The sequence below is a fragment of the Macrobrachium rosenbergii genome, chromosome 3, assembly GCF_040412425.1.
Source record: "Macrobrachium rosenbergii isolate ZJJX-2024 chromosome 3, ASM4041242v1, whole genome shotgun sequence".
NCBI lineage: Eukaryota > Metazoa > Arthropoda > Malacostraca > Decapoda > Palaemonidae > Macrobrachium > Macrobrachium rosenbergii.
The window spans coordinates 79,878,756-80,022,934 of NC_089743.1; the positions used below are offsets into that span (position 1 = coordinate 79,878,756).

The window sequence follows — 144,179 nt, forward strand, 5'->3', positions numbered from 1 at the left end:
CCTCTACCTTACCTCGAAAGTGGGCGGGGTCTCATCACCCACACTAACAAAAGAACTGCTACCGCTGAATTCAAAATTTTAGCTGCCATTTGAATAAAAACTCTTGGCTAAGTAGTTACTGGGTAAGTTACTTATATGAAAATAGTATTTAGAGTCAGATCATTGTCAGACTTCTCTCTTAAGGACCTTTATAGACTACAGGTCAAACCCAAGGACAAGTCACTTCCCTTTCTGGGGGTTCAAGTTCCCTGTGGGGAAAATACTGTTCAAAGCTCCTCAGGTGTATGGAAATCTCCCTCAAGGAGGAGATATATACTTGTTAGTCTCAAAACCTAGTCTAAGACCTTCAACAGCCAAGACAGAATTAACTTCGTACAGCAAAGTTAGTCAAGTAAAACCAGAGCCTGCTGATTAGTAGCTCTAAACAGGAAGATACTCTGTCTACGACACCAGCCACTGAGGATAACCCATTCCTTAGGCAGATATCCGCTGAGTAAATAAGAGTATTCTGATAACTCTTCCATAGTCTGGCAAGAAAAACCTCTTGCTCAGAGATATTGGATAGCCTCCAAGCATGCAGTGCCACCACTCCCATACTCTTGTGATACCTCCCTACATACAGCTAATACCCATGTTTCTGCAATAGAAGAAAATCTCTTTGGACCTCTGACAAACAGAACTATCAAGTCTGCATACCATTCAGCATGTAATTACTTAGAAACCATCAGAGTCAGCCTGAGACCTGGGAAAAATAACAGGCAGACTGGTGGAAAAACATGTCTCAAGGTTGTTCTTTCAAGTACTGGAAAATTCATCAATTACAGGTCTAGTTACAGGGAAGAAAATCCTAGTTTCCTGTTGCGCCACAACGGGCTAAATGGCAAACAGGTTTATGCCCAAAACCTCCAGACCTCAAACATGTTTCCTGCCATAAAGGTGTTTAGAGATCACTTACCCTCTACCCATCTCTGATGGTTAAGCTCGTCTCTTAGTACATTACTTTACTCCCAGATGTACTAGTTAACATCTCCACAGTATGGATCACCACTAAGAGAGCCCAACTGATACAGGGGAAGAGAAACCAATCAGCTTAGCTTATTGATGTATGTCAATCTTGTAGTTTTCGCTCGTCAACACTATAGGGTGGGCCAATCACAATTTTTTATTCATTCCAAGATGTGCAGGCATCAAACATTCGGGTCCACATCCCTAAATCTACAACTCTTTCAGGCATGAGCTTCATCCTTCGTTGGATGCACCAGAAAAGAAAGGCATCTCTGAGGGAAATGCCTAGTGGCACTTCCAGTGTAAGGATCCTGTCGCCCATCCACCCATCTCAATCGTCCCAATGACCAGAACTCTGAGACCCTATACTGGGGGCCCATATTTCTAAGGGTGATACGTGACCAAGAATGATGTGCCACTGTCGAACTTCTTGTTCCTGATCAACAAGAAACTGCATGCAACCTCCGAGTTTGCCAAAGCAAGAATCTGAATGACACACTCTCACTGCTGCCATATATATCTCAGCATGCCCCAGTACTTTAACCACTCTCCTTAGGAATGCCAACCAATCTCTCATAATTTATATGACAAACTCAAGAAGTTGGTCTCTGTCCTTTCGCAACCAGCTCACCAACACTTCCCAATAACAGGATATGCCAAAAAATGTATCCTGTACAAATGAACCTCTTATTAAAAATTTAGGGGGCATTAAACAGCCCTGAATGAAAGACCTTTCCCCCAAGAGTACAGCAGAAGTACTTGTGAGAGAATCTGTGGAATAATCTGAAACACTCATCCTTGAAGTCTACCTACAGTGTGAAGTAACTCTCCCCTTCTTCAACCTTGCATTCACCTCCTACAAAAAGCGAGGCAGTTCTATGAAATGGGGACTTATAAACAGAAGTGGACCAGCACAAAAGCAAGGGATGTCAGAGACTCGAAAATGAGCAATAGATAACCTTTCCATCTGCATCTATTAACCAGGTCTCCAGTGTATATTGCTGCCATGTTGCTCACTGGTTCAACAGGCACCCCTTACCAACAACAGGTGACAGGGAACAACAAAATGCTAGCGTCCTCTTCCTCTTCCTCCCTTTACCACCCTTCCAAAACAAGGGTGGTTAAAAACCAAGGAGAGGCTTTCTCTCAGAGGGACAAATGAAGTCTGGGATCCTCAACGACAGCAACAAAGTCTGGAACTTCATCTGCCCAAACTTGAAGATTCAACCTCAGTGCCTTTGTCTTGTAGGGCACTGTCTGTAAGAAAACAAAGTACTGAAAGAGTGTGGTGAAACCCAGAAATGGTCTATTTCTTAGCGCCACCACCAACTCTGTGCAAACATGCCTCTGGATTGAGAAAACACTAAATCCTCTTCCAGACATTATTGGCTCACAGGTAGCTGTCTGGTGGCAAAGTAAGCAAAAATCATAACACCAGACAGGACTAGTCCCTTAAGTAGCATCTCTCTCCAGAGTATTCCACTCTCACCTTTCCACATTTGCTTAAGTGAAAGACCTAGCGTCCCAACAGAAACTGCCTGGAGCATTGCTACTGCAGTTGCCTGTCCCACAGACAGTCTAACGAGAGACTGTATCTAGAGACCAGACAGAGAGCCAAGAGCACCTGCAATGTTGTATGTTGTTTGAAGGGACTTATATTCTTCCAACAAGTCAGGAGCAAAAGTTAATAGGCTAGAAGACCTTAATGAATTCCCATGTGAGAAACCAGTGAATTCACCATTAGCAAATTACAAGCCTAACAAAAGTGCCTGTGGATTGTGCCAAGGTGCCTTCCTCAAGGCCATCCTCCTCATGCATGAGCTGCTCAATTCCTAAAAAATGCCCTTGCAACTCAGTTACTCAAACCCTTGGTTCCCAGAGGCTCCAGGCATCTCAAGATGTTCCCCCCTGCAGGAGAGGAAGGCCTGTCAAAACCCCAAGGGGATCATTCAACCACTCAGGCACACGCTCCACCCCATCCTAAGACTGATCCTGGCACAAATCAATTGTACAGTGTATTGCGAATTTGCTAAAATGAACATGGACAAGAGCTGCCTGTGATCATGCCCCAGCCTTCCTAGAAGCCAAAGTTTCTGCAAGAGAGGAAGGATGGATCAGGGACCTCCTCTCACTATGCGTGGGTGACAATGCCACACAAGCCCTGTCATAATCCAGGAACCTCTAGCCTTTTCTAGAGAAAGAGCTAAGAGTGGGAAAAGAGCACATGCATGCTCAATAACCTTGCTCACACTGGGCCTGATGACTGGGTCCATGGCACACTGGCCAGCTTAGCTAGCCAGACTGCTGCCACCAGCACACTTGGGTCCTGGGAACCCTGGATTGACGTAGTGGTTGCGCCTGTGCGCAAGGTGCCAGGTGCAGCAGTGCATGAGGCACCACTTAGGTGAGCCCTTTTAGTCCTCCCCAGAAAAGACCAAACGCCAGTAGCCTTGCCAGACTTCTTGCAAGATATACAAGGCTAAGCCACCTTCATCTTCCATTGGAAGTTTTGGAAGTGGAAAATGAGGCAGCTTTGGAAAAAGTACACTGATACCAATTGCCAATGCAAAAACCAGTCCGAAGATCGTGAGCGCTAATAGCAAATGGGTCGTGCAAACCTCTCTTATACAATCACAAAGAGTCACTGTTAGAAAGAGGAATTTATTTTTGGTGTTAGAAATTCATTTATCGGTATAATGTGGTTTGGATTCCACAATAAGCTGTAGGTCCTGTTGCTAGGTGACCAGTTGGTTCTTAGCCACGTAAAATGTCTAATCCTTCGGGCCAGCCCTAGGAGAGCTGTTAATCAGCTCAGTGGTCTGGTTAAACTAAGGTATACTTAACTCTGAACTGTTAGAAAAGGTGAAGGACTCCGTAGTTGCAGCAGTCATCTAACTACACATGGACAAAGAGCCACTAGCTTGATTCCTGCCCCGCCCCCCCCAAAATCACAGTGTTTCCTTGTAACCCTGACCATACAGCCCTGGATAAAGAGAGACCACTACTAGCCCACTGCCACCCATAACCTAATCCACACACTGCAAAACAGAAGTGAATGAGAGACAAACGTGTCACGAAACTCCCTCTCTGTGCATGTTGAAGGGAGTTGCAGCACTCCCATTACCATGGCCACACGGCCATGAATAGAGAAAACACTATTAGCCTACTGCTTCTATATATGTAGACACAGCAACAGCAAGCAAACAAGCTGTGCAACTGAGTCGCACAACCCTTTCTCTGTGCAGTTCCATTGAGTTGCAATGAGAAGGGAGACTTGACTCAGTGCAAGCTTGAGGAGAGACCCTACCAAGGAAAATAAATCAGTGTTGGTGACTGAACTTCCCTGCTCTTCCAGTCAGGAAGAGCTCACCGACAGAGGCCTACAGGTTTCCAATATGTGGTTAGACTTCCCCACTCAATGCCCGCAGTGCAGAGAAAGGTGTGGTTGAGGAGGACAATGATGAAGAAAATAAAGAAGGATAGGGAGAATACTACAGGCTCCACTATTCCTCTCCGCTGTCAATACTCACCTCATCTGCAGGATCAGTCAAATCCAGAATCAAAACTCTCAGTCACAATCATCAGAGCATTATTATACCATAATGGCCTATGCCTCCAACCAGACAACCAGATAAAAAGGCAGGCCGCAACAGAGGGACTACTTTATCTAAGACAGACCAAACTGACTGTCCATCAAAGGTGACTAAGTCTCACATACCTGAAAAATAATCAAATCAGGAAACGATGCAAATGAACGTAATTAATTGATTAAATCGGGAAACGATGCTAATGAACGTCCAGAAGCTGATAAATTCTTGACAAAACAAGTAATCATCGCAAGGAAAACTACACACAAGCAGTCTAATTTGACTGATGGATTTGAATTATAATGCTATTAAAGTCAACCAAAGAGACAAGGAATGCAAGTTTATTCATCAGAATACTCAAGCAGCAAAGTCAGGTACAGATTCATGAGAGACATCTTAATTCAGGCAAAGTGAAGTGCAGACCCACAGGTGGGCAGAGTTTGAACAATCATTTCTAGCTCGAAGCTAATTTTAAGTGTATATTTGTGTAGGAACAAATTTATATATTTACATACATACATACATCACAGCATTCACATACTTGTACTGAAAGCTAAATTTAGTATTAATACTAAATATACAGCATAACCTTTACTATTCAAAAGTAAAACAATGAAACAATATCTACTTTCAGTCAAACTTCAATCAATAATTCACTCTCTTCCATTTATCATGGCAATGATAACATTATACTTACTGTTGGCATTATATTTTCAAAACCTTGATGCCAGGAAATTGCTGACTGTTGGTTCAGCAAGGCACTTGACATTGACTTGATCACAGTATTCATGAACCTTTTGTAGGCTTCAATCCATCAAAAAGATAAGGTACTGCAAACTGAATGGGTGATATGTAAGAAAATAATTAAGATTGACTTCAGTGCTACAGAAAGTATCACATTCATTCTGCACACCTCTTCAATTCAGACATCTGTGGTACAACAATCCTGGAAAAAAGAATTTGTGAATAATAGTAATGAGGCAAAATAAGAATAAAAATTATTACAGCATTAATTTCTGCCTCTGTGAAAATTCTCAAGTAATCAGCTCCTGGGCAACTGTGTACTCCAAGGGTCTTTCTTAAAATTGTTCTTATTGGTGAAGATTTGCATTGCAGACTGATATGCAAACAAATTGATTAATTTGCCCTTATTAATTTCTTACCATCTAAGATTTTGTTACATATTGCCATTTCATAAAATGCAAAAACAGTTACCTGTTTAGTAATTTTAATAATAATTTCTTTTTGTAGCTGTATGCAGTCTGGATGGACTGGTACTGAACTCAAGGCAGCCACAATGCTTATACATAAACAACAAACTATGGCCAGATGTCCCCTGCAAAAGCCAGTCACTTTTATTCCTCTTCTCAAAATCACCTTAACGTGTATGATGTACTGACGCATCTTTGCATCTTTAAATGTAACTGATTCAACTGTAAAATATTAGATTGTATAAATGTATAGAGAATGTACATTGTAGGCAAAATGATAGTTATTGGTGTCTAAATATGAGAATATTATGAAATTTATGTAATAATATGTATTATTTACTTTGCTGGAAATCTCTTGTTCAAAGATAAAAAATATAAAGAAACTATATACTGTAATGGAGTGTTAATATTTTGTCGTCAATTTACCCGGAATTTAAGAATGGGTAATCTATTTGGGTGAGATACTTGTTAAGAGGTCAAATTTTTTCATGTTTTGTTTCAATGTATAAATATTTTTATCAACAAAAGGAACACAGAAAAATATACATAGATTTAGTGAAGGGCACTGGTGCAAATCACCTTAATGTTTCTCAGATGTTTAAGAACATGTAGGGTTTTTAGGGTTTTCAAAATTACACTTTTATGATAAAATAAAGTTTTATATAACTTACCAAGTAACTACATAGCTATTGGTTTCACTTAACTGCAGCAGTTCTAAACTTGAAATTCGCGCTAATGCGCTTTTGTTTAAGTGCAGGTAACTAGACCCCCACCCACTATCGGGCAAGAATATGTACAACAGTGCTGAAGAGCCCAATTCATTTGTGCCCTATGTCCATGAGAGGGGAGGTGGGAAGGCTTTGATCATGTAGTTACTTGGTAAGTATATATAAAACTTTATTTTATCAAAATGTCATTTTTATATAAGTAACTTACCAAGTAATTACATAGCTGAATCCCACATTGACAGTAAGTTGGAAGCATGGACATTTTCCATCCAAACAACACTCATTAAAAGATGAAAATGAAATAGAAAGGTAGCTAGCATTGGTGTATTGCTTGTTGTAACCTTATCTGGTGAGAGAGCTGCAGCAGGAAGATACTGCCTCTGGTTGGCGCTCATTTCAACCTGTAGTGATGCGGCAGTAAAGCCAAGAGTCATCTCTATTTCAGTGGGAGAACCTTGCAATCAAGGAGTACTCCGAAGACTGACAAGGCCTGTGCATTACAATGAATAAAACCAGAAATTCGTTACCACACAATTTTAAAACCATCACCCAACCATTAAAAACTAATGCCTGGTAGGTACTCCTGGTACACAGCACCACCAGGCATGTATATCCCCTATCCTTCTTACCCTGATACCATGCCAGCCACAGCCAATGGGCCTAATGTACTGCAAATATTATAGACTGTCTCCACATTGCGCACATAATGCGAGGTGAACACTGATTCTGACTTCCAGTAAGCTGATTGGAGAATCGTGGAGAGCAACAAGTTGTTCTTAAAAGGCAATGAAGTAGTGACTGCTCTAATCTCATGAGCTTTTACTTTAAAAACAGAAGGCTAAGGCGTTCTTAGATAACGGTCATGAGGGTTTTTTTTTTACCAAACACCATACATTCTGAGGGGACCTCTAATCCCTTTAAGAGTTCTAACTGGGCAAAGAGTTCTCTTCTGGTCTGCTGGCCAAAGGATATCTAACAAACTCTTGATTGTAAACCAACAACACCAAGGGTTGGATGGGGTTTCGTTCTTTGCCAGGAATCCAAGTGTGAATGAGCAGACTGCATCTCCTTGTGAAAAACCCACTCGCTTACTGAAGGCATGTAATTCACTGATCTTCTTTGCCATAGCTAAAGCAACTAAAATGAGAGTCTTTCTGGTTAAATTTCTCAGTGATAAAGCATGAAGGGGCTCAATATAGGGCCATTTGAGGACGACATCTAGATTCCAGGCAACTGACGTAGACTTCTCTTGCTTGGAAGTGTCTAGGCACTTAAATGGAACGCGTAAGTCTTGATTAGCAGACAAATTGAGACCTCTATGTCTAAACACAGAGTTTTGCATAGATCTGTAACCTCTGATTGTGGAGGTGGCCAAGCCTCGAGAGGACCTCAGATATATTAAAAAATCAGAGATCTGTGCTGTAGGGGTTTTAGAAGATGATACGCCGTGTCTTTGGCACCAGTCACGAAAAATTGTCCACTTCACCTGGTAGACATTAGCGGAAGACTGACGTCTGCACTTGGCAATTGCTTCTGCAGCTTTTCTTGAAAAGCCCTTTGCTCTGACAAGCTCCCTGAGAGCCTGAAGCCTGTCAGAGTGAGAGCAGATATGCCTAGATGGAAGCAATGGAAGTGAAGCTGTTTTAGAAGGCTTCTCTTCTGAGGTAGGAGTCTGTGAAGTCTGTTAAGAGCTACAAAACAGAGCTACAAGCCAGAACAGCTACAAGCGTCATGGACATGTTGGTGTGGGTCATGAACTTGTTTAGGACTTCCCTCACCATGCTGAATGGTGGGAAGGCATAGACACTCAAATCCAACCAGTCCTGGAGCATGGCATCCGTCGCCCATGCCTGAGGGTCCAGGGCTGGAGAGCAGTAGACGGGGAGGCGATGGTTCCTTGACGTCGCAAACAGGTCTACCAATGTCTTTCCCCACAGTTTCCACAGGTTGGTGCACACCTCTGGATTTAGTGTCCATTCCATCGGAAGGACTTGTTTGCAGCGACTTGACTCGTCCGCCTGAACGTTTCACTTTCCCTGGATGAAACGAGTTATTATCATGGTACAGTTGATCTCTGCCCAGAAATGAAGATCTTTGGCTGCTTCGTAAAGGGAGAAGGAATGAGTACCTCCTTGAATTTTGATGTAGGCCAATGTGGTCATGTTGTCCGAGTGGACTGTGATTGTCTTGCAGCAAGTCTTCATTGCAAAATGCTGAAGGGCCAAGTGAATCGTCTTCAGTTCCCTTACATTTATATGTAATTTCTTCTCTACTGACGACCACTTCCCGGATATTTCCATGTTGTTCAAAAGTGTGCATCTGAGTGTACAACATTAGGTCATGGCTCAGCGGGTGCAATGACTTTCCTACTAAGAACCTATCCTATGCAAGCCACCACCAAAGCTCCTCCTTGGTCTTGGAAGTGATGCAGAAAATGAAGGAGTCTGGGAGTTTTCCTCTGCCAGATGGCCTTTAGGAAAAATTGTAGGACTCATGTGTAACCTTCCTAAAGGCACGAACTTCTCGATGCACAAGAGTGTGCCTATTGGACGCATCCACTTGTTGGCTGTGCACAGTGGGTGAGATATGAAGTTTCTTACTTTCTTCAGGCAGTCTTGAATCCTTTTGTGGGACAGAAAAGCCCGAAAAGTCAGAGCATCGATCCTCACCCCCAAATAGAGAACTGTGTTGGAGTAAATTGGGATTTCTGAACATTGATTAAAAGACCCAACTCTTGGGCAGTAGTAGAGTTTTTGAAGGTCCTCTGTGCATCTTTTCTTCGATGGGAGCATAGTAGCCAGTCATCCAGTTATAAACAGACATTGATCCCCATGAGATGGAGCCATCTTGCTACAGGGGCGAGAACATGGGTGAATACTTGCTGAGCTGTAGAGAAGCTGAAACAGAGAGCCCTGCACTGAAGGACCCTGCCCTGGTGAGGATGCCAAAGGGGGTTTTTTCCTGAACGGGATGGCATTGCCCTCCTGGGGGACTTTTACTACCCAGGGTTTTGCATTCCTGGCTTCCCATTTGTCCCAAAACTGGAGAAGCCTGGCTGATACGGAGGACCGGAACCTCACTTGAAAGAGGCTGGTTTGGAGGACAACTTCTTGGTTGGCCGGACTGATCACAGATTCAAGCATGGGTGGGGCTGAAGTTTGGTTCTTTCACCTCGAAAGGGCTGCTGTTGCAACGGGGAGACAGTTCTCGTGCTGAACAAGAGACCAAAGTGTCACGGGTTGGTTCTTTGGCATGCCTTGTCGACTGCAGCAAAAGGTCGTGTCGACTTCTTCTGTAAGTCCAACGCTATCTGTTCTATTGTAGCTCTTGGGAATAAATAAAGCTGACCGATCTAAAGGCACAAACAGGAGAGCTGATCTTTGAGAGGGAGTAAGACCTTTAGAGGTAAAGATACACCATAGTTCCCTTTTCTCAAGATCCCCCATGGAGAATAAGGTAGCCAGCTCCTGGGAGCCATCCCTAATGGCCTTATCCGTGCACAAGAGTACTCCCAGCCAATCTGCAGCGAAGTCCTCTTTAAGTCTTCTATTTTCTTGGCCAACGCCCCGATTGCCCAGTCTAGGAAACTGAATACTTCGAAGACTTTAAAAACATCTCCCACAAAACGGTCTAATTCTGAAGATGTGAACATAATCTTAGCAGAGTTAAGAGCTGATCTCTGCATTGCGTCCCTGGGGAGGAGGCAGAAACTCCCAGCGAAGGCACTTCCCTAGTGGAGTAGGACGAGTACCTCCTTGGCAACAGACAGGAGGGAGGTGCACTTAAAACCTCTTTACCAAGCTCCCTCTTTCCTGTTAACCAACTGTCAATGCCCACTAATGCCTTCCTAGAGGATGAGGAGAGGGCCATCTTCGGTAGTCTGGAGGCCCCTACTGGTTGTCTCATCATGAAGGCCGAACCAGGTGACGACAGGGCCCTTGGAGGGAAGAAAGTTGGATAGCAGAAGAGGAAGTACCTCAAGAGCATCGAATACACTGACATAGTATGCTCTTAATCAATGGCTTCTTTGTTGGCTTCCTCACTGGATGTAATGGGAGAAGGAGCTAAGTCCACCTGATCCTGTGTAGCAGCAGGTTGCTTTTATAAAAGTTCAAGGATGTTATCCAACTGGATAGGCTCCAACAAAGGGTCCATGATGGCAGGCGTTGGCGCCAAAAGTTTGGCTTCTGGCACCAAGCATACTGAAGGCAAGAATTCTGGCATATGGTGCTCGGAAACTGGGCGTACAGACACTGGGCGCCACTCAGCAGTTGAGCGTTGGACTCTGAGTGCTTGTAACCCAATCGTTTGGACACATGGCGATCCAACACCACACACTCAGACATTGGGCATCCAGACAATGTGCTCTCAGAAATTGGGCGTTCAGAAGTTGGGAGCTCGGACACTGGGCGCGTCAATACAGAACAGTCAAGACATTACACGTTTGGAAACCAGGCGCTCGGCCACTGGACACTTGGAGAACTTGGATGAGGAATGCCGTGTCAAAGACCAGCTCACTATCATCCAAGTGTCATGCACAAGCCGATCGGGACTGGAAGTTAGGCGTTTGGACACTGGGCGTTTCGACACAGAACACTTTGACACCGCACGTTCAGACACTGGGTGCTTGGCCACTGAGCGCTTGTACAACCTGGATAAGGAATGCTGCGTCAAAGACTGGCTCTCCGTTACCAAAGTGTTATGCACAACCCGCTTGGGACTAGCCTAAAAACTGCAGGAGGAAAGAGGACTGTGCTATTGTTCCCTGGGGACCTTACTTGGGAACTGGGAAGTGCACTCAATGGAAGGAGCATGCCTTTTCAATGGCCTTGACACTTCTGAAAAATGTTTACACTCGTGTCCGCACTGGTGTCCGAATCACTGGACGACAGAGTATGTACTTCCATATGAACGCCTTTCCATGGTGATCCACCAAGTCCTGGGTTCAATCAACAGGCTCGGTTGAGGGGGCAACTACCCATGGGCAAAACCCTCCGACCTCCCTTGGACTTCCGGTTTGCTTTCCCCCAGGCTTGAGGGAGTCTAATATTGGCCTTTGTCTAGGAGAAACAGTGGGACAAGTAGTCACCTCCTCCCCTTGCACTGCACTTGCACCAACATTAATTACGCTTACCTGATCCAAAAGGGCCTTAACCAAAGACCCGATTTGGGCTACGGTATTAACAAGCAGACCAAACTTTTGGTCAATTCTAGCTTCTAGGCTGGTGATGGCATCGGGTTCGGAAGAATGGGAGCCAGGTAACGGAGTTTGAGGAAAAGTCAGAGGGCTGGTGATCGGGGAGAACACAGGTAGAGGTGTAGAAGGCACAGGTTGAAAAGCAATATCCGATTTTGGAGTAGAAACCTGACTAGCTAAACCTTTAGCCTCGGCTCTAGCAGCCACCTTTCTCCATCTGTCTCTTTGGAGTCTATCTAGATGTGCTTCCAAAACTTTCCATCTACCCTAATCCCAGTCTTTGCATTCGTCACATTTAAGTTCAAACGAGCAAATTTGCCCTCTACAATAGCAACACAAAGTGTGTGAGTCATACTTAGCAGAAGTAACTCTAGTGTTACAGTCTTTGCTGCAATACCTAATGCTAGACATGCTAGAATCTGACACAAGTCACAAGTCTGAATGATAAACTAGCTAAGCTAATAAACAGCATGCTGCCAACACGAATGAATACTTCAAAGGCGAAAGATACAACCACCCGGTGAAATTCAAATCAGAGCTGCTCAACTAACCGTGTACAGTTGTTGACCAGCAGAAACGAATTGGGCTCTTCAGCACTGTTGTACCTATTCTTCCCTGGTAGTGGGCGGGGTCTAGTTACCTACACTAAAACAATAATGCATTACTGCGAATTTCAAATTTAGAACTGTCATGGTTAAGTGAAACTAATAGCTATGTAGTTACTTGGTAAGTTACTTATATACAAAAAACATTTCAAAGCCTTTCAAAGAAGTTTTAGAAACTGAAAAATAATTCAAATTTCAGTAGCAATGAAAAATATTAGTTCTCACATCTTTTGAAATCTTAAGGTTTTTGCAAACTTATATAAAACTTAAAATTATGACACATTTTATATAATTATTTTCAACAAATATTTTGAAAGTTTTAACAGTTCTTTCAAAATGCTGAACCTTTTACAAACTTTGTGATACAGAGCTTTTATTAGAATCCTTGAGAAACCTACTGATTACATTAATTACCAATTCCTCAATACTATAATGATATATAACACTAAAAGACTTACATTTAAATCTTTGAGTTTAGAGAAAATTGATATTCTTATACTTTTCACAAACCTGAAAGCACAATATTAAGATTGAGCCTCATTGTACCAAGAAAATTAAGAAGGAATCTAAAGCAATACATTTTTGAGAATATTTCAATTTTATTCTTTGAAGATTACTGTTGTATGAATGACAAAGCCTAAGTTTAAATACTAATGCTAAAGAATGCTTTGCTTTAATTGATGTTGGTCTGTGAAAGACATCTCCCACTCTTGTGACTATAAAAGTAAATGATGAACTTAGAATGATAAACATTTGTATAAAGATTGTCAGTTAATGAGTTTCCCTTGTTTTAAGGGGTTTGAGAACAATGTGCCATTTTTTCAGCTTGAACCATCGAAACTGATGTATGTCACAATGGTAAGGATTCAACAGGTACACCGCCACTGGTACTGTCACAAGTACTGTACCTCAAGATTTGTTGACAGTACTGACTTCAAATTTAAAACTAAATTTGTGAATTAACGTTTTTTTTTGTGTAATATGAACTACTGTGTTTCCAATGGAATGCTTCAACAATTATTTTACAATGCCATCAGTATTCTTTTTGTGAGGATGTGTATTAGGAAACTTTAAAAACCTCCGTATTATATTTAAATTTAACAATTAGCCAAAATGACTCAACTGTGGCTCCCTAGAATAAGTTAGCAAGGTCTTTATAACAGAAAGAATCTATTGATAAAATACTAAGTGATCTGAGGAACTAATGATTATAATGAATTTGTGTGAATGTGTGAATGTTTCTCTCTCAGCATTTAACAATGTTCTGTGCCAACTGAGGTAAATGAATTACAAAGATTCCACATATTTCATTAAATACAGATATAGTTTTAAAGTGTACATATTCATATTGCTCATAAGACTTTTCAAATAGTGTTTTTTAAAAGGAGTTTCAGATATCTAGATATAAAGCACCATGCTACTTGCTCACATTTACCTTTCCTAAAGTGTTTGCTTTTAGAATGCATGGATGCTGAAAGCATTTTACGGTATGTAAAGTTTTGTAATTTATCAATTTGAAGTCTAATTGTATGAGTGGTAAATAAATATGTTTGATAGTTTTCATTAAAGTGCTGGGAAAGCATGTAAGGGCTACAGAGTACCATAGTAATAGTAATGTTCATTGTTTGTGGTAGTGACCATTATGATATTATGTATCCTGGGTGTATTTCTAGACCAAGTAAACAAAATTTATAGGATTTAACCACTTGAATACTAAGAAAGTATAGACCTGCCAAAAGCATGGATAAGAATTTTACTGGACATTCCATTACTATTTAGTGTTAAGATGTTTGTAGGTTTCTAATCTTATAAGTTGAAATAATCCATCACATTATGGGAAATGACAGTCTTGGAATAAATTATTTGCAGAAAAAATTGGGAATCTATGCCAAGATGATGAAATAGCTCTTGGTACTATCATATCTTAAGTTTTGGAGTTGTGAGACCAGAAGCAAGGGTATCATTTTGGGTTTTTTGGTAGCTCCTTAATTTTTATAAACATTAAATAATCAATATCTTGATCAAGATTAGAACTGTTTTCTCCTAGTATTGATAACACAAATACCTCAAAGTTTTCATTACCATCTAAAACAACATTAATTTTCTTTTAATGTAATTCTTTGCAATCATTTAAGATTTATTATCTACCCACATGTTCTAATGATGTTAAATGGCCTGCTAATTTTTATAATCATTGGGCTTTTATACAAATTCTTATGACATGGGTTACTGGCTTGAACAACTGAACAGATGAAATTTGGGATATATAGCTCGGCACTGGAGCCAAGAGTGTCATCCTCAAGTGTCATCATGATTAGGAAGAAATGAATGAAATTTTATTAAAACATTTGTTGTTAAAACTAACACAAACACGAACTAAAAGATTAAGTTACGCATATTAACTCATTTGTACATTTAAAAGCATAAATATATATATAAAAAAACACAGCTGAATGTTAAAAACAAATTTTTCCAGAAAGGCAACAAAGGGCTCTAGTAAAGCTATTTCACTTCAGGTGTAGGCTATACATGTCTTACATTTAAAAGTAGTGCTAATAGCTGTTCTCTTATCCATTTCAGTAAAAGAAGTATAAAAGCATTAGGGATAATATGAGCATCAGCCTGTAAGTTTTAATACAAACGGAATACTAAAGTTATTTTCACCCGAATGAGGTTCAGAAATAGCTACCTCTTCCATAAATATATTTTGATGGTGGCAGTGCACCCATGTGCTCACTGTCACTGATTACTGTTGTGTGAGCATGTTCTGTTGTGTTACCCCTAGTAAAACTGGGAGCAGCACTACAAGATTTTGATAATGGAGGCATACAGTAATTCAGGGCTTATGTAAGCCCCATCAGCTTTCACTTAGTATACAACCTATACTTATATACTCTGTTGTTCAAAATTACACAAAGCAATTCTTTGAATCAGGGGAATGCCCACCATAAGTAGAAGCAAAACCTATTAACAGGAGATGCTGACCTAAAAGACCATGCTATTCTGAATAGATTTTCTTCTTGTCCTAACAATTTCATTCATTGTGGCTATATAACTTTAGAGCACTGGCTAGGCCTACTTTTGAATTTCATAACTCTGATGGATAGATACCCAATAGTGTTCAGGCAGACATTTGGAAGAATCAATAACATGGTGCTGTTGTTCCAGTCTAGTTTCGTAACTGCCTAACCATGAGAATATCTATTGAAAATTTCCATTTCTGAAAAGTTGTAGAGATTTGGCTAATTACTACTTTTTATTTCTTTTTTATGTGTTGCAGGTCCATGAGGGATAACTGCTTCAATATTTCCAGCTGGAGAAGATTTGAAGTTAACTCAATAAAGCTTGCTATGTTCGACATAGCATTTAATGTTCTAAGGCAGGATGTTGCCAATCTCTTTAACGAGACATTCAGAGGTACTTGCGATGTTAAACCATCTCCTTTGTGTGAAGCAATGTGCCATTTCATATCGAAGTTGGAGCATTTTTGTGATAGATTTGTTAGAGAAATCCATGACCTTAACTTTGCATTCAAGGTCTGCTTTCTTTTCCTCAACATCACTAAAAGCTTAATCTACAGCAGTATTGTCTGATGAAGTAATGTAAGCTTCTAAGTACTTCAAGCTTAATCCTTTGTATTAAGGAAAGGTTTCATATCAAACAAAGTTTCATAGTCTAATAATTAGACTTTGGAATAAAATTGCAACAGAGTACACACATTTCATTTACACCACCAATGAATTTATCATCCTGGTCTCCTAGTAATCAGCTTGACAACAGTAGGAGGGGTAGCCTGTTGATCCAGGGAGGTGGTTTCATTTGTAGACAAGTCCAAAATAAAAACATAAATATCTGCCTGAGAATATTGAGAAAGTACTTAAATTTTCAGGAAATTCGCAAGGTCCACAACTGCCACAGAGTATATTTTCCAAAATGTCTACTCAGTACCTTAGTAACCCTACCCATATGGGATAGTAAGAAAAAACAGAAACAGGCGTGAGTTAAATCCTGCCTATTAGGACTGAGACCAAGTGAACATGGAATCAACCTTTATCTACAATGCTGGCCTTCAGGATTAAGGCCTGAATCCTAACCCAAGGATCAGTTCCCAATGAATTCTGATAAGCCAGCTCTTAAGACTGGTTCCATCAATGAGGTCCAAGCCATCTTCGGAGTGGCTGATGTTACCATAACTTTTCACAAACTGCTCCAAGTTGCAAACCCGTTTCCAACCACAATTCATTCTCCCATCCATCTAAGCAAGAAATTTCCAAGAGATTTTGGTATGAAATTTACATCAAATTGTACCTGCTATAAAGCACTTGAAATTTGTAGGCAACAAGATAGAGGCAAGAGTCTGAAGGAGAACTACTGTATATGATTAGGATAAAAATGTAGGGCAATTGGAGTCACTGGCTTGGTCATGTCATCAGCATCAGACTTCAACACAATGCAAGGAAATTTGGCCCCAATATCTTACTGAAAACTAAAAACTGACTAGGCAAAGGTGTAGCTTGTGTATTCACCAGGCTGTTCATGTACTTTCCTAGTTTTAAACAACTGTCAAAGTTCAGAGAAATGTTTTGACATGCCATAGCTTTAAAAACAAATGTCATTTGAATCATGATGAAACTAAAACACTGCTGACCAAGGAGCAGTGTCAGAAACTTACTTTTTCTTTGCAGAAATTTTATTAAAAGAATATTTTAATTATTCAATGTCTGAAGATTTCATTTTCCATACAGACTTCAGTAAGCTGTAGGTGTGTAGAGCCTCTCCAAGATATTTTGTTTGCAAATGATCATTGTTTAACTATGTTCATAATTCCACAAGCTCTTACGCAGCCTAAACTTTTAGCTTTATTGCTTTTTCTATATTTTGTTTTTCTGTTTTTCCCAGTAATTTCTTGACATTAACTGTTGTGAGGGTGACAAGTAACAGATTCATGAAAGAAAGTTTACCCATACTGTGCAATGGCTAACAACTGCAGTGTCAATTTCTAAGATGCTTACATCATTCTTTTGTATCAGTCCTTTAGTTCTATACATTTTATAAGCATGTCAGAAGTCATGTTTAATACAGCAAATATCTTTTATGCCAGTTAATTGTAAACTGATAAGTTTACTTTCATGTTCTTTGTTGTGAAGTTAGGAACTAGAATAGTTTTTCATCTTAACACTCCACTCAAGCGAACTCATTAAAGTGGAAAAACAATATGTAAAATCATAAAGAAATATTTTACTTTTGTTTAAACTGTACATATACTGCTGTCTCCTACATTATGTACATAGCTTAGTGGCAGCACCAATGAGCAAGTATTAGAGATCAATAATATTGTATTTATGACTGCTTACCAAGTATATCTTTTGATATTTATGATGTTAGATTAAAATAAACCTTAATTTATTTTTTCTTTGTTTTCATCGACCTCTGTATCAAGAAACTCTTATTAAGGTAAAAAAAATTATTTTATAGTTCTTAATTCCTGGTTCAGGTGAATAATTGGATATCTACCAGTAGAGGCCATCTGCATACAGGCAAATGCATTACTGTGCAACTGCAACTCCAGGGCTTGTGGCAAATAACAAGTACAATGTAATGCAGCACAATTGTGGGCAAACAGATCATCCCAGAAGGTGGAGTAACTTGCGGCAGGGATCTGTCGTCCCAAAACCATCCACACACACACAACGACAGGGACAGATCTGGCCCTCCCTCAACAGTCCTTCTGGCAAAACACAGGTGAAAAGTCATGGCAATCCTTGCATATGAAAAACCACAGATCAACACAAGGTACCAAGTTCACCAAGGAAAGGCATTCACTTGAAGTCCTACTGGATTTCTTATAAGAGACTTCCTGGACTTCTTTCTACAAAGGGAAGACAAAGAAGGCAAGGAGGATGAGTAAGAGCTCAATGTGGAGAAAGATCATCCCTGGATTGTGTCTTTGTTTTCTCCCAGAGGTGGTGTGTCATCAACACTGAAGGACCCATGGTTGATGCCACTGGGGTATCTTCCATGGGAAGAGCTTAAGAAGCTTGTTTGATTACTGGATAGCATGGAACCCCTGATCTGCAGCAGATCAGACTGTTCAAATCCAAGACACCTCAAACAAGCAACAACCACATTCTGGATAACTGCCTTGCCTCTTGAGAAGGGCTCAACAAAGAGGGCAGCATTTACTTCCCTGAGACCATTGAGAAAACAAAAATCCCACCAATCTCCATTCCAACTCTACTGAAGAGTTTCTGAATGGAGAAAAAAACCCTCATACTTTTCACAGACTCCCTACAAAGGGATTCTCTCCCAAAAGACAGGTGACACACCAGTCTGCCATGGTGGGCACTCTCAGACCATGGAACTAACAATTGAACCTACATGTGCTAATCACCAAAAGAAAAATAACTGAGGAAGTCACTAACATTCTAAATCATGGCCCATAATCTTATTTGGACACAACCAGATCCCAAGGACCAAAGATGTATGTACAATATATATAAATTTCATAAAAAAAAAAAAACTGATGTTGGCAATGCTGTGCAGGTCTAAGGAAGTGTTGGTAACACTAATCGCACTCAAAACTGGCTAAGAAGGGGGAGGAGGGTCTGATAAAACTATTTCCAGGGGGAGGGGTTAGAAAGTGGAGGGGAGTTTCAGAAGGCTTCGGGGGGTTATAGGAGAGAGGCATTCTCTCTCTCTCTCTCTCTCTCACACACACACACCCTACCTTCCGTTTTTATATAAATAACTTGCCAAGTAATTACATAGCTATTGGTTCCTAACCTACAGTAGCTTAAAAATTCAAAATTCACGCAGTGGCGCTTGTATCATTTGTGTGCAGGTGGTAAGGTCCCGCCCACTATCCGGGACTTAGGGAAAACAACTTAGCAGAGAGCCCAACTCGTTTCCTGCCGGCTTCCAATCAACATCGGTAATTTTTCACGGCTAACTTCATTGCTATTTTGGATGTTTCTTTGCCTCATCTTGATGAAGTATTCAGAATTTGTTGTTGGTGTGGTTTTCGGGATAAGAGAGGTAATCAACAAGTTGTCGACGCATCAAGGCACCTCCATGACTCTAGTCGTTCCCTTTTGGACGAACAAGGCATGGTTTCCAGACATGATTCGGCTTCTCGTGGACTATCCAAGACTACGTCCACGAAAGAGGTCTCTTCTCAGACAACCCCACTTCCTCAGATTCCACCAAGAGTTGTCCGCTCTGGCCCTGACAGGCTTCAGACTGTCAGGCGCCTCGTCAGAGCAAAACGCTTTTCACAACAGGCTGCACAGGAAATGTGAGGTGCAGGCGAATGTCTTCAGCAAAGCTCTACCAATCTAAATGGGCATTCTTCAGAAGATGGTGCATCCAAAATACTGTAACGTCTTCTTCTGGGACATCTATAAATGAAATAGCTGATTTTTTACTATTCCTGAAATCTGTCAGGAAATTATTGACCTCTACGATAAAAGGGTATAGGTCAATGTTAACCTCAGTTTTTAAACACACAGGAATGGATCTGTCTTCTAAGACAGACATTGGAGATCTAATCAGGTCTTTCAAGATGACAAAGCATGTGGAGAAACAGACCGAAAAAGGGATTTTGACAAAGGAAAAATCTATTTCTGGGGGAAGACCTGTGTCACCCAGTGAAATTGGTTCCAATTAGCACATTTCTAGGTATAAGATTGCTACATATACCAGAGAAAAAAGCTATCTAGAATGCTGGAGTTACTACCTCCAGTTCGCTCATCTTAAATAGATGTCGATATACACAAGGGGTGAGCTATTACCACTACCACAGGCCTTCGTCCAACAGACTTCTCAATTCTCAAAGTCCCAACAGAGAAACTGTCCAATAACTTAGTTCCTATTTCACAGATCATAACAGACCTCCTCAAGATAAATACTTATTAAGACTCCTTAATAATGTTAATATTTATTTCTAAACCACCTTCATATGGATAAACTCACTCAAATCAAGATAACAGTAAAGTTCCGCCAATAATCAGACTGTATCGCAGTAGTTTTTCATAATCTACTCAGTTCTATAGATGTCATTAACCATCTAAAGAAGCTTATCAGCTACATTATCTCATATAATGATACTTTAAGAATCTACTTTCACTCCTTAAATCATGTTGATGGATTGTGTTTGAAGAACAAATTTACTTAAACTCCTTAAATCATGTTGATGGATTGTGTCTACAGAAAATATTCATTATCTAGCATTTATCTAGCTCACACATTTACCATTGAGCGACTTTTATTACTTCGCATAATTCACGTTAATTTTTACGAAATAACTCTAATTTCTGGCTTAATGTAAATACTCTGACACTACTTTTTTAGTGATTATCAAACAGCATTAAAACACAGATGTCTACTACCCTTCCTAATCACTAAGAAATAAACACTGCATCATGAACACGTCTCAAACTAGCACTGCATTGCCCTACTAAAATAAACATACAATAAAATATTTATGCGCACAAATATTCCACCTACAACCACCATAAACCTATTGCCCCAAGTTTAGTTCAATTCTAGGATTTGCTGCAAAAAACATTTACCAAAATAATCAGTTTTGACTATCAGTGAGCTACTTAGCCTTGAGAGATCATATAAACTTTTCAACTATCCACAAACCATTTAGCCTCGAGAAATTAAATAAATTTTTTTACAATCTGCAAAGTATTTAGCCTCGAGAGATTAAACTCTTTGACTATCCACTAACTATTTGGCCTCTAGAAATTAAATAATATTTTTTACTATCTGTAACTATTTAGCCTCGAGAGTTTAAACAAAATATCTGCAAACTATTTAGCCCTGAGAGATTAAATAAACTTTTTGACTATCTGCAAACTATTCACCCTCCAGAGATTAAATTAACTTTTTGACTATCCACAAACTACTTAGCCTCGAGACATTAAATAAACTATCCACAAACTATTTAGCCTAGAGGGTTTGAATAAACTTTTTTTACTATCCACAACCTATTTACCCTCAAGAGATTAAACTTTTTGACTATCCGTGAATTATTTAGCCTCAAGAGATTAAATTAACTTTTTTACTATCCGCAAACTATGTAGCCTCAAGAGATTAAATAAAGGTTTTCACTATCTGCAAACTATTTAACCCTGAGAGGCTAATTATACTTTTTTTTCTTGTACAAAAAAATGCATAAATTTATTTAACAACAGGAACTAACCTTCCATGTAATGATCTGCAAAGAACACCTCATACTTGTTTCCTCTTGAGCAGCAAAGATGATCTTGAGCAGCAAAGATGATCTTGAGTAGCAAAGATGATCTTAAGCAGCAAAGCTAATCCAACACCCTGAAACAAAGAAAAGTCTTAATTGTTGTGTTCTCCAGACATCCATTAAAATAAGCATTTCCCACCATAATGCACCATTACTATCTCAGATATTTTTTTTCTATTGCATTGGGAGAAAAACATCAAAAGACTATACCAATTAACAAAATTTGATTGAAGTTTAGCCTACTGAACTTAAAAAATATTCCAGAGAATTAACTTTCAGAAATATACCTTATTTCGAAGAAATATATCAAATCTATAATTTACTGCTGCCATATTGGCATAAATGTTAACCATTCTATTCATTCTTTAAAGACTTTACCATGGGTGAAACTGACTGAAATCAAATATTTGCTGGAGAAACTGCCCACAAGCAGAAGACAATCATAATATTAATCCTTTCTCAACCACTTTCATACAGGTTAATTTTCTTATAACCTACTCTATTCTGAGTTGTTAAACATGTAAAGCAGATTATCAGCTGCCTTAATTTCTTTACAAGAAAACTTTTGAAATCGTGCCTCATTTAAGCAAAAGAGGCATTTATTATGGAATCAATTTCATTAAGAAATTACTAGAATTTATGGCTAACAGTTGATCAACTAATACTGCAGTGATGCTCTAGATTTTGTAACAGCATTATTGTTGGTGACCACAATGCATCACTCTTCTTCTTTAATAAAGTTACAAAAGCAGAGACTTTAACCTGTGATGTTATGGTCATAATTAGCAATGAATCGTACATGATGAATATGCATCCATCATGGATGAACCATGTTGCCACTGTCTCACCACGCTGAGGACATGACCATCGAGACAGAGTCGCAGAAGTCAGCCAGGAATGGGCAAGATGCCTTTGGACGTTGTAACTGACTCGGACACAAGAGAATTAAGGCACGAAGTGAAGGGGAGGCGACTTATCCTCATAGACCCATTTCCATTGTTTTATGGCTAAAGTTTTCTGCTTTTGACAAGCTACAATATTACTTCAAGCTGCAATTAGCTAGTTAATTCAAAAGATTTCGAATTCCACTGTAATTCCTACAAGAAAAATTCTTAAATTACTCAAATTGTTACAAAATCTATCACTATACTGGTATCTTTAGTTGGTGCTGTACCAACACCTTACATTAATTCAAGGACTTTACCATGCAGAGAATCTGACCACAAAAAGCTTGTCTGAGAAACTGTCCAATAACTAATTCCTATTTCAAAGATCGAAACATAGACCCCAGATTAAGAGAGTGTTTATTAAGACCCTTAATAACATTAATATTTACTTGTAAACCACCTTCATATGGATAAACTCACTCAAGTCAAGATAACAGTAAAGTTCCACCAATAATCAGACTGTATCGCAGCAGTTTTTCGTGATATACTCAATTCTATACATGTCATTAAAAATCTAAAGAAGCCTCTCAGCTACATTATCTTATATAATGATCCTTTACGAATCTACTTTTACTCCTTAAATCATGTTGATGGATTGTGTCTACAGAAAATATTCATTATAAAGCATTTATCTAGTTCACACACTTACCATTGAGCAAATTGTATTACTTTGCATAATTGACGTTAATTTTACGAAAACTCAAATTTCTGGCTTAATGCAAATACAGTACTCTGAATGTTAAGGCCAAAGCCTTCTGAGTTTTTTGGGGGTCAAATGGACTTTTGCTTGAAACTAAGAAAAATGCAGCCTAATGGCAAACAATTAATCACTATGCATGGAAAATGGCCACATTAATGCAATTCAGCCATATTGCAGAGGTGGCCAAAAATGGCCCGAATGATAAGGCTATTACCCTTGCGAGTTTTTTGGGTGTCAAACGGACTTTTGCCTAAAACGCAGAAAAATGCAGGCTAATGGCAAGCAATTGATCACTATGCATGGAAAATGACCACATTAATGCAATTCGGCCATATTGTACGGGTGGCCAAAAATGGCCCGAATGGTATAAAATAGCCTTGTGCGCTTTTGGGGGTCAAACGGACGTCTCCCTGAAACTAATAAAAATACAGCCTAATGGCAAGCAATTGATCACTATGCATGGAAAATGGCCACAGTAATGTAATTCGGCCATATTGCAGTGGTGGCCAAAAATGGCCCAAATGATAAGGCCACATTAATGGCCTTCTGCGTTTTTTGGGGGTCAAACGTAATTTTGTCTGAAACTTAGAAAAATGCAGCCTAATGGCAAGCAATTGATCACTATACATGGAAAATGGCCACTTTAATGCAATTTGCCCATATTGCAGGGGTGGCCAAAAATGGGCCCCCTTGTGCATTTTTTGGGGGTCAAACAGACTTTTGCCTGAAACTGAGAAAAATGTAGCCTAATGGCAAGCAATTGATCAAAATGCATAGAAAATGGCCACATTAATGCAATTCAGCCACATTCCAGGGGCGGCAAAAAATGGCCCGAATGGTATATAGCCTTGTGCATTTTTTGGGGGTCAAACAGACTTCTCCCTGAAACTAAGAAAAATGCAGCCTATTGGCAAGCAATTAATCAATGCGCATAGAAAATAGCCACATTAATGAAATTCGGCCATATTGCAGGGGTGGCCAAAAATGGCACAAATGCTAAGGCTATATAGCCTTGTGCGTTTTTTGGGGATCAAACGGAATTTGCCTGAAACTGAGAAAAATGCAGCCTAATGACAAGCGACTGATCACTATGCATGGAAAATGGCTACATTAATGCAATTCAGCCATATTGCAGGGGTGGCCAAAAATGGCCCGAATGGTAAGGCCTTGTGCATTTTTTGGGGGTCAAACGGACTTTTGCCTGAAACTGAGAAACATGCAGCCTATTGGCAAGCAACTGATCACTATGCACGGAAAATGGCCACATTAATGCAATTCGGCCATGTTGCAGGGGTGGCCAAAAATGCCCCGAATGGTATATAGCCTTGTGAGTTTTTTGGGGGCCAAATGGACTTCGCCCTGAAACTAAGAAAAATAGAGCCTAATGGCAAGCAATTGATCACTATACATGGAAAATGGCCACATTAATGCAATTCGGCCATATTGCAGGGGTGGCCAAAAATTCCCTGAATGGTATATAATAGCCTTGTGCGCTTTTGGGGGTCAAACGGATGTCTCCCTGAAACTAATAAAAATACAGCCTAATGCAAATGCATGGAAAATGGCCACATTAACCCTTAAGGGACGGCATAATTTATCAATGTGTAGCACCCAAGACCGGGGAAACTTTGAGGTCAGCAAAATAAAAAAAAAAAAATCACATCAATGGAAAGAGAATGACACATACATTCACACTGTATAAATAAAAAAATTCTAAAAAATTTTCCCTACACGAGAAGTTGAAAATGACTATTTACAACCCCTTGTGGGGCCTCATTTACAAGACAATCATAAATTTTACCAACTTATATATTATGTTTATTTATATAAATAAATTTATTGTATTTTGTAAAATTATTATTATGCTCACACAATATCAAAACAGATAAGAAATATAAGCAGTAACAAATTTTTGGCATATTTGTTGTAAGATATTCATGTAAATTTACGAGAAGGAAGATTCAGTAACTTTTTTTTTTTTACTTTTACCTGCTTTTTACAATGTTTCTTTGAAATTTTCTTTGTAAAATTACATTTACAACCGACATACTATCGTAAAAGACAAAAACAAAAAACAACAGCAACCCCTTCGTATATTTACAAGCAAATTTACAAAAAGACTCGTGAGAGAGAGATGCAGTACTTTCCCCCTTGAAGTCACAAGCATTACTGATACTGGCATAACTCTCACGTCTGTATAAAGTTACCATTAGTGAATTTATAGCATATAGAAGTATTGGTACCTTTGTTTCGAATCATTATTACCATAACAGTGGCGCGTAATTCTGCTTCACATTGAAGCTCAATCCGTCCACCTCCCCAAACCTGTTTTACTTCACACTGAGGATCAATCCGTCCCTTAAGGGTTAATGCAATTCAGCCATATTGCAGGGGTGGCCAAAATTGGCCTGAATGATAAGCCCACATTAATGGCCTTCTGCGTTTTTTGGGGGTCAAATGGTATTTTGCCTGAAACTTAGAAAAATGCAGCCTAATGGCAAGCAATTGATCACTATACATGGAAAATGGCCATATTAATGCAATGTGGCCATACTGCAGGAGTGGCCAAAAATGGCCCCCTTGTGCATTTTTTGGGGGTCAAACGGACTTTTTCCTGAAACTGAGAAAAATGCAGCATAATGGTAAGCAATTGATCACTCTGCATGGAAAATGGCCACAATCATGCAATTCGGCCATACTGAAGGGGTGGCCCAAAATGCTATTGCAGGGGTGGCTCAAAATGGCCTGAATGGTAAGGGTATATAGCCTTGTGTGTTTTTTGGGGGTCAAAGGGACTTTTGCCTGAAACTGAGAAAAATGTAGCCTAATGGCAAACAATTGATCACTGCATGGTAAATGGCCACAATCATGCAATTCGGCCATATTGCAGGGGTGGCCCAAAATGGCCCAAATGGTAAGGGTATACCCTTGTGCATTTTTTTGGGGGGTGAAACGGACTTTTGCCTAAAACAGAGAAAAATGCAGCCTAATGGCAAGCAATTGATCACTCTGCATGGAAAATGACCACAATCATGGAATACGGCCATATTGCAGGGGTAGCCCAAAATGCTATTGTTGGGGTGTCCAAAAATGGCCCAAATGGTAAGGTTATAGGCTTTTGCGTTTTTGGGGGGTCAAGCGGACTTTTGCCTGAAACTGAGAAAAATGCAGTACAATGCGGCAATTGATCACCAGCATCAAATGGCTGCACAATCTGCACCGCCATATTGTGCGGGTGGCCCAAAATGGCCGAATGGTTAGGTATTACCCTGCGCGCTTTTTGGGGTGGTCAAACAGACTGGTTCGAAACTGTGAAAATGCAGCCTAATGGCAAGCAATTGATCACCTGTATGAAATGGCCAAAATCATGCAATTCAGTCATACTTTCGTAGGCCTGGGGCTCGGCAAAATAGCCTGAATGGTAGGGTATAGCCTTGCACATTTTGAGGTCATGGACTTTGCCTTAAACTGAGAAAATGCAGCCTAATGGCAAACAATAGATCACTCTGTGGAAATTGAAGCAAAAGTGCAATTCAACCGCCATGTCAGGGATGGCCCAAATCGCCTGGATGTAGAGTATAATCTTGTGCGTTTTTGGGGGACAAATGACTTTGCAACTAACAAGAATGCAGCCTAATGGCAAGCAATTGATCATGCATGGAAAATAGCCATAATCATGCAATTTGGCCATACTAGAGGGGTGGCCCAAAATGGCCCGAATGGTAAGGGTATAGCCTTGAGCGTTTTTAGGGGGACAAACGGACTTTTGCCTGAAACTAAGAGGAATGCAGCCTAATGGCAAGCAATTGATCATGCATGGAAAATGGCCACAATCATGCAATTCGGCCATATTGCAGGGGTGGCCCAAAATAGCCTGAATGGTAAGGGTATAGCCTTGTGTGTTTTTTGGGGGTCAAATGGACTTTAGCCTGCAACTGAGAAAATTGCAGCCTAATGGCAAGCAATTGATCACTATGCATGGAAAATGGCTACATTAATTCAATTCGGCCATATTGCAGAGATGGCTAAAAATGACCTGAGTGCGTTTTTTGGGGGTCAAACGGACTTCTTCCTGAAACTGAGAAAAATGCAGCCTAATGGCAAGCAATTGATCACTATGCATGGAAAATGGCCACCTTAACGCCATTCGGCTATATTACAGGGGTCTGGGCACAAAAATGCAATTCGGCCATATTTGAGGTGTGGCCAAAAATGGCCTGAATGCTAAGGCTACAGCTTTACCATTTGAGCCATTTTGTGCATTTTTTGGGTCAAACGGACTTTTGCCTGAAATTGAGAAAAATGTAGCATAATGGCAAGCAATAGAGCACTCTGCATGGAAAATGGCCACATTAATGCAATTCGGCCATATTGCAGGGGTGGCCAAAAATGGCCCGAATGGTAAGGCTATATATATAGCCTTGTGTGCTTTTTTGGGGGGTCAAACGGACTTTTGCCTTAAAGTAAGAACAATGCAGCCTAATGCCAAGCAATTGATCATTATGCATGGAAAATGGCTACATTAATGCAATTCGGCCACATTACAGGTGTGGCCAAAAATGGCGCGAATGGTATAGCCTTGTGCGTTTTTTTGGGGGTCAAATGGACTTTTGCTTGAAACTGAGAAAAATGCAGCCTAATGACAAGCAATTGATCACTATGCATGAAAAATGGCCACATTAATGCAATTCGGCCATATTGCAGGTGTGGCCAAAAATGGCCTGAATGGTGAAGCTATAGCCTTGTGCATTTTTTGGGGGTCTAACAGACTTTTGCCTGAAACTGAGAAAAATGTAGCCTAATGCAAGCAATTGATTACTGTGCATGGAAAATGGCCACATTAATGCAATTCGGCAATATTTCAGGGGTGGTTAAAAATGGCCCGAATTGTAAGGCTGTAGCCTTATGCGTTTTGGGGGGTCAAACAGACTTTTGCCTGAAAATGAGAAAAATGCAGCCTAATGGCAAGCAATTGATCAATATGCATGGAAAATGGCCACATTAATGCAATTCAGCCATATTGCAGGTGGCCAAAAATGGCCTGAATGGTAACTTGTGCGTTTTTTCGGGGTCAAACGGAGTTTTGCCTGAAACTGAGAAAAATGTAGCGTAATGGCAAGCAACTGATAACTATTCATGGAAAATGGCCACATTAATGCAATTCCGCCTTATTGCAAGGGTGGGCAAAAATGGTCCGAATGGTAAGGCTATATATAGCCTTGTGTGTTTTGGGGGTCAATCGGACTTTTGCCTGAAACCCAGAAAAATGTAGCCTAATGGAAAGCAACTGATCACTATGCATGGAAAATGACCACATTAATGCAATTCAGCCACATTGCAGGCAGAGAGCGAAGAACAACGTCCGCATTCTACGACGGCCGAAAGCAAATTGGAATGTTTACATCTGGGCAGGCAGTACTCCCGCCTACCGGACGATAGTTAACAGCCTAACCAACTTGTTTGAAAGTTCAACGGCCGTTTCCAGCCTACGCTGAAAGTCATTCCTAATGTAAAGGACCGAGGGTTTGTATATCGTGTTGGAACAAATATATATAAATATATATATGTATATATGTATATATGTACAGGCAGTCCCTGGCTATATGCTGGGTTCCGTTCCAACGGCATGATGGTACGTGAAAATCGCCAACAACCAAAAATTGAGATTTTCAAAGCATCATTCGCAGCCAATTTTCAGTTATAAATCGCCTCAGCCCAGGTATGTATCGGCACCAGTACGCAATTATCGGCACAGATAAGCAGAAATCGTCTCATATCGGCGCTGAAAATCAACGACTTTCGTAGCTATACAAGCCCCCCCAAAAAAATGGATCGCCAATAACCGGTGACTGCCTGTATATTTACAGGTAATTATATTATACATATATATACAGGAATTCCCCGGTTTACGACGGGTCCGGCTTACGACGTTCCGAGCTTACAACGCTTTTCACATATATTCATCAGAGATCATTTCCCGGTTTACGATGTATGTTCCAGGGTTACAACACCCATACACCGATCCGACAAAAGAAATATGGCTCCAAAACAGTGGAATAAAAATTTGGAGGTTTTTTGATGAAAAATTAATCCAGTTTACATTGTTTCCAATACACCGAGAGCATTAAAAGTAAGGTTTTCTTAGGATTTTTGACGATTTTTCAGTTTACGACGATTTTCGGCTTACAGCGCAGCGTAAGAATGGAACCCACATTGTAAACCTGGGACTGCCTGTATTTATATTATATATATGTATAAATATATATATAATACATTTATATATATATATATATATATATATATATATATATATATATATATATATATATATATATATATATATATATATATATATATATATATATATATATATATATATATATATATATGTTATGCCCCGTGTTGGGCCATAGTGCAGGATCTTATGCACTAAAGATAAATACTCAGTGTTGTTACCAGGTACACAGCAAAACTTAGTCAGTGGAAACGAAAACACAGGGGAAAAACTCTACAATATTTATTACAAACAAAATCACAAGAAAATAACCTTAAATCAACCTTGTGACTGCGGAGGATATACTGAACCTCGTAAATCCCGTGGGATTCCTAACCACTAAAACTAAGCCCTACATAGAAAAAAACTAAGAATAAACATCTGTACACAGGGGCAAAAATGATGCCCAAAGCAATAACTGGCCAGAAAAATACTAATACCTATGACTATAAGAATACGAAAGAAGGCAAAGGATAAAAGAGAGAAAACTTAAATCTCCTACCTAGGATTTATAAACTAAGCTTAAACCTAAAGATGAACAAAACCAATACCAAGGTGCAACAAAAAGACTGCCAAAAAAAAAGAACTCATTACAAAATACATATCATTAAATGTCTTGCCTTAATGAAGGCCGTGATCCCATGCACCAGGACTGCTATCAAGGGAAGACTCAGATACAGGTAACCACAGGTGAAGGACAAGTCGGAGACGTCCTTGTTAATAAAATAAGGGCAAATCCCTACCTGATATCTGTCTCCCTACAGTCCTCCTTACGAGCCTGAATGCTCCCACTGCTGCAGCAAAAAAACGGGCGTCCTGGAAAACACAATTCATTTCAATTGTTTTAATTACTAGAACTGTTGGTTTCCATTCGCCCCTTTGTCAACTCTCTCCTCCATTCCCAAAATGGTTATGCCTATAATCCTTCTCTCTGTTCAAAATGACTGCCTGAGGCCTTGTTTCCAGGTAACCTTCAAAGAGGCCTTCCTCGATGGCATCAGGCAATGGGCAAGGGAAGAGCCAAAAAAAATAAAGAGAAAGTTGGTGCCACGGCACTTGGGCAGGGTAACCTCTCCACGAGGTCTGACTGGAAGCCATGTGCTCACTATAGAAAACAACTTTGACTTTTACACAATCTATCTGGATGCCCAGGCATAATCGCCCCCAAAAGGTAGAAAGACGATGCAGCAGTCGAGAGAGAGAAGTGCTCAAATTCCACCAAGGACAGATGTCCTTAACCTGTTACCTTGTACCCTCCGTGTTCGACCCCGAAGGTTCGAACTGTATGCCCCTTGTCGTGGCATCCCCTTAATTCCCTCCTCCAGCGTCGGTGCCCTATTGAACGAGGACATCGTCATCTTGACGAAAGTAATGTGCTGGAATAAGGTTTCTTAGTCAGTCACAATCCTGTTATTTCTCTGATTTATTTTCTATTTCCATTGTGCAATCACCTTCAGTAACTTGTGTTGGAGCATCAAATGTTATAGTAATTGTGCATTTAGTGTTGAACTGAGTTATTTGGCACCATCTATGCATTCCCTCAGTTCCCTTTGAGCGTCTTATTGTTCTTGTAAGTAACCGTCTTGCATATATTACAGATAGGCCTTGTCTGTGGAACCACTCAGCTCTATTCTCATGTGCAGTGGCCTCATGCCACCCCTTAATCTACCCCTCTGTAATGTTCCTGTTATGAAGACATCATCAGTGTAGAACATTTTCTCCTGAATAGAATTCACTCATTTAGCAGGACCTGTTATTGCCTACCCTGTAATTCTTCAGTCTTCTGATCTGTTTATATGTAAATATATAATTAATTTAGAGAACCCTTGAGTTTACATAATCTTCCCTCACATGAAGAAGGCCCTAAGCCAACAGATTTCCTTTGTTGTTTGCCTATGGAGTTGCCTTAATCAGTCTATTTAGTCAGATGTTTTAATAAATACATTAGATTTCTTGAAATATTAAGAGCACCTGCATTCATCTGTTACCCTTGCCACCCAGACTCAAGTAAGTATCTAAGAGTACATTTGTAGCAATATATTTGTAGTAACATATATATATATATATATATATATATATATATATATATATATATATATATATATATATATTATATTATATATATTATATTATATTATATTATATTATATTATATTATATTATATTATATTATATATATATATATATATATATATATATATATATATATATATATATATATATATATATATATATATATATATATATATATGTATTATATGCATAGTATATATATATATATATATATATATATATATATATAGATATATATATATATGTATATATGTATGAAGTATATATATATATATATATATATATATATATATATATATATATATATATATATATATATATATATATATATATATATATATATATATATATATATATATATATATATATATATATATATATATATAATGTACATATAATACCCAGATATATATACTGAACTTGCACAAATTCACAGACACGAGTTTTTCATTGGAACCTGACTAATGGTCATACACAAGTTTTTCACAGACAAGCGAACTATTGCGAACACTGAGAAATCCTGCAAAAGTGTTTATGTTTAATTTTTTATGTAATTTTATAAGTTTCAAGCTTTTATGTGTAAAATTAAACACTAAATATTAATAAAAGTAATAATTTCTCTCCTCTCTTTTGAAGGATGATGAGAATTTTTATAATACATGTATACAGGTACAGTATGTTTATTTATTATGATAAATAAACTTTTTACCTAATAATAAGTACTAATTTTCAAATTTAATAAGATTAATAAAATAATAATAATAATAACTAATAATAATAATAATAATAATAATAATATATGAAGGGAGTAGACCCTCTTTTAAGCAGGTCTTATTAAAGGATGGTTGTATTATGCGAATTTATCTTATAGTAGTGTCTTTTCTATCTTCCTTATGATTTGCTTTTCAGGCTCAGCGATGTTAGTCAGCAACTCCGATATTCATGTTGGAAAAGGATAGTGTGCGGAATAACGGAAGTCTTTATTAAAATATCAATCAGAGATCGTTCGTCTGGATTCAGGTTCTATTTTAGGTACCGTCGACATGTTTCGACCAGCTCGTTGGTCATCCTCTGGGCGTAGTTGCAGAAGGTCTGAAGAAAATACCAACCCGAGCACCTCATTTCTTCAGACCTTCTGCAACTCGCCCAGAGATGATAACCGAGCTGGTTGAAACATGTCGACGGTACCTAAAATAGAACCTGAATCAGACGAACGATCTCTGATTGGATATTTTAATAAAAAGACATCCATATTCCGCACACTATCGCTTTCCAACCGGACCAGTTAGTTGGATAACATCACTGAGCCTGAAAAAGTAAATCATAAGGAAGAGCAGAAAAGACACTATATAAGAAAAATTCACACTAATCCAACCATCTTTTAATAATAATAATAATAATAATAAAATAATAATAATAAAACTGTAATTACAAAATTCGTATTATTTTTAAACAAACAAATTCTTCCCTGTCTTTTGTAAGAAGGTCAAAGGCAAAAAGCTGTCCGACATGTCATTTAACATGACAAGAAGGAGCAAGTTGCTGATCCAGTGGTCAAATGTTCTTGTAATTCTGTGTGTGTGTATGTGTCTGTAATAGTTATAAAAAAATTTCACTTAAGTAAGGACAACTGTTATATATCTCTCTCTCTCTCTCTCTCGTTTAAAGTTACCAGCCTCGTATTACAGTACTGTTTCTTTGTATGTGTCTTTAACTGCCAGTAGATAACTTTAAGTTGATCTAATTTTACCTGTACAATTTACAAACTGTAAATGCGCCGTTCTAAAACATAGCGCATTTCAGAACAAAAAGAAAGTGACAGAATAAAAAGTTTTTAAAAACGAGGTTGAGACGACTTCTAAAAATAGATCGGTGGAATGGGGGAGAGAGTCACACACTCCTACTGTATATTCTTATGTCAACCATTTATTTCTCTTTTTAAGGGTAATGTATTAAGCTAACTTTTAAATGAATATAAATAACTTTAATTTTATTTAAAAGTTAGTTTATTACTGAATTTCCATCTTTTGATATCTAACATAAGAATAACTCTCTCCCTCTCTCTCTCGTTATTCTCTCTGCCTCCATAAGAATTCATAAATAATTTAACTTGATATTTCAAGTAAGGACAATATCTCTCTCTCTCTCTCGTTATTTTCCCAGCCTCTGTAATAATTGATAAATAATTTCACTCTCTTAAGTAAGGACAACCCTTATCTCTCTCTCTAGGTCACAGTTAATGCTCACACATTTTTACAACTTATTAATTCTCTGTACGTCTTTACCTGTACAGTAGATAGTTTAAATTGATCTACTCTGACCTGTACCGTCTACGAAGTGTAAATGTGCTAGTGTTGCAAATACGTTCTAAAACATAGAGACATGATAACTATGAGTTGTATTAGTCAAAATAAAAAACACTCTTTGTTCCTGAAAAAGCATTTCTGAACAAAGAAAAGAGACGCAGAAAAAGTTATTAAAAAAGAGTTGAGACAACTTAAAAATAGATCGGTTGGCAGGGAGAGACAGAAATTCTCTTCCAACTCCCAATTTTATGTCAACCATTTATTTCTTTTTTTAAGGTAATGTATTAAGCTAACTTATAAATGAAATACAAAGAACTTTAATTTCATTTTAAAGTTAATTAATAATTTGGGAGCAGATTAGGGTCATATTTAGTGTTTAAACTTTAGAAATTAAGCATTTATTAGCATTTTTAGAGACCATGCTAAACTTACGGGAAAATTCACCCTGCCTGAGGGTTCTGGAACCCAACTTGCATAAGTTGGTATGACTTTTATATAATATATATATATATATATATATATATATATATATATATATATATATATATATATATATATATATATACATAATATGTATATGTATAATATATAAATATATATATATATATATATACATATATATATATATATATATATATATATATATATATATATATATATATACTATATATATATATATATATATATATATATATATATATATATTATATATATATATATATATATATATATATATATATATATATATATATATATATATATATATATATATATATATATATATATATATATATATATATATATATATATATATATATAAACGCCTCTCCGTTCCTTGTGTTTCACTCTACATCTGTACATTAATCATGTTGTATGTGCCTCTTGTTACTGTTTCAGATTCTTTACATATCTCATTATATGTATAATTCTACGGCCTATTCACCGATATATCTGCCTTGTACATGTTCTGTAATGCTTGTATATGTCATTTTATGTCTTTCAACAAACAATTCTGTACGGATGCAGGGGGGGTGCAGGTCGCCCACTACCTTTCCGTCCGCTTTCTGCATTATCAGTACCTGTCATGAACAATAAAGAGTTACCGGCTGCTCTAGGAGCAAGAGCCTGTGCTGGCACAAGGCCAGCTAAATCTAAAACAACAACAATAAAGAATCAGTCTCACTTCTGACCTTTCTTGAACCTCATACTGGTGACAGTTAGCGCAGTTTTGGGCCAGCCATTAATGGACTAACTAAGGCCACAGCCTACCATCAGAGAGCCTTTAACAGACTAAACACGGCGTCAAGTTTAGGCCTCTGATAGCTCTTTCCCTGGCGGAAAACGTGCCATTAACAGACTAAACACGGCGTACCCAACAAAGGGAACGTTTTGGCACTGCAATCAGCACCATTAACACGCATATTCCCGCCTTTCGGTGTGTGAGTAGTAAAGATGGCAGAAGATGAAATTCAATGCGAATGCGCGAGCATCGTCCGTACACCTCTCTTGCCGACAAAAGCAGACGCGGTCAAACTCCCTCAGTTTTCGCACGAAAACACGCATCATGGTTCCTGCACGCAGAAGTACACTTCCGCATGGTGCGCATAACAGATGATGCAAGCAAATCCGACATCACCATGGCAGCACTCCCGGTAGAGGTGTTCAACAGGATCTCCCCCTGGCTCGAAGCGCACGCAGACAGTCACGTACGCAGCATTGAAAGATAAACTAATCAAGACCTACTCAATGCCCAGACGGAGAGAGTACAACGCGCGCTCGACCTGGCGTCCCAGCTCGGAGAAACATCACCCCAGAGAGGCTGGGACAACTGTGCGAGAGCTCATAAGATTACCATGCCCAGATGAGAACGGGAGGATAACAAAAACTGACCTGGCAAGGGACGCCAACGCCCTCGACACTGGGACATTAATAGATGTCGCCCCGAAGGTACACGAAGCCACCAAGCCCTCAGAACTCGCCGCTACCCTGGAAGCCTGCAGCCTGACGGAGAGCAACAACGACGACGATGGAGATATCAACATCATCTTCAAAAAGACACCGAAAGAGAACAGGGGGAAATTATTTGCGACGTGGTGCTGCTACCACAAGAAATTCGGTGCCAATGCAAAGTACTGCAAACACCCGTTCCTTTCCAAAAAACATCAGCGGCCACAAGTAACAGCAGTGGCCACAAAACCGATCTCCCCTGACCAGCAGGTTTTTCTGAAAAATTTTCCTAGCCTAACCCATCCAAAAATGATTCAATTATGTGATCCACCCAACTGTTCACGTTGTTGGAGCCTATGAATGACTGCGGGACCCCACTTTTGGCACCAAAAATTGGCTATAGAAAATGCGCCAAAAAATTGCTCCCTCTGTGCTTCATAATGGTAATGAAAACCGTGCTTTTGTCGATTTTACCAAAAGAAAAAGTAACTGGAAAACTAATAAACGGTAAGGGGGACCCTGATGGGAACCAGGGTTTTGGGTGGGGGAAAGCAAAAGTCGGGTTTACCGCCAGCCGTAACCTACAAAATTCACTAGTTTTTGACCTGCTAGTCTGCATAGAAAAGGTTGTCCCGCTAGGCTACATAAGTAAGGCTGACCCGCTCAACTAGATATGTGATGCTGACCCACTAAACTACATACATGAGGCTGACCCACTACACCACATACATGAGGCTGACCCGGTACTCTGCACACGAAATGTTGTCCCGCTACTCTCCTTACAGTAGGCCCTGATGAACCTACGGAAACCGCTACCCTAGGGTACTTGTAGCCTATAAGAACCATGGTTAGGTTATTCCCTACCTACATTAGGTCAGATGGAAAGCACTAGCCTAGGCTACTTGTAGCCCACATAAGACACAACCAGTTAGGCTATTCCCTACCTATATTAGAACGTGCATTAGTTTTGTAACGGTGATAGGTAAAATTTTATTTTCAGCCAGCCATTTTGCACGAAAAACCATTTTATCTGGTCTCAAAATACCAATATAACTTCACCCACGGGTGTTGAGTTAATTTTTGCCGTATTAAGCTATGGGAGGGGGGTATTCTTACTTTTAACATATCTGGTCTCCAGTTTGGGAACAGGCGCTTCGCGCCTTATCCGTGATTTTGAAAGCTTCTTAACTTTGTAGTATGCTCTGGCAGAGGTAATACCTGTATTCAATGTAGCCACAGGTTACAAAACACGACAAACTGCACACTAGGGTCCGTTCCAAAACACTAACCTAACCTAAGCAACAAAACAAATGTAACAAGGCAGGTAAATTCTCTGCTTACCTTATTCAAAGTTGCCGCTGTCCGACCATGTAGGTAACAGTGTCGGCTTCGTAGGTCCTACTATTCAGGGCTTCTTGGCAACTGCTGGCTGCCGAACAGGTGAGTGGGAATTAATCAGTCTGGGTCTACTGTAGACGGTCGGGAAAGTAAATCAGAGATAGGGGATGTCGGGCGGCTCTTCTTGAGCAGATAGACACGCTTAACTAAATCCAGAAACACCCGAAATGGTCACGGAACACCTGGGTATTGTTTTTGGGAACAAAATCAAGTCGTGACTTTCCCCTAGGTCTATGAATCATATCGATAGAAAACATTGTGACTGGTTCGAAGTGAGCTCTTTCAATTATTTCGACGTCCAAAAACTTTCGTTTGGCGCTACCGCCTTTTTTTTTTTTTAGCGCTTTTTAAGGAAAGAGGTTTTCTACATTAAATAGTATTCTTGCCATTGAATATGGATTGAAGAGGCTCGGGGGAATGTTGCTTTCAATGTGAGCTTCGAAGTGATGTCAAGAAAATTGGAAGTCTCGAAGCTTACGAAAATGAATATGCCGATGAGGACTTTCTTGGGATGTTGGAAGACTTCTAAATTCAGCAGAACCACGTATATAATCTTTATTGATGAACAGTACACGTAAGTACAGCATAAGCTTTATTAATTATTGTTTATTTTTTATTTGGCGCTTTTTTTAGTGCATTAATTAGAAAGTCTAGCCCTTTTTGGTGCCTTTGCGATCCACTTTTAGCGCTTTACTGTCATATCGAGTTGGCAACACTGGTGTGCTGCGTGACGCCGTTCACGTCAACTTAGTGCTTTGAAAAAGTTATGCTCCATTGAAAAAATTGTCGTTCGGGAAAATCAAGCTAATTGGTCAAGTAAGTTACTCTTTTTGGGTAGAATCTGGTACACTGAGCAACATTTATTCCATGCAATTTTTCATTTAGAGTCGTTGTTAATGAGTTATGGGCGCGTCCCTCGGTCGTCCACCATACAGTCCAGCTTCCGACAACAAAAACCACAAAACAGACTTAAAACCCATCTTTACCGACCTAACCTTCAGAGTGCTCTCTCTACCTGTAACCTTGCCTCCATTTGTTCAACACTCCCGCCTGCGTTTGTTTACATTTTCTCCCTCCCGCCATTTCCGTCCTATAAAGTCACAAGAACAAATGTTTTTTAAACATAAAGAATGCTGTGCTATAAAAACGTCTTATAAAATTAAACATGTGCTTCTTATACATTTTATAACGCCCATACCATTTCACTAATGCAGAAAATAAAAAAATAAAATACTGATTAACTTATAAAACTAACATAAACTCACACTTACCTCCTTCTCCCCCCCCCCTCCAGCCTCTTATCCTAATCCCCTCTAATCTCCATTATTCTCCTATTCTTTACCCTCTATGTAATTTCTAATACTTTCCCCTGAAACTCCAGCTTTGGTCAATACATCAGCTATCACAGTGACTTTCCTTTTATCCATCTCGCCTCACCTCACTCTGTTTCTCCGGATTCTATTGTTTCTCTTATTACTACAATATCAATTCTTAATCTCTACTTACTCCAGTAATGATTTTATTGCAGTCATTAGGGGTTTTACTATCAGTTTTCTGGTCCAAATTTTTCTCCTCCTACTATCTTTTCCCACAAATGTTTGGGAAATATATCAATCCCATCTGTGACTTCCCCCACCTCCAGAGCTTCTGCTTCAATGGTGGACTTTGCTACTCTTCTGGATTTCCATCATATGAGACTTCTCCTCTTACCATCTGTCAGTGATATCACATAACCTAACTGAGTATGACCATCTTCAATATTCCTGAATGAAGTATCTGCATGGGCTTCCCAATAAATCTTTTCTTCTTCTAACTCACTTATTATCACTTCTCCCATTATGCTCTTAGTTTTTCTCACTGTTTTAATCAGCTTTCTCATATCTTGAGTCGTTCCTTCTTTGAAAGCTTTACATACTTAATTCACTAACATCATATGATATTTCTGGCATGGTAGGCTATGTAGCGATACCCAATTCAACTGTCCTACCACTGATCTGTGTTCTGTTAACCCCTTTTTGTCCTAATACTCTCATTACCTGTGAATCTTCAGGCTTCTGGTTCTTTATAAATTGACCATCTGCCACTGATTAAGACAAATTCCATTTTCTCTTATGCTCTACTATTACTCTACATATTTAAAACTTTTACTTTCTGTTCTCCTACTTGCAATTTCCTTTTCAGTTTCCCAATTTGTTTTTCTTTTAAAATCTTCAGTTCCTCCATAAAGGAAAATCATCTACATGTGTACACAAAATACTGTCCAATTTATTTGTCTTTTCTTCCAAAAGAATATATATTTAATGGTGAACCTTGTCATCCTCAGTAAAAATAGTGTCTAAAATTGTATTCAATTATTTTCCTCCACGGGTATATTAAGTAAATAAAGATTCTACATCAAAGCTAGCCATGACTAAATCGTGAATCCTGACACAAAATGCTGTTTTGAATTCTGAGGAATTTAGAAGACAAAAGTCATTATTAAAAATAGGCTTTCCAATAAAGATTAGATATTTGGCAATTTTATAGCCAGGCGTGGCATAAGACGAAAGGATGGGCCCCTCATAGGAACATTTTCCTTATGTACTTCGGGAGCCCGTACGACACCAAAAGAAGAGCCAGTGACGAAAAGCTCGTCGTAAGTAACCTGACAATTGTATGTCTGTCCTTTAGCCTTTAAAAAACGGTTGATCCTGTCCTCGTTTCTTTCTTACTTCACTTGAGAATTTTAACATTATTTCCCGGCTGTTGATGTCAAGTTTGTCTTAATGAACCCTAGGACTATTGGTAGTATGTTGCGTCATAAAGAGATTACCTCATAATGCAGTCGGTGTTGTCTATATTTATACTTACTGCCGATGCAACAGGGCAGACTACGTTAATAACACGCGCCGCCTGCTCCAAGGTGAGATGTGATGCAACATGCTTGGGCATCAGTTTCCGTATATAGGGTCTCTTCATCCAACCAGAACTATCTATTAGGAATCATGGGAAATTTTGCAAAATAATATAAATTATAAGGATTTCAAGATATTATTATCAAGCCCATATGAGCACCACCTTCAATATTAGAATCTCTAGCTATAAAAGAAATAGTTCCCACCTTAAACAACCACTCTTCATCTGTTTCCTTGTACATAACAAACCACACCCTTCTTGTTTACTTTTCCGTTGCATTTTCTATACAACAACTGAACTCCCATTGAGACAAGGTGCTTTTTAATTACTCTTAACTTAAATATGTTTCTTTCTTGTAGCGTGATTTTTATTTTATGTATCTTACTTTGCCTTACTTTATCTCGATGTATTTTGTGTGTCAACAAAAATAATTTATTATGCTGTATTGCTTATCAGTTTTTATCATTGATTTTAGCCTGGATGATGGACATTGGTCTCCGAAACGTCATAGTAGCAGTAAAGTGAATTATATTTCATGCTGTCTACCACGTACGCCTGGTTTATATATATATATATATATATATATATATATATATATATATATATATATATATATATATATATATTTATTTATATATATAATAAATATACATAAATACATTATATATATAATTTACACACACACACACACATATATATATATATATATATATATATATATATATATATATATATATATATATATATATATATATATATATATACATAAATATGAATAACAAAATAAATATAAAATACATACTAGTATATATATAAAAACATATTCAAAACACACTCCATTTTCTTGCAAGACTGTCACTGCTGCAAAGGTTAGTACAAGCTTTATACACTCACTATTCGTTTTTGCTGTTTACTGTTTACCAGCAATCTGGTAATCCCTTTTCATTTCATCTGAATATCAGCTTCACAATATAGTGTAATAAGGGAACAATTTATACCTCTCCAAGGCCAGTCACTCCACCCCACAGCCAATGGTTCTCTTCAACTTCTCTACCTCGCTTTTCCCTTCTTATGCATTTATATTTTGTATCTCTAGGGTATACAAACAGTAGATATTTTTGCAATACCTTTATTAAGGAAAATACTTTCATACTTGGTAAGACAATGACTTAGCACCTCAAGAGATTAAGGCACACTTTACATATTTGGCATGCTGTATATATACAAAGTGTATTTATTGCTTAGTATGCCTTTCTACAAAATATGTACATTACCTACTGGATTCATAACATCATTTCAAAGAATGTTTCAGTAAAACGTTTTAACAAAAGTCCCCAATAATTCAAAGTTCTAAGGCTTCCAGTTATATGAATTTTCTATTGTAATTTCTCAGTTCTCGAAGTTTCTAATTGTAATAGGACTGTACAGATTATGATTTTCAATAAGCCTTTTACTCCTTTCCGGGTTACTCTCAGAAAATCTAAACAGCAGCCCGTTTATGAGGCAGAAGAGTTTTGAGGAGCATAACCTATACTACACGCCACATGGAGTTCTTTACCCAATTCCTCAAACTGATTTACTTACTGAGTAGAAGAGGCAGTCTGAGTGAGTGAAGGTTACTCCTTAATGGCCACTAACTTGCTGCTACAAAACCCAACCCTCAACTGCATCATTACCTATAACTGCAATTTTGTGGATATGACACCTGACAATACCAGAAATTTACAGAAATACAAATTTACACCAGTATGCAAATATACCTGTGCAGTAGTTTACTCATGATTATTATAAAAAAAACTATATGCCCCACTCCACTAATATCACTAAAATTTTGATATAAAAATACAAAAACTAATGTCCAAAAAATTCCTTATAAAATCATAAACCTGAAAAACTACAAAAAAATCAACCTACAGTAAATGTGTCTAAAAATATTCTGCATTACAGTAAGGTACATACGCAATTTTCTTGGTGGCTTAATTATAATGACTAAGTTTATTGTACATACATAAGTAAATGAAAATTAGCAATTATGTGAACACTACCTAGCTTGTTTATGGTTTACAAAACTGCTGGTTAATGCAATAAATAATCAAAAACAGACCGACATTAAATTAACCATTATCATGCAGCTCTATAAATACTGGTGACAAACCCCTCTGAAACAGGTACACAATCTCTTATCCCAAATCAAACACTAAAAAAATCAAAAAGCATGGTTTCAAAATCGAAAAGCATGGTTTCTTGCACAATGTCTTTAGAAAGAAAATCTCGTTCAGTTTTATTTCCACTATTATAAAAAACATTCCATGCCAGTTTCAATGAAGAACAATTCAACATGTCTGCTTCTGGGGTTCTGCTTTCAAATTTAACTTTGGTCAATTTCTCTCAGCTTTTATTAGGAGAGAAAAGGGTATGACTGTTTAATCAGTTTCTGATGGGCTCTATGCAATATTAGATATGCCATGCTTTATTTCATGAATTGGAAGGAAAATTATTTAACTACATCAGATTCACAGTCGCAATACCTGAGGGTAAACAGTGCATTGTGAATGACTATTTGCGGTTTTTTGTAGCAAGCTTTCACTTTTTCAGCTGCCTTGTTTTCACCCTTTTACCTTTCCTCCATCCCCTTTGGCCTCCTATTCCACCTTGCTGACCAAATTCTTTTACACTATCATCTCTCATACAACTGTTTAGATTTCAGTAGTTCCACTGACATCATAAAAAATACCATTAACCATATGCATTTTGACCTAATTTTGGGATCATTTTAAAAGAGTGCAGGGGATAGTTTAGCTCCATTCTCATGCATGTAGGGTCTATCAAAGAGAATTATTATTATAGTAGTCCAAAACAAAATAAAAAAAATCTGCAAAATTATTCTTAGTTTTCTAAATGCAACAGCTTATATTAAACCAGTCCAAAATAAAAAAAATCATAAAAAAATCTTAGCCTATTTTTTACATTATTTAAATTCAATAGCCAACATGATTAGCAGTAATATAAATATATCTGGAAATTAAATTATTGTAATTTCAGTGGAAAATTTATAAATCTCCATGACGTCTTATCAATAAATTTAATTTAGAAAAAGTAAAGAAGTTCCTGTTCACAGCTAAATACATCAGTCTGACTATAAAATTCTGTTTTACATTTCCAGAGGAAACAAAATATAATACAATTATACAACTTCAAAATGACATCAAAACCAGTATTCTATCATTAAAAAGTGTACAGCAAGCAATTAAAAATTTTTTGCAAAGCTCATCAGCAGTAAGCCAGGACAGTGGTGTTTTACCAAAGATGAGGTTTGGACCCCTAATGAAAAATATCAAAGGATTAAGAACAAAATCCTCTGGATGATCATGTTAAACTGGTTTATACTAATATTAACCAGGAAATCAGTGTTCTTCTGTGCATGCGTAAGTTGCTGGGGTTTGCTTAAATTTGTTTTAAAAGACCACTTTTTAAAATCATACTCTACAAGTTTATAAGTATCAATTATATCTTGTGATGAAGACTTAAAAAACAAAAAAAAAAAATATATATCTACATACATAATAAAACAAAGGGATATAAAGAGGAAATCTAATTAAAAAAACAAAATATGACATGCGTATTGCTCTTCCTGTCCTGAAAATGAGAGCCAGCTACAAACTGGCAGCACTACTTATGAAAATTTTGTGATTATATTAATAATGTACTTTGAAAATTTGTGTGGTGAAGGTATGAATCCTTCTTGTAACAGCAAAGGTGACATGGAGGTGATAAAATTGTAAGGTAAGATCTGCTTGGAGTACATTGCAAATTGTCCCAGTCCTCATTTAGGGGATAAAGTAAGAATACCTTCTTGTGCATAAATCTTGGTGTATTGTTAAAAACAGGGTAAAATCCTTAAGCTTTACAAGAACTGTTATCCTCATCATGAGAGAGACTGAAAAGAGATCAAAATTTCTGCGTGGACAGATTATTCATGTAGGTTCCTATGATTCTCTGACTACTCTCCCATTCTAGTTTGTTACAGTTATGCTGCGCATCTGCTGCTCAATGGGGATGTGTGTGTGTGTGCGTGTTAATCTTGAGTGTGGGTCACAATCTCTATTCATTCCCCTGAAATTGAAGATAGTGGTCTTCCTAAATCTTAAGGATTTTAAGTGTATAATTAACAATATATAAAAAATTTAAAAAAATTAAAAGTCTCGCTTTTTCCTCATCTTTTAAAGAATATTCAGTCTTCATTCCTTATACAGGGTTAAATAATTACTGGAAATGCAGCAAGGAGGAAGTTGAAAGCCTTTTTAGGTTTATTATTAAACAACAAAAGTAACATTTTAGAAAATACCATAAAAAGATGTATAACTCAAAAAAAGTTTCAAACTAGGTATAAAAGCTGCAATAGTGCCTAACCAGCATTTGGGAAATTTGTAAACACATGAATGACACAAAGATACCTTATAAAACTTAGAAGCGACATGAACATGACTGCAGTCACTTCTGGTAGTTGAATCACTTATTTAAAAAAATAAAACTGACTGACTTACTTTTTATAATTACATTTTTGCTATCAATTTTGTATCAATACTATTCCAATTCTATATCTTAACAGAATGTGGTTATCTTTAAAAACAAAATTCCTGTTTTATCATAATTACTGATATCTAGAAAAGAAATATCAAGAAAATCAGAGACAACAAATTTCTACTCTTCGCATTATTTCTACATCCATTATAAAGACATTCATGTAAAAGTTCACAAGCTAGATGGTTTATCATTTCTAGGACTGAATTATAGATGAGGATGCATTCTAAGTAACTGCAATGCACTAAAATTATAAATATGACCCCAAAAGCCAAAAAGGCATTAATAAAATAATACAAATCATTAAAAAAAATTGAAAATCTGTCGTACAGTTGCAATAAACTCTTGGAAGTCCTACAGGGGACATACTTTCACCCCTCAGCTGCATTTTTTCTCTTGAATTTTCATTAATTAAAACTGGTTTTATCAAACATGACTCTCTAACTTCTTCAATTATGTCTCACTACAATTTTTTATTCCTGACTTGAGAATGAACAACAACCATTTCTAAGAGAAAATTTCACCTTGTTCCATAGCATATGTAATTGCCAAATATTTAGTTGCCAAATATTTCAAGACAGAAAACCAGCAAACAGTCTTACAACCTAACTATATATATGTTATATCTATCTCTATAGATCATTCCTCTTTAACAATAATGTTGCTACAGGTTTAAAGATCAGAAACTGACAACCATTTCAATAACTTGCCTAGAAACATCAAACAACTGAAAACATCCCAGAAAGGTGTAGCTGACACAGATCCCAAGAACAGACCTGCCTCAAATTAAAATGACATTTCAAAATCTTCAAAGATATATAAAATTTATGCAATTTTCTTTGACTCAACAGTCCATTCCACCAGTTTTCATGCAATACTATTATATATCAAAATTCTTTGTCAACAAAGAAAATTGAGCAACTATTTCACACATAAAAGCCTTTGACAAACATTCTTCAGTGACAGGAAAAAACTGGTGTCACTGAACTTAAAATTACTTTTGATATACTTTCATGTTTTAATGTCTCATCAAAAAGAAATAATAATATATAATAGTAAATCAACATTTCATATGTGTATTACAGTATATCTAGTATCACAATTCCCTGATGCATCATCTTTGCCTGAATTACCCCAATGAAAACTACTGTAAAAAAATGGCATAAAAATAAATACCCCTTAGTTAATACCGTAAATCATTTCTCTTCATAAAAGCTGAATACATGAGCATTTTAATGCTTTACCTAGCCCAAACTTAATGAAAACAAGACAAGTTTATTAAAGTTTGAAGTTTACCATTAGAATGATTTTACATACTACACATTTCTACAAATCAAGACCCACTTCTTAAATTGATATCTATGCTGATACTAGAGCAAAACCAACTGCTTATGAGAGTAACAAATGTATAAAATTGCCTACAAGTTCTGCAATGAATTTAAAGGAATAATGTTGTGCTATAGTATCTAGACAAGTACTCTCCAATCAATTACTATTTCATTTTCTACAACCACAGACATGTCTTCACTGTCATCCTTGGTAACAATACAGAGTATTAATTTGAGTAAAGATCAGTAGTTATGTAGGTACTCCTATGCAAACACAGATAGAACTATTGAAAAGCATTCAATTAAAATGTTTTCACCCTTTAAAAACTACTCATTTAAATTACTATGAAAACTCAAAGTACAGTAGGCAGTCCCCGAGTTACGGCGGTCTTGGGTTACAGCATTCCTACTTTATGGCGCTTGGCTCATAGTACAAATAACCTGATGTTACGGTGCCGTACCTGGTTTTACGGTGCTTATTCCACTGTAAGCACCATTTAATCCCATTATTATCACAATGCTCCAGTTTACAGAGTTCTTCGAGGTTACAGCACGCCGCCAGGAACAGAATCCCCACCGTAAACCAGGGACTGCCTGTACTGTACTGTCCTACAGTAATTCATCACTGAATATAGAAATCTTAACAATAGTAGCCTCTAATAAGGTTTGAACCACCAAATCATGGCAGGTGAAAGCTATAACCCTAAGGAGTAAATCAAGCAAACTATTTTCTGGTTATATCTCAAAAGACTAGTGTGGGTAGTCTGCAGGTAGAAACTTACAAATATTCAAACTTTTCACCCAAAGAAATGAACAAGTATTGCCTGATATGGTACTAATGCAAAAAAAGAATACCCTACCATAATCTGAAATCAGGTCTCTATTATAAAAGTACTGAACTCCTTTCAACAGAACCAATGTCCTCCTTCCTAAAGGGCATTCAAAACTTGCAAGATTTCACATCCAGATGCAAAAGTTATTCTCCAAGTGGTGAGATTCCTAATTATAAGACCCAAATTTTCTGGTTTAAATCAAAATTCAAGGCTCTAGTTAATGACAAAGTTAGATTTAAGGTGCTGTCACACTGGTATACAGTAAACGCCCCGTATTCATGGGGGATGCATACCACACGCCCCTCCACGAATAGCTAAAATCCGCGAATACTTAAAACCCCTCTAAAAACCCTTAGAACTGCCTATTTTGATAGTTCAAACACAAAAAAAAATCCCTAAAAATGCTTAAACCTGAGTATTTTAATAGTTTTATCACAAAAACTGCATTGAGTCATGAAAATGATATGAAAATACAGTAATTAGTGAATATTTGTCAGTGAAAAATACTGTGAATGGGCAAATTTTCCACAAATAACGTGTATATACGTTCTACAGAGAAATCTGCGAATAGGCGAGTCTGTGGATCGTCAGACCGCAAATATGGGGGGTTTACTGTATTGTCTGGCATCTTGCCGTCTTGTGCAAAGAACCCAGCACTGATGGAAAAACTGAATGTGCACATGTTCGTCATCTTGCAAGCAGAAAATGGCACCTCTGAGCAGGAAGAAGAGAAAAGCTTTCCTACACTGTACTTTCCTAACTATACTGTACATGGATACAGACTTCAGTGAAAATTCAGGCTAAGACAAGCCACTAAAACTGCCAGGTTATTAGAAATAGCAACCTAAAGCTCATAAGTTTATACAGTGCAGTATATATATCTGATTAGCCTAGGCAGATTAATCAAAAATGTTCTTAGCTCACTTAAGCAAGATTCAAAAATTAGCTGGTCCAACAGAGCAATCAGATGGGCATTAGCATGTACTTAGGAAATGAAAACACAAAGATTATTATGGATCTTGAATAGCTCCCAAAGGCAAACAAATGATAAAACTTGTGGCAGTGGCTTGAACAACCTTCATTTAATAATGTAATTATGATGAAAAGTATAATTTGAAACAATATAAAAACACTAACATAAAAAGCTAAATAGCTGTAGATTTTCCTACTTATTTTTACATCCACATACATGAAAAACATTCAGAAACATAAAATTGCATGGGGTTTCTATTAACTTACCTATTTTATGGTTTGTAACTGCTATCTTCATTCTAAAGCGATACTTTTCACATCCTACAAGCCAATAAATTCTTGCCACACCAACAAGACTAAAAATATCAAACCAAGCATTTGCGTAGCCCATTATTTTACAGCATACATAAATCCTGTGTAAAATGTATTTCAATCAGCTCATATTTTGAACAACTGTGGTACATTTAAACAAGCATATACTGTACTGTATTGTTAAATTCTACAGATTTACAAAATTTACAAAATTCAAACTTTAAAAACTGTTCCAAAATGAAATCTCTAAGAGGCCATCCCAACAAAATACACAGGATGCCTTTGGAGGAAGGGAGTGAGGAATTTATATGCCATACTTGTTGAAATCAATCTTTTAAAAGAGGTCAGACAGAATTTAAAGTTTAAGGGAATGAAACAATTGTGCAACATCACACCTACTATAAAATTTAGAGGGCAATAACAAGTCAGTTTGCCAGACCAACATACGTACATAATGCAACTCTGGACACTTTTAAAATGAAACAGAAAGCAATACAAAAAACCTACTGCATATTCACATCATTCCATGTATATATCAGTTATTTTCTTTCATGTAATTCTTATATGTACAAGCAAGTATCCAGTCATGTTGTTAGAAAATTCTATACATGAAAGAAAAACACCACAAGACGACTTCCATACCAAACTAATTGCATTACAGATCATGTAAGACTAAGGTCTGATGGACTAGGCTCAATTAAAATAAAATTGCAAAAAGTAGCAAGAGTCGTCTTAAGAATTTCAGTGTTAAAAATATACTTACCTTTTAATGTAACTATCTTCAAATACCATTTACATTTTGCCATAAGACTATAGTAGATTCTCACAACAGAGACTCAGTAGACCTACTGGGTTTTGAGACATCTGCTAACATGATACATCTGTTATTACAGTTAGTAGTCTAGGGTACAATACTACTGGCACCAGACTTTACTAATAATCTTTTGATAGAGAGGAAAAGACAAACTGTTCCAGAAAGACCAATGAGTTAATACAATACTGTACTACAATTTTCATTCATATTGTATATTCTTATTTCTATAATTTGAGTATCTGTGCAATAAAAGATATCCTTTTCTGGACTCAATCACCAATTCTCTGACATCCTGTTACAAGTAACTGTCATGGCAGTCATGACCAGATACATACAATAAATAGCAATCACAAAGGATGCTTGAAACAGAGAGCTATCATAAGGACATATAAGAAATATATATTATTGACAGCTGGCTTTACCTTCACTACTCAAACATTTTTCTAAGCATCAACCGCCCCACTGCTTGCCTTCAACTATGCTAAACAACCTTCAATCCTGGTTCTCTCATTACAGCCAGTTTAGGTAAGTACTGTATCTTATAACCAAGTTTTCCCAAAGTCAGACACAAACAAAATCTATCAACAATGGGTCCCCTACTATTGCTGTATATTTGACTGTAACTATGTATCTGGCCTCATTAAATGCAAACCTAAACTTAATAATGCATACAGAAAACAGACATCCTGAAGCATGGAAACTCTCTGTAATATAGCCTGTACATTAACAAAGTGACCCCTGCTGTACACACATTCCATATTCTAACTGGCTCTATGTGGACTGTGATTAATTCCCCATGGTGAGGATTAAACTTACATAAGAAAACCAACAAATTCTAATACCAGAGAAACTCTGGCATATCTTAAGTACTTAATTACAGAGGGGGGGGCAAGTAAAATCTTTGGAGATTAAAATATTAACTGCTTTAGATGCAAAAGCCACTGCTGCTCATTTTGCAGTTGACTTTTAGATTTAAGAAATGGGGAAAATACAGGAAGAAACTTCATCTGACAAAGTTCAGATACAGAAGGATTTGAACAGAAGTGACAGTATAAATAAAGGAGAGATATCTAGAGATGTCACAAATGATGAAAAATCTAGTCACCTGAGATTTGACTATTTCTGGCCTATCCATATTTTTGGACACTAGGACTATAGTTCCCTTGATTATCATATATATAGTTATTGGAACGCAGTAGCCAATGGCATGCATAATACTATAACATTCATGTAGGAATGAAAAGTTTCTACTACAAAAGACATGTATAGTGCTGCACCTTGAATGTAAACAGTCACAACCCGACAACCTGTACGCATATAAAAAACAGAAGATACAAAAACAAAACAACCAGGGACTTAGTGCTGGGGGATGAAAATGGTGTTTCCATCACATTCTTTAAAATGATCAGCAATTAGTTGTTGACATTTTAGTGCCACAGACATATATTTTGTGTTTCATGGGAAAGTCTAGGAGTTTTACACAGATGATATTAATGCCACAATTATGTTGCAATACCACTCTGCTTGGATGTCTGCATACCTATTCCACTTTAGTCAGAATATTAATTATTTTAGCATATCAGAATCGGTTATTTGGTTGAGGTTCAAAAATCTCACATTAACTATTACCAGAGACTTTTTACTGCATTCCTTTTACTGTAAAACTTTGGAGCAATGTTCCAGGCACTGTCAAAGACACTAATATTTGTAACATGGGGATACTTGTAACATTAGGATGACAATAATTATAAGGTAGACGTCTGAAAATACCATGGTCCCATGCTATGTCTATTTAACTTGATGTAATTTATTTTGACCAAAATTTATTCTTACCTCTAATTTTCATTTGTATTTTACTATGGTTCCCTAGCTATGCTTTTCTCTTTCATAAATGTGAGCATTTTATTCTCGAGGAAGCTTGTTTAGCAAATCTGCAGCCTTTTGGTCTCTGTCCATATGTGAGTACATAATAACATTAAAAAATAATGCAAAAAATATTCAATAATGATGACACTCTGCTGCACAATACTGTGCTCACTTAAAGGAAACCTACTAGGTCCACCTTCATGATAATTATTATTAAAATAATAAAGTATAAGTCACATCTCTAGACTCTGACAGTGTAGGCATAAAGGATTTTTCTTTCTTCAATGAGGGGTGAAAACTGGAGCAAGATAGTTTAAAAATTTGGAATGTTTGAGGGAAATGAGCGAAGAGAATGGCTGAAAAGTTAGAGGCACACAGGAATACAACAGGGGATGAAGGGACAGTACAAAATGCCTTTATAATGCACTTCCATAATGATATCACTAAATCTCAATAAAAAGCAATGTCAAAAAAAAAGGTATCTTCTACAGAAAAAATAAAGAGGGTACCTCCTAACTCAATGCTCCTCTACCCAGCAATTCCTAGAAGTTACTTTCATTAAAGATATGCCTTATTCAGTAATTACAGATAAGGCATCTAGTAGAAATATGGTCACTGAAATATTTCAAACTACTCTTAAGTCTCAAAAATATTATTTTTTGATGTCAGCTTGCTGTAATTGAACTTTGGTAAACACCCAAACATACACTTATCACAGACATGATTTTACCAAGAAAGCATACAGGAGTGTCATATACAACAATACACAATACAACCTAAAGAATTTAAGATGTATGTTATTACCAAAAAAAAACCTGATTTCATGGTCCAAAATACAGCGTTGGCATGAGAATTAAATTTTTTGTAACATTGCCTTTGCCTCTGTTCTCTGAAGTCATTTATGCAAAAGAGTACCACCAGTATCAACAGTGAAAATACTTTCCAGATTACCTAGTTGGACACTGTCCATAAACTTAACACTAAGAAAATAGGCAACTCTTCAAAAGAAACTCAATACTCATAAATTGCTTGTCCATAGTAATGACACTGATGATACACAGTAATAGCACTCCTTTGTATAATTAAAAAAAACATGAAAGCACACAATGACTATCATACAAATTTGATTAACAAAGTAGATATCATACCAAATTGTCAACTTCATAACAAGAAAGCTGATTAGGTGAGTGTTAGGCCTAGAAAAAGTTAATTTTTACTCAATTCCCTAAAAAATTGCATTTCTTTATTTAAGTGCATTTACTACATAATGATTCTATGCAAATAACAATAAAAAAATTAATGTTAAGCTTCAAAAGAAATTAATCCGAGACTAAATTACCTGAGCTACCAACTCACTGACAACACTTTTAACCAGAGATTATCAGCCAAGCTCTGAGTTGGTGCTTTCTTTGCTGCCAGTATATCAAGAGCAATTTACTCACTTCTCTATAACAATTTCCAAAGGATGTTTGAAGAAAATTACTACAAGAATCAGTCATATGAAAAATAAACTACAAGTAAACTACATGATAAAATTTGATGAAAAAATAGCTATAACAACAAAATAAGCTCATTCAAAACTTTTGAACAATAAAAAATAATTGTAGCGAATAAAATGAAAGCCTCAAATGAGTAACAATATACACTGAAGAATGGAATCAGAGGAGAGCTATTCAGTTTGAAAAAAGATCAAGCCTATCGTCAACAGTTCTAGGCTGTTTTTGGTGGAAAATGCAGTTGGGAGCAATTCACTCAAAAATGGAGATAAGAATAATCTTCAAGGCATTGTAACTTTTTGCTCAAATGAACCTGATGGTTACAAATGGAATTACATGTTCTGAGTACAGTATAGTAGAACTGTCCCTTAATTCTCATAAATTTAACAAATATGAAATTCAAAAATTAACAAAAATTGTCAAATTTAACCCTTTCACCAAACTAAAGACAGTAGAAAGATATTACAAAGTTTACTATCACAATACAAAATATCTTTCACATCTCCAGTACAAATTGTGAAAGCATATGCTAATTCATACTATAAACCCTTCTTTACAAGCAACACAGACTGATCAACTATACCAAACAAAGATACTCATCCACCTATTCTAAAGTTTTCCAATTAAAAATGTATCTTGACAGCAAACAAACTAATTCACACTTCAAGTGAATATTTTTCATGACAATTATTTAAATAAAGATACCTCCCTACTGATAACTCCAAAGTACTATGACTACTGTGTCATAATAACACAACAGCAACAAAAAGTTTAAGTACATGTCCAATACCCAAGATCTTTTCCTCCATACCATACTAAGTTCATAATACTGAATTACAGGCAAAAGCTACTTTATATTCAAAGCAGTCCATACTAATAATGACCTGTAGCTGATCTCATTAGGGCAAGCTAAGGAGATCTGAACGAGTGATGTGACATTGGCAAAGTAAACCTGAATGGTGTGAAAAAGTTTTCCTAATGAAAACTATTAAATGACATTATGTTTTAACAAAAACTTAAAACAATGAATTTACATTGTAAACATAAAGTTATCCTATTGAAAGTGGACACTAAAACAGATGCATTAATGTACCTCTAGCAAATGCAAGAATATCTAAGACATTTGATCCTAACACTAAAACAAAATTTGTAGCATCTGAAAGAAGTGAGTTTATTCTTTCATTCACATTGGTGCTTTCCAGTAAAACAGTACAAAATTAAAAGAGAGTATGGTCCCCTTAAATTGGTAAATAATTGGCAATATATGCAAGTGTACAAAATATACAACCTTTACTTACCTAAAGATGTATCAAAACAAAGTGCTATCACATCATTTAGCCTTAATGTATTATAGCTTATTTAGGAAAATCACTATGGCACAAGTTCACCTTGATAAGTCTGAGGCTATGCTGCTAGGGCTTGTCCTGTCCTTCACCTCTGGCTCTGATTTCTCTATGGGTCGAGGACTACGTTTTTTAAGCAAGTGCTGACCAAACTACAAAGAAAAATGTTTAAAACTTTAAGCTTCACTCATACCAATCGGAATATAAATAAATTTTTAAGCTTATTACAATTACAGAATCTGCATTACCTTATAAAAAATGAAGGAAGAGAAATTTATGTTATTAGGAATAAGGAGAACTGAGGAATTAACTCCAAACAGCACTGAAAATTTTCATGGAAAATTAATAGTGTGCTCTTTCTTCATTTTCCTTCAATGCCTACACTTTGAACATCTTACACAGTGATAAAATATATTTGTAACAATTGCAAAATATTAAATATTTCCAGTCTTACAAAATATGTATTGTTTATATATCATATATGTACAACATTCATGTATCTTTCTATTATTTCTTACAAACATTAAAACTATATTCTAATACCATTGTATGATACTGGACTTTGAATGCCTCTTGTATGACATCAAATGTACATATCTAGCAACTAACAACTTCAGAATATCATCTAAAACTTTCAGCATCCCTTGGAAATAAGCCAAAAAGTAATGGAAATAAGCCAAAAAGGTACATTACTTTTCTAACAAAGAAAAATTTTGTAAGGTATACACTATATATGTAAATATAGAAACTTAAAGAGTTATGGGAAATACTGCAGAGTAAGCTACACAAGAAAATAGTGAAAACAAATATATTACTATACATAAATTAAAAACAGTACCTTAGAATTTACTCAAAAAGCATTAATGCACCAGTAATGTATTACAAATGAAGCTAGTAATTACCAACTTTAAAATTAGAAGTATCATCCATATTATGCCATGAAAACTTCCATAGCTTTAAAGTTTAGGTACTGGGCCAAAAGATATTGATATTACCTTAGCAAAACAAAGCTGCTGATGCTCAGCAATACAAACAGCATGCAGTAACCCAGGAAGCAAAGGGGCTAAAACTTATGGAAGAGTGCTCAACAGTGATGTGAAGGACATTTGAATATTAAATTACTGATTTTACATGCATAGCATTGAAAACAGTGCTATGCATGTAAAAGTACAGGGTACATCTATGAAGCTTGGTCTGGTGAAAAAACTACAGTCCAACCTCTTAAATACAAGAACTTTGGGACCAGGCCACTGCCAGACCACAGAAAATCCTGGAACATAGAATACACCCCTAAAAAATGAAGCCCCTACGTAAACATAGTCTTGCAAGCTAATTCCAAATACAAATAACCTGGTTGCCGACTTAGCCTACTACTTGGCTGAGTTCTGACACCACTTTTTTTTATAATTTTATAACTTCATACTGTATACTTTTTATCTAAAATAGTGTACTTTTTTTAACACATTTAGCCTACATTCCAGAGTCAGCCTAACCGTAAGTCAACTACTTAACTTTTCTCAGAATCTGCAGAATATTATCGATGACTTTCATCTCTTAAATTTACCATTTTCATAATTATCGCTATTGGTTTCTCCGTCATTTATTTTGATTGTAGAGGGTAATGAAATGAAAAATATAAAGAATGAATTTCAGCGATCACTCTGTGCATTTAACACTTCACAGTCAAAAAGCAAACAAAGCACACTGCCATCTATTGAGGAAAATTAACACTAAACATTCGCTAACAGAAGGATAGAAACAATTTATAGCACAGATAAAGATTTATGCTTGCGATTCTTACCTCTATCATCATCTGATCTCATGGGTGGCATTTATAAAAAAAAAAAAATTTATCAAAACTGTATCACCTGTCTTTCAAGTGCTCTAAGAGTAAGGAATCAGAGCTCTGCCAAATCAAAAAGTAAGGAATTCACGCTTTGCCTAATGTCTCATTGTTTCGATTAAAATTTTTTACTTGGTAGAGCCTTCTCAATTCTGAAAGTGAAGGGACAGAAGGCTGGGGCTACTTGGTGAGCAGCTTGGGTCTTATTCAAAATGGAAGTAGAGATCCATTTTTCGTTGACCTAGTAAAGGGCAATTTGCCCATCCCTTGGTGGAGTTTCCCGAAACTGGGGTGACCATGGCAGATGGTTTTAATTCTGCCACTGTCTCTTATTTTTAGTCACTACAAATTCTGAAAATCTGTCTTCACAGGATTAATAATTTTGAAAGTGAAGGGACAGAAGGCTGGGGCTACTTGGTGAGCAATTTGGGTCTTATTCAAAATGGAAGTAGATATCCATTTTTCGAGCCTTATTGTTAGGCTATTAATTTATTTTGCCCAGGTATTGTTATTATCTGATCCTAGGGTCCTTGGTCTAAGCTAGGCCACTTAAGGATACATAATCCTAGGACATGGGCTACAGACAACATCCACTATTAATCCAGTCTAAATTATTCTCACTTACTGCCTAGATTATTGTAGACATCACATAATTTGACAGCATTTTCTATACTGATGATAAGTTGAGGGGACATTTCTTTTAGTTAAAACATTTAGTTAGAATTTAAAACAATTTTCGCTTTATGAAACTAGCAATCAACGAGCCAGGTTCCGGCTTTCACACCTGGCACCAGGTGCTTGGGAGTTGGCACCGGGTGCTTGGGAAGTGGCGCCAGAGCACTCAGGGGAGCCAGGGGCTCAGGAAGCGGTGCCGAGCGCTCAGGAGCAGCCAGGCTCTTGGATGTTCACGACGGGCATCTGAGAGGATTCGTTGGCCTGGGGGCCAAGTAAGGGCGATCGACAACTGGGCTGCCCCATGTGGAGAGTGGATGTCGGACTGAGGCAGAGACAGGGGGGTCCACAGTGAAACTGCAGGAAGGCACCTCCTTATACCGCTTAACAGGCAGCAGAGAATGGCATGAAGCATCATGTGCATGCCTCTTCAGAGGGTGAGATACATCAAGATAGTGCCTGTGGTGCCTCCTGTCAGTGCTGGAATCCTCAGAACTGGACGATAACTGGTGCACATCCATCAAGATGCCTTTCCAGTGACTGTTTGCTGATACCTGGGAATACGCAACAGACCAGACTAAGGGGGCAGCTACCTGTGGGCAAACCCAATTGGCCTCCCTTGGACGTCCGGTATGTCTTCTCCCAGGTTCAGGGGAGCAGGACAGTGACCTTCATCTAGGAGGACCAGCGGGACGAGTAGCCACCTCCTCCATTTACACAACACTATCACTTATCTGCATACACTTTTTCCATTAACACCTTCAGTGACGCCCCTAACTCTGCCGCTGTATTCACTACTAGGTTAATCTTCTTGTCAAACCTAGACTTGAGATTGGCAATGGCATCAGGGCCGGAAGCATGGGAGCCAGGTGCGAGAGTAGGTGGATTAAAGTAAGCTGCAGGAGAAAAAGTGGCAAGAGGGGAAGAAGGAATAGCGGGGCTATCTTCTAACCTAGGCTTAGGTAGAGATTCTAGGCTAAGTGAGGCTTTTAGATATAGATTATAGGCTAAGTGAGGCTTATGTATAGATTCTAGGCTAAGTGAGGCTCATTTCTCAGCTGTAGAGGCCACCTTCCTCTTCCTATCCCTTTCTAACTTGTCTAGGTGAGAACTAAGTACCTTCCACTTTTGCTCATCCAAATCATTACATTCAGCACAAGTTCTCTCCTTACTACATTCCTGCCTCCTACACTTAATGCAAATTGTAAGATTTGATCAATTTGGTTTTACAACCTTCGCTACAGTAACGAAAACTAGAGAAATTTGAATCGGACAGAATAACAACAAAAACTAGAAAAACTAATCCTGAATGCTATCAAACCCAGAAGGCTACTCAAAATAAGCGATAATACTTCACCGAATCCCGTTATTCAACCAAAAACCAATGAACAAAAGCTGCTGCAAACACCCGATCTTTACTTGAGAGCCGGCAGAAACAGAATGAGGTTATCTGCTAAGTCATTTCCAGTACTGTACTCCCGTTACTGGGTGGGGCTCGTCACCTACACTAAACAATCGAAGTGCCACTGAGGTTTTTTAAATAAAAGGCTGCTGCACGAGTTAGAAACTATAGCTATGTAATTACTTGGTAAGTTACTTACATGAAAATGTTCACCTGTTATTGTTACTCTTGAATCTGTACATATAGGGACTGGATTATACGGGCTGTGCCTCAGATGTTCATGGGTTAAGTTGAATCGAAATCCTTGTGCACATCATTTCTTTGACTAAGATGAATTCCATATTCAAACATTAGGCTTCACCTGGTTCAGTTGGTTACTATCAGGTTCATTATTCCATAAATTCTACCATTTATTGATAATAACGGATTTTAAAGAAGTTATTATAATCATTATTAGGAATATCTACGTGTGATCTTATTATAGTAGTTGCAACTTGGGTTCTTTATCAGTTTCTTCATCTCCTTTAAAATTTACATAGGCAGGAATCCAAAATATTTCTACATTTTTACCATATTCATATACTAATGTGTTTCCCTGACAGAAGAGACCTACTGATGCAGGGTAGCCCACAGGGCAGGCTACAGACAGACCAGTTCTGCCACCTATTCTCTCTCTCTCTCTCTCTCTCTGAAGCAGGGGGGGTTGGGTCAATCACTATGGGGAGAAACTGCAATCCTTACCCATAATATAATTGGTCAAGTGCCTAACTGAATATAGATGTAAATGCATATCTTCCTTAAGTTTACCTATCTGTTTTTCCTGAAGCATATAGGGAGCATTAGAAGACAGAGTAGAAGAAGAATGAGAAAAGAATCGGACCTGTCACATGAAGGAGGATGGGGAGGAGAAGCAAAATTGGAAGAAGAGCAAGGAATAGACAGAATAAATTTATGTCCAGACCTAACTAACTGTTTATATCATCTATAAGCCTCTCGCTTCTTCCAGTACTTCACAAAACTGTTTAATTTTCTCATCAGACCACTCCCTACATCCATCATAATACAAAGAAAAATTGCTCTCATTACATCTACAAGCAACACAGTGTGACCATCACACCCAACCAAATACATCTGGTTTACACACAATTTATTCTTACAATACCTAATGCTTCTACCTCTGCTTGCTTTAGGTAACACAATATCAAGCAGAAAACAAGCACAATACTGTAAAGGAGAAAATCAAAGTGACATAAAAATTAGTACAGCCAATTCACACCATATGAACACTGACACAGCAGGAAGAATTTTGACAAGATTGTAAACATTTCAACTACACCCAATGGGAAACAGGTAATTATAAAGAGTCCATCCAAGTCAGGCAAGCATTATTCTCTTATTTATTTTGAATGCCAAATGCACTTAACAGTACGAAGATGAAGTTAACTGTAACAGTACGTAAGATTCATCCCAAATAATTCCACTTGTTGTGCAAGGGTATTTTTTTATTAGGATTTTGAAGGGTTTCTATAGTAGTACTTCTGAAGTTGCTAAAAATTACAAATTTCTGTGGTAGTATATCTTCCATCATTTTAATCTGATCCTCCTACTACTAGTAGCTTAGTACCTTGTTACAAAGTCTCAACAACTGATTCCAGCTCATCCAGAGGTATATTCCTTCATAAAAAGTGATGATTTGCATTTCTAGGGGAACACATATGCCTATATTTTCTTATTTTTCACTGATTACTGTACATACATGACCCATACATATTTCCAACTGCTTTCCTTGTGATTCAAGTTACTGACCAATTCCGCTGGAAACATTCCCTTGTATTTGTTTTCCCCTACCAAAAGACCACAGTTTCCCACTTGGGTCTCCCTGTAATTGATATATATATGGGAAACAGACTACACCAACAATAATGGTCAAAACTTCATGATACGTGAGTTAAACAATCAGAAAATATACAACAGTTGGTTGTAAACTATACCATGCCAAACACATTCTTAAAAAATAAATTGATAAGCAAGTTCTTCCATATATATATATTGAGGTATGTTCAGATATACTGAAGTATGTTTAGATATAAAACTGTAGAATACTGCTGATAGATTAAATTTCAGTCTCCTACGAATAATTCCCTTTTCTGCGGTCCAATCCACTTTAAAAACTTGTGTAACTGCAACTTCCATCTATTGTAACAGATTAAGATTTTATAAAGGAAAAATCTAAAGACCTAGTTTAGTGAAGCTATTAAGTACAAAAGCAAAACAATATTAGCATGACTGTACTTTAAAATAAAAAAAAGTGACTCATGAGGGTCAACCTTTTGATAGGGTAGTTACAGAACTACACAAATACACTTACAATAGGGAGGGACGGTGATTTCTCTTCCTCTTTAGGCTGAGTCTTCACTGCTCGAAGAGAAGGTTTTTTTAACAAGGGTTTAAGGTCCAGAACAACCGGAGGTTCTTCTGAATCTAACTTTCTTCTCGGTGGATTAGCCAGACCGCTTTTCCTCTTTGGTGTCAAATCATTTCCAGATTTACGTTTGTTTTGAGGAGTTGACTCTGGAGATGAACTGAAATCATTGCTATCATCTACTTCAACTTCTGGAGATTCTACATTGATTTTGGCAAATCTCTTTTTCAGAGCAGCTGCAATTATGGATGCTGGATCACCATTAACAGGAGAATGGGCACGTTCTCTGATTGGTGTACCACCTGGAGACCTGAAAAATTAACATTTTGCAATCATACTTGTGCCTTGCACACACATATGTACTTCAAAAACTATACTTATGACCTGTATGCTATGAGGCAAATGTATATTTAAATTTATAAATTTAATTAGAAAGTTAAATGAACAAATTGTAAGTTCTACATATAAAGAATTAGTATTAAGATACATAATTCTAGGTTCTCTTCTGTAATTTATATACTTTAGCCAGTGCAATAAATTAACCTCCAATTTCATATCTCACTAGTGATGTTGGATTCATAAAATGTACCTATTCACTTACACCATAGGTTGAACTCTAATAACAAAGCTCAAAATTTAAATGAAACCCCAACAGCCTAAAAAGCTTCAGTAATTACTTTGAAAGGCAAAGTTGGCAGCTCATTAAAGTTACAGCAACTAGCAAATGCACAACAGTTAGTAACACTGCATCTACTTTCTCTTATATTCTAATAACCTTTACTACTTTCATCTTCCTGCAAAGCTTCATGGAATCCAAGCCCTTTATATCTTTAAACTAATTATAATGCCTGACAAAAATGCATATTGTCTTTGGAACAGATATCGATACTGGTCAGTTTTCAAAATACTGTAGAAAACATTAAAATTCAACACAGCAAAAATATAGTAAAATGACTGAAAACGCAATTAAACTAGGTGGGGCACAGGAGGTGTGTAAGGTTTTAGAAGGAACTAATACATTTTCTATAAAGGCCAAAAAGTTACATAAATTTATGGTGGTCAGTTTGAGTCTAATGTCAAAGCAAAAGTGGCAAAAATCATGAAAAAATCAAGAGGGGGGATCACTTCAAGCTCTGTCCAAGAAGGAGCAACTTGGTAGCAGACAGCCTAAGCAAAAAGGATCAAATTCTTCTCTGAGAACTCTTGCTCCGTTAAGAAGTTTTGGGAGCCTTATAGCATTTGTGAGGCCCACCCCTACCAGAGTTACATGTGAATGGCCCCAACTACACAAACCACCGATCTAGGCTCTATCTTTTTAGATCCAGTGGCTTAGAAAACACATGAACTCATATATCCTTGGGATGGCCTGGAAGTCTATGCTTTCCCATCTTCTGGCTCAACAGACAAGTTCTGGAAGTCTACACTTTCCCATCATACAGCCCAATCAGACAAGTTCTTTTGAAAATTTGACAATGATAGTTCTACTAGTGAACCTCTCCAGGTGACTCCCAATGGAGAGTCTACATCAGTTTATTTTTGGAAATTCCACAGGAATATAAGTACATTACATCTTCAACTTTGAATATTATCCAGCAGGGCCTTAGTGGTAGAGGCTTTTCAGTGGAAAACAGCTAAGGTAATCTCACAGTCTTGAAGAGTGTTTACCTTCAATACATACTAATCAAAACTGAGGTTCATCTATGGTTAATGCAGTGAAAGGGATATTATTGCATCCACTGCCTGTATTAGAGGTTACTTTAGCAGTTTAAGAAGGAAGTTTCCTATAATATACTCAGAACTCTGAAATGGGGCATTTTGTTTCTTTAGGAGTCTTGCTAAACTTTCATATGAATCATAAGTCAACTGCCTTCAATGAGTTAAAATTGAAGACAATTTCTTCAAACTTTGTGAGCTGCATACTCTATCAGACAAAGTCATGCATATCTAGGACTGGATGTCCGTAGGTTTGTTCTGTTTCTGATTTAGTCAATAAAAAACAAACTCCAGGTACCCAGGACCACTGTGTCCTACACCATTCCTTCTCTTATCATTCATCCCAAGAATGGATAGGACCTTGTAACTTTATTGTCAGAGTACCACATTTGTATTTGCAGAAATGCATACTTTAGGATAGGTAAATCTAAACTTTATTTTTGCCAAACGTTTCAGTAAGCCCACTACTTCAAGCTGGTTGGTGAAGCAGCACAAGTTAGGGAGCCTGTCCACAAGATCACTGCATTTTTTTTTCTATATTGTTTAAGCATAATGTAGATGCTAATTTATATGCAAAATTTTATCTTAGGAATGTTATTCACATGTAGTTAAATTCTTATTCTTTAAGTCCTGTGGTAGCAGTAGGACAAGTAGTCCTAGCTTTAGTTGAAGTTCAGAGCCCTGATGAAACTGCATGATCTCACTAATTCCTACTTACTTTTTTATCATGCCATTCTAGAAAATATAACACAGCTTTGGTTATTCACCCCTACCTCTTACACAATGACTAAGGCTACCAATTAAAATAAGTCAAGTGTAGAAATTACAAACCTCTTACAGTTATTTAAACCTGAATGAACCTGTCAGGTGTAATGTAACTGAAGGAAGACAGTTCAAGGGAACTCTTGCTAAGGTGTCCCAATTGTCAATGCTAGAACCTCCTTTTCTTGATTCAACGACATGAGTTGAAAGAAAAGGGTGCGTGGAGCTGCCCAGTGGTACTCCAGCCATGACTGAATCGAGAGCAGGAGGATCTGCCCTTGAGAAACAAGCTTTTTTGAGATGACAGATGGCCAAGACAACCTGCCAATGTAGACGGGTGAAAGTTATTGAACTCTCTCCACATACAGGGACACACCCACTTCTGTACCTGTTCCTGATATCCTACAGGTCAACAGGTGTGCACACATTCACTGCCATGCACTCCCAGAGCTGGTGTGTCCCAAGATGGATACACAACCCACTGTTGGCATGCACAAGCTGAGGATCAAGCATGCATCAAACAAGTGGGTGGGGTTTTACCTCAATCAGTTATGCCTCCAGGGAAGCACATGAGGGAGAGCTACCTGCACTCACTGGTCTGTAGGCCAGGTACACACAGGGTTGCACAGGCTTTGATCAGTGTGTCTCCCAAAAGACACTAGAGGAAGAGCTAACCCTGCTGCTTGCATGCACCCAGTCCAGAGATCAGAAAAGTGCAGACTGTAGGCCATGCTGGCTCAACCAGATGTACTTTCAAGGAAGCACAGAAGTAAGAGCCCACCCTGCTACCTGAGAGGTAGGTGAGGCAATCTTCATGTCCAAGTGAGGAAAGGTAGGGTAATGAGGCCTGCAAGCCAGTTGATCAACTTTAGGCATTCAGAAGATCCTAACCCCCAAGAGACTGGAGATTCCTTTCTCAAAGACTTAGGGGCCTTGTTGCAAGAAGCTAAACAGAATCCTTTACTTCCTCCCACAGGAGAAAGGTGAAGAAAAAGACGAAGAGGAAGAAAAGCTTGATGATATTACTTAGGCTTCCTCCCTCCTTTGCTCAGGTTTTGCGTTCCACCTCTGAGGAAGTTGCAGTACTTGATGTTTTGGAGCATCTTCCATGGGAAGGGAGACTGCTACGGGAAACTCAGCAGCACTGAGCTTCTATCAGATGCTGCAGCAGCAGGCGTAGCAGGCAATGTTGTAAGGGTTGCAACAGCAGCAGACATAGCAGAAATAGCCATAAGGGTTGCAACGTCAGAAAGGTATAACAAGTAAAGAAGTAACAAGTAAAGACTAACTATAAACAACAAGATCAATATCAATTTTTCAAAAAAAATCTTGCATTCAGTGTACACTACTATCCATTTCTTCTAAGAGTTTCAATCATGAAATTAATAAAAAAAAAAGTATATAATCTCTCTGCTGCAAAGCCTTTGGTAGCAAGCTAGGGGGGGAAGTTTTGTGCTATCTTACCTTTGTAACAGCTCATGTCCATATGCATTTTTTCTGTAAAATTTCATTTTGTGGCTGATTTTATGGGCTTTGGTTTTTCCTCAAATCTCCTGAAGCCATGCATTTCTCTGAACTCACATACGTTACATTTAGTATATATACAGTACTGTATAAAGAAACCTCTACACAGTGCTGAGAATACAGAAGTCCCACTTCCCAGCTCCACTCTCCTCTTAACTAACTAGTAAGGAAACTAAGAAAGTGATCGCGCTGGATGCTGTGAATACCCATGGACAGACCATTTTCTTCTTGGGATTAGACTGCCTGGGGAATTTTATTCCCATAAAAAGAGATAAGTAATGGGTTTGTATGAGATAATTTACTTTGTTTTTAAATAATCACATCATTTACACCCATTTTATATGCAAAAGTATTGATGCAGTTATGTTAACATTTACAAAATAAACATAATAGATGCTTGAAATTCACTTTGAATTCTGGGAATGCTTCAGAATAAGACCTGTAACTCAGGACATGTACGAAATATATAAGTACTATATACATGTCTAACTTCCTTCACTCATACACACAACTGCTGGGTAACATTAACTCAGTTTTCCCCAATCATATAATTTTGAATGAGTGTCTCCCCCTAAATCAATTTAGTTTATCTTACCATATACAACTTTACCTGTTAGACATTGTCAGTTATATAGCACAACCAGTATTGGAAGGTCCATAATAGTTAAAATTCTTTGGTATGTTTTTCTTCTAAGTCATCATTTCCTTGAATTTCAACCAAAAAATTTTCTTATATTGCTACATTGGTAAAAACGACAATTAACTTCATGTACTATCTGAAAATACTACCATATAATCAATAACAAAAGCCATCCTGCAAATCCTTACCTTGCTACTTTTTTTAACTTGACTTTGTTCAGACCCTTCAGTACATCAGCCATACACACACCACCTGTGGAGGAGTTACTTTTTGGTACTTCTAAAGGTTCACTGTGCTTATTGATACTATCCTTGCCCTGAGCAATCAAATCTGAAAAAGAAGTCTTGCGAGAAGCACCAGCACTTACACTACCTGTTGAAGATGAAGGAGGTGGAGGAGGGAGGGGAGGAGGCGGTGGAGGAGGACATAAGTTTGGTGGTGGAGGTGGTGGTGGGGGTGGAGGTTGGGGTAAATATGAAGTGGGAGTAGATGGGGGGGTTAATGGTCGTTGATTCTGATGTATCAGCGTTGATATTTGCAAACGAAGCTGAGTAAGTTCATCCTCTAATGCTGTTATTTTTGCTAAGGCCGTGGGATCTGTGAAAGGTGAAGAAGCATGAAATGCTGAATGCTGGATACTGCTGTTGTTCAATGCTGACTGACTATGGTGATACCGACCATCTGTATTGAGCATGTAATCGTTATGGAAACGATGCACTTGTTTTCCACCAGCAAAGTCAGATGCAATGCTAAATGGTGTTGAAGAACGTGGAGAATCTTCACTTGGGTCCACATCCTCCATGGCCATACCATTTGAAAATAAATTGGGGACTGTCTCACATCTTGACATGACTGGCCTGAAAAAGAGGATTTGATGACTTCAAAAATAGCTAATTTAAAATATATCATACTACATTACACAGCATATACCACTTTATAAATTTTCATTTAATTTAATAAGGAAAAGCAAATTTACAAATATGGAAAAAGGACTAAACTGTGTATGGGTAACCAAGTCACTTGCCTTTCAACTGACATATCTTGTATAACAGTTTTCAATTTTCCAACCAACAATTACCTGACCAATCAATCTTCTAGCAAAAGCAACTATTTTAAAACCTACTAAAAAGTTCACATACATAACAGCTATAACACACAACATTTTAAATAATTCTCATGTCCCAGAAATGTAAAACTGATTTTTCTTAAGCTATGCTGCTCTCTATGTAAAGATGTTGGCCAAAATCAAGTGAAAAAGGTCTACAATCTTCCCTTCAGATGAGTATCATCCACCATAGACAGTTTTTACAAATAACTGGACATGGTGAAATGGAAAAACAGGGCTGGAAGGAAGCTGGAATTGGAAGAATAAGAAATTTACTTTTATTCTGAAACTCTATAAATGTTTATGCATGTACAATCTCCAAAAAACTTGAGGCAAGAAGTTTTTGTGAACTTTGTTGCAACTGTTGGAAGAAGCATGGACAAGGAGAAAGATGTCACATGAGTAAAATCCATATACAGCACCTAAATGAAGGTGCAACTGATTAACAAGTTCCACTGCAATGTTTAATTTAGTGCTATTTGCCTTCTTGCTCCGCAAACTAGATAATCTATCTGTTACCACTGAGAAGTCTACTTATCCGTGACATAGCAAAACTTCAAGGTTTTGCAGTCTATGTATATACAATGATACCTAGATACTTGTTGGCTTTGAAACTTGTTGAATACAGTGCTCAATGCATTCTGATGAGAAAAAATTGTCTTAGCACTTGTTGTTTACTTGGCACTTGAGGCGCAAGCTAAAATATGTATGTGATAAGACACCGTGACACACAATCCAACATGCCAAACGAAGGGTTCAAGTCATAGCTCTGTCTGTGCACAGCCCATTTTGGTCAGCTTTATCCTTTTTTTGTGTTCATTTTTACATTTTTGCCATATCTGTGTTCATATAGTACATCATGAGTTCTAAAAATAGCAGTGACAATAGCTAGCAGAATACAAAATTAGTTACAAGCAGTATGATAGAGCAAAAAAAAAAAAAAAAAAAGTAACTGAATATGAAAGTGGTTTGTGAGTCTGATCTTGTTGTGGAGTACTGCATGCTAAGAACTAAGATCTCCACCACTGTAAAAATAAATAAGCAATTAAAGAAGCATATGTTGCTAAAGGAGTTAAAGCTGTGTCATAAAAGAACTCTCAAATACTCAAGGAAGTAGAAAAATTGCTTTTGATCTGGAAAAATGACATTTTTATGATAAAGTTTTATATATACTTACCAAGTGATTACATTACTACTAGTTTCACTTGCTCGGCAGCTAAAATTCTGAAATTCGCGGGTCGCGCTATTTTGTTTGGCTAGGTGACTAACCCTGCCCACTTTCGAGGTAAGAGAGGAACATCTGGCAAAAGGATTCAATTTGTTGATGCCATATTGTTCAAGTGAGGGGAGGAGGGAGGGTTCCAATCATGTAATTACTTGGTTAGTATATATAAAAATGACTTTTATAATAAAATAAGGTTTTACATATACACTTACCAAGTGATTACATAGCTATAGTTTCTACTTTAAGCGGCAGCTTAAGAATTGAAAATTCGCCGTAGTGCTCTTTTGTTTTGGTGCAGGTAAGTGCCCCGCCCACTTTCGGGGAAGAATAGGTACAACGTAGCTGAAGAGCTCAGTTCGTTTATGCTCTATGTCCACGTGCCGGGAGGAGGAACAGGCTCTGTTCATATAATTACTTGGTAAGTATATATAAAATCTTATTTTATTAAAAAATGTCGTTTTTATACATGGAACTTACCAAGTAATTACATAGCTGAATCCCACATTGATAGGAAGTGGGAAGAATGGACATGTTGTACTACTCAAAAAAATATTATAAAGGAATGCATTTGAAATAGAAAAAAAAAGGCTAGCATTGTGGTAATGCTTGTTGTAACCTTACCTGGGGAGAGAGCAAGAGCAGGAAGACACTGCCTCTTAGTTGTTGCTCATCTCGACCCATAGGGATGTGACAGGTAGTGTCAGGATTGCCCCTACTTCAGTGGGAGCTTTGCGGTCAGGGAGTACTCCTATGACTCAACAAAGCTTAAATAAAACAATTGCCCTTGCCCTGGGTGAAAAATAGACATCAACTAACACACAACCATAATACTATATTACCTGTACAGGCAGTCCCCGGTTATCAGCGATCCGGTTTTGCAGCACTTGTCTGGCGACGATGATAACTGGATTTTCGACACCGATTCCCTGTTATCAGCGCTGATCTCCAGTTATCAGCGCTGATCCTTGGTCATCGGTGGCGCCAATCCCCAGTTATCGGCACCAATAACCAAGGATCGGCGCTATTATCGCCAATTTTTGGTTGTCAGCAATTTTCGGTTATCATCACGCTGTCGGGAATGGAACCCCACCAATAACCGGGGACTGCCTGTACACCATTTAAAAAACATATATTACTCATCCATTAAAAACGAAGTTTGGAGGGTACTTCAGGTACTAAGTGCCCCCGGCTTCCCAAAAACTCAACAAACTTAATCAAGGAGAGAGAGAAATAGAAGTACCACTTCTAACCCTCATTCCCTAGTGCCACACCAGCCGCAGAGAACGGACCCAGCGTACTGTAGTCCTCAAACACAGTTTCGACATCACGTAGAAAATAGTTGGCGGAGACCGAGCGCCACTTCCAATAAGTCAATTGGATTATGGCAGCTAGAGAGAGGTTGAGTGTAAAAGCCAGCAAGTGGCTACTGCCTGTACCTCATGTGCTTTTATCTTTAACAACTGATAAGTTTTGTCTTGGGACACTGCAGCATATCCCACTCCATGCTCTGATTTAGATCCCTCTGCATATATTGCGTAATGTGGACCTTTTCGACTTATATGCTCTACTGTATGTGGTCTATGGTGTTCTGGTGTATAGTATATAAGTAACTTTTTGATAAATATTTCAGGTGTGTAAAAATTCTCAACTATTCATTGTCCAGGGAGGAGGTGATTTTAAAGGCACTTGTGTATTTATATTCAACGACTCAAACAACCTTCTAGCTCTAACTGGGAAAGGTGGTGGATGGTTATTTATAAATACATCTCTTAATTCAAATAATTTTTTTGTTGGAGAATCACTTGTCTGAATTCTCAGAGCACTTTTCATTGTTACTAGCTCTCTATGGAGAGACAGAGGTAGTTCACCACATTCAACTTGTAAAGATGATTTTGGTGATGATCTAAAGGCTCCTGAGCATATTCCAAGGCCTTCATTGCGAACAGGGTCTAACATTTTCAGCACTGCGTCCGATGCTGAGCCATATACTTTGCTTCCATAATCAATGACAGACAGAACTGTTGCTTTATACAGTAAAGTAAGGGTAAGCATGTCGGCTCCCCAAGTAGTGTTCGATAGTTTTTAATTAGATTTAGTGCTCTTTTACATTTTGATTTTACGTATGTTATGTGGGCTTTCCAGATCAAGTGAGCATCAAACACTAATCCCAAAAATTTTGCTGTTTGGCTAATTGGTATACTATGGTTTCTGATTTTTAAATCTATTTCTTCACCTTTTATCCACTTTTTATTTTTACAAAACATTACTGCTTGAGTCTTTTGTATGGATAATTTAAAGCCTACAGATGAGGCGCAGTCATCTATTTTTATTAATGATTGGCTCTGCATGTTTTAAGCGAGATGCTTAATAATATATGGCAAAATTGTCCATATACAAGTTACTTTTAATTCCAACAGGTAGATTATTACTGACGTCATTTATTGCTAAAGTGAACAGTAAGCCACTAAGGACGCTTCCCTGTGGAACACCATTTTCAAGTGGAAATGTATTTGAAAATACATCATAAATTCTCATTTGAAAAGTGCATTTTGTCAAAAGTTTTGGATAAACCTGGCTAAATGTCCACGGATGCTGTTTTTATGTAATGTTTTTAATATTGCATATCTCCATGTAGTAGTATATGCCTTTTCAATGTCAAAAAAGACAGATATGGTAATTTTTTTTTTTCAAATCCTCTTCATATGTGGTCTTCTAAGTTAGATAGAGAATCCAGTTTAGATCTGCCACACTGTGACCCGAATTGTGCAGGAGTCAAAATTTTATTTTCTCGAATGTGCCATGTTAGTCAAGCATTTACCATTTTCTCTAGTAATTTGCATAAACAACTTGTTAAAGAAATTGGTCTGTAATTGATTACATTACTGGGATCCTTTCCAGGTTTGGGGATAGGAATAATTACAGCTTTACGCCATTCATCAGGAAATAAATTTCGAAGCCATAAGCGATTATAAAACTCTAATAAGTGTGACTTTGCCAAAGGTGCTTAGTGGCAGATTTAAAAAAAAATATTGTCACCTCAAGGGGAAGGTTTATTGCTGTTCAAGAGAGCAAATTCCAACTCTTCTATATTAAATTTTCTATTATAATATATATCTTCTATGGTTTCAAAATTTATTGTTATTAATTCTATACTATTTTTCTTTGTGCGGAAGTGTTCACCTAAATTTCTGTCACTACTTACTTTTCCTAGGTTTTCTCCTATTACATTACTTTTTTCTTTTGGGTCAAGTATTTTTTCCCATCTTTTAGTATGGCATGTCTAGGTGGTATAACATGGGTACCATTTGTTTTCCTGAATTTTGCCCATATTTTTTGTATGGGAGTATTATTAAGAGAGATCTGATTTGAACATATTTCCTCCATGAAATGATTCTTCCTTGAATTACTTCTTTTTTACATTTTGCAGATATTTTGTTACATAGAGGTTTTAATGTATCAATTTCTAATAACCATATAGTTAGTTTTTGTAAATTTTCTTCAAATACTGGTAATGTTTTATTTATTTTACTGAACTTTCTATTCAAATTATCTAATCGTCCTTCAATTTGGTGTTTTATTTTTATCAATTCTGTTAGTTTTTCAGACCACCATGGACGGACTTTGTGTTTTGCTGGATGAGATTTTGATTTTGGTATTGCTCTATCAGCAGCATTTTTAATGAAATCAACAAGAAATCTATTTGTTTCATTATGATCTTGTACATACTCAAGTGGTGGGATATTCCTAGTGTGGAATTCATATCGTTCCCAATCTGCTTTATAAATGTTATACTGAGGGATATGCTGGGCGGGATTATTTTGTAATAATGAAATTAATATTGGGAAATGATCACTGGTGTGCAAGTCATTAACTGTATTCCAATCCAATCTGTCTACTATGTTTGTTGTACATAGAGTTAAGTCTACTGAGGAAAAAGTTCCATATGTTTTTGAAAAATATGTGCTGATTTTGTTATCATTTATACAGCACATGTCGTTTGAATCTATGAATTCTTCTATTTTGCTTTCTGTTCTATTTGAGTTTGTACAATTACAATCCCATATTGGGCTGTTGGCATTAAAATCACCTACTATTACTGTAGGTTCTTTGGCATTGTTAAATAATTCTTGAAGTTTATCAATGTCATAATTTTTATTAGGTTGGTTGTATAAATTATAAATTACATAATTATAATTTTTTATTTATATTATAATACTCGATATTTGCAGGTCAGTAAAGTTTACAGGTACTTTGTCATACCATACTTTATTATATACATATATAGCAGTACAGTACCTAAATTTCCTTCTTCCTCTCTAGATGTAGATGCTAAGGTATATCTACCTATTGTTGATATTGTTTTGTTGACATGTTGTAAACATACTACCATTGGTTCATATCCTTTTAGTAACCTTTGTATTTCTCCTAGGTGTAATCTGGTCTGTAGACCATTTACGTTACACTGAGTAATATAGCTATTGAAAATATTATGTTATAGCAGTCGAGTTTTACTTTCTTTTTTTGTATTTTCAACTTGGATTTTTTCTAATAATTTACTAACAACATTCACTTGCTTCTCTTTATAATATACTAAGTACTCAATGCATATGCAACCTTTTTCATGGGTACTCAAATCCGTGGTTTCTTTTCTTCTATATTTCATAAAATTTCTTATGTTGTTTGTTAAACCATCTTTCCTTATGTTTTTGTTATTACTGCACAATTCAACAAAACAACTGTTACATCCACATGTGCTATTATGTATATTTCGTTTCATTTGTTCTTGTACCAATTATTGGAGATGAAGTAATCTCTTCTCCCTTGACATAATCTATGGCACGGTTCTCTTCAACTCCTTCGATATTTTGGACATCTGCCTCCATGGGTTTTACTATTATTTTAAGAGATAAAGGTACATTCTTAGCTTGTTTTTGTTCTTTCTTCATATCGTTTGTCTTTGGTTTAACTGAAGTTTCTCTATTGATAGTTGGTTTCTTCATTTTGGGTGGTGTTCTCTCCAACGGTCTCTTTTATCTTTAATTTCTGGTCCATCACAGCTTTCCTCTGCTACTTTTGTAGTAGCATCTTCTTGTGCTATTTGCATTATTTCAAATGAATTTGATAAAATATTATCCATATCATATGTACCTGTTTCTTTATTCATTATCAATTTAGCTTTCGTTTGTAAGGCATTTTCTTCTTGGGATTTTTTTTTTGTGTTCCTTTACTTCCGTCTGTAAGAGTTTCTGTTTCATTACTGGTTTTTGTTACCGAAGAATATGTTTCTTAGACGGATCTTGAATTCCTCTCACTTTCAGTTCCAATTTAGCTTCCTTTATAGGCATCCCATTCCTTTCTTGTAAGATTTTCAATTCTGTATTGCACATAGAAAACATGCATTCTTTGGACCTTGAGTGATGATCTTGTCCACAGTTCACACACTTTGGCTTACTACATTTCCACTGTGTGGCATGTTCGTCAGAACAACAATAAGCATATATATGTTCATTTCAGCAGTTTTTCTTCATCTGTCCACATTTACTACAATTTTGACATTGCAGAGGCTTTGGAACATAAGGTCTCAGTTCTCTATTTTGGCCCAAAATTTCCATTTTTTGAGGTAGATCTTGACCCTCAAATTTTATTTTTGCAATTCTTAATACTTTAGTATTCTGTTTACTTGATATTATATATACCTCACAATCTTGGACTTTGGGATATCTCATTTCAAGAAAGTCCAACAGCATATTCTTGTCAACCAGTTCGTCATTATTTTCAGGAAGTACAATAGTATCCTGAATGCTGTGCATAGTGTCATGCTTCTCTACTTTTACATTCACACTGTCAATACTTTTTATGGATAAATAGTCTTCAGATTGGTTTTTTGTTGTGGCTTCTATAAGCCACATCTTTATTTTTATTTGTCTGAATGACATTTCTGTTGTTGGGTGTCTTTTGGTAAGAAGCTTTCCAACTTTAGGGCTGAAGTTTGTTGTTCTGTTTCCATGGTTAGAAACCTTGACCAACTTCCACTCCCAAAGAGGAAGTCGAAGTGAGTGAAGGTTGGGCAAGATGATATTTACTTTTCTAAGTTTGCTCTGTACTGGAGCATAGGGTTCCAGTGTAATTATGCCAAGATTTTTTTTACATTTTTCTAAACAGTTGTCAGAGGAGGTTCCAGCAGTCATCAACTGTGCCGAGTCACTACCATCAAAGGCCCCAGGGGTACTCAAATCTTTATTTTTACTATCATAAAGATTTGAGAGGGAGAAAAAAAAATGAACCTGAAAACCTTGAAAAGGTATCATCAGCTTTTCATGGAGTTTATTTTTCCACCAATGGCACAAGTGAGAGCCGGCTCCCAAATGTCCACGTCCCTACCCTACCCCATAGGGGATGGCACAACATGATTAGAGTAGACCAAGTGTAAGCCAAACCAGCTTGCTAGGACTGAGAGTATTCCAAGAATACAATCATCCCCACCCTAATCATGTTATGGGCAAACCGGATAGATTGCCAAGAGTCCTATCCCCAGAACCAGACACCCCTGGAATCCGTGGTCCAGCCCTGAAGAATAGTTCCGCCCTTGAGCTATCAATCTGATATCACCCAGGTCCGAACATTATCGCACAGTTGATGGTACTACCACAATTCCCACTACTTAGCTTCGGATATAAACCCAATCCCAGCTATGATATCTTTTCCTATTTATCAGGTCCCATAAATTTTACAAAAAGCAGAAAATTCCACAAAATTAGTCCAAAGAAATATATAATAATATATGAGACTCTTGGACTCAAACCTGGGAACAAATTCATGGGGTTCAAGAGCCCCTGCACCACGTCAAGGTGGTCCAACATCAAGGGGGAATACTTCACCAAACACAATGAGAAATCAGTAGGAAGGACTAATTCTAAAATCAGAACTGCTGCTAAATGCAGAAACAAATTGAATCCTTTTGCTGGTTGTTACTCTCTTCCCCCGGAAGTGGGCGGGGTTAGTCGCCTAGCCAAACAAAATAGCGCAACCAGCGAATTTCAGAATTTTAGCTGCTCAGCAAGTGAAACTAGTAGCAATGTAATTACTTGGTATGTTACTTGTATAAAATTGAAAAACAGTTAATGGGTGATAGTGTTTCTGAAGTCATGTCATACAAAAAAAGCAAAAGTGTTGCATGCCAATCTTTTGGAAGCAGAGCATTAAACAAGTGCTTTAGTTCGTGAAGTGTTTACAGCCCGGTACGACTGGTTGGATAACTTTAAAAAGAGAAGTGGCATACCCAGTGTGGTGAGGCCTATGTCAACAACTATGCTGCCAATGAATTTGTTCATGAGTTTAGGAATTATGTTTTATTCCCCAACAAGTGTCTAACTGCCAAACAGGACTTAAATTACTTGTGAGGAAAAGGCATTACTAGGCCTAAGGCCAATGAAGAACACGATAACTCTGTTGTTGTGTCAAAGTCTTAAAACTCATGTCTTGAGTAGTGTATAACTGTTGTAAAACCCACAAGTTTTGAAAAAGAATATTGTTAAAAAAGTCAAGTTACCTGCGATGTGGAGGGCAAACAGGGTCACCAGACAGTTTTTTCACAGAAGGATTAATGAAATTGTTGTTTCACATGTGAAAATATATTTACTGGAGAAAAATTTGCCTCTGATAGCCCTGCTGGTTTTAAAATAATGCTCCTGCCCACCCTTCAGACTTGCAGGACGACTTCTTTGATGAGTTCAATTTTATAACCATTAGGTTCTTGCCCCCTAACAGAACTCTGATCTAGCCCATGGACCAGCAAGTCATCTCTAATTCTAATAAATGCTACGCACAGGTTTTTCTAGGGGTGTCATGAGGTGACAGAGTTGACAAACAGTTGACCCTCAGAGAATTCAGTGAGAATCACTTTAATATCCTTCATTGTCTAACTCTTAATGATTAGGCCTCGTGTAAAGTCTTCTACAGGACCATGAACTCTGCTTGGGAGATTTTGTGGCCAGATGCTGTAACTCAAAGGGGATTTGAAGCCTTCTAGAATGAACCTAGTTCGACTGTGTATCTTGGCAAGTCCATGGGCCTGGAGGTCAGTGGTGAAGACATGGATGAGTTAGTGGAGGATCACAGATAAGAGCTGACAAGTAAAAAGCTGCTACAGATTCAGAGGAAGCAGCAACAGATGGCAAGTGAGGAAGTGTCCTCAGGTGGGGAGAATGGATAGGAAAATTTTCCCAGTTCAATAATAAAGGATGTTTGTGCCAAATAGGTTGCAAGCTGGAATGTAAATCTGCTGAATGATGAAATAATTTCCCACTGAAACCATGTTATTCATAGCCCACAAGGTAAACTTCACCTAGTAAGACACACTGATTTTCTTTTAAATAATCTAGCTTACATACTGGCAAGCATGGTAATAAAAAACCACATGCAATTCAAATAATAATAAACATAAAAATTAAACATCTACCTGAAGCTCCTCGATCTTTCGGTATCAGCAAGCCATTTAGGATCTATCTGGCTTTGGGCCTGTGAGGAGAACAGTGAATCACAGGAGGTGCTTAAACTTCTCAGTGCAACATATCTGAAATAAAGAGGAAATATTAAATTTGAGATATTTGTAACAACAATAATTATGCACTATTATTTACCATCTATTCTTTTTATGTAACACTATTTATTCTAACATCATTTAAGGAAACGCAACAAAATTAACTTCTCCCTTGCTACCTCTTTTCACCAATTTTTGGTCATCCACTGCCTTTCCCAAAAAATTACTTGACTATTTTCATAATACAAACCTTCATTCACTTTCAGCATAAATTGTTAAAAAAGCAAATATACCAATATCCAAAAAACTACATGCTTTGGAGAGTAAAAGAACAATGTGGCAAAATCTATAACTATAAAAAGTATTCTAACAAAACCCTTTAATATGTATATTCTGATATGAGCAATTTCCCAACAAAGCCTCATTCTATGAATGATAGAAAGTAACATGATAAAAGTAAGGCGAGGGTTCACTATTATAAATAATTTTTGAATAATGACCAAAAATTGGGTAGGAAAATACCTAAGATAGCTGGACAGTAAAACATGAAGATAATGATTACAAAGTAAGAGAGAAACCTACATCATTGGGGACCAGAGGAATACAACATGGCACTACAACATGCAAGGCACAATAAAAGTAGTCATAACCTTAAGTAACTATACCAGATATTTTTGTTAGCATCTAAACATGAGCTCAAAACTACCATATTCTGGAAATAAAACCAACATTGACTTCATAATACTGTAATTCCAAATGGCGTTTTACTTATGATACAAAAAAACATAAACTCCGATGTACACAACACCTACGTGACTTCAATTTCATCTCATACTAAAGCCTTATTCCTCTTACAAATTCCTCAGCATATTGAAAAAATATCAACTATGGAATACAAAAGGAAGGAGTTACTTTTCCTCACAGCTAGATCACAATAACTTTATATAAACTTTATTCCCAATTTCATAACTTTCCATTTATAGCTCACTCTCCTTATTCCATCCATATATCTCTCCCTTCCTTCTCTCAATCTTTTCTGCCAGACATAAAGTCACCAACACCTCCTACTAACACATGCAAAAAACTTGAGTTATCATCTAATTGTTTTCAAAACTTTCCTGAATGTGTTCATTCTTTCTGAAATTTTCTCATTTGTTACCCTCTCAGTTCATGACACTCACGAAACTCACCTCTAACTCTGCACTTCTGATTTCAGTCTCTTTTCCAGCACCTTGCTATCACCCACATTTTACATCCATAAAACAAAACTGGACAAATATGTTTTCACCATTTTTTCTTCCAACTGTATCTATCACAATGCACATTTTACATTATTTCATTACCAATGTAGCAATCTGTCTATCAGTTTTAATTATTTTGCATTTATATTCAATTCACAACTAACTTGTTCTTGGCCTTTATCAATACCATACTTTGTCCTTGAATACTGATAACTAGTCTTTTCCATCATTGGCACTGTTCACCTTCAATAACAATCCTGAAGCTTTCCTTCTGAATCAGCAACCAATACTGTGTTGTCAGCATACCAGTTTTTGTTAGCTTCCTGATCAACAACACTCACACCATCCACATCAACTTCCCCCTTTGCATAAGCTCAATACAATGAAAATGAAATGGGACATCACACAGTCCTGTCTCAATTTGTTTCACCTCCATCTATTCACTCAGTTCCACTATCAATTACTGCCTTCTAATTACATGACAATTTTCCATCCACTCCTGCACACCTACATTTCACTAGCGCTCCATGTTTCACCCTATCAAAAGCTTGACTGTAATGTAAGACATACATCCAGATCCTTTTGAACTTGTATTATTCTCACTCACAACATTTTCAGTACAACTCCCTCAACTATAATCTACTTCTTCACTTCAACCTGTTAATTACTACTCACAAAATTACTGGGACTTCCAAAAGCTGACTTGAGATAGCCAAAATTTGGGGGATAAAACAAGGGCAGGACAAGAGGGAATATTAAGGTCCACAACTTGAATATTAGTGAGAGGTTCTACTCTCTGACCCTACCTTCGGCTCCGGCAGCCGCCTTCCTCTTTCTATCCCTATCTAATTTATCCAAATGAGACCTCAAAACTTTCCATTTCTTCTCATCCCATCCATCGCATTCAGCACAAGTAAGATCTTTCAGACACTCTTGTCCTCTACATTTTGCACAGATCGCCATCCGGGTCTTGCAATCCTCTCTACAATATCTAATACTTGATGAACTAGAATCAGATATCATGAAAGAGAAATTGCAGTAATCCAAACTATGCTGAGCTGAAAAGCTACCAACACAATCAGTACTTCACCGAATCCTTGGGAAAAGTGATGGAAAAGCTCAAATTCAACCACCAAAACATTCAGTGTTGCATCGAACACCAGCAGAAAAGAAATGACTCTCTCTGTTCTGTTGTACCTATTGTTCCCCGATAGAGGGTGGGTAGTTACCTACACTAAAAAACAAATGAATTGCTACTGCGAACTTCAAATTTTTAACTGCCATGTGAGTAGAAAGTATAGCTGTCCAATTACTTGGTAAGTTACATATATGAAAACTTATTTTCAAAGTACAAGCAGTCCCCGGTTATCGGCGGGGCTCCGTTCTGAGGGTGTGATGATAACCGAAAACTGCTGCTAACCGAAATTCGGCGATTTCAGCACTTTTTCAGTGATTTTCGGGCTTATCAGTGCCGAAAAGCGCCAATTTACAACCCTTAATGGCCTCTACAAAACGTCTAGTATTCGGTGAGTTAACGCCGAAGCGGAAAAAGTTTTTAAAAAAATCACAGTGGCAGTTTTGAATTAAGAGTTCGGAAATTTTTTTTTGTCATTGCCTGAGACAGTATGCAACCATCAGAAACCGAAAAAAAATATGCATTATCATATATAAATATTGGAATATATGACAGCGAAAAAAAAGCTTATAATTGTATACAAATCGCTGGCTTAAAGCTAATGAGTTAATTTTTTTGTTGTATTGTACCTAAATTGTGATGATTTTTGGTATATAACAAATTGTAAAACAATCAAAAACAACAAGAAAAATATTATCACAAATGATGCATGAATTAAATAGCTGGTGCCGAAAAATGTTTTTCAAATTCACCATAAATCGAAATATTGCCCTAGAAACTTTACACGTTTGTTGAAAAATGAAGCTAATTGATTGAATATCTAGACTGTAAGTGTTTTAGCTTACAATTGCAGTTTTCACCATTGGTCGAACGGAACCGAAAGTCGAATTTTTCTATTTATCACATGATTTATGAAAATATTTCAAAACTGATAAAAGCTACAACCATGTCATTGTATAAATATTTTCATATATAAAACTTTATGTAACACTAATATAAAAGCGTTGCAAATTCAACGAAAAAATTTCTGAGATGTTAGGCCCACCGCTTTACTGAAAATGTTTTTTTTTAAATTCACCATAAATCCAAATATTGTGCTAGAGACTTCCAATTTATTGCAAAATGAAGGTAAACGATTGAATATACAGAATGTAAGTTTTATTACAATTGCGTTTTACCATTTTGGTCAGTTAAAGTTGACCGAGAGGTTGAAAACTTAGTTATGCTGATTTATGTGAAAATATTCAAGACTGATAAAAGCTACAACCATGGCTATCTTCTGTTGTATTGTACATGAAATTGCGCACATTTTCATATATAAAAGTTTATGTAACGACTAATATGTAAGCTGCAAACATTACTACAACATGAAAGAATTTCTGAGATGTTAGGCTTACCGCCTGCGTGGAAAAAGTTTTTTTCAGAAATTTACATAAATCGAAATATTGTGCTAGAGACTTCAGTTTTGTTTGCAAAATACTGGTACATGATTGAATATTACTAGAGTAAGCCTTAGCTTATAATTGCGTTTTTACCATTTCCGAGTTAAAGTTGACTTGTCCCCGTGATTTATATGAAAATCCTGATAAAACTATAACCATCCTTATTTTCTGTTGTATTCTACACCCCCCACATTTCCATCTTTATGGACTAATATAAAACAATGCAAACATTCACAACGTGACAAAAGAATTTCCTGGGGAAATGTAAAATATTTTTCAAAAATTCACCATAAATCGAAATATTGTACAGAGACTTCCAATGAAAATGAAGGTAAATGATTGAATATTACTAGAATGTAAGGATTTTTAACAATTGTGTTTTTGACCATTTCGGTCGAGTCAAAGTTGACGATTGAAATTTTGGCACATTTCAAAACTTATAAGCTACAACCATGAGTTATTTTCTGTTGTATTGTACATGAAATAACACATTTTCATATATAAAACTTTATGTAATATAATATAGAGCCAAAAATAAACAAAATGACAAAATTTTCATCTTTTCGGCCCACGAGTTACGGTGGAAAAGTTTTTCAAAAAATTCACGTAAATTGAAATATTGTTCTAGAGACTTCCAATTTGTTGCAAAATGAAGCTATGATTGAATATTACTAGAATGTAGAGTTTTATTATAAACCAATTTCGGTCGAGTCAAAGTTGACCAAAGGTTGGAAATTTTTGTAGTCAGCGTGCAGTGCGTCCATTTGGCACCCAACAGACAATTTTTAGTCGGCGTTTCTTAGTTATAACCTCTGTATGTATTGGCACAATACCCAATTATCGGCGCCGTTAAGTGGAAATCTGCAATTTTCAGCGCTAGACAAGCCCCGTAAAACTGGATTGCCATTAACCAGGACAGTCCCCAGTTATCGGCGGGCTCGGTTATCGGTGATCCGTTTTTTTGGTGCTTGTCAAGTGACAAAAATCGGCAATTTTCGGAGTTGGTGCCGATAACCGAAAATCGCCAAAAAAGCCCAAAAAATTGCCAATCTTTGTTTATCAGCAATTTTTGCTTATCATTACACCGTCGGAACGGAACCCCCGCCAGTAATCAGGGACTGCCTGTCATATAAATATTACGTATAAATGTTTTCAACACAAAACATGTACTCCCACCCTTTACTGAGGTAAGCATTTAACCCAAACAACTCTAATTTAAATGACTCAAATGAATCATACATGAATATTAAGTGTAAAAAAAAAAACTTAAAGGGGTACCTGAGATATGGTCTTTCTACAGGCTTCAGTGGCAATGCTGACCCTAGAATGCGAACTATGGACCTCCGCCTGCCTCTTGTCGAGGCAGACGTAACTTCATGCCTCAGTCTTGTCAATACTGGTCCTAAGCCTAGAGCCTCAAGGAGCATCCATATACTGTCCCCTACATCCAAAAACAGCTCCTCCACCACCCCCACCATCATGGATCTTGATTCACTCATCCTGGGAAATGTAAAAATATTTTAGTGCAATACAGCAATAGTCATATGAATTCATTTAATTTCCTTTAAAAATTACATCACATCCTACAACTAATTGCAGTTACAAAACAACTGTATATAAAGAGAGCCATAAACAAGAAAAATCATCTTCTAGGTGGATGTTTATTCTTCACTTGCTAAAGCAGCTTTCATGGTATTATAGAGGTAATGATAAAACAATTTCTATTACTTGAACCTGATTTATTTCAATTTTCTTTTCTTGTATAACTGGTTTGTACATATTTGTGTTTCTTCTTCAGAAGGTACTTCCTTCAATAGCAACAACTATTTTCTTCAGGCTGAAGAACATGACATAAGGCTGCAAAATTCCATTTCATACTTTAGGAAAAGTACTACAAAACTTTTGGTGTGTCTTTAAAAACTAAGAGAAAAGCTCAGAGTTCTAAGGTAAAAAAATAAAGGGGTCTGACTTCCATTTAATTCGGCAGCTTATATAATTTCTGCATAATTTACAACCCCACGCCTATAATTGCTGTGTCTGAATGACAGACATACAACAGCTATGATGAAATCAACTGAATTCCACCAGGAATACCAAAACTTCAACAATTATCCTACCAAATTAATCATAAAGAGCAGCTAAGTCATCTTAAGCAGCACTATAAAACATTTCTTCAAAATTTACTGAACATTTGTCTCACAGCAGATTATGCCATAGCCTCTGGACCATGAGTTTGAATTCTCTTGCTTCATGGAGCACTCAAGCTCACAGCCTTTTTTCAATGTGCTGTACTTTAAAAAGTCTCAGTAACAATAAATGACAATTATTTAAGTATCAGGCAATAACAGCTGCTGGGTAGATTTTCAAGAAAGTAGAAATCTTTACAGTAAAATATAAATAATTAATTTAAACATGCGAGGGGAGGAGGGAGGGCTCTGATCATGTAATTACTTGGTAAGTGTATATATATATATAAAACTTCATTTTATTATAAAAATGTCATTGTTATATAAGCAACTTACCAAGTAATTACATAGCTGAATCCCACATTGAAGGAGGTGGGATGCATGGCTCTATCTATTCAAACACATTAAAAATTGTAATGAAATGAGAATAGAAAAAAAATGATAACATTGGTAAAATGTTTGCTAGTTCCTTACCTGACGAGGGAGCTGCTAAAGAGAGTACTGCCTCTGGTTGGCGCTCATCTCAACCAGGTGCGGCATAGCAGTATAGCCAGGAAGCGCCTGCCTCTTAGCGGGATTCTTTACTGTGAATGAGTTTTCTGATTGCAGATAAAGAATGAAAAAGTTGCCCCTGCCCTGGGCTCAATACCATACACAAAAACAACCAGAGTAATCAATGTAGTCACCTAGACCATGAATTAAAAACCACTACCCAACAGAAAAAACAAACTGGAGGGCACTTCACATACATAGTACCCCAGGCTCCCGTACAACTCAATGCCCTTATTTCAAGGCGAAGAAAAAAAAATGTATGGAAGGGACACTTCCCACACTCCCTCTCCCATCATCATGCCAGCAACCAAAAACGGACCCAAGGTACGCACGTTCTCATATATAGTTTCGACTTAGCTCCCAAGTAATGTGAGGCAAAATTGACCTGACCTACACTCCAATATGTTGTCTGGATAATTGAGGAAAGCAACAAATTATGTTTAAAAACCATGGACGTGGCTACAACTCTCACATTCTTGTGCTTTCATTTTCACTAAAGGCAAGTCATCAATCTTAAACTGCAAATAAGCCTCAAGGATAAGATCCTTAAGAAAAAATGCCAGAGCATTTTTCAAGAGAGGACGCAAAGGATTTTTCACTGAGCACCAAAGGTTGCTCGATGCACCATAAATCTTTTCAGTTCTTTGCAAATAAAATTTAAGTGCCCTTACAGGGCAAAGGGCCCTTTCCTCATTCTCAGGCCATAAGACATCTACCAGACTTTTGATAGCGAAGGAACGAAGCCAAAGATTGTAAGGGGTTTCATTCTTCGCTAAACCTAAGAGCAAACAAATACAGCACACCAGAGCGAAACCAATTCTCTTATCTAATGCGTGCAACTCGCTAACACGCTTAGCTGTAGCCAATGCTACCAGAAACAGTCTTCCTTGTTAAATCTCTCATGAAGATTGAACTTACTGTAGGAGGTTCTAAAAACCACTTTAAGACCAAGTCCAAGTTCCAAGCTACTAATTTCTCTGACTTACCTTTGGTCGTATCATAAGACTTAATAAGATTGGACAAATCCTAATTAGAGGAGAGATCCACTCCCATGTCTAGGACGCTAAGATGGATTGGCTCGTTTCCATTTTGAATTTGGTTTTCTGGACAAACAAATTCAGGCACTACATCAGGGCTGGCCTCCCAGTCTCCTGAGGCCTTGGGGACTCACAATAACCCACTGTTGTAGAACCCCAGAGGCGAGCTGGCATCTCGACCACTTTGATGGCTTCTTTCTCAAGGAGGGAAGACATTCTTGGGAGAAGGAGGAAAACTTCTTGGAGGCTGCCGAGTAGGCCATCAATACGACCAGTCAAAGGAGGCTTCCATATGAATGAGATGCAATATCCCTCCCTCAAAACTCCCACAATCTAGGTTTTTGCTCCTTTTGCTTCCCATCCTTCCCAAAAGTGAAGGAGCCTTGCTCCTACTGGCGTACGGAGGATGCGGATCTCACGCAAGGGAGCTTCAGGGGAGGACTTCTTGATCGCTCGAGAGGCGAACTGGGCATTAGCACAAGTCTGGGAAAAGCCTCTTTGCCTGCCCCTACCACGAAAGGGCTGAGGTTGGACAGGGGAAACCATCCTAAAGGAGAATTTCGGAGTTTCTCTAGGGCACCTCGCAGACTGAGCGATGAGGTCCTGAGTAGACTTCTTCTGAAGGTCAGAAGAAATCTGAAGAACTGTAGCCTGTGGGAACAAATGTTGTTTATCCAGTGGGGAATAAAGAAGAGTGGACTTCTGCAACAGGGTCACACCTTTAGTGGCACAGGAACACCACAGCTCCCTTTTCTTTAAAATGTTCATCACAAAAAGGGAAGCCAGCTCCAGAGATCTGTCCCTTATACCCTTGTCGAGACAAGATATAACACCCAAAAAATCTGAGGTGTAGTCCTCCAGGACATGAGGACAATCCTTGATCTTACGAGCAAGGGCACCCACTGCCCAATCTAATAAACTAAGCACCTCGAAAACTTTAAAAAGGTGTTTGAACAAATGGTCTAGCTCCGAAGTCGAGAGCAGGATCTTTGCAGAATTGAAAGCCGACCTCCAGGACTGAAGTACAGCCATTAGCAGGCAGAAACATACTGAGCTCTTTTGCTGGACTAGTTCCTCTCTTACCCAGAAAGTGGGCAGGGTTAGTCACCTAACCAAGACAAAGTAACACTACCGCGAATTTCAAAAATTCTAGCTAAGGGTTAATAGAAACTATAGCTAGTTAATCACTTGGTAAGTTGCCTATATAAAATTATGTAGTAATTATAAATATTGTAATACATTACTGTACTACTGTCTTATGGGTAAAAATGTTATTTTCATGATAAAATCACAGTTTTTGAAAGTAAATTATTATTTTCCTAACTATACAAACCTGAGGTCCTTTACATTGGAGTACTTATGGCGAAACTGAACTTTGCCGTTACTCTTGAACAAGGTGGTTAGGCAGTAACTAAACCAGGTAGGCTGGTATACCCGCCTGCCTGGATATGGCTTATTCAGTTGCCTTTGCGGTCCAGGTTCAGATTGAGGTGGCGCCAGAGGCGGGCATAATATGTAATGTAAAGGACCTCAGGTTAAGAAAAATAACACAATTACTTTAAAAAGTAAAGTTTGTTCCGACCACGATCTCCTAGCCATCGGTCCCTTTACATTAGGAAGACTCACTGGTTGGAGGGAGAGCTGGTGGAGTGTCTTGAACTGACTGGAATTCTGCATGCCTGGGCTACTCCTCCCCTGATCGAAGAGAGCGAGGAGGAGTACCGTGCCTCTGACATCTCGATCGAGTGTAGGAACTGCAGGATCAAATGTCAGATACTGGACTTTTTCGCATGAGTGAGGAAACATAACTCATACGGAATAGGCTGGGAAGAATCTAGAATCGGAGGCAGTAAGGAAAACCTAAGATAGGGATTCCCTTATTGCTAGTCTTCTCCTTCCTCCCCTTGCTAGAGGAAGGAGCAGAATTGCTTCTATGATTCTAGAAGAAAAATAGAATGGGTGCTCAATGTGGCCTTACTGCATCAGATGCAAGATCCAGCAAGTATTGGTTCGAGTCCTATTCTCATCCCGAAGGAGAAGTAGGAGGATGGGGAAGGAGGAAGAGAGGCCAGTCACTCTCGGTATCCTCACTTCCAGAACCAACACCTTAGGCGAGATGCTACTAGTCCTCTTGAAGGAGCTGGGTAAGAAAACAAAACTTGAGCAACCACCACAGGGCCAAGGAAAAAAGGTTCCAAGGGCCTGTGGGCAAGACCACAGGAAGTGTGTGGTCTAGGAGACCACGTCTTGCTTCCAGACCGACAGAAACTTATGGAATGTGAGGGATGGACCAAGCCATTGACTTCGTGAGCTCTCGGGGTGGAAAGTACCGGTATTGTTGTCGCCAGCTGCTGAGTACCTCCTTTGACTGCTTCACGAAGCCAAGAGAAAGATGTATCCTGGGAGAGAGAAATGTTGAGCCTTTTTGGAAAGTACCCAAGCTCCCTAATAGGACAAAGTAACGACTGATCTGGATCATCGATATGCAGTCCAAGGAGGAGGGGAACAAGGACTCGAACCCGACAATAGATGCCGATGGATTCGGAGCCCACTTATGACATCCAAGAAGGAGTCAAGGTATTGATCCCCTTCACCTGTTCTTCCATCTTCTATGCAAAGGCCGGAGAGAGATGAGAGATGGTCCTAAGAGGGCACATCTCTATCCAATGACTCTCATAAGGGTGTGTGTAGAGCACGGGACAGAAACCCTAAACAAGAGTCACATGCCACCCAGTGAACAGTTCCCTGGGACAGCAAGACCAAAGAAGATTCTCATCCGTAGCTAAATCTCGACTGAGGAGAAGAAGGCTACTTCAGATAGAAGACTAGGTCACAAGGGCCTACATTCTTCACAAATGAAAGGGAGAGAAGCAACCCTCAGCGGAGAAAAAGACTTAGACTTGACCTGAGAAGTAGCCAACACACACCCAACAGTGAAGACGGATCCAGTCCCTTGGACAGTGTTGCAGAGGACGTCAAGAGATATCCAGCTATATCCATTGCCGCTAGACGAGAAAGCCTATGCTTGCAAGGAAAGCTGGAAGGTTTCCCAGTCCTGAACACGCAGGGATGTACTGCCTGAAGAACTGCTTCTTGTGTAGCTGCTACAGGATGTTGGGTCAAGCAGAACTCCTCTTGATGCCTTGGAAGCAGGGCTATCAGGTTGGGTGAAAGGCAAAGTCTTCCAGCATTTGTCTGTAACTCCAGGTGAGCAATGCTTGTGAACCCCTAGCGAAACAGACAAATATGGAGGGAAAAACGTAGATACCGATTTTTCCCAAAAAGACAGCATACCTCACCTGGGTCTGGTATGAAGGAGCGAGAAAACTACCGACTTTGTTGTGCAGGGAGGCAACACAAAGAGGTAGGGATCTCTCAGTCGAGCAGACTCTTCGTGAATCTTCGTGAAGAAAAGAGTGAACAGCACATTCCGTCCCAATCACTCAGACCCGAGGCCAAGCTCGCCTACCAAAACATTCCCACCGGGAATGCATCTGGCTAATTGAGCTGTCAAGTGTGCTATAGAACACTCGAGTACCTGCAAATGTTGACAGATGAAACAGGAGGAAAAAAACGATTCCCTCTTGTTTGTAGACGAATGCCACTACTGCAGTTTTGTTGTTCAATGAAACCACTGAGCGTCACAAAACTCATCCTGAATTCTTGGAGGGTCAAAAGGCTGCCTTGAGTCCAGGATGTTGATGACAAGGTACTAATTGTCTTGGTCACACACCTTCAAGACAAAGTCTTAGAGGTGTGTGCCTATTCCTCGATCTGTGAATCCGGCAGTAGGCACACGATGTGAGGGGAACATGCAAGGATATTCAAAGGTTCCTTCAATCAAGCATTAGCCTAACTCTTTCCTCATATTTCAAAGAGGAAAGGAGGACGGAGGAATGGAAGCAGACTTCCATTCTCCACCATGGGGAAGCTTCTGCAAGATGACAGGATACCGGGACGATTAGCTCTGGCCAGGCTGGCATTTCCCGAATCGGGAGCAAAGGAGAGGGAGTGGGATGTAAGTTTGGTGAAAAGAATTGCCAAGACCCATGGGAAATAGATATTTCTCCTGAAGGAATCCATTCCCAGGTCTCGGCAATGTTGCTGCCAGCTCCACAGACTCGATAAGTATCATTTCATCCAGGCATCTGCAGTAGGAGAACTTCTTCCTGGTTGATACTTCTTCCTCTCTTCCCTTCTTCCTTCCTCCATTATGGAAAAGAGGGTGGAAAGAGACACAATTATGCACACTTTCCTAGAAGGGAAGAAGAGGCCATGTGTTCCACGATCTTCTTCCGAAGCCTGGGACTTCTTAGCAGTTGAGGGGGAGCTGGCTTGAACTCAAGGTCGAGTCGAGATGACTAAGACCCAAAGGTCTTGGCCACTGTCCAAAGGACAAGGCAGTGCCCTGGTACGAACCTTGATTACCGAGGTATCTGGCAAATCTCTGAAAGAGAAAGGCAGAACCAAGTAAAGGTTCATTCCTAAGGGTCAAGCCAACTTGGGACTTATGAAACTGGAGATGCAAATTGGGACAAAGTCCTTCTTAGCACCAGAATTGCCCACAGAGCTGCAGTCGGCAAGACCCTCCGAGGCAAGAAGAATTCATACTCTGTCGAGGCAGGGGAGAAGCTTGGTGTCTCAACCTGAATGAACTCCTTGTCCGAAAAAAGAATTCATCTGGTCGAGAACGCTCTCGGAAGCAAGGACCGCAGCAGCCCCCAACACTCTTGGCCCCTCAGGAACTGCAAGGGTTGTGAGTGATGAAGATTATTCATTGGGGGAGCCAGGGTCTTGTTCCTGGGATCCTCGCACTGACAAATCAGCGCAAAGTTCTCTGAAAAACGAGGGCAATCTCAACTTGAAAAGGAAGACCCTCGCTACTTCCAAAGCATGAAACTCCTGCACTGTACCTCTCCCCTTGGAGGGAGACCTTGACAGACCCCAAGAAACCCTCCTCGGCTACCTGGTTGTACTACGAGACAATCGGGGGACTGACACCCAAAGCATGCCAAGCAGCTGAACCCCGAAGACAAATTCGTTGGAGCTCACTCTGTCTGTCACGCGCCTCTCGGAACGACCAAGAGGAAAAGAGGTCAGGTGAGGAGAAACAGTACCCCTACCTGTCCTGCCAGTAAAACCAGCAGGAGAGGCAGACCGTGAGCGATAATCAACCAAAGGAGATTACTGCCACAAGGGGGAAGAAGAGCGCTTGTGCAGTGGCAAAGTGCTTTCCTGGGAAGAGCACAAATTTCACTCGAACAGAGCCGAGATTCGGAAAAACCGATTGAGGCAGAGCCGAGCCAGTCTCAGCAAGCATAACCAGAACACAGGGCTGGACAGGGCGGGGTTCCCAAACTCTAACTCCTTTGAGGCCAACGCCCCTCCAAGGGAATTCTGTGTCTGCTATCCCGCATGCTTGAACCCTAAGGTTCAAGACACAAGGGTGAAACCCGGCCAAGCAACCGAAGCAGCTGGTGACCAGTATTAAGACACCTGGTGTCTCGGCACCGAGACACCAGGGTGTCTCGGCACTTTCTCTCGTCTTGTGCCTCTCCTCAGGAGAGAGCTCGTGATTCATAGAATTCGAGCGACCCACGAGACTCCCAAAATCGGGATCGGCTGCTTTCGGTTTCCTAAGAAATCGAAAAGGGCCAGGCACAGAACCAGTCTTAGATGCAGACTTCCAAGACTGGCAACGACGGAGCAGCCTCTCAAGGCCGCGCTCTAACGGCCCCCGAAACTCGAGACCCCAGAGGAGAATGCGAATCCGTTTCCACCCAAGGGTGGGAAGAGCCAACGTGAGAAACTTGTCTCCTGGAAGAGAGTCAGTCCCTTAGAAGTCCTGCAGGACTCCCAAATGGAATCTCTTACCTGCTTCTTCTGGTGTTTGAACCAATAGGATCGAGACACCAGGCTGGGAATCCGACTGAGCACTGGTGAGCGCTCAGGGAGCGCTTATGGTGCTGGCAGGAAGAGCTGAGACACCTGGATGCCTCGTCCCTTTCTCTTGCACTGCTTCTGAACTGGGCTGTGGAGAGTACTCTCCAGACCAGATCGGGATACTCAATATTCCACAGAATCTTGAGTACTCAGAGCAGCTCACAAACGAGAGCCCGAGGCAGCCCCTGTCTTAGAGGCGGAACCTCTAGGACTGGGAACAGGATCGCAAACTGAGGTCTGAGCGCCTGTGGCTCCTGAAAACAAAACCCAGGGGTATGCGAATCAGTTTCCTAACCCGAAGGTTGGGAAGAGCCAACAAGGGACCCACTGCCTTCCTGGAAGGAGGCAGTCCCTTGACGTCCAAGGGCATCAAGGGGAAAGAAGCAGCCTTCCTCTCCTTTGGCCGACAGAGGTCTATCCGGTTCCCGGGACCCCCTCGAACCTCTGAAGAGGAATGGATTAGCAGCAGAAGGCGAAATCGATGAAAAGTTGAAGACGGCGGCTACTTCCACAGGGCAACTTCCTTCATCTTCACTCCAACATCTACAGGATGGTGGACATAAAACATCGTAACCTCTAGGGCAGCTAGGCAAGAACACAATGGAAGCAGCCCAGGACAAGACCACCAGGAGAAGTAGCAGGCACAATCAGGACAGCCGACGCAGGAGCTACAGAAGCACTTCGGAAGGCAGGAGCTACAGCAACAGCCAGGAACATCACATGAACGCCACCAGCAGTGACAGGAATGATCAGGACGGCTGTGGCAGGAGGCCAAGAAGAGCCGCCCAGAGACTGCCGTCGAGTTAACAGAGCATAACAGGACACAACAGGAGCAGATGGACCACAGATACACCAGAGGTAGTGCCACAGCATACATGAAGGCCAGCAATGACAGCGATCGATCCACATCGGCGGGAACAGAGTTGGAACGATCCCGACATGGAACTATGCCATTCCAGCAAGGTACTGTGGTTGATCCCGAAGCAACACTGAATGAACGTCGGGACTCCTTCATGCAAGATATCCCCTGAGATATCCAGCCAACTACTGCTGTGCCTGCAATGCTCACTGTCAACCTGAAAGAAAAAGCAAAGATGATTAGTAGAGGGAGACTCCTCTCGCTATGAGGGGAACTGCCCTACACAGTAAGAGGAGGCCCCTTAGAAGAGCGAAGAGGGCAAAGGAGAGATCTCTACCAAAGGAGAGATAAGAAAGAACTTACAGGGAGAGAGAAGGAAGGAGGGGAGGCCACCAAGGGCACCATGGAAGCGGAACTTACTGACGACGCCCGCAACCTTCCCCTCGCAATTCTCTATAGAGCAGGCAGCGAAAACAACACTCACTACAAGTAAGAAGGAAATAGTCATGCCCTGTACACGGAGGGCGGAAGCCCAAGAAGGGAAGCGAACTCTTATGTCCCGATCAATGTAGGGGATTGAAGATATTACATCCCAATCTTATACCTCCGAACATACAGGGGAACATCTTCAGTATCTAAATGAAGGGCTACTGGAAGAGAAGCATTATGACTCGGTTAAGCCCTTGGCCGTCAAGGCTTATGCAAGGCTGTCACAAATCGTGGGTTTGTATTAATAAATATCAAACACACGCAATATAGTAAACCGCCCGTATTTGTGGGGGATGTGTACCGCACCCCCTGTGAAATAGCTAAAATCCAAGAATACTTAAAACCCCTCTAAAAACACTTAGAACTGCCTATTTTGATAGTTCAAACACAAAAAAATGTTTAAACCTGAGTATTTTAATAGTTTTATCACAAAAAGTGCATTTAGTCATGAAAATGATATGAAAATACAGTAATTAATGAATATTTCTCAGTGAAAAATACCACGAATGGACGAATTTTCTGCGAATAATGGGTAGATACATTCCACAGAGAAATCCGCGAATACATGAGTCCGTGAATTGTGAGAACGTGAATACGGGGGGGTTTACTGTTTATACACACAAATTCAGAAAGATCCCACTGGGATAATAAAGAGCTTAACGACAGTCAGGCAAAGAGATCCAAAAATACCTCTGCAACGCATGACAGCTGAAAGCAAACTGGAATGTTTACATCCGGGCAGGCAGGTATTCCCACCTACCTGGCAGTAGTTACTGCCTAACCACCTTGTTCAAGAGTTTAACAGCCGTGTCCAGCTTCACCATAAGCAATCCCTAATGTAAAGGACCGATGGTTTGTATATCATGTCAGAACAATTGGAAGGTTTACATCTGGGCAGGCTGGCTCCCACCTCCTAGACGGTAGTTAACTGCCTAGCCACCTTGCTTGAACGTTCAAAGGCTGTTTCCAGCTTTGCTGAAAGTAATTCCTATTGTAAGGACTGATGGTATGTATTTCGTGTCGGAACAAACACAAAGCACAACGAAGCAAGGAAACACCAGGATGAAGTGCGAGGAGAACAGCTGGCAAACATCCAGGCAGAGGAAGGCGAAGAAATGTGCGCGCTCTAAATAAAGGCTATAAGGCAAGTGGTTGCACAACTCACCGAAGGGAGATAGTGAGGGTACCCATTGCCCCTCCCACCAGTAGTTCAACTACCAATCAACCTTGTGCAGAATAGCCTGCTCCAGCTATCACTGCAGGTAATTTCTACATAAAGACCGATGGTTTGTATTCATGTAGGAATAACTCAAGATTTCAGACAAATTTCAAGGCAAAACCGAAAACTATTACATCGTCCCTCTAACTAGGTAAATATTAGTTTATGTGCAAAATGTGCAACGTTTATGGATAAATGTAAAAATGAACAAGACAGCAATTACCATAAGCATAAACACAAGACGTAAACATAAACAAAAACATAAACAAAAGGTGGTAGATAATCCGGTTGGCAACCAGTGTGAACCAGGCCACAGTAATAGTCACCATGGTAAAACTATAAAACAGCTCTGCACGGACTATTACTTTGAAATTGATTTTTCCTATAGCCTACTTTTAGTGTTGCTGATGGAGGAGGTGGTGTTGTTTATTGCTGGTCAATTATTATTAATCTCATATCTCTATCCAACATGGTTGGAGACCCTTTGGGAATGCGGGAGTTTTGGGTAGGGAAATCGCTGGGAGAAAGACCAGACTGCCATGTTGTTGTTATGGGATGATTCCGCGCATGCGCAAGTCATTAAGGGGCCATATGTTCAAGAAGGGACTGGCTAAGAAAACCTATTATAAAAGGAACTAAACTAACCTAGTGTACCGTGACTTAACCTAACCTAGTAGGCTGCTTACTTAGCCGGGGGGGGGGGCAGAGAGCCCCTGGACACCCTGGTGAAGTAAACCAAATTCCCCTATAACACTGCATATGCACGATAGCATTCCAGGATGGCCAGCATACAATAACATAACAGTTCTAATGTTAATTACTGGTTAATTACAGTCAACCTCCAATAAATAACAGTAAATTCTTGATAAGCAACCAAAATACTTTAGAAAAGTTCAATTTCCAAGGTAATACCTCATGTGAAGGAGCTGTTCTTTAGTTCTACTGTCACCAGTCTTCGCAAATTCAATATCAGACTAATCCAAAATACATGTAAAAACCATAGGCTACTGCCTTTTCAAAGTTAGGCTAAGCAATCCCAGAGCTAGCCTACCCCACCAGTAGAGTCTTGTCAACATTTACCACCTGGGTTGTTTCAGCTAAATGGAATAAGGATGGATATATGAAATATAATATATTCAGGTGACTTTACAGCTATCACAATTAACTTATGCTAAATTGTGTAAGTTAAGGTCTCCACTACCTTGTTTGGGTGCAACCTCAACCGGTAAGATGGGTAGGTTTTGGATTAACTTTTTAGGTATATTTCTATAATTTATTAACCAATAAATAGTAATATCTTAACTTCTTTACACCATGATAAAAATCCCATTACTTAAATATTCAACAAGTGGTCCGCCTGTCTTTCGCACCTGACAACTTTCAAACCAACTCATTCCTTTAACTGTCCCCTTATACTGTTTTCAACTGTATGGATAACACCGTACATTTCTACACTATTCGCCCACGTGAGAAAAATGGAATTTGCTCCGCAAATTCACGAAATTAACGTTATTTATCGTACCTAACGAGCTCCGTCCTTTCATGTTTTCCTTCGTTCGTTTTGACAGTAACAGCTGAGGCGACAACAAAATCAGTAGAGAATAGATATTACTAGATGCTGCCATTTGTATTCCCGGCGTGAATTTTTCCGTCTTCATGTTTCTTACAACACATTGGTTCATCAGTGCGCATGTTTAGAATACCCATTAAACCTTTCGTTCGTTATTATATATATTATAGAATGTTAAATGTATTTAATATAGGCTTTTGGGAAAGCAAAGGAAATTCCAATAGTCACACTTAGTTTTCAAATCACGTCTTCGAGGAATCAGCGGTCTCCTGGGATCTAAATTCGGGGACTAACTTAATCCGTCTTTGTAGCATACTGTAAATAAACCAAGGATAGACAAAACGCTCTTTTTGCACCGATACGTAAGCAGTTGTGAGCTTCAGAGATGAAAGTTAAAAGATAAAGTGTTATACAAGTGTTACATCACAATCATCAAAATTTGTATCAGTACTCCAAGAAGTCATGTGATAATGAACTACGAACAACATGCCCAGTTATTTCAAAAGGTCTTGCAACACTAACTTTGGCACAAGAATAGTTTCCTTACTTACGTTTGAAAATAAAGTTTTGTATATGCACACATTTAATACTAATGGTCATGGGCTAAAAAGGGTCGACTCGCTGTTGCGTATTCTCGGGAGCAATATCAAAATCTGAGCAAAGAAAAGCACTCAAACTGAAATTTTCAAGGTAAAAGCACGATGTCTAAATTTCTTTGCATATACCAAACAAGTTATATAAAACAACTTGGCAAGAAAAGCTGACATAAATCTAAAACTTGAAAAGTAAAATGCACGGAAATATATTAAATACATACAATAATAAAAAAAAAAAGGACGAAGAAGAGGGAAAAGCAAAGTTTCACAAAAAAAACCGCAGTTGCAAGTGGTTACAGAAGCAATGCAACCTTGCGTGCTATGATATTCAGCAAGTGCAAAGTTAGATCAGATCATTAATAAAAATAATAATGACACTTGTGGAAACAATGAATATAAAATGACACACAAGAATATAAAATGACAAAGATAAAATGTCGCAAAACTATTTTTAAAACCCAAACTGTGTCGCTAGCATGAGTCATGTTGGCCATGTAATTATTTCATCAAGACCATTCGACCACGTCTTAACGCTTGAGCCCTCCATTAGCGCAGGACTTTTGATGCCCATCTTTCTGAACAATACCAAGCACAAACTTCTTACAACCTTTCTTCTCTGAATCTATCTACTTGTTTATTATTATTATTATTATTATTATTATTATTATTATTATTATTATTATTATTATTATTATTATTATTATTATTATTATTATTATTATTATTATTATTATTATTATTATTCAAAATGAGCGGACATTCACATGGGGAGACAGTCTGCCGTTAACTTATAGATCAACCACCACTTCATGTATTCAAAGAAAAGTCCCTCATGACAATTATGTCTCACACTCACACCGTGGAAATCCGTGATCTGACAAAACATGTGAGTGACAGCTTTATCCGTCATCTGTCAAACTTCGGAATTCTTTTTCTGTTCCCGGTTTCCATGACTCATAAAACGATCCATCCTTCAAGAGGCGAGGAATTAAGCCCCAAGCTTCTTCACGTAACCTTGAAAATTTGAGGCAATGCATTTGATCTCATCCCTAATCATGAAATGGTCATAGAAAAGAGTAAGCATCATTGGTGTTTGAGCGAGCCAATCACATCAGATTTTACCTTGAGAATTGGGTTCGGAGACCTTTGTTATTTTCAGCATCTGCTTGCAACACAATCATTAGCCCTGAAAATGAGATAGTGTTCAATGCAGTAGCTGCTTATGTTTACATATCTTTCAGGGATCTGTAGGTGGCGTCGGGCACACGACATTTCTGTAAAAACCAAGACATGGTAGGTGTCAGCTGATTTGGCAACATGCTTCCACTCCACAATTTACTGTTCTCTGGTACCACCGTACTAAAAGATCTGAAAATTGAACAACACTTGCGGCCACTTTCAGTTCTAACCTTTCATTTTCATAGGATCTAAGATAACATCGTCGGATATATTTTATGATTTTTTTCTTCAACCTAGCAGTTAATGGACACAATTCATAAATTTAACTCATTATTTCGTGCCATCCCAGTCAATGCTGTTGTTGGCGCTCCATTCTCACACTTTTCATGTCATTTTTTTTTATCTATAATCAGAAATCACTAGAGTGAGCTACCTTAAGTAGGTTCCTTGTAGGTGCAGCACTGGTTGAAGGCTTCTCTAGTTTATGCAGTAATAATGTGCAGTTGAACCGTGTTGGGGCATTCACTCCTATTTAGAGAGAGGCCATTTTTGAAAGCTTTTGTTTAGACTGTCTCAATATAAATAAATACATGGTAGCGCACGTCCAGTGAATTGCCGATCACAGCGCAGTACCATTTACCTGTCTGTAGACCTAGCATTTAGAAATGTTCAGAGAAGGAATTTCATTACAGCCGTACATAATGTTCCGAGACTAACTGGTTGGTGCAGTCTTTATCCATATTTTAGCGAAAGACTAAATCCAACAGGACAATTAGGTGACTTTCCACCCTTTCAGCAGAAAGTCACCTACTTTAATGAACATGGCTATAAACTGCTCTATTCTGTGGAAGCTAACTTGGAGATCATGACTCTTCAGAATATTTCATAGGTGTTTGCTATAAATGATAACAATAATAATTCACAACCCCCGTAAACAAGGTGGGAAACTGAAGCCTAGCGGGTGATATAAAGCTTCCTCTAACAAGTGACCTATTCCTTTTCCTTATAGGAATAATTTCACAAATTTTACGTATAGAAAAGTCATTATGAACCTCTTTTATAGAAACGATGGAAAGTGGATCATTGATTGAATGAATTGCATTTGATAAAGCTGAAGTAAAGTCAAGTTCCAACTTAAGTACTGGAAATTGATACGGGACACTTTGGGCAAAGGAGAAAAAACTGGAAAGGTATGTACAAAATTACAGAATAGAATAGAATAGAATGTAGAATTTAGACCAAGCGCTGGAACCTATGAGGTCATTCAGCGCTGAAACGGAAATTGACAGTAAAAAAGTTTGAAAAGTGTAACAGGAGGAAAACCTGTCAGTTGCACTGTGAAACATTTGTTAAGAGAGGATGGAATGTAAGTTGGAAGACAGAGAATATGAATGGAGGAAGAATAAAGGGAATGACCCTAAAATAGTGAAAAAGATCATTTACCATAACCTAAAAGGTAATGGCAAGAATCAGTTCCTCAATCCCCTCATCATCTGTCAAAGCCCTTCCCAGATATTTTCAATCATTTTTATGTGCAGACATTCATTTTATTCATTTCGCCCAGTTCCTCAATCCCTTCATCATCTGTCAAAGCCCTTCCCACATATTTTCAATCATTTTTATGTGCAGACATTCATTTTATTCATTTCGCCCAAAGTATATTTCTTACCAGCAAAGCTGACTTAATTAAATCAAAGCAGTACAATATCATTATAATTTTTTTTTAAATGGATACAAGAGCAATAGAAAATTGGGGAAATTTAGGAATGAATTCAGTCACTGACAGGATATATATATATATATATATATATATATATATATATATATATATATATATATATATATTTATATAATATAGATATGTATCAATATTTAAGTGTGTCAATCTTTAACTTTTACAAATATGCTATCAACAACTGTCAGGTCCATTGGCTATATTATCAACGAAACAATCTGAAACATAAACAGTACGGGCCTAGGCAAATCATACCTATGATAAATTAACTAACATAAATCATACACAAATTTCATAAATTTACCATTTTTTTCCTAGACTACTTTAAACTACTTTAATCTACCAGCTTCTAAGAAGCTCGGCTATCTCTTCCTCTGTTTCCATCAGTCATGGTTAAACTTAAAAATTAAACCAAAAACATTTTGAGGATATATAAAAACTACAGTTCTAACTGTCTTTCTATTTTCATTAAAAACTTTAACAACAATTAAGGTCTTATCACAACTTAAATACATTAGAAATCACAAACATGTTTCAAATGTAACTTGTCAAAGCCTGTGGTTCCATAAACATCAGTCATCAGTCACGCCAAGTAACTGGGACGTCATCTGTCCTGTATCTCTGAGTGACCCATGTGTCAGCCAATGGAGTTCTTATGCCTGATTTAAACATTAAATATCCAGCCTGAGCAATCATAGCCCCATTATCTATACAGAAGCTTTCGTCGGTTGCATACAGTTTACCATCTCTTTCCTCACACATTTTACCCATCATCTCTTGAAGTCTGAGATTACAACCAACCCCACCACAAATCAAGACTTCCTGGGATCCACAATGTGCCATTGCTCGTTCTGTGGTTTCTACCAACATTGCAAACACAGTCTCTTGCAGAGAAAAGCAAAGATCAGCTTTTGTATATTGTCCAGTTTTCAGGAGCTTCTCTGTACGTTCTTCAAGATATGTGAGCATGCCTGAAAATGAGACATCCATGCCTTTAACACCATATGGCAAAGGTAAATACTTCTTACCTTTCTTCGCCATTTGTTCAATGTTGTAGCCTGGGCTTGGGTCATTTGATAACTTCAAAATCCGAGCAAATCTGTCTAAACAATTCCCTACTGCCATGTCAATGGTCTCCCCAAAAATTCTATATCTTTTCTCTAGATATGCAATAATCTGTGTATTTCCACCGCTTACATAAAGAACTGTGGGATTATCTGCCCCAGTGATAAGACGGCCCATTTCGATATGTCCTATACAGTGATTTACAGCAACAACAGGCTTATCCCATAACTGTGCTATTGTTCTAGCAACAACTGCTACACTGATTAGGGGTGCTGCCATCCCAGGACCTTTTGTATAGGCTATGACATCAATATCCTGAGGTTTGATATTAGCTTCTGAAAGGGCTTGGTGCAGAACATCTAATACTTGAGCCTAAAAAAAAAAAAAGATAAAAATTTCATCAGTTCTTAACATTGATTCAATTGAAAAGCAAATGTTTCTTAAATAGTTACTTTAATGGCTCTCAGCTAAGCACAAAAACACTTTGCACATGAAAATAAAAGGGTAAACTGCAAATTATCCCAACTTAATAGTTATGGTCCTAACCAACCGATAAAAGTTGGAATGAATGACAAGAAACTATACATACAGTACTGAATACAGCATGCTCATGCTGTTACAGTATTAGGAGTTTTCTTGTGTGCTAATTCAAAAACTGATTTCTTACATGTTTATTGAAGTATTTAGCACATTCAGTAATATTTTATGCATTTTTTATTTCTATATTAACTTGTACAGTACTGTAAAGTTGATTTCTTAAATGTTGTCATTTGATTCTTTAGAACTTCAGAGGTCCTAACTATGAATAGACATACAGTATATGTTGGGGGCTTCTAACTTTGTTGAATGACTATTAAGTTAAGGACAGCCTTTACAGTACATGACTCAGTACATACCAACATGAAAGAAACATTGTGACATTCACATGCATTTCATAAAGAGAATTTTCTAAAGCAAATTAAGAATTATATATGCCTACATGGATAATTAAAATATTATACAGTATACAAGAAATCACCGCATGAAAAAATTCAGTACCTAGTCGTTAACCATCTATTACACAATAAATAAACAAATATTGTAACTACATAAATAAACAAATGACACATTAAATTAAAAAACATCTGAACTAGTAAAATTAATAGGAGCATTAGGAATATATCTTATTGAAAACCAGAACTATATTTTTTAAAGAGCTTTTCAAAAATGCATCTAATAAATAACATTCATAAATTTATAATCAAAACACAATTGCATCTACATTTAGTTACCTGCATCAACGATAAAGCTATCTAACTCAATAGTTTATGAATTTTCCAAACCCACTGCTATCTCCATGGTCAATAAAAGTAACATGTACACAATGATTATCCCCCCCAAAAAACAAAATGCTTTCCATTTGGGCACACACAAAATAACAGCACAGTACTATTAAAATAGTAATTATACAGTATTTCATGTTGCCTCCAGTCTAAAAATTAGCACCAACCATTTTGTTCTGAAATAAGAAAAATATCATACCTGGTGATGCTTAGCTGTATCATGAGGAATAAACCCTTGTCCAGGTGGTGTAATATATGTCTTTCTGGGATTTGCAAGAACTTTGCCGTCCTCTATTATACCAATGCCAATTTTATTGGCACTTCCTTCAAGACCGATGACTATTACCATTTTTACTCCACTGTTTCTTACAGTAAATGCTGGAAAAGTAAAATAGTTTGGCTTAGCAAATTTAAACATTGTATACCAAAGTTTCCTTGAAATACATCTTACTCAACATCTATATGAAATGAGATGGTAGTTTAAGTCAAAGTTTTAAATAAAAGTTTAAAGTATGAGAATACCAATAAATTACATATCAGCAACGTTACTGACAAAACTTGTCATCTAAATAAAAGTTAGTTTACTTGAATTCTTTGTTATTAACCTGGAAATCATGTTTTATCAAAAAAACATTGGACCTCTATTTCTCACAGCAAATACTGTTGTCCTGGTAAAGAAACAAAAAATTCTAGTAAATCACATGACTCTCATCCTTCAAGTTGGGTCATCCAGTTTAAATGCATTAACATTTTGTGGTAAATGTCAAACCTTACTTCCAGAATGATTTGCTTGTCCAGATAAATTGGTTCAGGACTTGGCCAGTCTGAGAGATCAAGCAGCTAGACAACAATTATTTCCTGACAAATTGGGCCTAATAACAATTTGGGCCGCACAGATTTTGCCATGTGTAAATCTTGTTACCTTCTCAAATTATTTCATTTGAATTTATCTTACTTCTGCTAAACTATGCTTGAGTATATACCATTCTATTTGTTGGTAAGTTTAAAATCTTTTAATTTCACATATATAGACACCACCCTACTTACAAACATTCAGCGATGCAAACAAACAGGATTGCAAATTAAAATTGTATTCAGAGTGCTCCCCTTTGCCACCTATAAGTTCAAATTTTGTTTTGTACACTTATTCTGTACATACAGTGTATTGTGTTTTAGGACAAAAACATACATTACTGTATTGATTTCACTGATTTTATAATACTTAAATACAGTAACCACCTTACAAACAATTCAACATACAAACGGCCGTCCGGGACATAACTTGTTTGTAAGTAGGGCAGTGTCTAAGTGTTTTGGTTACATAATGCATGGCGTCTAAACTAACATTTATAGGGAATCATAGAATCAAAGCTTTACGAGTAGATCTAAGTAGCAGATGAGGACAAAAGCAAGCTATGGACCTAATATGGAAAGCAACTTTGTAGCAGCTTAAGTTCTCATGTATTATATCAATTAAATTCTGAAAGCATACAAGTCACTAGACAGCCTATGCAGTCAGCAAAAAAATGACATTTTTATAATAAAATAAAGTTTTATTTATACTTACCCTGTACTTACATCGCTGTAGTTTTCTACTCAATGGCAGCTTGAATTTTCAAAATTCGCAGCAATACTCTTCTTCCGTCCAAGATGATGACTAGGCCCCGCCCACTCTCTGGGAAGGAGAGGAACAACCCTTTAAAGATGGTCCAATTTGTTGACTGCAATAAAAATGTCCATGTGAGGGGAGGAGGGCGGGCTCCACTCGTAATTACTGGGTAAGTATAAATAACACTATTTTATTATAAAAATTTTACTTTTATTTAAGTAACTCACCCAGTAATTACATTGCTGAATCCCACATTGATGTAAGGTGGGGATTCAAGAACATATTGTACCCAAAATATTTAAGTCATTATAGATATATTCATGATGTTCGCATCGATAAATGCTTATTGTTCCTTGCCTGGTGAGAGAGCTACTGCAGGAAGGTACTGTCTCTGGTTGAAGCTCATCTCAACCTGTAGTGGTGTGGCAGGATAGCCTAGGGACACCTCTACTGGCATGGGGACTTTCAAGCGAAAGAGTATTCTGCTAGCTGCGAAAGTATTAATCAAAGCTGTGTATTAAATAGGAACTTCCAAAGCCGTACATAGCTTAAAAACTTGCTCTAATCCAGGGTGAAGTACCAGGAACCAAGAAAAAATCCAATCATAATGCCTAGTCACCTTATATTGACGAATTAAAAAAGAAGGAAATGATATCATCACCCCATTAAAAAATTGGTAGGTAACTTGGGTATACCACACCTTCCAGACAGAAATACATTCAGTTGGAAAAGTTGCCTCCTAGGCTTCTCCCCCCATTACCATACCTGCTACAAACAAGGGCCCTAAGGAGCTGCAATTGTCGAAGATGGTTTCAATGTCTCAGAGATAATGCATTGCAAAAACTGACCTACATCTCCAGTATGTAGTTTAAAGGATGGAGGATAAGTACAGATTATGCTTGAAGGCTAAGGAGGTGGCCACTGCTCTTACCTCATGAGCCTTCACTTTCAGGGGAGGGGATAGACTCTTCTCCAATTTGAGAATAAGCTTCCATGATTTGGTCCCTTAAAAAGAACAAGATAGCGTTCTTAGAGAGAGATCTGGAAAGATTCTTTACAGAACACCACAGATTGCTAGCCTGTCCTCTGATCTTCTCAGTTCTGTGGATATAATATCTAAGGGCTCTCACAGGACAAAGAGATCTTTCATCTTCCTCTGGGCCTAAAAATCTCCATCAAGTTCTTTACTGTACAGTAGCGGGGCCAGGGTTTTGAAGGTATTTCGTTTTTATGCAAGAAAACCCAAAGTTAGCGAGCAGACAGCGTCACCCTCGGAGAAACCCACCCTTTTGTCCAAGACATGGAGTTTGCTAACCCTCTCAGCTGTTGCCAGAGCCAAAAGAAACAGCATCTTCCTAGTTAAATCCCTGAGGGATGCTGAGTGAAGGGGTTTGAAACGCTGTCCTGAGATCCATTTAAGAACTATGTCAAGACTCCAGGAAACTATAGGTTCTGTTTTAGGTTTCAAAGAGTCAAAAGAGTTAATGAGGTCCGAGATGTCCTGGTTTCAGGTAAGGTCCAGACCCCTGTGGCAAAAAACCGAGCTGAGCATAGCTCTATAACCTCTGATGGTACAGGAAGAGAGGCCTCTGGAGGATCTTAAATGCAAGAGAAAGTCTGCTAGCTGCATCATAGATGTCTTAGAAGACGAGATGTTATGTCTTCTGCACCAAAGCACTAAAGTCTAAAGATGGACCACTTTGCTTGATGGACTTTATTAGATGACTGTCATCTGCTGCTGGCAATAGACTGAGCTGCAGGCTTTGAAAATCCTTTCAATCCTAGGAGTTTGACGACTGTCGAAACCCTGTCAGGGCCAGAGTGGACAGGTTTTGATAAAAGCTCCTGAAATGAGGCTGTCTGAGCAGCTCTGGAATGGTGGGAAGGAGCCTCGGATAGTCCACCAGAAGGGCAAGATCTGTAAACCACTCCTTCTGGGGCCAGAACAGAGCTATGAGGGTCATTCTGGCATTCAGGTGAGATTGAAGCTTGTTTAGTACTGTACTTCCCTGATTAGACTGAATGGGGGAAATGTGTGCAAGTCCAGATTGGACCAGTCCCGCAGAAGGGCATCTGTCACCCATTCTAGAGGGTCCGAAAAGGGGAGTAGAACAGAGGAAGGCAGTGATTCTTGGACGTGGCGAAGAGGTCCAGGAATGGTGTACCCAAAAGCTTACACAAATCTGCGCATACTCGAAGGTCTAGAGTCCACTCCGTGGGAAGGATTTCGTGACGTCGATTTAACCCATCCGCCAACACATTGAGTTTTCCTTGGATGTACTGGGTGACTGACTTTGCTCCTATCCAGTCCGTCCAAAGGAGAAGTGACTTTGTGATTTGAAAAGCGAATGTGAGTGTGTTCCCCCTTGACGACTGATTTAGGCTAAGGCTGTGGTATTGTCTGAGTGAACTATCACTTTGCCTCAGACTTCTTCCTGAAAGTATCTGAGACCCAAAAGAATCACTTTTAACTCCTTGTTGTTGATACAGAGAGTGCTCTCCTCCCGAGACCAAGTTCCTGACATCTCTCTGTCACCTAGATGGGCTTCCCAACCTGTGTCCAATGCATCAGAGAAGTAGTTTAAGACTGGGTTCAGAGGAAGCAGAGACTTCCCTTCTGCATATCTGCCCGCATACTGCCACCACCATAGTTCTTCTTGGATCTCTGTTGAGATCAGAAAGATAAATGAGTCTGGCTGAGTCTTCCTGTCCCAGTTTCTCAGGAAGAATCGTAGAGGTCATAGATGTATTGCTGTATTCCCAGCCTGACAAATTGTTCTATTCAAGACAACATGCCCGGTAGACTCACCCGCTCATTGGCTGAACAATTCTTTAGAGTAAGGAAATGATTCACTGCTCTATCCTTTTGAGGGACAGAAAAGCCTGAAAAATCCTAGTCTATCTGAATCCCACAATAGAGAATCCAGGGTCCGTGGAAGTCTTCAATGGAAGAGGTTTCTTCAAAAGGTCCAAAATAATATTCAGCTGGCGCTGAATTGGTTCCAGAGAAGTGTCTAACTCCTCTTGTGTCACAGAAGAAGCTTGATGATAAAGAATCGGCACCGTGTGCGTCTTCATAGTTGGCAGGAGCTGGGTGCCCGACCGATGGGCACTTGGGCGCCCGTGGGATAACAGACGATCAGGAGCCAAATGATGCTCTGGCGCTACAGGGCACTTGGGTGTCATTGGACGCTTTGACAACAAAGAATGGCACCTGGGCGCCAGATAATACTGGATGTCAGGTGACAGTTGAACGGGAGTAAGCCGCTCGGGGCTATCCCAGAAGCTGCAAGAAGCTTGGGGGCTTCAGGGGGGTTCTTTCAGTCTTTTGCAAGGGACAGGAGATTGTTCCTGAGCAGAAGAATGCCTCTTTAAGGGGCAAGACTTCTTCGAGAAATGCCATTGGTGCCTTGAATCAGGGCTAGGAGTTCCTGGGCTCAAGGAGAGATGGTGGACATCTGAGACATCCCTCCAACGGCCTTCTGTCACAGCCTGGGAAGCAACAGGTTCGAATGAGGGGGCGACTACCCATGTATAGCTCCCACCAACCTCCCTTGAGTCTCCAGTGTACCTCCCAAGTTTAGGGAAGTCTGGCAGTGACCTTTGCCAAGGAGAGTCGGCGGGATTGGTAGCCACCGCCTCCACATTCAATTCACTGGCACTTTTATCACTAAATTTATCCATCAAAAAGTGCACTGATTCACCAGGTCGTGTCACTGTACTTGCTCTCAAGACTGGCAAAGCGATCCGGTTCGGGAGCGAGGGAGCCAGATGAGGAAAGAAAGGGAGGGCTCAGAGCAAAAGACACATTAGAAACAGGAGAGGAAACAGAGAGTACATCCATACTCACTGGTTTGGAAGTTGAGCTACTATCTAAACCTTTACTATCAGCTCTAGCAGCAGTTTCTTCTTTCTATCTCTTTCTAGTTTAGAAAGATGAGAAGCTAAGTTTTTCCATGTCTTCTCATCCCAACCTACACACTCGTTACAAGTTAGATTGATTGAATAAACTGATCTCTGCAAGAGGAACAAATGGTATGAGCATCATATGAAGCTTTTGTTAACCTGGTATTGCAGCCTTTGCTGCAGTGCCAAAAACTGGATGAGCTAGAGTCTGACACAATCAAAAAATAGACAAAAAGTTACAAAAGTTAATACTCACTGAGAAAATACATTCCCAAACAACAATTAGCCTAACAGTGATCTTCATAAACAACTACCGAACTGTGCAAAAGCCGATCAGCAAATCTCGTTAAGAGAAAAAGCCGGTCGACACAAAAATCACAAAGAGTTATCAAAATTGTACAGAAGAAGTCAAAATCAGTTGATAAACAACAAAAAACTAGTGCCAGAGGCAATCAATTAGAATACTTCACCGAAAAGGGAAGCTAACAAGACAAATTCCAAAAAACGAAGCTGCATTCCTACAACTGTGTGATCTCTAGGACAGCAGAAAACAAACTGAACCATTTTTCAAGGGTTGTTCCTCTCCTTCCCCGAGGGTGGGCAGGGCCTAGCCACCATCTCGGACGGAAGAAGAAGAGCATTGCTGCGAATTCTGAAAACTCAAGCTGCCATCGAGTAGAAAACTACAGTGATGTAATTACTGGGTAAGTTACTTATATAAATAAAATTTTGTTTTTGCATTGTAACTTGTAACTACAAGATCTTTTTGAATTTTTCTTGGTTACTGATGATAAAAAAAATCATATATGCTTGAGTATTCTTTTTGTTGTTACACATCCTAATATCAAAGGAAACTGTCCTACCTCAATATATATACGGCAATAAAAGAAGAGAAAATCACATTAAAATAGATAGCTAAAAAAATCCTTATTTCAATGATTCCTCTAATGTAGAAGGAAGGTGTGAGTCTTAAATAACATCATAAGTCTATAGTAACTATAAGTAAGGTTTTCAAAAATGGAGAAATTGGATGCCAGAAAAAAAAATGAAAAACTCGAAAATTTATTTTCCTGAAAAAAAATAAATAAATAAACAAACTGTTTTTTTCATAACCCTAGTTCAGCAGACAAAAAACCTAACCTTTCCTACAATGCCATTGGTAGAACTAAGCAAGCCCTTCGCATCAGGAATTACTTTGGAAATTGATTTTTCCTATAGTATTTTAGTTGCTTATCAAGAATTTACTGTTATTTTTTGTCGGTTGAATGTAATTAACTTGTAATTAACCTCAGAAGTTTTACGTTGAGCACCCTGGAATGCTATTGTGCATGTGCAGTGTTATAGGGAAACTTTTGGTAAAAAGTGGAGTTTCTTTCACCAGGGGATTCAGGGGGCTCCGCCCCCCCACTAAGCATCACGGCCTTCTAGGTTAAGTTAGGTTAGGGTACGTTACATTAGTATACGTTCTTTTATAATAGGTTTCCTTAGCCAATCCCTTCTTAAACGTATGGCTCCCTAATGACTTTTGAAGGTGTGGAACCATTCCTTAACAACAGCATGGCGGTCCAGTCTTTCTCCCATCATTTCCAGAAACCCGCATACCCAAAGGGTTCCCAACCATGGGTAGATATTAGGTTAATAATAACTGATCGACAATTAGCAACACCACCTCATTCACCAGCAACACTAAAAGTATAGGAAAAATCAATTTCCAAGGTAATAATCTGCATGGAGCTCTGACTTAGGGATACCATGTTGTTTCCTGACCTTACCTTCCTAACCTCAGTAAAACTTTACTTTAGTTGCACAGCCTGATACATATATAGACATATCCTTTCCTATAATGCTAAGTCCTGACCTAACCAGACCTTACCTACCTAATCTAACTTAGGGCAACATGCCCTGACTTGGCCAGGGGGCTTCGCCTTCCCCGGGACCCCCAAAAAAAAGGCCGTAACCTGTCCTGGTCAGCAACTGGCAAGAATCAAGCCGCACAACTAAAGTAAAGTAATACCCTAACCTCACTTAGGGCGCTGTGCCCTGACCTGGCAGGGGGGGGGTGGGCATAACCCGCCAGGGACCCCCCATAATAACACTAGGCTAATCATCAGAAACAGTTAGGTGGTGGTGTTTGACCGTGATCCCGTTACTACCCGGGGTGAGATAGCACGTGATGAAGAGGGAATCGAGCTTCCATACGAGATATTATGGATTGGTTAGTTCTTAGCCACTGTTGGATGATGGTTAGCCTGCCGCTAGGATAACCTAGCATAGGGTACTCGCTTACAGATGGCTGGATAGCCTAAGTTACAACATAAATTGGATGAATGCCATGCAAATCACACATCTACAGCATATCTACATCTGAAGTACAGCACTGGCACCGTTATGCAACAAAACCAAGATGAATTTTATGATATAAAATTACAAACCTCGTTGTCAATGTTTACAGCCAAGGGACGTCGATAGAGACTATCGTGCAATTCTAGTATGAATTACTGTAGGGTGAAAACATCTTTACTACAGGAGTATTGCACATCAGAATTAGGATATAGTTAGCTTATTTTAGTAAAAGTCTATTTCAGAGCCAAATGATCTCAGTGAAGAAAGGCCTAGCATATATTTGCAAACTCCATGAATCTCAACTTGCATGTTAATCTCGTTTAGTTGCATAATACAGTGGCCCAGTTCAGATTTTTAACTTTCTTTTACACAATTTATTTTTAATGTGTGAAAAATAATTCTAATCTTTTCTATTTAAACTGGAAGAACATTATTTACTGTCATTATTACTACATGATGGTGTGTGATACTTACCCACACAGATGGAAGTTATCGTGCCTGGCAAAGAGTAGGAAAAATGAAATTTATACGTTACCTATGTAAATATATCGTTAGTATGAACTTATTAATAATGATCAAATATTTTGGAATTATTATAATGAAATTAGGCTAGTGGATATTAAAATGATATTCTAATATGTTCTATTTTTATAATACAGTATATAGCAGATATATATATATATATATATATATATATATATATATATATATATATATATATATATATATATATATATATATATATATATATATATATATATATATATGTGTGCTTGTGTATATTGTATATAATGTATATAAGTTGTCACATAAACAAATGGCTTTTTAAATCTTACAAAATTTCAACTACAAATGCATATATATATATGAATTTTGTTTACATGATAACGCATGTCTTATATTAAGCCGCAATTATCGTTTGATATCAAATTCAGTAAACTCAGACGTGACCTACAATTATTCATGCAGAATTCTATTATACCTTTTATGAGTTATTCGTATAGTGAATACGATTTTTATATATATATATATATATATATATATATATATATATATATATATATATATATATATATATATATATATATATATATATATATATATATATATATATATATATATCATGTCTTTTTTGCATTAGGCCACAAACTTCGTTTGATATAAAATTCATCATACCTTGGAAAGAGACCTTCTACACTATATATACATCCCCTACACATCATTGCATCGTATCATAATCATGAGCTTTTTCTATGTATACAGTATAATGCATGACACACGTAACTTTCCCCTTTACTAAATCACTTGTTAAGATTTGCTTCTAGATTTTCGATGTATACAAGATATTTTTATGTATTTTGTATTTGACTCTCCTGTTTTCTTTATTTATATCCCTCTTCCATTTACTCAGTTTTTCATTCCATTGTCCAGTCATTGACTGTTTACTAATATTCTTGCGATCGAGGAGGCTATGCAACTCTTGGGCAGGTCAGTGTTTTGACGGGACAGGTGAATGAGCTAACAACCGCATCCCAAATCATAATTAACATACAAAAGAGGTCATTCCTTCAGGACCCAAACCTTCCAAGGGAGAAATTGTATAAATGTATTGGTTGTGCATGTGTTTGTGAATACATGTGTACGCACATATATAGGCTGGAGGCTGACTCTTCAGTTCACCGAAGTTCTAAAGAAGAAATTTTAGAGAATTTCAAGACAATTGCCTTGTCTTTTTTTCTGTTATGATACAATTCCTTTTTTTCATCCGTAGCAGTTCCACATATTTCCACAAGTACTATATTCCTTTATTTTGCGTAATTTCAGTCCCTTTATCTCTTTTGTTCTGTTTGTTTATTATATTATCAAGCACAAAGATACTCCGTTATGATTAATTAGCGAATATATTTCACCGCATCTTTCCAGTGAGCTCATCATAATAACTGGGTAACATCATTACTACTTTTGCACTTTTTTTTTTTTTTTCAGTAACCTAATCAATATGATCATAAATTCGGTGCATCCTACTGATCAATATGGAGGACCTAAAAATCAAGAAGAAAAGCAACTTAGTCAAAGTTAGATTAACAAGAGGTCGCCATATATTTCATATACTTTTCGTCGATTATCAGTAAAATAGTGTCATTTTCTAAATAAAGTTTGTCAGTACAACCACGTGCTATTTCAACAGCTTCGGATTTGGTGAAAGAGACGTTTTTATGGAAGACATAATAAATGCACTGGAAATGAGAGTGCTCTCAGCCAGTACATTTAAGAATTTGAAATTCTTCTGTGGAGTATCTGATGTAAACCGCTGCTAGTCGGTGTTGAGTGAAGTGACATATATTATCAGGATGCATTCGTTTACATACTGTAGGTGTCTACATCAGTTCTTCTTAATTAATTCTTTACATAAAGGTTGCTAAAACTGTTCGACGAAAAATACTGATAATCCCATGGTTATGTTATTATCACTACTGTTATCTAAAATTTACATTTATTCATATGGAATAAACCTATTTAGCAACAGAACAGAATGCCCATTTATAAAAAGAGGAAAAGAGGGAAAATTCACGAGGAGAATATCAATAAATAAATGAGTAAAGAAGAAACAACAGATGAACTTCCGGATCCAGGCACTTCCAGGAAGGCTGGTCCAGTTTCCAAGTGGAGACTCATGAGAGAGTTTTGGTTTCGGGCAGTGTAACATCATGGCACCTCGACAGAATGGGCGTGTTGAGGCCCTGAACATATTAGAGAACCAGATATCAAAGGCGACAGTTGAAGCTTCTTGTTGACGTGCAGTTTATAGAAGGGTACCAGACGATGTTATAAGTCATAACTGCCACAGGTTGGAATAAGGAAATCTTTACTTTGGGCAATTACGTTTAAAAGATATAAATCCTGGGAGTCCACGGACACCCAGACTGAAAACCAATTCTTCCACAATGGCAGAACGGGTATCCGAAGCATACAGGGTACACACACACACACACAAATATATATATATATATATATATATATATATATAGTATATATATATATATATATATATATATATTATAGAAAGCTGGCGTTTTTCACATAATCAAGGCTGACATGAAGTATAGTCTGATAAGCAGTATCATTAAGAACAGCTTTGACTATGCGAAACGAATTAAGGCGCGGAGAAAGGTCTAGGTTCGACTAATCGATATTGTCTGCATTTTATTGACGTTCAGCTTCGTACTCAGTGACTTTATTACTGAATGATTCATTACAGGTTCATAATAAATGCGAATAACAGCTTTACGTCACATCTGAGGGGAAATAATAGTTGCAAGAAGAGTTGCATTGTCTGCATTCTATCCTGCTCTAAGTTTTATCATCAGTAAAGACGAAAAGCAACAGAGGTCCAAAACCACTACTCAGCAACAGAAAATAGGCTGTAATGATTGAATATGTAGCCAACAACTGTATATGTCTTATGGCTAGCCAAGTCAAAGACAGCACATAATTAAAAAATTAACTAGTCTAGACATATTCTTTGTCAATTTTGTCGTCAGTGTAACAAGTTAGTATCACAAGCAAAATAGTTGTCTAGAAGCGGTTGTCTAGATTTAGTATGTTTAAATATCAACTTTTCAGCTTTCCTGGAGAGCACGATAAGGATGGAAATTAAGTTATAAAAGTTACAAACAATGATATGCAATTCTTTGGAACAAACATTATACGTTATGGTTTTAGCTTATTTAGAAGGTATTTACGGAACAATATAATTAGCTACTAAATTTGTGAGATCAGCGACAAACTTTTTTTTTTTATGATAAGAAAGCATCAGTTGTATCGCCACCCAAAATGCCAATTTGATTGAGATCTTTCTTGAAAGAAAAGTAAATTTGGTATGATGCTGACCAGGATGACATGTATCAGGATTACTCTTTAACCTCAAAGGGTCTATGAATTAACCGTCAGAACTCTGTCAACAGTACTGATTAACAGTTTGTCATAAACTAACACAGTAGAGGATTAAACAGGTCCAGATAGGGCGGGTTTTCAGTTTTTCATACAAAGATAAATTTATTGTTTCTTACAAAGTTATTATTATTATTATTATTATTATTATTATTATTATTATTATTATTATTATTATTATTATTATTATATTATTACATCTCAGCAAAACTATAAAAACTCAGATGAGTTCAGGCAGTCCATATGGTCATGATTACGTATGCTATTGATGTTTTTCTTAAAAATTTAATTACAGAAGGCGGAGCTTGGGTAAAAGGAAGAAAATGTGCTAATTATAAGAGGGGTTTTCAGAATTCGTTGGAGGATCATTTTTTTCCAGTGCATGCATAAAATTTTGGTAAAGTAAGCGACCGCGCAGATGTAAACAATGGTCAGCTGAGTTGAGCTCTGCCATCGACCCAATCAAGCATCAGTGGGCGATATTTGGGTGTGTCCCTTGGCGAGCTAATTGTATCCTTTGCAGTGGCTATTTGCTTTTGTGTATTGTTACAGACATGCAGTAAGAGGCCTTCCACAACTGTAGAAGCATCAACAACGGTAAGCTTAAAGATAAAATTGTTATTTTATTGGTTTAAAACCTTTTCGACCCCAACCAGCCCTTTCGGTGTGCGAGTCGATATGGTGAAGGAAGAAGGAAGGCTATGCCTTGCAAGGCCCTTACTTAAATTTACTTGGTTTCAGCAAAAGTAGTGGATTATGCAAGGGTATTATAAATCTTGCAAGGACTAAATCGGTTTCGTATGTTCCTTGATGATTATTGATTTGTTTGTAAGCTAGCTAAGCCTACCTTATGTTTTAGGATTGGAGCTTGACATGATGGTCCCAGGGCAACAGCAGTAGACGCATGTTATAATGTGTGTGCGTTTGAAGTTGCAACTAATGTATGGGTTCCAGTAGTTATGATAAAGTAGTAATGGTCTGTGTTTGGATATAAAATGAAATTTTAATTTTGTAAATTCTGAATTCTTTTTATTGTATCACAATTCCTCTAGATTACTGGATGATATTTCCACATTTCAAGCCATACTTAGTTGTGTGATAGGCTTGATGAGTTTTCATAGTTAGCATATATTTTAGTTTCTCAAGGGATAAATTGGAATCACAGTTTTTAGGTTCTTGAAAAATAGATTGGACCAGTTGTAATGCACAGTAATAAAGTATTTAGTAGGTATTAGTCATTTACATGTTTAACATTTAATAAAACTGACATTTCTCTCAATGTGATCCGGTTTTACTACGTTACTATACTTCATTTCCCTTCTAGAGAAACTCAGCAGAGGATTTATTGAGGCTCTTATTAGGGGGAATAATTTCTCCTTGGATTTTGTACATTTTATTTTCCTTCAGGAATTACATGTTCATACATTTGTGTGTAGCCACACTGTTATTCAGTCTTTATACACAGTAAGTGTGAATTTTTCATTTTTCACTTCTCTCAGAAGTAGGGTCTTACTGTACTCCGATGAAGTTAGGAAAACAGAGTCATGGAATACCCAGATAAAAGTTGATGGTGATGTGAGCTATGTTGAAAAATACATTATGTAGGTAAAAATATGGTAGTATTTTTCTGATCTGGGCATTTAATTTCATAAAACATTCAGTATTATATGATGCAATATCTTTGTTGTGTAATCACAAATTTACCTTTTAATAGATAATCTGTAGGTTTTGTTCTTAATAGTGGTAACTGGACTTTTACCATTATTATGAGTTAGTGGTTAATGACTAACTGTGTAATTGCTGCTATGATTCTAATTCTTCCAATTAGTGAGTTATAAGCAAATAGATGGAATGAAGGTATTTTTTATGTTTTTTTGCAGCAAATAAACAGCATTGTCAAGTAGTTGTGGAAATAGAAAATGCCATTTCACCCCTTCTGTGGTGGTACATTAGAAAAATAGATTTTCGAAAATTAGATTCATAATTCAGTGTTGTGTGACAAACTTGTCTGGCATCCTGATTGTTGAATGGAAGCTACATCTTTTAATCTCTGGATACAAGGTTACGACTTTCATTATTTGTTAGACAGGATTATATCCTAAACAAAAGTTAGCATTTAGGAAGAATTTTTTGGCAAACAGAAGAAATCTTGTAGCACAGAGTAATCAAACTTGAAAGACTGGTTTTCAATATACAGTGTTACATATGTTAAGGTGAATGAAAGCTAAGGTGACTTTGCTAGAAGATAGGTATACTGATCTGGGGTAGTATGACTAATGTAGAATGTCATGGTTCAGTTTATGACATATATGAGCAAGTTATTAAAGTGATGAACACATTCATGAAAAGAAAGTAAATATTAATGGAATGTCATTGTTTAGTAAAACAGAGAACACAAAAATAAAATGAATTGTTTAAGTTTCTGACTAACATATTGTTTTTGCTTGAATTTTAAAGGATATGTTATTTGATGTCTAGGTCTTACTTCTAGATAAATTGCACATAAAGAACCTTGTTTGGGTTGGCATTGATTTAACAATAGCATTGGTGACTCACTCTCTGGTTTTTGTTATTTGGTGAAGACAGGCTCATGTCAAGGAACCAGTCTTCGTTCTTCAATAATGTGCTCTGCCCCACAATATGTTGGCAATCTTATACTTACAATCAATTCTAAGAATCATGTATAGTATTTTTTTTTCTCTTTATATGGAAAGACTGAGACAGGCATACTAAGATTAAGTGTTAATAAATTGCCGCATGTGGATGTACTAAACCTGCTCTTTCAGCAGAGGTAAGCTATTGGTGTCAGGAAGATCAGAGGAAGACAGATGGTGCTGCCTTCTAGAAGTGAATGCTGTGAGGAATTGATAAAACTCTTGTTACTTTTGAGTTTCTGATTTATTAGTGCAACTAGGAACTTGAGGGTAATTTCATAAATGGTATGGAGATTGGATAGTGTGACAGTATTTATTAAATAACAGTGAGTAGCAAATCAAATTAAAATTAAAAGAGTTTAGAGACTTCCTAGTCTTTTGCAGATGTTTTTAAGCATAATAGTATTAATTTTGAGGATTTGCTTCCTTCTTTTATCTGTACGACATACATTAGGCCTAGTTGTAGGTTAGACAATAATCAGATCAGTATGTTACTACTGCCAGAAACTTGGCGAAGCAATAACTTGAACAATAGGTAAAAATAAATGAAACTGTAAAGCCAAATAAGGAATGAACATCATTTTAGACATTTGAACATTTATATAACAGATGCCTTACAAAAGCAAAGAATGTAAGAATAATACTATGTGAACCACCAAATAATAAGAGAGTATATGCTAATGAAATATAAAACTATTTGATACATTTGAAAATGAAATAAGACAAAGTTTTATATATTTGGAGACTAATTTATGGGATGATGACTATGAAAAAAGAGTAAACGTCACAATAAACTTTTTAATCATGGTCCGATGAACCACATAAGCAATCATGCGCCAAGATCAGGTCACATATCTGACGTTGTCGAAAGTGACAGTAATAGTGAGCTGGTGGAAAATTTTGAAGTAGAAGGCAATTGTGGTCTTTTATATTGTAAATCGATTACATTTTATATAAATGTAGACAAGACAAAATTGTTTGTAAAATAAATTATCTTTTGAATTTGAATATGGCCCATTTTAATTTACTGAGGACTGTATAAGCGGTTTTTCAAACATCCTAAGCATAACGTATTGCCGAGAAAAAAATACGAGCAGAATAGGTAATGGAATAGAAAGCGAATGCGTAAACTGTCTTTGTAATTTTTACGTTAAATTGTTTAGCGCCAACAGTATATATACAATCAATACTGTTTGATCGATGGCAAGAAACTACAAGAAAAAAGGTAGTAAAAAAGAAAGACTGGCCAAAACGAGCGTAGAAAAAAGAAAATTCGCAAATCAAGAGCAGTTTTTAAGCAACGTGAGGAATGAGATGACTGGCTTGATAAAAAGAGGAGGAAAATATGGTACCCCTAACAGAAAAAGCAGGACTCGATGTGCAAAGGCTTTATAATGATTGAATATGAGGAAACTTCTAAACCTAGTACTAGTCAAAAACACGTTTTGTGATGTTGCCCATTTCCCGTGGCAGATAAAGAAACAAGCTGCAAATACTATAAACTGATAATCAAGGGCACAGAGCTGCATTGCTACCCCCGCAAGTGAGGAAACGGCATGTGTAAAACCAGCCTTCAAGAATTATGGAGATAAACAAACTTTCGAATCGTATCGACCAATTCCTAACTTGCCAGTTCTCGCGAAACTCTGTGATACATTGGTGCGCCAGCAGCCCATTGGACATCTTGAAAGGAGCAATAAATTTTCAGAAAGCCAGCCTGCTTATGAAGAAAAATTACTCCCCTGAAACAGTAATGTGCTCGTTGACGAATGACTCCCTTAAGTACTGCTACTACACTTAAATGAGGTTATGGTGATCGACCCAAGATTGATACTTGTTGAAGATGATGCACTCGAATGGTCTACTTCACTGTTAGAACTGTAAACCCTCCTTAAAAACTTTGCTCAGAGGCCTACCATAAGGAAAGTCAATTTGACTTCCAAATCTTATTCATATAGGCCTATACCCGCATAGTACATTCATTATCGAATTATTATGAACTACGAAAAAAACTTGAAGTGTAAGTTTTTCGCAGATGATACAGTTTTACTTGGTAATGAAGAACAGTGAATATATTATTACCAATATAAAGAGATACTGAAGTACTTAAGAAGCTAAATAAACAGAAAAAGATTGAAACTAAATGAACGTTAAACAGAGGGCATATTGTTAGGAAAAAAGAATGCTTAAATTTTTAATGTTAACAAAGGAAGCATTAACAATACAACGGTGCCAATAAGGACAGTGAATAACTTCAGAGTCCTAATGATACATCACTGAATTCACGAAACTTACACTTCCTTAACAGTCTCTGTGATGGTCTACCAAATTATCAGCTGGAGAAATTAAAGGGTTTTATTTATAAAGCAGCCCAATTCATAATGAATTAATCCCCTCGAGATTGGGTCACGCTCATCCTTATTGAGCTTCATTGCCTACCTATGCAAGCGAGCATCGATGATAAGATATGTTTTAGCGGACATTTCCATAAAGAATCTGAAACCGAAGTACGTAAAAGACATCCTAAAGAAAGCATAAGTTCTCTCGTGATCACGGATAAATAGGCCTTGAGGTTAATGGAACCCAGGTACAACAAAGTTATTGCGAAAATGAGCCTAGAATATGCGGCACCCAGACTACCAATAAGTTGCCCAAAGAACTTAAAAATGTGAAAGTTTAGACATTCAAAAAAAAAAAAAACTAAAAACCTATGTATTTAAAGCAGTTTGACATATAAGAATCAATTTATTGAAAAACTTTAAACTGTAACAGAAATAAATGGAGCCGGCCGGATGGACCAAGTGAAAACCGTGCATTTGTACACTGCAGTTGTTCTGGCTTGAGTTGATTAATTGTTGGACGTGAAAGGTAAAGTGAAAAGGCACCTCTAATGATGTAAGTTTCTCTCCCTTATATTATTATTATTATTATTATTATTATTATTATTATTATTATTATTATTATTATATGTAAGGTTCTCGAGTGATTTGCGATAAAGTTTGTTAAGGATGCACGAGAGATGCATTTGTTTGGAATTTTTTCTGGAAAACTAAGTAACTTGAGTATAGCCCGTGTGACAGATTTGATTGATTTATTCAAAAATGAAGTTACATTGCCTGATCAGTGACAACGACGGCGTATTTGTGTGTGTGTATATACAGTATATATATATATATATATATATATATATATATATATATATATATATATATATATATATATATATATGTGTGTGTGTGTGTGTGTGTGTGTGTGTGTGTGTGTGTGTAGAACCTACTGGTCACGTTTTACCAGATGCATATGTAATTGTAATAGCCACAATGCCCTTTAACTTTCGGAATTCGTAGCGCTTTTGGATACGCTTGTCACAAAGCTCTTAAGATCCAAGTGTAAGAAATATGAAGAAATTTGATGCCCGGTAGCGGGAAACGAACCTCGGGTCCCCAAATCAGAACGAGGTACCATTGTCCACCTGACCTTCTCGTGCATCAGAATTTCTTCATATTTATTGCACTTGATCTTAAGTCTTAGTGACGTTATATCCCAAAAGCGCCAAGAATTCGAGAAAGGTAAGAGGGCATTGTATGGCTTACAATTACACACACACACACACACACACACACACACACACACACACACACACACACACACACACACACATATAGCATATATATATATATATATATATATATATATATATATATATATAAAATGGAGGCCTCATATACCCACACTAAGTTTCATTAACTTACTTATCTACGATTCTTACAATTTGTTTTTACTGCGTTACAGCTCGTAATGTAGACGATACAGGATAACAGATATACTTAAAAAGTGTTATTTCATTTGTCGCCTGAGAATTTTGCTCATCAAGCGTAATTTTCGCCAGAACACGACGGACTCGACGACAGGAATTGTTATCATTACTGATGATCGAAGCAGGAAGTGATGTTCGAGAGCATGAAAGAGAAAAGTGGATATTTCAGGCAGCTGATGTGAGGCCATGCGGCGGCGATCTTTTTCGAGCTATTTATCGCGTTCCTTGTGCGTTGTACACTACAAGGGCGCTTGTAAAGTATTTGGTGTCGTTTGTCCTTTTTTTATTTGTTAATAACTACTCTTACACACACACATATATATACGTATATATATATATATATATATATATATATATATATATATATATATATATATATAATATATGTATATAATATATATATATATTATGTATATAATATATATTTATATATATATATAAAAATATATATATGGTATATATATATATGTATATATATATATATATATTTTATTATGATGATGTATATGATTTTGGGATCTTTCCTTATATAGTGACCCAACAAAGTTCGGGGGTCGTTGTCTAGGACTAATATTTCTTGGGGGTCATTGTCTTTATGATATTTACAGTCTTTTGTTTATGTTTGTATGGTCATCTCCAACGGGCTTATACTAAACACGCCGCAAAGGTGGATACACACCGGGTCAGAACCCTTGTGGGTCACTGTCTACGAAAGATCCGGATTTTGTTGTAGGATAATATGATGGATAATCTCAGTTTTGTGGATCGTATGGGTGTTTAGGTTACTTCACATTTTTTTGTAGGGACCGTTCAGTTCCTGCATCCATTCTTCACTTGTGCTGTCCAACCTCTCTAGCTATTACTGTTCAGTGCAAATGTGGGATTTTATGCCAGGTAAACCTTCAGATCCATACACTTCATCTTTATTTTCTGGATCCCTTTATCTTGCTGTCCAGTCACTCCAACTCCCCCTTTTCACTGTCTTAAGAACCGAATGCCCGAAAATGTCGTGCATGGCTTGACAGTCTAAATTACATGAATCAATCAATCGACCTTTGAGAGGTTGAATCCTTGGGAATTCTTCAAGTGTGCGACCTGGTCTTGAGATATTTCAAGAACCTTGTTGTTCATGCATCAAAATGTCCTTATCTTTTTCTGCAGCTACTATTTCAGCCACTGTTCCTCTCAGGCTGTCTCACAACGTCGCTACGGACCACCACTTCCCACATTTCTTGTCTGATTGTTGATTTCGGTGACTTCATTTCCCTTTGCCGCCATCACCCATGTTTGAGTAGGCGGCTCAGTCGATTCTTTCAGGTGTACACCTCTGTCTTCTGTCGGGCCTGACTTTATTAGGACGTTGGATTAAATTTTTTTCCATGCTTGTAAAAAATCACGAAATAATAAAAAAATCTTCCTGCAGAGAGAGAGAGAGAGAGAGAGAGAGAGAGAGAGAGAGAGAGAGAGAGAGAGAGAATAAAATGCGCTTTTCCTTTATGGGGGTATCGAAAGGGACCTGGGTCATTACGCGCCTTGGAAATAAAGTGGAAATGAGTGAAATGTTAATAGATGTAAAAGTCTTTTATAGTCTTCATTATTTTTATCATTAAAATTTCAATTTATGTATTTTTTATCGTAAGTCATGTGTTCCTATTAGCACCTGCAGAGTGGAAACATAACTTCCTCCAACTTTATGCCCATATCTGATTTATAAACGTATTCTCTGTGCAGCGGAAACATACACTTAAAAGTAATGCACTTCGAATGACATTGAATGATGGCAGTATCACGCCGAGAACATCATTGGCGCCATTGTGGGTGAGAGTTAGCGGAGCCCAGAGTTCGTTGACATGCACAATGGCCGATGCTTTTGCTTCCACCTGTCATTGCCTGGTTTATACTTCTGTGTTTTACAGGGGAATCGATCTGCTCTTTGTAGTGCAGAGCTGGATGCATTGGACATGGCACGTGTGGTCCTTTCTCTCGTTTCCTTTTTCTGTATTTGCCTCTCGGGGTATCTAGCACGGTTATACTAACGGTACCACTGCTCGTTATGACGGTAGACCTATACTTTGTGCAAAAAAATCATTTAGTAATACGACTAGACCAAAAACCATTCTTATCGCATGGTTAAGGACTATTGAACCATCACTCTGCTGAATGCGCAACTAAAAGCAGTACTGGTTTCATTGCTGGTAGCTTCGATGTTATCCGCTGGAATGATTTTTGCTACTACGAGCGTCATAGTGCTTCTTAAGAGCTTCGGTATTTGGCATTTAGCACGGTTGTACTAACGCTACCACTACTCGTTATGACGGTAGACCTATACTCCCAGTAAAAAAAAAAAAATCATTTAGTAATACGACTAGACCAAAAACCATTCTTATCGCATGGTTAAGGACTATTGAACCATCACTGCTGAATGCGCAACTAAAAGCAGTACTGGTTTCATTGCTGGTAGCTTCGATGTTATCCGGTGGAATGATTTTGGTACTACGAGCGTCATAGTGCTTCTTAAGAGCTTCGGTATTTGGCATTTACATTGTTATTCTGTTACTACTACAACTAATGAAATATTACAGTCAAGATATATAAAATTTCTGCATTAGCCATAAAGTCTGATCGTAAATGACGTGGAGGAATGTCATAAAAGTTTTGTAAATCAATGCAGATTTGTTGAGAAATGCAGAGTAAACATAGGCTATGTCCATGACAGAGAGCCATTTATCACTTAGACAAATGTTCCTGAAAAGACTTTTTTTTTTTTTCTTCCTTTTGCTCTCCCTCCTTTTCAATCTTAAGATGACTGTGTTATCATTCAGTGTAATTCGTATGGATGTAGAGGTTGGCGAATTTTATCCCTAAACACGAAAGGAGGAGTCTCCTCTCTCTCTCTCTCTCTCTCTCGGAGCTCTGAGTTGGTAGCTCTGAATTTGATCTCTCGACCCCAGTGTGCTTTTGCTTTCTGCGCCGTCCTCCTTCTCTTGGGACGTTGTTAATATGACAGGACCCTCAACTCCAGGGCTATGTATGGAATCCAAAAGTCAAAATAATTTATTTCCTTCTTTTCCTATATTGCACCCAGGCATTAAGGGCAAAGAAATAGAGTACTGTACCGGAATTCGAGACGATTTTATTTTAAAATAAAGGAATGAACTCGTTTCTATAAATAAAAGTGGGATAGTTGATCAGGGGAATCGGGAAAAGCACATAGGTAGAAGAAGAAAAGTCATCAAAATTGGGTTTAAGGTAAGAACGATTGCAGTGCAGAATAAATAACAAAGACCTTCGGTCCTCGGTCCCTGAGAATTGTGTGACTGTTACCGTTTTATCAGATGGCTAATGCGTTGCTGATGTATTTTTGATTCATGGTCTGTATTTTGGTTCCTTTCGTTGCCAGTTGCAGTACTTACGTAGACATGCACGCTCATATATGTTATATCAACGCCTTATGTTATTATATTAAAGTGTTTTTTTAGCTATGAAACTGAGGCTGATATGATGGCATGAGTAATTTTTGGTCACTGCAAGAAAAGTGTTGATGGACACCTCCTTTGGAGTGAAGACAAGCTTACCTCCTTTGTTGCTCATTTCTGAAGTGAAGAATATGAAGGCTAGACCTACCTGAATTAACTCTCGAGATCGTGACTCTTCAGCACAGTATGTATTGTGAACTGCGAGGCCTTAAGTGTGCCAACGTAATCTGTTTTCATTTAGGAAGACGATTGCTTTTAGTTTGTCTTCTTGGACTTCTTAATTTTCATTGCTTGGTGTTGTGTGCTTTTTGTCAATACTGAAAGGTCAGTCAGTTTTCTCTTAAATGTTGCTTGTGATATTTAAGGGTTATATAGAAGTTTGGTGTGATGCGTTGTTGTGGAAAGTATTTAACGTAAAGCCTTGACTTTCTGATTTTATTTGATAATTGTGTTAGATTTCATAATTATTCTGCTCAGTCCCCTCCTTGCAGTTTAATCATGTCTCATAATTTTGTTACGAAAATGTTTTGTTGTTTAATTAGAGGGATTAAATATGATGAATTAGTCTCCATTATTTGGAATGGTTAAACTTTGAGTAAACGCAGCTCTTGACTTTGTTGGCCGTGACTCAGAGAGTGTCACAATTCAGGCACGCTCTGGCCAGAGGCCCCGTTGTTAGGAGAAGCGATGATGTGCTCGGATTACGTTGGTCTGTTTACGTTAGTAGCATTCAGGAAAATAGGACGCTCAGGATATTTTTGGTTTTACATCTAACAGTCTATATAATTGTTGGTTTTTTTGGAGATGGTGGATAGTTCTCTGTTCTGTTTATTTTTTTGTAGATGTAAAATATTCTCAGTAGGTTTTATTTGTTGTGTCATTTTGGAATTAAGGTGGCCCTTACAAACTCTTGATATGTTAAATTTGGCGCTAAGAAGGGGAACAGAGGAACCAGGAAGAAGATAGCTTCTTTAATAAATGAAAAAACTCCAGTTGATTACTTAATATAAAATATGTTGATGGTTCATTGTTTATTTTCCCACCTGCCTATTGTCTAGCCGTTAGTAGACTCTTAAAAAATGGTTGATTTTCTGCTCATCGGGAAAATCAGTATTATGTAAGGTCTCGAACGTAATGGAGTTGGTGGTTGTTTCAGATTCAGACAGAGAGTTTTCCTTCATTTTTATGACAGTTGACTGACGGCAAAGGGCAAATTCATTATGGATCGTGTAAAGATTGTAATATTTGTAGAGGGGCTGGTTGACGACGTGATATTGATGATGCGTGTGTGAAGTTTTATAAAGCGGCAGTGAGGCTGTCTTAATTTTATTAATTTTTTTACAGTGACACGTCTTGGATTCAGGCGCTGCCATTGGCAATGACTGCTGAACTGTTTGTTTAGAATCGTTTTATTTTTAGAAAGACTGATTGCCAGCGGTAATTGTAACATATTAATGCCGACTTTTTTTTATGATTTTTTGATATAGATGTTTCTGATAGATCTGTTTCAACCGAGGTTAAATAATTGATTCATATATACCCGGTAAGAAACTTGGATGTGAATTTATAGGACTGTCTTGATGTTCTTGACTGCAACAAAGAAAAAAAATACTTGCTTTTGATTTCTGGGTGCTTTGGAAGTTCCAGCTTAGGTTAGGTGTTCTGTGGTTAGCTGCCTTCGTTTTTCTGCAAAACATTCCAAGGTTGTGGTTTTTGTGTAGTTTCTAATTTACTTTCTCCATATCTTCGGGTGTGTCAGCTGCCTTGGGGTGCATATGTATAATTGTACAATACCTTGGAGTGAACTATATCGTTACATATAAGTTCGTTAACTGTTATAGTTTAAATGCTGTTTATATATATTGTCTACTCATTGTAGCCAATTCAGCTTATCATATAGTGTCTAAATGAGGTGCTTTCATTTTGACACAGTCTTCTTCATGTAAGTATGAAATAACAGCTTACATTTTTTGAAACTTAAAAGCCTTTTGGTAATTAAGGCTTTAGTGCGAAATACGTAGAATTATATGGAAGATTGTAGGCATAAAATGAATTAGGTAAGCATCCATTGCGCATTTTATAGGCCTATAGAAATTTAAAAAGGTAGATTGAAATATGTGTTGGCCAAAAATTAATTTGGGAAAGCTTCAGTGAAAAAAGCGACAGGATTACAATGAATACAAAAGCCTGCAGTGAGGGAATAGTTATCTTAAAAGGACGGAAACAGGCTGTTACACGGAACCGTAGGTCTGTGGGGCATCAATAGATGGCGCTGCTAAGTCTTTTGGGCTTGTAAGGAATTAGTACGTTTTGGGGCGATGCGATGCATTTAATTTAAGCATATTGTGAATTATGGGAAGCAGCAATTAGGAAAGTGGAACCGTATTGGAAATTAGGTAAGACATACACAGATGTAGTGCGAGAGTCGTATTATTATTATTATTATTATTATTATTATTATTATTATTATTATTATTATTATTGTTGTTGTTGTTGTTAGATAGGATGGCTGCATCATTTGAGTTGATTTCACATCGAGCCTTCTCTATTTGCCTTAAAATTCTATTGAGAAGACTCAATAAAAATGAACTCAAATGATGCAGCCATCCTATTTAACAGGGACTTGTTTAAGAGAGGGTCTGCTGCCTTCTTATATTATTATTATTATTATTATTATTATTATTATTATTATTATTATTATTATTATTATTCAAAACGAAGTTGATTTAAAACGGGACACGTCCGAAACTAAAATAAAAGACAAACAGATAGAATAAACGAAAGTCCTCAGTGGGGAATTTGTAATCCCGTTAAGAAGAGTTATGGCTGCAATGCGAAGGTTCGGGTGTATGAGGAATTAAATACAGCTGTCTTACCCGCAGCCTCTATTTTGAATAAGAAATAACTCGGATCTTGAGTCAGCTTGATGTCATTCCGTTGTATACAGCCATCTCCTGAAAAATTTTCCACCTGTGTCCAAATTTATATCCTTGCCTTTCAAGACTATTAAGGAATTTCTCTCTCTCTCTCTCTCTCTCTCTCTCTCTCTCTCTCTCTCTCTCTCTCTCTCTCTCTCTCTCTTTTCCGTTTATTGGTATCGTTTGTCACTGATAAAGCCACATTGTGATTTGCTCAGTGAGAACGAAACGATTGCATCAAAAACAACAATATTAGCTATTATGGTTATATTAATTTGTTTGTTAATTTATATCTTTTAGACGCATGTATTATCTCTGTATAATTCTCGTCTCTTCATAACAGTTTTTATTCGTTTATCTATCTGTTAGTTGCTTGCCATGCATCACATTTATTTTTTTTAGGAAGGACCCAGTCGTGACTTTGTTAGTTGATTGTTAGCTAAATGCTTAACTGACATTCATTGCTAATTCAGAGTAAAGTTGGCGTGTTTCCTCTTATTTACTTTGATGATAAAAAAAACTTGGATGAGAATGTTAATATGACTGTCTTGATGTTCGTAAGAACAACGGTGAAAAAAAACTCTAAAGGTTTGTATTTGGTTGTTTTAAAACCGTGTGTGAGGTTAGCTCATTTTAGGGTCAACTAACTTCCCCTTTCCTCAAATCATTTCAAGGTTATAGTTGTCGTGTGGTGCCCTTATTAGTTTCTCGAAATCATTGGATGTGTCTGTTGCTTTAGTCCTTCTATTGCGTGCGTGATAGTGCATAGAATTTCGTTGAATATAAGTCACTTACTGTCCATATATGACATTAGCTGATGCTATGCATATTTACAGGACTTGGTGATGAAATAGCTGTTTTTATTTCGAGTTTCATACATATATAATTTTTTCGAGTAATTCGATGAAAAAGGCATGAACCAGTCGATATGTTTTTACAAAAGCGGGGAAATGAAGCAACTGTCTAGTATAGAGCCGGGGTTTGCGAAAGAGTGTGACTCAGCTCATACTTGTGTAACGTCGCAAAATCAAGACGATTATATTTCATTGCCGTTTCTGGCTAAATGGTGCTGACTGCTGCAGATCACGCTTGGAATGCGGTGAGAGTCCTCGAATAACACACACAAAACGGTGTTCACTTTCGTTGTTTGAGTAAAGTAGGCCGGTGTAGTACTGATGAGGCTTTTATAGCTGTGTGTGAAGCGCCTGTGAAGCTTTGGAAATTTATTTCTTCTTGGTAATAGGTGGTCATTCTTGATTTAGCAGTTTTAAGATGAACGTATTTTTACTGATGGCTTATGCGATTCCTAGTAGGTGTAAGTTATTCCAAAGGAAAAATAAATGATGTATTAGTCTAATAGGTTATTTATGGCCTAGTATTTTTTATAGGTATATAAGTGTCACTTGTGATATAAGTGACAACTGTCTATATATATATATATATATATATATATATATATATATATATATATATATATATATATATATATATATATAATGTGTATACATATGTATATGTGTGTATATAAGTTATTCCAGAGGAAAAATAAATTATGTATTAGCCTAATAGGTTATTTATGGCCTAGTATTTGGAGATATAAAGTGTCACTTGTGATATAAGTGACAAACTGTCTTTATATATATATATATATATATATATATATATATATATATATATACATTTACACACACACACACATATATATATATATATATATATATATATATATATCCCATGTATATGTACGTGTACGTGTATGTGTGTGTGTTGTTGAAGACAGGCTAAGGCTGTGTTGTATTTCCCCTTCAAGACTAGGCTTCTTTCGTCGAGAGGTTCGGTAAGGCCGTAATGATTCCGCTCGCTCTCTGTCGTAAATCATATGTCCAATCTCTCACTCATCATTCCTCTGATCCCTTATGTCTGTTCTTCATCTCACCTCCGTCTCCTTTCTTTTTTGGGGCCGTGGATGCGTCTTCTCTCCCCATTCTCTCTCTCCCCCTCTCTCTCTCGGCCCATTTGTTTCTTACCGGCATATTCTCCTTTCGAGTTCACCTCTTTTCTGGTTCTTGCGTTTTTCGTCTGAAAGATTCAGGAGAATGATTGATCTAGTTTATTAGGAATTTTGAACGTGTCTTTCCAATTCTTCCTATGATTTTTATCTCATTCTCCTTCGGGTCTTTGTTTCCTGTTCTGTTGTTCATTTTCTTGTTTCCGTTCTAATTGTCAGTCTTCTCCATCAATATGGCTGCTTTCTGTTTTATTTTTCTTTATCTTATTTCTGTTATGGTTCTTTTTACCTCGTCTTCACCCTCCCAAGTAAAGGCGTCTCTGACGTCATTGTCTTTCTTTGGGCTTTTTTTCTTGTTTTATTTACGTCAGTGTATATATTTATACTCTAAATACGTCATTGGTTTTCTTTTTATTACCGTGCACCTTCATCATTCTCTTCTATGGCATATGTCTCTTCTGACGTCATTGTTGTTTTTCTTATCTCCGACGTCATACTTATGCTTTATTGTCTTGCGCCTTTGTTTTTCTCTTAGTAATTATCATTCGCTTTCTATGGTCTGGATTCCTTCTTGTTATTGTTGTCATTGTTGCTGTTGATTGTTTCCTCTTTCTCATGCTCCTACTTCACCGTTTCCCCCCTCTCTGACGTCATCGTTCTTCTTCTCTTCCTCCAGTCTGCTTTTCTACAGTTCCTTTCCGTCGGTTTTCCCTCATTCGTGTTTAGCTTATGTCTTCCTGGTGTTTCCCCATTTATCTGTTTCTTTTCCTCTCTTCTCCTTCTGCGCCATGCATTCTTCCTCCTCCTTCCTCTTTTTCTTGATCCTCTCAGTCGGTTTTTCCTTCCTCCCTCCCTCCCTTTCTCTCTCCCTCTCTCCCTCCCTCCCTGGCTGTCTGGTTACACAGCACACGGCGGGGGATCGATTGGTGGTGACCCGGTGACTCATACCGAAGTGCTCGGTGCCGCATAGCCCGCCCAGGGAAATTTGCAAGAGATAAATATTAAAGTTTAAAAAATGGATGAACGAATAATATGTGCATGGTAGAGCACCGTAGGGATGTGATCGCTGATTTGGGTACATCCAGCTGTGGTATTTTATGGTACTTTTAAAACCCAAATGGCAGTGGGTATGAGAGTGGAGAAAGACATATGGTAGAGGTATGACTAGGTCTAGAGGAGGTTAGCTTTTGATAAGCTGCTTTCATAGGTAAAGCGCAATTGTAATGAGGACGGTTGCATCGGGCACAGCGACAAAATACGATGCAGAATCAGCTTGATAGCAAGTTGAAGGGTAAATATTATCAGTGGCAGACAACATATGGATGGTGAATATATTTATGTTGATGATAACGTCTGCTTAAAGTGACGTAATTAGAAGACAATGATGTCAGTCATGAGATGCCTATGACGTATTGGATTCAAGGTGCAGATTGATAGTTTTTATATATTTAAGATATTTGTGGTAAAATTTCAGGTCTTACAAAATATGTATTGGTAAGGACATCACATAAGAAACCTTCTCGGTAGCTATAAGCAACATGGCTGATACAGATCGAGATGAAAATCGAGATGCGTTCATGAGTGGAAGAGCCAACGTTGAGTCATTTCAGAGGGAGGGAAAGATGTCTGCTGCTGATGTTCGGACCTAAACCGTAGTTTATGCGTTTCAAGTCGAGTTTAGGCCTGTATGCATGAGATACGAGGTTGATGTCCCGACACATTTTACCAGCGTGAACGAGAGTTTATTTTCCTGACCAAAATACGTTTGATAATGTTCCATGACACAATGTTATCAGTTTAAACTTAATTTGAGCACGTGAGTAAATAAGGCTATCAGCTTTATTGAAGCTAAAGCTCGGAGAGCCTATTTTAGTAAGCTAAAGTCTAGAAAGCTTAATAATTTCAAACAAGGTGAAAAAAATGACAGCTTAATTAAGCTCGAACTCTCTTAAAACTAAGAATATATACTTGTTTAAGCGATTTTACCTCCAAGTTTTAAATGGAACGCTTATCAACTCCTTAATGAGAGCGAAGAGCAAGAAATTTAATTTTTTCCGTGTTACATTCAGACCTTGGCTTTGTTCACTCTCTTGCCGTTATTTGTACGTAAATCTTCTGGAAAAGACGCTGATAGACTCAAACTTGATTATCGTTCCCGGTAGGGGGTGCAACTGCCGTCAGTGCACTCAACATGGTGCACCATAGGCATTACTAAGGCGCGTTTGCAGCTTCCATTCGTCCCGTTATCTGCACTCACTGTTTAGCCTTTAACTTGACCTGCATTCTCGCTTGCGTTCTTCAGTCTTGTTGTCCAGCCTCTCTCAACTGGTACTTCTTAGTGCAAGTGTGGGGTTTTCTCCCAGTCCCACCTTTGCATCCTTGTACTTTATCTCCTTTATATTAATGGATATGTTTCTCTTGCAGTCCGACCACTCCAACTCCTCCTTTTCACTGTCTTAAGCAGTGAATGGCCAACAGTGACCCAGTGCTTAACTCGACAGCCTAAATTTCATAAAATTAATACGCCCTGTTCTGATTTTTTTTTGCTTCAGTGTGATAGAACCGAAGCAAAATTTAAGATTATATTTGAGCTACCGGAGTTTTAAGGTTGGTGTGATGCTTTCTGTGATTTAGTTGTTGGCTTAGCAAAGAAAGGAAACAAGAACTTCCTCGACTTTATGACCTAAGTGCCATGAGGTCTGACCTTTATTGTCAGTTTTTATGTTAGATTGATTATTCTTTATTTAGGTATACTTGGATTTTTTATTTTTATCTCGTGGTGCTATTTGACACGGAAATTCCCCCGTCTCCGTTGAAAGATCTGTCTTTTGCGGTCCGTTTCAGTTTTTGCTGTATGCCTGCTTTGGAATTTATATATGTATTTCTGTAATTCTATACAGAATTTTTTAAAATTTCTAGGCACGGAATGGAATAAAATCTCACTAACTGGAGGACCATGGGCAGAATTTTATTATTTACAAAATATTTTTTTTTTAGTTTAACCGTCCCCCCCTTCCTATTTTTGTCACATGGCGAAGATTATCCTCAATTTTTTAATCATTCCCCCCCCTTTTTCAATTAATTTATTTTTGGCGAACATTGTTCTAAAACCCTTTCGGCCATGATTGGTGCTAGAAGTTGCCCACGTGTTGCCAATGAAGACTAATTGAAATTTAGGTACGCCTTTTGTTGATTAAGTACGCCTATTCGTCACTCAGTTTTATTTGATAGCACAGGTATTAAGCATAAAATGTTTAGAAGCACCTCTAAGCTGCAGAAATCTCTCCATACTTTGGTTTTCAAGTCGAGCTTTCTTGTTGCTAAAAACTGAACATTATTTTTCCCTCAGGGTAATGAATCACCCATAAGACAATATTTGTTTTCGTTCCACTTTTCGATAGCTAAGACCCCGTCACATTTACACAAATAAAGTAAAAGGGGGCAGGGTTTATTCGGGGGTTATTCCAAGGGTGCCCTATTTATTTTAGATGGCTGTTGATACTCCTGCATATCACTTTAGAAGGGAGAATCAGTATGACATAAGTTGATGGAAATGTTTCAGATTCAGTCACCCTTGAGCTATCCGTGCGAATGTAATATAAAACCAATCAAGAGAATGTTGATAAAAGGGGGTTGATATGATATATAACGATGATGTTATTAGTGGAGAATAGATTGGGAAGAAAATATATGGACCATTATCGAGAATTTGGGTAAGTAGAAAAGTGAATGACAGGAACGCTTGATAAAAGGTGATTGTGTGTTTGTGTGTTTGTTAGGTTTGGCACATACACACGTCACATAATAGTGGAGAGATGTATGCATGTAAGTATGTAAGTATTTATGTATGTATATACATACAGAGGAAAGACAGTGATTTGGTGTATGTTTCTATACATACACATGGGTACGGGGACATAATTTGACATAATTTCTTACATTATGTCCATAAGTACGGAAAATTGGGGAGGTTTATGTTCATTCCTCTTGTCCTGCTGCTGGCATTCGTAATTAGAATAAGGGGAGAGTATTATGTGTAAATATCCTTCCTCCAATGAAAAGTGACTTTAAAACAACTAAGTAAGAATTCACCGCGACATGTAGACAGACAGCCAAATCAGACATGACCCCACCGTATGAAAGGTTTACACCTGTTACTACTACTGACACATCAGATATATATATATATGTATATATATATATATATATATATATATATACATATATATATATATATAATATATATATATATATATATATATATATATATATAATATATATATATATATATATATATATATATATATATATATATATATATATATATATATCTATATATATATATATTGCTGGCTTTGTAGTTCCCAGCTTTCCCTGGCCCTCATAATTCTTCATCCTTCAGGAGGCCAAGACCGTATATTACTTGTACGAATAAGAGGTCTTGCTGGCCTAAGGCCATTTTAATCGAACGACAACAGATCTTGCTTAGCCCCGCTCCACTGTCTCTTGTCCATCTTTTTTTTTTTTTCTTTGTCTGGCCACTTGCTGGTCTGGGCTAGGTAAGGGCATTGGGTTGCTCGTCTTATTTGTGTCTGCCCCTTGGAAATGAAATTACACGGCGAAGCCTGTTGAGCCGGAGGACCTCTGGTGTAAACTTTATTCGATGGAAGACTGTTCCTTCATCCTTTGTGGGATTAAAGGAATTGCGTTCTCTGTATCTTACCCAGATGGTTAGTGTTTGTCTCCTATAATTCATAGCTTCCAAAGGTTGCCCTCAGCGCATCTCCCTCTCCAGTTCCACAGCCTCCATATCTGCCTACTCCATTCCACTACTCTCGATGCTCTCATCTACATCTCATTTGCTCAGGTGTAAAAGGGGGATGAGACAAACTTTGGTCTAGAAAGTTAGATTTATGAATTTCATAAATATCATCCCTTGCTAGTGCACTTCGCTTATGCTTTTGCCATTAGTCTGGTTCTGACGAGGTGTGGGGAAACCGCTCTTTGTGTAAGATGCATTGTCTCCACTTTTTTTTTCTGTGTACATTGATTTTAGTCTTTGTCTAGTGTATGAATATGAATTTTTTTTATCTATCTATCCATCTGATATATATATATATATATATATGTATATATATATATATATATATATATATATATATATATATATATATATATACAAGAAGAAAGATATGTATGTATGTATGTATATATATATGATAGATGTACATATATATATTATATATATATATGTGTGTTTATATGTGTACACATACATATATATATCTATGTATTTATATGTACACACACACACATTAACATATATATATATATATATATATATATATATATATATATATATATATATATATATATATATATATATATATATATATATATATATATTAAGAGTTTAAAAAAAAAATATTTTCACCCAATCCTACATCAAATGAACTCCGATCTGATCGACAAACCACATTTATAATGAGAGACACGAGAAAGAGCACATTTATCCTTCCCTACCACCTACTCCCCGAGAGGAAACAGCAGTAATCCCCCAACCGCTCCCCTCCCCCCACCCCCCACAACCATTAACGTTAGCAGTCGGAGGGGTCATCAGTATTAGGGGCAACAGAAGAAAAAAAAGAAAAGCAGTAGTTGCAATTAAAGCAGCGAAGGCTATAAGGATCTGTAAGTGCCTGCCGCTGTTATCGGCTTGGGAGATGGATTTCTGGGAAGGGAGATAACTGCGGAGCTCTCTCTCTCTCTCTCTCTCTCTCTCTCTCTGTATGTGTCCGTCTTTGTGCGTATGTTAATAGATATATACAGTTTTGCACAGCGCTCTTTGTGTGAACATTTTATTGCCTGCTTCCATCCTTCTATCAGTTCATTCTCTCTCTCTCTCTCTCTCTCTCTCTCTCTCTCTCTCTCTCTCTCTCTCTCTCTTCTTAGTTCTTTTTTGGCAGAAATACGTATTCACAGTTATTATTCTTATTGATTTTAACATATGGAGTTTTGCGTTTTTCTTTCTTTCTGTATGACTGATTATGATTTCAGGTGCAAATTCCGGGAAGCTAAGGCATACCACGTCAACTGCATTCACAGAAACATTACGATCCGCTCCAAACGATAGTTTCCGCAATGTAGCGCCGAATGTCTGCTAAGTGCGTAGGATTACCGTGTATACTGCTTATCGAGGGACATTCCCTTGACGCTTTCGGATACTCCTTAATTGTTTTTCGATGTATTTTTGAGCTTATGCAGCCGACTGATGTTTCAAGTCATTTATAAGTTCATGGAAGTATTATCTGTTGTTTAGGCATTTTTCCTCGACGATAAAAGACGCCAGTTACATTTTACAAAATTTACGGCGTGTTAGTGGACGTAATCAGAGTTCCTCAAAGTACGTAACCATTTTGGAGCTGGCATTTTGGCGCATAAAATTCTACCATCAGCTCGGTGGTTTTTGAACTGCAGCTGTTTAGCAGATGTTCAGTTGTACTGCGTTTTATTTGTTCAGAAATCCTAGATGATAGTGTCACAGAAACGAAGGTCATTAACGGAGCCCATTACCAGAAGGTCTACAGGGACTTTTTCTGGCAGAAATACAGTCCGAAGCATAGCAGATGATCAATGTTTACCATGTGTACCACGTTTTCTGGGACATTGTCCGAGCCCAGCTGATGATCAATACTCGGGACTGGATGAGTGCCTGTGTGTGTGTGTGTGCTGGAATATTTTACCCTCCTTGAAACGGAAATTTTAAAATAGCTGATAATGCTGGTCAGTTCCTTGATGAGATAAAAGTAAAACGAGTCAGCCTTATAAATGAGAGTGAAAGCTGTTTCCGTACGTTTCTGCTTGCATGAGATAACCTTGAAAATGAGACGGGAATCTAGATCACGAAATGAATGTTACATTACCAAGAATATGTGTTCGGCGGTGCTCCATGTCCTTGTTGATTTACTTCATATAATTATGTATATATATATATATATATATATATATATATATATATATATATATATATGCTTGATATGAAAATTTAATTTATCGTTAGTTATACAATCAAGGGAGAAAGCATTTTCTGAAAATATGAGAGTTTTTAAGAGTAATATATTTGGTTATGTAACCTATAGGCTATGGGAGGCTGGATAGCCCATAGAAAGCCTGCGTCATTCTTGGAATTCACTTAGTTAACTTTCATTAACTTTCACTGTAGGCGAAAGGTCAAAGCTAAACTCTCTTGGATATGACGATTTCAAGCAAAGTGAAACGTCAGTATTTATTCAGAACTGAAGCCAAATCGGAAAAGTAAAGGGTTAAAAAAAGTGGGATTTAACCCCTTAGGAACTGATAACACCCATCCCATGTACATTGTACACTTCAGGAGTCGTATTCCCATAGATGCTGCTTGGAAGTCACAAACACGAAGGTCAGTCGGTTTGCTGTAAGAATGTGGAACTCTCTGCATTGCCCCGTGTTTCCTGAATCAATTTAAGTGGCATATTTGTCGTAGATGAAGAAGGAAAGCTAATTTCCTTGCATTGGTAGAATTTGGAGGTAGGTAGCCATGTTTGCCTTGGTCGCTTCGCTACGTAGGAAGAGAAGTGTTTTGGGAGTAATGTAATACAGTTCTGTCAGATGAAATGATTAGTTTAATCATCAGTTTTTTTTTCTGTACCTGTCCTGAACGGTGTCCACCCGGATTCATTTAAGGAAATGTTGGCAAACAAAGTTTTCTGTCTCGCTTTCAGTAATTGTCCGTCGTCTCGCCTGGTGACAGAGCCATTCCTTCCTTCGCCCCGTAACCCTTCCTTCGATTCCTCGACCAATTTTGTCCGGAACCATTTTATTACTCTTTGTATTGTTATAGTTTGCACTTTACATTTCAGTTCTGTGTTATTATTATTATTATTATTATTATTATTATTATTATTATAGATAACAAACGGCCCCCGATGCTATGCAGTTTACTCAATTTGTGTCCTCGATACGTCTAACAACACCTCGTAAGATAGATGTAATGGTTCAAATCAGCGTCCTTATAAATACCTTTGATTCAAATATATCGAATGTAACGTGATCGCAGAATAACCCATCACAAAAAGTCCTGATTGGTTACAAAAGCCTGAAGTGGTCGGAAAAAGGTCTTATTTGTCTGTAAACGTTCATAAAGTTAAAAGGTCTCGGGAGGACTTGGATGGTCTCAGTCGGTCACGAAATGTCTGATGTGGTTTCCATAAGTCTCAAGTGGTCACGATATTTCTTAAGTTATGGGAAAACATGTTGAAAGTGGTCGCCAGGGAGCTAAGTGTCGCAAAATAGTTTATGAGCTTGACTCATGTTTTGCTCCTCTTCTTTACCTCATTTTCCATCATTCCTTCACTTATTTCGGGACTGGTCAATTGGCTCTGCTTTGCTTAACTTACATTAAAGCCACTGGGTTCGAATCTATGCATAATGTTTCATTACAGTAAGAATGATCTTCAGTTTAACTGTAAGAAAATATGTACACATAAAATTTGGGTACTTTCACCCCTAACCTTGTAATTTTTTTGAATGAAAGTGGTGAAATTTAGTCAACCAGTCTGATTAGTCTTATGCTATTCAGTCAACCAGTCTGATTGATTTAATGCTAGTTACTTAACCATTCTGTTTAGTTTTATGCTAGTTACGCAGACAGTCTGGTTAGTTTTATGCTTGTCAGTCAGCTAGTCTGATTAGTTTTATGCTACTCAGTCAACCAGTCTGATTGATTTTATGCTAGTCACTTAACCATTTTATTTAGTTATTGCTAGTTACTCAGACAGTCTGATTGGTTATTCAACCAGTCTGATTAGTTTTATGCTAGGTAGTCAACCAGTCTGATTAGTTTTATGCTAGGTAGCCAACCAGTCTGATTAGTTTTATGCCAGGTAGTCAGCCAGTCTGATTAGTTTTATGCTAGGTAGTCAACCAGTCTGGTTAGTCTTATGCTAGGTAGCCAACCAGTCTGATTAGTCTTATGCCAGGTAGTCAGCCAGTCTGATTAGTTTTATACCAGTTAGTCAGCCAGTCTGATTAGTTTTATGCCAGATAGTCAACCAGTCTGATTAGTTTTATGCTAGGAAGTCAGATTGGTTAGTTTTATGCTAGGTAGTCAACCAATCTGATTAGTTTTATGCTAGATAGTCAGCCAAGCTGATTAGTTTTATGCCAGGTAGTTAACCAGTCTGATTAGTTTTATTACGGTTATTCAACCAGTCTGATTAGTTTTATGCTAGGTAATCAACCAGTCTGATTAGTTTTATGCTAGGTTGTCTACCAGTCTGATTAGTTTTATGCCGGTTATTCAACCAGTCTGATTAGTTTTATGCTAGGTAGTCAACCAGTCTGATTAGTTTTATGCTAGGTAGCCAACCAGTCTGATTAGTTTTATGCCAGATAGTCAGCCAGTCTGATTAGTGTTATGCGATTCAGTCAACCAGTCTGATTAGTTTTATGCTAGGTAGTCAGCCAGTCTGATTATTTTTATGCTATTCAGTAAACTAGTCTGATTAGTTTTATGTTAGTCAGTCAGAGAGTCTGATTAGTTTTATGCTAGTTAGTCAGCCAGTCTGATTAGTTTTATGCTAGGTAGTTAACCAGTCTGATTAGTTTTATGCCAGGTAGGCAACCAGTCTGATTAGTTTTATGCCAGTTATTTTGCCAGTCTGATTTGTTTTATGCCAGTTATTCTGCCAGTCTGATTAGTTTTATGCCAGTTATTCTGCCAGACTGATTAGTTTTATGTAGGATAGTCAACCAGTCTGATTAGTTTTATGCTAGGTAGTCAGATTGGTTAGTTTTATGTTAGGTAGTCAGCCAATCTGATTAGTTTTATGCCAGGTAGTCAGCCAGGCTGATTAGTTTTATGCTAGGTAGTTAACCAGTCTGATTAGTTTTATGCCGGTTATTCAACCAGTCTGATTAGTTTTATGCTAGGTAGTCAACCAGTCTGATTAGTTTTATGCTGGGTAGTCAACCAAGTCTGACTATTTTTTATGCTGGGTAGTCAGATTGGTTGGTTTTATGCTGGGTAGTCAACCAGTCTGAGTTGGTTTTATGTTAGGTAGTCAACCAGTCTGATTAGTTTTATGCTAGGAAGTCAGATTGGTTAGTTTTATGCTAGGTAGTCAGATTGGTTAGTTTTATGCTAGGTAGTCCAGATTGGTTGGTTTTTTTATTAGGTGGTCAAACCAGTCTGATTAGTTTTATGCTAGGTAGTCAACCAGTCTGATTAGTTTTATGCTAGGTAGTCAGATTGGTTAGTTTTATGCTAGGTAGTCAACCAGTCTGATTAGTTTTATGCTAGGTAGTCAACCAGTCTGATTAGTTTTATGCTAGGTAGTCAGATTGGTTAGTTTTATGCTAGGTAGTCAACCAATCTGATTAGTTTTATGCCAGGTAGTCAGCCAGGCTGATTAGTTTTATGTCAGGTAGTTAACCAGTCTGATTAGTTTTATGCCGGTTATTCAACCAGTCTGATTAGTTTTATGCTAGGTAATCAACCAGTCTGATTAGTTTTATGCTAGGTTGTCTACCAGTCTGATTAGTTTTATGCCGGTTATTCAACCAGTCTTGATTGGTTTGTGGCGTTGGTGGCCAACCAGTCTGATTAGTTTTATGCCAGGGAGTCGACCAGTCTGATAAGTTTTATGCCGGTTATTCAACCAGTCTGATTAGTTTTATGCTAGGTAGTCAACCAGTCTGATTAGTTTTATGCTAGGTAGTCAGCCAGTCTGATTAGTTTTATGCTAGGTAGTCAGTCAGTCTGATTAGTTTTACTTCTAATTTTGGAACTGTCTTCGTGTTATAATCTTCTAGAATATGGAACTGTCTTGATGTCATTCACTTTCAATGTGGAACTGTCTTGTTATTATTACCACAAGAATGTGGAACTCTTTCCTGCGTGATTTTTTTACTTGTCCCTTTTAAAGGGTCATATTTGTCATCTCTAAAGGTCAGTCCACAAACATTCCTTTCCTTGACTAGGCGTCGATGACCGTAGTCGCTGAGACGCCGTCTTTTATAGATTAATCATTAAATCACTCTTGCACTGACTGAGAATTGTTATGGCTACCATTTCTGTGTGAGTTTTCACTATGAAGGTTCTTTTCAGTTGAACATTTTTCTTTTTATTCTCCTCTGACTGCACTGTGAAAATGCGGACAGTCGAGGTGCTTTGAATGGGGTTTGACCCAGTTCTTAAACAGTTTTCTGTAAAAGATTAAAAAAAAAGAAAAAGGTACAGTTGTTATTTTATGAATATTCCCCTTTTTCTAGAATCTCGAAGAGTTGCTCGACATTGAGTCCAAATTTCATAATCTAAAGCAATCATGACATCATTAGACTGTTACAGCCTTCGATGTAATAACCTTTTGGAATTTTCCATTTTAGAATTGTTGTTTGATGTCATTGCGTAATTCGTTCGTGTGAAGACGTTTGAGAAACTCGTACCGTCACATTTGACATTTACAAACCTTATCACAAGGCTTGGCGCAAAGTTAATTGATCAAAGTTTCCTGGAAAGTTTCAGTTCTTATTCACAACTGGTTTACATCAGAATGGTTACATGCGAGGCCACTTAAGACTTTGCTTTCCAAGGAATATGCACTTGATCACCGCTTCTCGTTTGTGTTAATATTATGTATGAGGTTTTGCGGTTGTTGTGGAAACTGAACAAAGTACATAGTTATTTGAGCTTAAAATCTTTTCCTCCGACTCTGAGGAAAAGACGAAAGCAAGCAAAATAACCAATTCTTTAGTTCAGTTTCCACAACAACCGCAAAACCTCATACATAACATTAACACAAAAGAGAAGCTGCTTCTCGTCGCTCGTGTTATTAGGACGGTGTGGTCGTATTCTGTTTAGGAGTGTAGTTTGCTAGTACTTACAGGCACAATTTTTAAAACTTCGTATTCATTTCAGTACTGCATCTTTGGTGTATAAAAATGCACGACTGTCATGCCCGAACCTAGCAAGTTTGTTGTAAAATAGAATAGAATATAGAATTTAGGCCAAAGGCCTAGCGCTGGACCTTTGAGGTCTTTCAGCACTGAATGGGAAATTGATAATAAAAAGGTTTGAAAGGGTAACAATAGGAAAACCTCTCATTCGCGCAATGAATCATTTGTTGGGAGAGGGTGGAAAGTAAGATGAAAGAAGGGGAATTTGAACGAAGGTACAGTCAAAGGAATGGAAGGGGTTGCAGCTAGGGGCAATGAACCTTAAGTAATCCCTACAGTGCACCGCATGAGGTGCACTGACGGTACTACTCTCCTGCAGGGGCAAGATTTTTGCATACCCGACTAGCTTGCTTCCAAGATGGTAAATCTTAGTGTTTCCAGTGCTTTCTGGCTTTGCTTAAGTACACGCGTCTTACACATTTACTCCTAAAACCCTTTCTTTCTAAAACTGATGACACAACTATTCTAGTTTGACCGTATTATACATTTTTTGATACGAAAGTGATTTTATATCTGTATACAATACACACGCTGCATACACACACAGTATATATATATATATATATATATATATATATATATATATATATATATATATATATATACTGTACTGTATATATATTGTATATATGTTTATATATTTTGAACAGGCATTATCTCCAGAAAATAGATGCTAACGAAAACTTCAGAAGGAAAGAGAAATAATGGCGTACTGCAAAGGCCTTTCGACTCATGTCCTATACTTAGCTGACAAGAAGTCAAAGGCCTGCAGTACTCATTGTTTCTCTTTCCTTCGTGGGTTTTGTTCTTTATATATATATATATATATATATATATATATATATATATATTTTATATTATATTATATTATATTATATTATATTATATTATACTACATGTTTTCTGACTCACCCAGGACCAACCGGTCTTTGGTGAGCCAGGGGCATTAGCAATTCCAGGGTCATTAGTTGGAACCTAATTGGCACAAGGTCATAAAAGGAGTTGGAACAGAATTATTCTGCCCGTTCCATCACTTGAAAGACTGTTTGTCATTTGTAACTTTGGTGAGTCAGAATTTATTGTTTGTCAGAAACACGTTGAGGACTGTTTGTCCTGTTCAACTACTGTTTGATATTGAGGACTGTTTGTCCTAGAAAGTTTGTAACTTTGAGGACTGTTTGTCCTAGAAAGCTTGTAACTTTGAGGACTGTTTGTCCTAGAAAGCTTGTAACTTTGAGGACTGTTTGTCCTAGAAAGCTTGTAACTTTGAGGACTGTTTGTCCTAGAAAGCTTGTAACTTTGAGGACTGAGCATCCTCGAAAGCTTGTAACTTTTGAGATTGTTTGTCATTAGAAAGCTTGTAACTTTGAGGACTGTTTGTCATCGAGAAGCTTACCAACTTTGAGGACTATTTGTCCTAGAAAACATAACTGAGGACTGTTTGTCATGCAAGAAAGCCCCATGTAACTTTGGGACTGTTTGTCGTGGCTATGGCTTTGAGGACTGTTTGTCGTAGAAACTTGTAACTGAGGACTGTTTGTCGTAGAAGCTTGCCAACTGAGGACTGTTTGTCGTAAAGCTTGGCACAGGGGACTGTTTGTCGTAAAGCTTGCTTGCCCAACTGAGGATTGTTTTGTCGTAGAAAGCTTGTAACTGGGGACCCTATTTGATATAGAAAGCCCCGTATTTTTCTGAATAAATATATATATATATATATATATATATATATATATATATATATATATATATATATATATATATATATATATATATATATATATAGAGAGATAGATAGAGAGAGAGAGAGAGAGAGAGAGAGAGAGAGAGAGAGAGAGAGAGAGAGAGAGAGAGAGAGAATTATTTGACCTCATTTTAAACAGAAGGGTAACTAACTCAGTTTTATTCATAAAAGTTACAAGCTTTCAAGAAATGATTGTCCCTATATTTTTATATTCGTAATTCCTTTCCCCAGACAGATATATATATATATATATATATATATATATATATATATATATATATATATATATATATAAATTTGTCTATATATTTGTGTTTGCTTCCATTATGCGCATGTAATAAACATAAATAAATAAGTGTATTTTTTATATATACTGTTTACCTGTATTAAATACGCACGTTCTTTATGGACAGAGAAAGAGAGCGAGAGATAGAGACAGAGACAGACAGTGATCCGAGGGATTTGTGGGAAGGCAAGGAAAATAAAGGATGTTCGTCTGCTTTGGCAGGGGTAATCTTAGGCGAAATTAGAAAGAGATGAGACACGGCTTACCACTTATCCGAGTGTGGGATGAGGGAAGATGATAAGAGAGAGAGAGAGAGAGAGAGAGAGAGAGAGAGAGAGAGAGAGAGAGCGGGGGTTGTTGTCTGGGGAGTGACTTTCATTCTTTAGCCTTTAGGCTTTGGTTTTGATGGCGTACGGCTGTATTATTTATCCATGCTATCCCTGTAGCCTCTTGATCACTAGACTATTACTCTTTTCGTATGTTTTTTGTGCCGATAATTCGTTCTTATTATGCTTGAGGCATTAAGCAATGATGCATCTAAGCATGACCAATGCACTGTAGGCATTACTTAATTCATAAATACACGCAGTCATACAAACACAAACCATCAATCAATTGCGAGGCAGGCCTTTGATCCTGTGGCACAGAGACTCCAACGAAACGCCCAAAATACGCAAACGGGACCAAAGAGCGTCTCATCAAAGTTTCCTGATCTCGTCTTCTTGCATCCTCAATCTCTCGGTTGAGTCCCGGATTCCCGAAAACTCACGATGAATTATGTTTAGTCTCAATCGATTCGTGGAGGGCCAAAGGACCCCATGGTTCGCATCCAGTTTGTTGTGTGTTTGGTCGTGGGTTCGAAGAAGATGAGAGAGAGAGAGAGAGAGAGAGAGAGAGAGAGAGAGAGAGAGAGAGAGAGAGAGAGAGAGAGAGAAGCACGATGAAAGCGTTCGAGTTCTGACGAGACATCTTACTAACATGCGAGGTACTAAATTGTCCTAATCTGACAAAGAGATTGAATAAGATTATATTACATGGGTCATTACTTGGTATGGCATTTTTGATATTTTTGATTTTAGGAAAAGGGTTGTTTTCTGCTTCGTCTTTTACGGGAATTCATGACTTTTTATGTACAGAATCTGCCGCTGGGAGAGCCATCCCAGTACAGTAACTAATTCTTGCAGGTAGACTACATTTGAGGGGAATTGAATTGGAATGTGCGTCAGTTAGTAGTAGAGTTTTTGACAATCCACAACAGTGTAATATAACCACAACGTTTGTTATCATTATCACTTTATAATATTAAAGGAAATCTGTTTGTCTAAGGTTCTCTGCATCGTTTTGCGTGATTTACAACGTCAACCAGCTCTAATTCTAGACCTTAAGACCTGTACACTAAAATGGCAGCCGACCTATTTTCGTGTCTGTTGATCTCGTTGTTATTATTTTATTATTACAATTCTGTAGAGCAAAGAGATATATAGCAAGCAAAGTTCTCTGTCTGTTTTTCCCCTCTATCAGTCCGTTGGTCTGTCCACATTTTTGTTCAGCAATTTTCTGTGATATTTGGCACATTGCTTGCACGCACCATGGACCTGGTTGCCATTTGAAATGAATAATTATGCTGGCAAATTAACTTCGGGGGGAGAGTAGTAGCAGCCAGACCAAGTGGATTTATCGCGCATTCCTGCGTTATTATTATTATTATTATTATTATTATTATTATTATTATTATTATTATTATTATTATTATTGATCCTGATGATAGTGATGTTTGTAACTTTGCTGTGACGAAATGAAATTCTTAATGTTGTCAGAAGACTTTCAGAGAGAAGAAAAACAACCTGAATTTTGACAATGCGATCTCTCTGTCTCTTATATTTTCCAGGAAGCTTATCCTTCCCCCTGCTTTTGATTGTGACACGAATGACAGGAAATTAATAGAGGAGTGAGTAGAGGAGGGTAGACAAGGGAATATCTCGGGTTCAGAGGTCAAAGGTCCACTCTGCTGATAACCTTTGGCCATTCTACTGATAACCTTTTATTACGGCTCATTCTAGGTATTCAGATCTTTTGTTGGAGAGACGTTAAACTGTTCAGGTTATTGATTGTGGTTTTAAGAGTTCTGAGATGCTGTTATTAGGTATGTTCCTCTGTCTCTCTCTCTCTCTCTCTCTCTCTCTCTCTCTCTCTCTCTCTCTCTCTCTCTCTCTCTCAGGAATTTAATTTAACGGCTCTGAAAATGTCTGTCATGGCAGCCCAAATTTATAGGTTCATCGAGGGGTGGGTGGCCTTAGGTGTGGGTCTAATGGTTCACAGCGAACATTTTTGGGATGAGGTTGTTAGTCACTTGCTATTTTTCTTCCGTATGGCTACGTCCAGCCTCAGTCGACTGTCGCCTGGTATAGGTTTTAACGGAACTCTCCTAGATCGTTCTGTCTTCTTTGGGAGTCGAACTCTGGCCCAGTCAAATATATATATATATATATATATATATATATATATATATATACAAATACAATAATATTATATATATATATATATATATATGTATGTATATATAATGCAAATATCTATATACCCACTGTATATACAACTTATATATATATGGTTGTATATATATGTGTGTGTATATATATATATATATATATATATATATATATATATATATATATATATATATATATATATATATATATATATATATATATATATGAATTATCGAGGAATTCCTCTTGAACTGGACATTATTCCTTGAGAGAGTGGCTGATTGCAAGCTCTGAAACGGACGCAGTGTCAGTTTCGCCAGAGGATTTCCTTATGAAATACTTTGACGGTAATGATGATAAATACGATTTCAGCGATGAAAGTTAGTCCAAGCAAGCATTTATAGATAAGAATATTCGCTGACGTGTAATCGTAAGGTTATTATTTCTTTACAAGCCTTGACATGCACAGAATTTCGATATTGTTTCTGTATGATCATTTTCATTAGTCATTAATTATGAAGTCTGTGAAGACTGACGGTAAAAAGAGATTTATTTCTATTTTTGTAATCCTATCACGCGAGGATTTTAAATCCCTGACGAGCGTTTCCAGCGTCCCCCAAAAATAAGGAACGAAAAAGGAATAACGAAAACGGACTGAAAGAAGACCGGCTGTTAATTATAGGGAGAGCAATCAGGTCTTGATTGAGCATCCAGCAGATGCAAGCAATTAATATCTATTGGCGAAGGGGCTGTTGTTACGAGGGGGTAATCCTGCCCCGCAGGCGTCCCTCTTGCTTGCTTGCGTGCGCGCACAGGCGCTTGCACAAGCTGTGTGTCAATGATTTTTCAAAAATTTTTATGTTCGGGTGATTCCAGTATCTTTTTGTTGCCTTTAGATTATCCGGTATAATTCTTGCGGAGAGAGAGAGAGAGAGAGAGAGAGAGAGAGAGAGAGAGAGAGAGAGAGAGAGAGAGAAATAATATATTTTTTTATCCTTGCACTCCCAGCTCCAAGTCCAGCCATATGTTTATGAATACTTTTTAAATGTGCCACCGCCGCTGCTGCTACTAAAATGGTATAATATAAACAATATATATATATATAATATAATATATATATATATATATATATATATATATATATATATATATATATATATATATATATATTATGATTATTATCACTTTTGTACGTGATTCATTTATCACACATTACCACAGGTGAAAAATAGAGGACAGGGTGTAGGTCCTGACCGGTTTCGACTTTATTTCCAAGCCATATATATATATATATATATATATATATATATATATATATATATATATATATATATATATATATATATATATATATATATATATATATATATAGTATATATATATATACAGTATATATAATACAAGCACACACACATATATGTTTATATATATATATATATATATATATATATATATATTTTAGTCTTCTCTTTGATACTAAAGATATATTCTATTTAGAATATAGTAAATAAGGAGCCCCGTAAAAATGTCAGTATAGTAGAGAATTTATTGGCTCTGGTTTTAGGGATTTATTTGGGCGTTAAAGAATTCAGTTAAAAATTCTCCTACTCAGTAGGGCTTTTGCCCTATTCGTAAGTAAGGGAATTTGAGCTATTTGGGTTTATTTTTTAAGCAGGGGGTGGTTCCGATTTTGTTATGCTTGCAGTAACAATAAATTGACAGAAAAAATGTACTGCAGTGTCTGCAAGAGTAATCTATATTACCTAAAGGAACGACGTGAATTGCTGGAGGTGGGACGGGAGGGGAAGGGAAATGCTTGCAGCAACGGTAACTTAACAGAAAAAATGGACTACAGTGTCTACAGGACTAAACTGTTTTGTGCAATTAATATTA

General features: G+C 37.6%; 3 protein-coding genes across 7 annotated transcripts in view; 1 reads left to right on the forward strand and 2 right to left on the reverse strand.

Annotated features, from left to right (window-relative positions):
* LOC136851610 (atrial natriuretic peptide receptor 1-like) overlaps positions 1 to 17,742 on the forward strand; it is a 524,376-nt gene extending 506,634 nt beyond the window's left edge. Inside the window, exon 23 of the mRNA XM_067125948.1 lies at positions 5,844 to 17,742. The gene's annotated coding sequence lies outside the window, so the exon portion shown is untranslated. The remainder of the gene's footprint in view (positions 1 to 5,843) is intronic.
* A 33,369-nt stretch (positions 17,743 to 51,111) lies between these two features.
* Positions 51,112 to 93,478, reverse strand: LOC136826066 (mitochondrial fission regulator 2-like). Its single transcript, XM_067082976.1, has 6 exons — positions 93,153 to 93,478; positions 80,624 to 80,845; positions 75,447 to 75,560; positions 64,847 to 65,515; positions 59,966 to 60,329; positions 51,112 to 53,832 (listed from the first exon to the last, which is right to left on the reverse strand). Exons 2-6 carry the CDS (start codon positions 80,842 to 80,844, stop codon positions 53,722 to 53,724), a joined length of 1,479 nt encoding a protein of 492 aa, XP_066939077.1. The 5' UTR covers position 80,845; positions 93,153 to 93,478; the 3' UTR covers positions 51,112 to 53,721.
* Positions 93,479 to 97,155: 3,677 nt separating this feature from the next.
* Positions 97,156 to 107,449, reverse strand: Tcs3 (Probable tRNA N6-adenosine threonylcarbamoyltransferase Tcs3). 5 transcript variants are annotated; one of them, XM_067083000.1, is made up of 4 exons: positions 107,045 to 107,076; positions 100,665 to 100,772; positions 99,297 to 99,475; positions 97,156 to 98,147 (listed from the first exon to the last, which is right to left on the reverse strand). In XM_067083000.1, the coding sequence occupies exons 3-4, from the start codon at positions 99,444 to 99,446 to the stop codon at positions 97,290 to 97,292; spliced, it is 1,008 nt and encodes a 335-aa protein (XP_066939101.1). In that variant the 5' UTR covers positions 99,447 to 99,475; positions 100,665 to 100,772; positions 107,045 to 107,076; the 3' UTR covers positions 97,156 to 97,289. The 5 variants fall into 5 exon arrangements, with proteins under 5 accessions (XP_066939101.1, XP_066939123.1, XP_066939112.1 ...); XM_067083022.1 differs by having other exon boundaries at positions 100,676 to 100,818; positions 107,045 to 107,061; XM_067083011.1 differs by having other exon boundaries at positions 100,665 to 100,818; positions 107,045 to 107,061.
* Positions 107,450 to 144,179: the final 36,730 nt, after the last annotated feature.

Coding starts and splice junctions, on each gene's coding strand:
- LOC136826066 (XM_067082976.1), bottom strand. CDS start 80,844: ATGAGTGAATCAAGATCCATGATGGTGGGGGTGGTGGAGGAGCTGTTT. Junction 75,561..80,623: donor GTAGAAAGACCATATCTCAG/GTACCCCTTTAA, acceptor TCTTTATTTCAG/ATATGTTGCACTGAGAAGTT. Junction 53,833..59,965: donor AATCACCGTCCCTCCCTATT/GTAAGTGTATTT, acceptor TTTTCTTTGTAG/TTTGGTCAGCACTTGCTTAA.
- Tcs3 (XM_067083033.1), bottom strand. CDS start 99,446: ATGGTAATAGTCATCGGTCTTGAAGGAAGTGCCAATAAAATTGGCATT. Junction 98,148..99,296: donor ATACAGCTAAGCATCACCAG/GTATGATATTTT, acceptor TTTTTTTTTTAG/GCTCAAGTATTAGATGTTCT.